The following is a 144179-nucleotide window of genomic DNA, read 5'->3' on the forward strand; positions in this document are numbered from 1 at the left end:
CAACACTATGAGACTTGGGTGCCTAAAGACAGGCATCTACACCCATAATTAGGCAGCTAATGAGAGTTTAGAGTGGCCTCTGGCTGTGGGATGGTCAGCCAGCTGGTGAACAGGTCTCCTCTGATGGAGGGTGGATTGGCCATTTGGGGATTGAGATCCCATTTGGTTCTTGAGGTGTACATTTCTCCCCTGAATGTTGATGAGCTCCCTTAGCTTGGGGTGGGGGGGATCCAGGGGATGGGTCTCCCTGGCTAGGATGAGGGGGCAAGGAGGAATGGGTTTCCCCTGTATTGTCATAGGGGTTTGGAATGCAAAGGGGCAAAGGGTTCTTCCAGGTTATCCGCCATCAACAACAATTTAAGCTACAAGTGGCACCAACAAGAGAAGGAGAAAGACTGCTAGACTCACATGCAGTGCTGAGGCAGTTTGGCCCCAGCATCTGTTCCTTTCCTCCTTATGCACTGCTGGAGTGGCCAGAAAGCATGTCGGAGTGACTGCCTGGGGCATCTAGGTTTGAACTCTTAGTGGCACTGGTAGGGGTCCCAGAAGTGGCATTCTTCTTGGAGAAGCAGCATGGCCATAACAGTGAACCTGTGGTGTGGTAGCTTCCTGAATTATTAGCAACTGTCTCTTTGGTAGTCTTAGGAAGAGCTAAAAATGTTAAGTGGTAGGGTTGGCCTTAGAATGCCTAGGAAATGAGTTTTTGCCACCACTCACTCCGGTCTGCCATTACCACAGCACTCTGCATCAAGCTGGCCTCGAAATTAGCAGGAGGACTAGCAAGATGGTTCTGGGATCCCCCCCAAAACTTTAATGACTCCTTTTACATAAAAATGTGTGACCCAGGGACCTCTTTGTGCCAACTGGCAGAGGGCACAAAGATACACGGGAGTCCATTGGTCTGGTATCTACATACTAGTCCACCAAAGAATGTCAGGTCAGGTCTCTAAAGAAAGCCTGTGTCAGATCTTGGTGGTAGTAGCAAACATTCAAATGAGAACTTTGAAGACCGAAGTGGAGAAGGGTTCCATGTGAACAGCAGTTGAACATGGGGTCTGTTGGTCCTAAGAGATAGGCAAGCACCATTCCAAAGGCGGCAATGAAATCTGCAGGGGCTACGCCACGATGAGTAGGAGTGCTGCTGCAGAGCGCCTTGAAGTCTAGGGCACGAACCCGGGTGGAGCCGCCGCAGGTGCAGATCTTGGTCGTAGCAGCAAATGTATCACATTGGTCACTCTTTTCATTGTGATATGTATGTGCAGATAATATGTAAAGAGCTATGTATGTATGTCATGTCATGTCATGACATATATATATGGCCTTAAGAACTATAAGGCTTTAAAAACATAATTTCCTATATGTTTCAAGGCAGCTCACTCAAAGGCAGCACGCCCTGAAACAAACTTCTCCACTTATCTCCCTAGCTAATAGTTGTGTACTGTGTGTCTCCCAATGGAAGTCTATTAGCGTACTATGTAAAACACTAAAGAGCTTGCAGAGACGTCACAAGAAAAGGAGGTAAACAGTAATGGTGGGAGGGATCCTGTTCTCAGGTGAAGGATTTGGGGAAAGATATCCTGTTGGAGATGGGGAATGTCTTGTGATCTAGAAAGCAAGTTATGATTTTATTTTATATGTAACCATATATTTCCAATATTCTTATTCAGTATCATTTGAATCTCTGTTCTTTGATAACAAATTTATTCTTGTTTTCACAATAAATATATCTAACGGCTGTGTGTTAAGCAGGGTGGTGATCCTGAGGTAAAACTAGTAAGCAGGTATGCAGGTGGCAGGCCAGTCCTTTCACAGGCCTTGGGTGGCAGGCCAGTCCTCGCCCACAGACAACCTGCCAACCTGAAACATATTCTCACCAGTAACTGCACACCGCGCCATAGTAACTCTAGCTCAGGAACCAATCCATGCAACAAACCTCGATGCCAACTCTGCCCACATATCTACACCAGGGACACCATCACAGGATCTAACCAGATTAGCCACACCATCACCGGTTCATTCACCTGCATGTCCACCAATGTAATATACGCCATCATATGCCAGCAATGCCACTCTAGTTTGTACATTGGCCAAACTGGACAGTCTCTACGGAAACGGATAAATGGACACAAATCAGATATTAGGAATGGCAATATACAAAAACTTGTAGGAGAACACTTCAACCTCCCTGGCCACACAATAGCAGATCTTAAGGTGTCCATCCTGCAGCAAAAAAACTTCAGGACCAGCCTTCAAAGAGAAACTGCTGAGCTTCAGTTCATCTGCAAATTAGACACCCTCAGCTCAGGATTAAACAAAGACTGTGAATGGCTTGCCAACTACAAAACCAGTTTCTCCTCCCTTAGTTTTCACACCTCAACTGCTAGAAGAGGGCCTCATCCTCCCTGATTGAACTAACCTCGTTATCTCTAGCTTGCTTCTTGCTTGCATATATATACCTGCCCTTGGAAATTTCCACTACATGCATCCGACGAAATGGGTATTCACCCACGAAAGCTCATGCTCCAAAACGTCTGTTAGTCTATACGGTGCCACAGGATTCTTTGCTGCTTTTACAGATCCAGACTAACACAGCTACCCCTCTGATACTATACTATACAAACTTCACAGAGGAGACCAGGGTTTCTCAAATTGGGGGTCCTGACCCAAAAGGGAATTGAAGGAGGGTCGCAAGGTTATTTTCGGGGGGTTGTAGTATTGCCATCCTTATTTCTGCACTGCCTTCAGAGTTGGGTGGCCAGAGAGCGGTGGCTGTTGTCCGGGTGCCCAGCTCTGAAGGCAGCACCCCACAAGCAGCAGGGTAGCAGTAAGGATGGCATGGTATAATATTGCCACCCTTACTTCTGCACTGCTGCCTCCAGAGCTGGGCAGCTGGAGAATGGCGGCTACTGACTGAGGGCCCAGCTCTGCAGGCAGCAGCACAGAAGTAAGGGTGACAATACCCAGGGCAGGCTCCAGGGTTTTTGCCACCCGAAGTGGCAGGGGGAAAAAAAAAAAGTCACGATCCCGATTGGCGGCACTTCGGCGGCAGCTCCACTGCGCCACTTCATTCTTCAGCGCAATTCGGCAGCAGGTCCTTCCCTCCAAGAGGGAATGAGGGACCAGCCACTGAAGAGCCAGATGTGCCGCCTCCTCTCCTGCTTGTTGTGCTGGTGCCTGGAGCCTGCCCTGGCAATACCACACCATGCCATCCTTACTTCTGTGCTGTTGCTGGCGGGGTGCCGCCTTCAGAGCTGAGCACCTGGCCAACAGCTGCCACTCTCCAGCTGCCAGCTCTGAATGCAGCGCTGCTACCAGCAGCAGTGCAGAAGCAAGGGTAGCTGTACCGCAACCCCCACACAATAACCTTGCGACCACCCCCACACAACTCCTTTTTAGATCAAGAAGCCTACAGTTACAACACCATGAAATTTCAGATTTAAATAGCTGAAATCATGAAATCTATGATTTTTTAAAATTCCATAACCGTGAAATTGACCAAAATTAGCATGAATTTGGTAGGGCCCTAATTATGCTCCATGATGTTTAACAGTGGAGGCTGGTAGCCTCTGAAAATGGAAAGGCAAACCTGACATGCCTCTTCTCAGATAGTCTGGTGGAAAGCTCCCATAGAAATATAGATGAAGGTTATCTCCCATCTGCTTTCAATAGTACTGTTTTCCCTTGGGGTGAGCCCCTCTTTGGCAATCCAATCAGATTAGATTCTGCCTAGCCAACTTGCCCTGTCCAAGATGCCTTTGTGGTTTATTTGTTTGTTTTTAGCTAGAACTGTGCAAAAGGTTCACAAGAAAATCTGAAACTTGCTTGATTTTGTCTTTCATTGGAACTTGCCAGGGAAAAGGTCATTAACATTTATGGACTTTTCAGGTGAACATGGATCCAGCCAGAGTATTCCTTGGCTGGCTTATGGTTTTGCATAATAATTTGCAATCAAAATACAGAGTTTCACATGACTTTGACTTGAGAATTTACAAAACTCAATGATCTGGCAAAATTTTGCTTTGAGATTTTGTGTTTATTTAAAATTTAGGGGTGCAGATGCAAAGCAACATTGAAAGAAATGTTGCTTGATGTCAGGAATAAAGCACTGTACCTGCACCTGCACAGTTTCCTATCAGCCTAATGAGCACAGCTGAGCTGCATCAACCAGATACTGATGGAATGCCCCATCTCATTAGCTGACCAAGTTAGCAGGTTTGCTCTTAAACCCAGCACCAGTTTGTCCATAAACTATTTGTCCACTGATGCGATAGTGTCTGTGTCTGCTCATTGAATCCCAGACCTCCTCCAGGTAATCTGGTTCTGACTCTGGGCTCTAATTCCTGATTTCTACTCTGAGCCTTGGCTGTGGTATCTGGCCTTTGACTCTGGTTTTGATGCTGGGTTTCTATTCCTGGCTAGTGTTCTAATGACTAGGCATATCTATCCACTTATGAAATTGTTGACAACTCTAGTTTTATCCACTTAATTGCTGTTGAAGGGCCTGATCTCAAGTCTGTTGAAGCCACTGAAAAGATTCCTCCTGATTTTCAGTAGATTTCTTTTGGATCAGGCTGTATGATACAAAGTACATAGGGACAGCATTGCAGTGATGTTTTGCATTATGTAGTTGGTGTATTTCTGTTGATAATCATATTCCTGTGCAATGTTGGTACTTTTTAAAAAAACCCATTGTCATAGCTACAGTGGCAGAAAAGAAGCTCCAGTAGAATACAGAAATGTAGAGTGGAAACAAGAAAAAGTGAGCATGGTCTGTGTCTGTCTGACATGAGCAACTGTGTGTAGATACAAACAATGCATTTATATATCCTAACAGTAAAGGAGAAACTTTGCCTCTCCTGCTGCATTCTCCCCCAGGAAGATCCTGGCTCCAGCAGTACTAATGCAGATTCACTGTTTGGAGAGGGTTGGAGGAGAAGACTTTAGGATCCTGCAGAGGGGCTTTCTCTGTACTGGCTTGCAGTGTTGAGGGATAGCAGAGGAGCTGAGTTAAGGCTAGGGGATCTGTGATTATGCAGACCCCCATATGCACACACAAAGCAGGTGTACAGGAACTGTGGGTACAACTGTAGCCTCAAAACTGCAGTAGAAGGTGCAAAGCAGCTCCATGAGCTGGTGCAGAGGATTCTTTTCTTCTCAGCCCCAAAGATCTCTCCTGATGCAGGCTGGCTGTTTGAGCTGTGCACTGGTGATCGGATTGGAATCTTATTCAATACAGTTGCTTTGTTCCAGAGAAAATGGACAAGAAATACATTATCAAGCTGTAATTATTATTTTTTTAGAGTGATACAGAAAGAAAAGCTAAAAGTCTAATTGCAAACCAGCAGGGTTATCCTGCTTATCAGTTTCTTAGCTTGTTCTGGGGAAGTCACTAACAGGTGGTCCCTCTCTCAACATGCTGTCTGCTGGTGGCTCTTCCTTGATGATGTAAAACATGATCCTTATGAGACTTTTGTGAAGCATTAATTCTAAGCAGTTCACAATCACATCCTAGCTCCAGGAAAGCATCTTCATTGTATTACAGTTGTATCATTTGTGAAGCAAAAGAGCAGAAAGCCATATAGCTTGGAAATGTTTAATATCAGAGCGACTAGGATAGACAGCTATACTAAGAATTTGGATCTTAACTGGAGATTGCATCATCTCAGGCAAGGAGCGTGTCACAAAAGATTTTTGTCGTAATGCTCATGGCTGGTCTTTTGAGGCAGGTTTATATACAGACAGTACGTCTCACGTCTCCTTTGGTTAGTAAAAATGCAGACCTTTGATTCTAACTATCAATTAATTTGTATGTTTAGGAGATGATACTCTGCAAACATTTAGCCATTCCTTTCTCGGGTAGATATCATCTTCACCCAACACTGAAAATAAAAAATCTCCTCCATTTCTCAAAAGATGCTCCTGTTTATGCCATTGGATTCCTAATTCCCTGCTATACCACAGCAATATCTGATCATTTTCAGGGTCAAGTGACCCATCAACTCAGTCCAAGTTCTTTCTCCTTGTGTAGAAAAAGGGGAATAAAGACAACCCAGGGAATTAAAGACCAGTCATCTTAACTCTGGTACCTGGAAAGATAATAGAGCAAATAAACTATCAATTTGTAAGTGCCTAGAAAATAAGGTGATAAGTAACAGCCAACATGGATGTGTTAAGAACAGATCATGTCAAACCAATCTAATATCCCACTTTAACAGGGTAACAAGACTTGTGGATAAGGAGGAAACAAATGTTATGTTTCTGTCTTCCAGTCTCATTGTGACAGCCACTATGGACACATAGTGCATTCAAAGACTACTGTATCAACTTTATAAATGTTATATGTATTGTTATGGAATACAGATTGTATTCCTGACTCAATGGGGGAATTACAGGGTTTCCTGCAGGAACTAAAATGACTGGGGTGGAGGGAGGTAATTAAAGCAAATCCCTAGGCAGTAACAAGTTTGGAGAAATCCCATGGGAAACTGCATATCATGATTTGAGCAGGTTCAAGAGGACTGACAAAACTGAAAACTATATGAAGTGATCTCCTAGACCAAGGGGGAGAGCGGGTATTTTCACCAGAACAAGAACTGACCTGAGACTGAGACAGGCCCTGTAGTACTCTGAAGCCAGCCTGGACTCCACGGTGATCCTTGGTAAGCCAGACATGCATAGAAGCTGTTTATTTTCAAGATACTGTCCTCTTTAATGTTTTTGTTTTGAATGAATAATACTTTGTTTTACGAAGGCTGGCTGGGCACTTATTAATCCTGTCACTACCTCCGAGAGAACAGGCATGTGGGTGCTGAACCAGACTTGCTGAGATAATCGCAGTGAACTGCAGGAATCTGCAACCTAAATCCTCACTGTGCAGGAAATGAATTGTGGAATCCTCCCATCTGCTCCCCAAAGAAGGTGACAGCTACAGGCCTCAGACCTGAGGGTGGGGGGGTGTCCTTAAAGAGACTAGAAAGGGGTGAAAGGTGAAATTTCCTGAGGAACTTTGATAATATGATTTGTCCTGTCACCCCACAACACCCACACTTTGCCATGCAATCAGCTTTCCTCTGCCACTTGTCTTCCATCTCTTTAAAGCGCAGTTTCATAATATAGAATCAGAATTACTAAGCTGAGATGACATTGTCCAAAAAGGAGAGTGCAAACTTTAATGCAGCTGGATCCATTAAACAGCAGCACCTACCTCTCCTAGAGCTGGCAACAAGTAGCACCACCTCTCCAAAGGACACTTTTTCACTTACCATTCTTCTGTTTTTTGTCAAACTAAACCTATCTGTAACCAACTAGTGGGGGAGGGGGAGTCCATTACCATAGGCTTTGAACACTGTTATAGCACAGGGTGACCTTATCAATATACGATCTAGCCAAAACCAAGCATTCTGAAAGTGTGGCCTACAAAAACCATGACATTAGCTTAAAACAAATGATTTTCAAAAATAATATATTTGGGGTCTCTATCTGTTTTCTGGGTTTTGAGCCTTTAGAGTTTGTTTTCCAGCTTTTCTCTGGTACTATGAAGACTGGACATTTTTTTTTCCACATGACATGACTCCAGGAACTGGGACTTTAAGAAGAAAACACTGCATTGATATCAGTCAGCTGAATTGTATTAGGAATCAGTCTGGCTGCAAACAATTGGTGTTTAAACATGATGGAAAAGCCAAAGGGCTTGTCTACAAAGGGAAATTGACCAGAATCTCTTTACTATAACTATATGACCCCATCACCTTAGTATCTGAGAACCTAACAATCTTTAGGGTTTATCTTCACAACATCCCTATGAGGTGAATTTACTGGCATTTTACAGGTGGGGCACAGAAAGGCTACATGACTTGCCCAAAAGCACGGGGATAGTCTATGGCAGAGTAGGGAATGGAATCTAGAGCTCTCTTATCCCAGACTAGTGCCCTAACCAATGGACAGTGTGTCTCAGGAATAAGCTATTCTGCAATAGCTATTCCATGGTATTTTGCCATGTGGATACTATTCTGGAATAAAAATCACTTTATTCTGGAATAATTAGTATATTGTCTGTGCAATAGAAAAACAATAGAAAGATAGCAAGTGCCATACTGGCTCAGATCCACGGTTCCTTTCATCCAGTATCCTGTCCCTGACCAGATATTTCATAGGAAAGTGCAAGAAAGCTCCTAATCCCAGTTGGAGAGGGTTAAACCCTGAAGCATGTGGTTTTAATATCCTTTGCAAAACTTTTGTTAGCATTAGCTATTTAACTGTGGATGTTAATGTTATCCACAAAAATGTCATCCCTTTTTGAATCTTGCTAGGTTTTTGGTTTCAACAACATCCTGTGACAGAGTTCTACATTTTAGTTAAACTTTACGTGAAAAAGTATTTCCTTGTATCAACTTTGAATTCACAGTCTTTTAATGTTATTGAATGTCCCTTTGTTCTGGTGTTTGTGAGAAAGAAGCTTCCAAACTACCATCTCTTTTCTATTCACTATTTTACACACTTTTATCCTGTACCCAGAGATGAAAGTGGGCTGATACAGTGTACCGGTAAGAAAGTGGCTGCCACAGCAGCGCTTTAAAATCTGTACGGGCCAGGTTGCTGACCGAAGGGGAGGGGGAGGGGCAGCTACCCTAGAGCCTGGCAATTTAAAAAGCCCCGGGCTCCCAGCAGTGGCCCTTTAAATCGCCACCAGAACCCCAGGGGGCACAGGCCAGGCAGCACTGAAAAGCTGGCTGGGGAAGTCTAGCCCTAGCTCCAGCCCAGCCCCTTCTGCCCAAGGGCCCCTACCCTTTTTGTGGGCCCAGAGCCGCCCCCTTCCCCTCTCATTGCCCAGGAGCCAGCTGCCTGCCCTGTGTACTGGTAAATCCTTTAAATTACTTTCACCCCTGCCTGTCCCATCTCATTCGTCTCTTACCTTAGATATGCTATCCCTAAAGTTTGACATTTTGTGAAACAATTTCATTTAAAACTTGAATACTTGAAAAAAATTCACCACCTGTCTCTAGTGATGTCTAATCTAATTGATTTGTCTCATTCCTTTACTTCTATTTATTCTGTAATCTCCATCTGTTTTGCTATTGAATTCAGTGTTGCCAGCTCTGATTTTATACAAATTGTGATTTTTTTAGAGTGTTAAAGCCACAGCTCCTCCAGTCATGTTATTGTGTGAGAATCTCTACCTTCTCTGTGGAAAAAAGTAAATTCCCAGTCTATGTGCTTATGCAGAAATGTTAGTAACCGTGATCTCCATGTAGCCCAAAGGTTCAAAACCCAGAAGACAAATTAAAAAGAAGCTAAAATCAATTAACAACTCCCGTTAACCAAAGCTCATGACTTTTTTGTCCTTTTTGTGAAGGCTGGGGCCTGGGGCTTGCCAACCAACCCTGGTCATCAGTCGCTTTTGGATCAGGGGATGCCAAGGCAGCCTGCACAGGAACGGCAGCAGCACGAGCGCGCCTTGCGAACGCAGCGCACGGCACTAACCACTTCCCTTCGCAGCAGCCCTCCTGTTTTGCCGTAACACAAGATGGCCGCTCCCTGTCCTAATCCAAGATGGCGCCCCGAAACATTCTGTACGGACAGTCTCAGTCGCCATCCCATATCTTGTCACCAACGGGAACGTCAAAACTGATGTAAAGGACTCCTAGTCCCTCAATTTGCCCCCTCCTCAAGACAGCACGGGCCCCTCCCTCTTACTCCATCCATGTTTACAGATCCCGCCCCTTACCGGAAGTTATTGTTACCTCATAGGTCATCACAAGACTCCAATTCCCAGCAAGCCCCGCGCTTTCAGCTTCTATTGGCTGGGAGAGGCAGGAAGTGACGGGATTACGGAAGGTGAGAAGTCAAAGGGGACCGCAGTCGCTAGCAGGAGTTGAAGCGAAGGAGGTTCTGGCTGAAGTCTGATGGGGATGGGTATCCTGCTCCCTTCCTAAGGTGTGGGGCGGGGCTCCGGCCGTGTCTCTCACCCAGGATCTCTGGGGATGCTCTCTTGGGGCGGGGAGACCTAGGCTTGGGGCGAGTGAGGAGGATGCTGACCTGGGGTCGCCTGGGGGGGGGGCGAGTGAACCTGGAGGTACTGGGGGGGCGAAGTGGGCGGGATGCTGATCTGGGGGTGTTTGGGGGATGGCATATGTGGCGGAATGCTGAGCTGGGGGTACCTGGGGCTCGGGGTGGGCTAGTGGGAGGAATGCTGACCTGGTGGTGCCTGGGGTTTTGGGGAGGAAGATAAGTGTGGGGCTTTTGGACCAGTGGGTCTCTGGGACCGTATGATGGGGAAGATAGAGAAGCGAGACTGGGTGAGGGATGCTGTGTAAAATGGCACGGGAGAATGGGTGGGGAAGCCTGGCTTCGGTGGAGCCGTATGTGGCGATGCTGTCTAGACTAGGGGCTTGGCAGGCGTCCAGGGAGATAGTGATGCTGTGAGAGAGGAGGGGTGAGTGACTCCTGCGTGTTCAAGGGAGTTATCACAATGCAGCGATGAGCTAGGGCCCACTCTGTCAACGCTTTACTTGTGGGAGTAGTCATATAGAATCCAGTGGTGAGCACTCCTGTGAGTAAAGTTGTTCACATGTGTAAGTGCTCACAAGATTGAGCTGAACAAGTGAAAGTCACTTAAATACTGTGCCTCAGTTCCTTTTCTGTAAAATGGGATAACTGTTTACCTCAGAGATTGGCAATGTGAGGGTAAACTATAAAGTGTATGAAGTACTTTGAAATCTTGTGACTGAAAGTGCTGTGTACTGTAAGTGCTGAGGATTATTATTTCTCCCTTATTTTCAAAAGCTTAACCCTTCAAGAGATCCCAGGATGGAAGAGACTGAAAAATCCAGTCCACCAGAAGAATTGCTCCATGGCTTAAAGCTTTCTGATCAGAAGTCATCAGAGAGCACTGGTCCTTTGACAGCTGGTTCCAAAGATGCACATCATCCACGAAGCCTGGACCAGGGAGATCTTCATTCCTCTGCCCAAGAGCCTAGAGCAGCGGATGAGTGTTTTCATGACTGTAATGACTCCTTTGAGGTAAAGGAACCAGGAATGGAACAGGAGAGAGACAACAGAGAGGATCTTGCAGGGAAGCAGACAGAATTAGATGAAGAATACTTATTAGAACTGGAAAAAAATATGCCAGAGGAAGAAAAACAGGTAACTTTTTATTGAGATTACATTAGAATTGTTTAACTTGTTAATATCCATTTTAAATATATTTGCTCTTTTTGAATTTTTTTAAATACATTTAATCCAGTGAAGTTTATGGACACTACCTTTTTAATACTACTAAACTTTTTAAAAGAAACTGGCAAGTTAAAATTCACTTAACTTCTTTTTTTTAATTTGGATTACTAAGAATACCCTAAAGGAATGATGTCAAACTCCCCCCTCCCCTTCTCTTCTCCCTGCCTTCCCCCCTCTCCCCCCCCATCAGATGTCTGTGTGCATTTTTTACCTACTTTTGGTATAAGTAACAACTTTAGATAATTCTAAGTGAAAGACTGCGGGCGGGAGAGGGGGAATCTGTTCTGGGGTTTTTGTTTTGTTTTTCATTTTACTTTGTTCATTTGATAGCACTTTCACTGTTTTCCCCTATTTAGACAGTTAAGTCCTGATCAGCGACAGGGTGGAAAAAAGCACAGTGCGAAATAAGAAAGCGTGGTTATAAAACTAAAATGTGGCATAGGGATTCAGGACAGTTTTAGTACCTTCTAGCAAATTTCCTAAAGCAAGTTGTCAGTTAGATTTAAAGTTGACTGTATCCCTTCAAATTATTAAAATTAGGTTGGGGGGTGGGGACGACAACAACACTTTACACCATTTATGCTGCTTGCTTATGTGCACTTTATTCAGCTTGGACAATGGAAATAGTACCTAGTACCATACAGCAGTAGTTTGAATAGCTTTTTCGTCTGGGCGATTTTTTAATTTAAAAATAAATAATCCAGTGAATACACTTCTATTAATATTAACTTGAAAAATCTTTGTTTTTAAAAGTTAGGGTTCAACTAACAATCTTCACTTCAGTAATGTGATGAGATTTTTGCTAAAAATGATGCTGCTCTAAGAGTTTTTTTAAATATTTTTAAAGAATTTAGGTGTCAGGTTACTTAATATATTTTAATAATTTCATGAGTCCATTTTTCCAAGCAGCGAAAAAAGTAAGACTGAAAAATAAAAATCCAAGTTCCAAATCTTATAAAATTGCTTTATGAGCACTCTGGTTCTCCGGTTTTGATGTGTTAGGACATATAGCCTTTCTTTCTGTTAGCTTATTAGGTAGCCTGGTTTCACGATTCCAGATCTTGATGAATTCATAGGCCTACTGTAAAATAGCTCAAATGTCCTCAAAGTACTGATTCATGATTTTTCAAATCTGATTAGACTGTCCAGTTCAGAAACTAATTTTAATAGTGTTTCTCAGCAATGTCTGTTTTTCTGTACAGTAATCCACTATGTAAAACTTGAGAAGGGCATGATTCTGATTCATTTTAACTTGTGTGAAAAGGCTCCTTCAGCAGACTTATTTTTACAACTTTCTAAGTATATGCAGCATTCTTACAGATGTAAGAAAACACTGTTCTTTGTTCAAAGTTTGTTTACAATCTAAATTACAGTTAACATGCTGAACAACAGATCATGGTTAATGTCGGAGTTGCTCAGTGAGGAGGCACAACAGACAACAACAGAAGGGACTATTGCTGTTGAGAGAGCATTATTTTACAGGGGAAGGAGGCTGTGTAACTTTTTCTTTTTTCCTGGAGAGAGATCAATGTAAGTGATCGGGTACAAGAGTGGAGAAAAGAAATATGTAGGGTGGAACAGAAAACCAAAAGTAAAGTTTGAGAAGGGGTTTGAAGGAGGAGAATGAGATAGTTTGGCATGCAACAGGAAGGCGTGGAGTTGTGTGAAACTACGAGGGAAGGATGTACATTAGTACTGTGTTGTATGATGCATCCACATCATAATCTAGACAACATTCAAAGTTGATCCTACAGATAAATATTGGAGGGTTTTTTAATGGATTTTTTATATATATATATATATATATATACACACACACACACACTTTAGCAGCAAGCTGTTTCTTTCTTAGTTGGCACCACAGGTTTTGATCTGTGCCTGGCCCTATCTTCATTTCAGAACTAAATTGAATACCAACATGTGCCCCCCAAAAAACTGGGGGTGGGGCGAGGGAATGGTCTTGCTAGAATCTTTGTTTATTATAGTAAGTGGAAAATGATAGGGAGAAATATGTATAGTTGAGGGCAACTGAACACAGAGCTGAGTGAGCAGCCAAGTCGGTGTTAGTTCATTTTTGGTGACATTTTACTGATATAATCAAAATATGGCAAAATGTAATAAATCTCCTTATTTTTAATTTACCTTCATGTTGTACGTGTGTCACTACATGAGCTCCTTGGGGCAGGGAGACCGCTTTGGTGGATAGAACACTGTAATGAGACTCAGTAGACCTGGATTCTGTTCCCACCTCTGCCACTGGCCTGCTGGATGACTTTGCACGAGTCTTCCATCAGTTTTCCAATTTGTAAAATGCGGATAACAATACCTGTCTTTTTTGTAAAACACTTTGAGATCTACTTGTGAGAAGTGCAAGATCTAGGCAGTGATGGTATATTTTTATTAGGGCTGTCAAGTGATTAAAAAAATTTATTGCTATAATTGCACTGTCAATAATTGGATAGCATTTATTTAAATATTTTGGATGTTTTCAAATATGTTGATTTCAATTACAAACAGAATAGAAAGTGTACAGTGCTCACTTCATATTTATATTTTATTAGAAGTATTTGCAGTGTATAAAAACAAAAGAAATAGTATTTTTCAGTTCACCTCATACAAGTACTGTAGTTCAATCTCGATCATGAAAGTTGAACTTAAATGTAGAATTATGTACCAAAAAACTGCATTCAAAAGCAAAACAATGTAAAATTTTAGAGCCAGCAAGTCCGCTCAGTCCTACTTCTTATTCAGCCACTCGCTCAGAGACAAACAAGTTTGTTTACATTTGCAGAAGATTAATGCTGCCCACTTCTTGTTTAAAATGTCACCTGAAAGTGCTGTGAGAACACCTGTTCTCATTGTTGTAGCCAATGTCACAAGATATTTACATGCCCCTTTATGCTTCAACCACCATTTTAGGGGACATGCATCCATGCTAATGATGGGTTCTGCTCAATAACAATCCAAAGCAGTGTGGACCAACACATGTTCATTTTTATTATCTGAGTCAGATGTCAACAGCAGAAAGTTGATTTTCCTTTTTTGGTGGTTCAGGTTCTGTAGTTTCCACATCGGGGTGTTTAGCTTTTTTAAGACATCTGAAAGCATGTTCCACACCTCATCCCTCTCAGATTTTGGAAGGCACTTCAGAATCTTAAACTTTGTGTCGAGTGCAGTTTTTGGACAGAAGTATTACAAAATATGCTGTTGCTTTGATCAAATGGGGAAAATATTGATCACAGAAGTCCACAACTCAAATAGACTTGCCCTATAGCTAGACAAAGAAACTCACTTGTCACTTCATTTATTGGAGAGCACCTGTGCTGCTGTTTCTCCAGAGAGCTGATCTTGGCACAGGGCTGGATTTTCTAATTTAGGTGCCTATCTGCTATTTGTGCCTTAGAAAATCTACCCTTAAGTGTGGAAGAAATATAAATTGTATTAATACTATTTTGTCAGTGCTAAGTCATTACAATACAGCCCATATCAGGCTACTGTCATACTTTGTTGTTGGGTTTTTTTCCAGCATTCCTAGCTGACTTATTTAGTCTTATTTTTCAGAGTTTTTTTCACTTCTCTGGAAAGTACAGTTTCTACCTGCACACAAAAGTAAGAAACTTAGTCTATAACTCTTATATGCTGATGTGAAGTGGCTACTGTGCTCCCGTTTGAAAATCTCCTTTACAGCTCTGTGATTTTGCTTCATCACCCCTGCATTTCACACTAACTGGCACTCCAATTGTCTCTGTCCACAGAGAAGCCAAGGATTTAATGGGCATGATGGAGACTGAGCTCATCCTCTCATGCTTGAATTGTGAGCAGCACATCCAGGAGATGACCAGTGATAGGGCTGTGAGAAGATACTTAATGTATCTGTTCTGTTAATAAACAGAGGGCACATGCCTCCAGAGTTGTCAGCATAACAATTCTTATTGCTGATAACTGCAGTAAGTCTTTGGATTGACCTGAGAACCATACTCTTAAGGTGAAACTCAGATGCTTGGATTCATAATGTAGCAATGACTTTATAAGACTGCAGGAGGAAGCAGACAACTGCTGAATGCTGATTTACAATCAGGAAATGGAATTTGAGGCTGAGAAATTTGTTTCCTTAATGACACAAGTGACTTTGTTATGCACCCTTTGGTGATAGAACCTCATTCAGTGTAAGCAGTTGCTACTTAGGGTACGTCTACACTACGGGATTATTCCAATTTTACGTAAACCGGTTTTATAAAACAGATTGTATAAAGTCGAGTGCACGTGGCCACACTAAGCACATTAATTTGGCGGTGTGCGTCCATGGTCCGAGGCTAACTTCGATTTCCGGAGCATTGCACTGTGGGTAGCTATTCCATAGCTATCCCATAGTTCCCGCAGTCTCCCCCACCCCTTAGAATTCTGGGTTGAGAGCCCAGTGGCTGATGGGGCAAAAATCATTGTTGCGGGTGTTTCTGGGTAAATGTCATCAGTCATTCCTTCCTCCGGGAAAGCAACAGCAGACAATCATTTCGCGCCCTTTTTCCCTGGATTGCCCTGGCAGACGCCATAGCATGGCAACCATGGAGCCCGTTCAGCTTTTTCTTTTCTTTTCTTTTTTTTTTACAGTCACCGTATATGTACTGGATGCCGCGGACAGAGGCGATACTCCAGCGCTACACAGCAGCATTCATTTGCTTTTGCATGATAGGAGAGACGGTTATCAGTTGTTCTGTACCGTCTGCTGCCGGTGTAAATTGGCAATGAGATGACAGTTATCTGTCCTTCTGTACTGTCTGCTGCTATCATGGGTGCCCCTGGCTGAGATCGGCCAGGGGCGCAAAGGCAAAACTGGGAATGACTCCCCGAGTCAATCCCTCCTTTATGGTTTCTAAAAATAGTCCTGCCTAGAATATGGGGCAAGTGTACTAGAGAACCAGTGTATCAGAGAGCACAGCTGCTCCGTGTCAGATCCCGCAGAAATGATGAGCTACATGCCATTCACGGGGGGTGCCCCTGCAACAACACCTGTTGCTTCCCTCCTTCCCCAGCCTTCCTGGGCTACCATGGCAGTGTTCCCCCCATTTGTGTCATGAAGTTATAAAGAATGCAGGAATAAGAAACAGTGACTTGTTAGTGAGATAAAATGAGGGGGAGGCAGCCTCCCGCCACTATGACAGTCCAGGCAGGACAGAATCTTTTCTTTACACAGTAAAGGGAGGGGGCTGATGGAGCTCAGCCCCCAGTTGCTATGATGAGGACGGTTGCCAACCGTTCTGTACTATCTACTGGGAATGACCGAGAATCATTCCTATTTTCACCCAAGGGCCCCCGTCCAGCCTCACCTGAAGCCAGCCAGGAGCACTCACGGGTTGATAACAAGGACGGCTACCAGTCCTACTGCACGGTCTGCCACCGGGCAGGGGAGAGGAGTGGATACTGCTCTTCACTGCTGCAGCATCGCGTCTACCAGCAGCATTCAGTAGACATAGGGTGACATTGAAAGAAGTCAAGAAACAGTTTTTCCCTTTTCTTTCACGGGGGGGGAATTGACAGGCTATTCCCTGAACCATGCCGGACAATGTGTTTGAACCTACAGGCATTGGGAGCTCAGCCAAGAATGCAAATATTTTTAGGAGACTGCTGGGGACTGTGGGATAGCTGGAGTCCTCAGTACCCTCCCTCCATGAGCGTCCGTTTGAGTCTCTGGCTTCCCGTTATGTTTGTCATGCAGCACTGTGTAGCCTGAAAAAAAAAAAAAAAAAATCTACAAACGCTTTGCCATTTCATCTTCTGTAACGGAGCTTTGATTGATAGAACAGATTTGTTTCCCCATACAGCGATCAGATCCAGTATCTCCCGTACGGTCCATGCTGGAGCTCTTTTTGGATTTGCGACTGCATTGCCACCCGTGCTGATCAGAGCTCCATGCTGGGCAAACAGGAAATGAAAATCAAAATTTTGCAGGGCTTTTCCTGTTTACCTGGCCACTGCATCCAAGTTGAGATTGCTGTCCAGAGCAGTCACAGTGGTGCACTGTGGGATACCGCCCGGAGGCCAATACCGTCGATTTGTGGCCACACTAACCCTAATTCGATATGGTAATACCGACTTTAGCTCTATTCCTCTCGTCGGGGAGGAGTATAGAAACCGATTTAAAGAGCCCTTTATATCAATATAAAGGGCCTCATAGTGTGGACGGGTACAGTGTTAAATTGGTTTAAACGCGTAGTGTAGACCAGGCCTAAGTGACCTTACCAGAGAGTGTGTAAGACCCAGAGATGCATTTTCACATTGTACAAATAGCCTCAGAGAAGAAGAGGAAGAGCCTTTGGCAAAAATGGATCCAAGTAAAGTACACCATTAAGGCTAAATCAATCCATCGAATAAAATCTATAAGAGAAAGCCAGAGGAGTTTGTGGGGGTGGGGAGGAGTGTTGCTGAATGGGGAGTATTGTAGGCTAGCAGTGCAGGTGTCTGTTAACTGTGACAGCTGAAGGATGAATGTAGGGATTTAGCTTCTCATGCATTTTTATAAAGCTGATCACTTGCAGAATAAAGAGGAGTAAAGAAGCTTAAGTTGTTTTCTTTCAATAGCAAATGGGCTTACTTTGCTTTCATTTTTAACTTTTGATTTTTTTTCTTTGCAAAGTAGCAGAGTTCATATGATTGTACGTGATGGTTTTTCTCTTGGGCTTATACCCTATTGTCAGGAGGCCAAGATGACTTTTTTCCCCCATTACTCTGGGTTAGTCTTTAATCATCAGTCTGACTTGCTGATTGCCAGACCGATTTAACCCGTGATTCTAATTCTTTAATGTCTTCACTAGGCTTTTTCTTTAAAATTTCAGTCAGTTCATGCATCCAAAAAGCAAATTCCTGACACTGGTGTATTATTATTCTGGCTCATAATTTCCCTCTTTCTAGGCTTTTACACTGCAGAAAATGGACCTTTGGATTTCTCTTATGAAAAGCACCATATAATGAAGTGTAAGTCAGAATAGTTATACTTGATTCAGTGAACATATTAACAATGCCTAAGGGAAAACAAGGTGTCAAGATTAATTTCTCTCACCCGCCCCCCTTCCCAATAGAGCATTCTGAAAGTCCATTCTGACCCACTTCTGTCACTGATTGAAGAGCGGGCAATCGGCCCTGCAGCTACTTAAATCTCACTCTGAAAATAAGGCAGTGGGGTGACATTCTGCAAAATTTGTCCCAAGGACAAGTCACTTACAATTTTTTCCACTTATAATGGAAGTAAAATTGGTGGGTCACAAAACAGTTCTGATATAAGCACAGTGAAGTGATGACCCCAGTCGCTTTGCAGTTATTACTCATCTGAGCTGGAAGTACAGTGTAAAAAGCAGGAAGCTTACAGCTTCATGTTTTCCAGCAGGGTCATCGCTTCATAACAGTGAGGTTTAGAGGCAAACACTGCTGGCTTGTTACATACTGGTACCTGAATGTTTTGTTCACTGTTGTAAAATCTATTCGTTTTTGTTTGCTTTTTTTTCTCCTCAAGAAGCATGTACCAGTAGGGAATATACATTTCCCTTCTATGCAACATCCATACGTCAGGAAGTGACCTTGCAGGTGCTTCTGTTCCATTAGCATTCCCTTAATACTGGGCTCAGCCTTCAAATGTAGCTGTCTAAATAGGCCAGCCAAGCCCTGAATGTAGAAAAGGCATTTATACACTTATGTGCCAACTTACTCACTTTATTTAAGTGCCCAAATGTTCTCTTTCCCGTCATGCTGGAGTGCTGCATAAGGCCTTATGTATAACTGGCTTTTCTCCATTATGGACCTTTGAAAGACAATAGAGTTGTTTGCTAATAATCCAATGCCTATAGTATCTCACCATGCGTGGGGATTGTAAATGGTAGAGTAGCACACTGTGGAGCACATTTCATCCAACGACGAGTGGATGAGTTGTGGTTTGGAGTTTTCTTTTTTTTGTGGTATGGGAGCATGTATCCAAAGGATCAGAACAAGATCATTGAGTGTGAACTTATTTGTGATGTGAAAATTGGATGGTGTTCCCTGAAGTCTGCTCTGTGAAAACTATTGTGGTTTCTGGATTATCGTTGTGGTGTGTCTGGTTGGGAGAACTATTTTCCCAGGGCAAAGCAGACAGTAGAAAGAACCCCTCTCTTTGTATTGGGTTTAATTCTGCTTCTTGTCACAACTTTGAAACAATGCAGCTTTCCACACAAACTACTATATTTAGCTGTTTCCAAGGAGATATTCTGTGTAATATTGATAATTGCATTAATCCTTGATTTACACAATCTGCAGAGAAGGAAACTGCTCCTTTCCCCAGTGTTGGCTTTTTAATCGCTCAATGAGCTATAATTTATAAGCTTTAAATTTGAACACTATGTGCGCGTGCGCACGAATGAGAAATCAATGGTCAAAATGATCACTCGCCACAAAAATAAGGAGCTGCACTTTGTCTCTTGAATCTCAGGTCTCTTGTACTCTTACCCTATGACATTTTGTTCTTATTTCTATGAGCTATATTTGTGTGCCAAGTATTCCTTAGTGATCATTTGGAGATGGCTTGATGACAGCCTTCTGTATTTGCAGTGTTAGCTAAAGGCATTCATGCCAACATCAGTTATGCCAGCAGTGCTGTTAAGAGATCTGTGGTTGAAAACACACCCCTGCAATTTTCACTATCTAATGGAACCTTCTCCCAGCCTTTGGATTTGATGGGTGGTTGTTTAGTCATCTGTGAGCAATGCTAAGAGATACACATTTTCTCCTTGCTGTATTTCTTCCCTTAGTAAGCCCATTTATTTGTGCCAGTGACCCGTTTTTCAGCCTCTAGCTGCTTGTAGTGCCTGACATCTACATTACTTTCGCTGGAGAAAAAAGAATGTTCTGTTAACCAATCCTTCTGTATAATAAATCTATTCAAAGACAACAATGTCACGTGTGGACTAATCCGTCTCTGCTGCATTGGAAGTACTTTTTGCATCCCATCAATATTAGAGCCTCCTCATCAGGGTTCACAGCCAGCTGATTATAAACTTCTTGGACAGGATGTCTCAAATAATAACTTGCAGAACTTCACTGACTAGACTGATCTTATGTAGCCAGTTTGAATGGCACTGGAAAGATACTATTGTCCCAAAAGAAGAAGCAAACAGTAAATGCCAAAATGCAAACTTTAAATAAAAAAAAAAGTTTTTTTTTAAACGTCCCTTTTATATATTTATAAATTGGAGCCCTTTATGCCCCTATCCAGTGTGATACACCCAATGTGTATAATAGTAAATTAACTGTTTACAGACACCTTTGTAGCTAGCATTCTCCTGGTTACTTTTCATTCAGATTTTCTTTCATAGTAATGCAGAACTGTAGCTGACCTACTTGTTCATTTCAGTTAAATCCTGCGAGACACTGAAATTCTCTGTTCTCTTGCAGAAAAGAAGAAAGGAGAGCACAAAGTTAAAGGAGAAAGGAAACGAGCAGTTCAAGAAAGGAGGTGGGTTAATGTTCTTTCAACATAATAAATTCTGAAATTAGTTAATACTTAGATCAGCAATTAGATACTGTGGCAAACCTTAAGACAGATATATTTTCCGTCACCCTTGGGTCTCTTTTCCCCTCCCACAAAACCATCAGCAACCAAAGGGGAAGAGGAGGATCTAATCGACAACAATAAATGCTAGAGACCAAGTGCTAAAAAGTATCATTAATATACTTCTTAGAGTAATGATCCCACAGAAATGGATGCTTGCCAACAATTAAATGGTGGTTTGCTTCCAAGACGGCTCACTAGAGAGAGCTTTCTGTAATGGATGATTTGAAACTTTGATATAATGTGTAAAGAAAACTTATTGCTGGAATACACAGGAGGGGGGAAAAATCAACCTGCTGTGTCCTTTACTTTTTGAAAATCTGACAGTGATTAATAACGAGTATCTCCTTCCTTCGCTTGCCCTTTGCTGTATTAAGCTTGGATATGGGTGTATCTTCAAGGCAGGATCTAGAGAAAAACTGTTCTTTAAAGAGATTTAGCATCTCTCATCATGTCAGGATTCCTCCCTAGGTTCTGAGAGGACGTACTGATGTCATGTCATGATTTTTCAGATCAGTGATGGGCTGGCTTCAACTAAAGAAAAACATTTGTTTTTATTTTGAGACTTTGCTGCAATTTTTAACTTCAAAGAAAGTGCAAAGTTTGGAAGTGAGGAATATGAATTAAGATCTGCACAGCAGTGGCTCAAGTCTGGAGACTGTAGTGCTGGGTCCAGGACTTGGCATTTTAACATAGCTAGTATCCTAACAGAGGTGCTGGTTTAAAATGACAAAACTATTGTCGTTGGGATGTATGCTAATTCAGCAGGGCACTTTTTCTGAGAGCAGCTGACGGGATGTCTTTGCTACGAAATTAGGTTGAATTTATAGAAATTAATTTTATACAGTCTATTGTGTGTGTCCCCACTTAAGATCATTAACTCAGCAGAGTGCATCCACAGTACCGAGGCTAGCATTGACTTCCAGAGCGTTGCACTGTGGGTAGCTATCCCATAGTTCCTGCAGTCTCCGCCGCCCACTGGAATTCTGGGTTGAAATCCCAATGCCTGGTGGGTCAAAAACATCGTCGCGGATGGTTCTGGGTACATGTCGTCAGCCCCCCTACCCTGCTCCCCCGGTGAAAGCAACGGCAAACAATCATTTCTCGCCTTTTTTTCCTGGGCTACCCGTGCAGACTCCATACAATGGTAAGCATGGAGCCCACTCAGCTCACCGTACATCTCCTGGTTGCTGGCAGACATGGGACTGCATTGCTACACAGCAGAAGCTCATTGCCTTTTGGCAGCAGACAGTGCATTATGATTGGTAGCCGCCGTCGTCGTCTTCTGGGTGCTTTTTTAGCCGACCTCGGTGAGGTCGATCGGGGTGCCTGGGCAGACATGGGTGCTCCTGGCAGACCTCGGTGAGGTCTGTCAGGGGCGCCTGGACATAAATGGGAGCGACTCCAGGTCATTCTCTTTTTAAGTTTCATCTCCTGGAGATTCAGTCCTGCCTGCAGTCGTACTGCACTGTCTTCTGGCGAACAGCCAGGAGACGAGGATGGCTAGCAGTGGTACTGCACCGTCTGCTGCCAGCCTAAAATGTATAAGAGAGATGGAGTGGATCAAAACAAGAAAGAGACCAGATTTGTTTTGTATTCATTTGCTCCCCCGTCTCTCTCTCTCCATGAAATTAGTGACAGTTGTTTCGGTGAGGTCTGTCGGTGGCACCTTGAAAAGTTTAATGGAGACTCAGTCCTGCCTGGAATAGTGTGGGGAGGGATAGCTCAGTGGTTTGAGCATTGGCCTGCTAAACCCAGGGTTTTGAGTTCTGTCCTTGAGGGGGCCATTCTGTGTGATAGTTGTGTGTGTTTCTCCTTGATGCAAACCCACCCCCTTTTGTTGATTTTAATTCCCTGTAAGCCAACCTTGTAAGCCATGTCATCAGTCAACACTCCCTTGGCACTGCTGCAGGTCCCTGTTATAGCTTCTATCCTTCATGCCCTTGGAGATATTTTTCAAATGTTTGGGCATTTTGTCTTTTGGAACGGAGTTCTGATAGCATGGATTTGTCTGCCCATATAGCGATCAGATCCCGTACCTCCCATTTGGTCCATGCTGGAGCTCTTCTGCGATTCTGGAACTCTGCAATCATGGTCACCTTTGCTGATGAGATCTGCACTCACTTGCAGATTGCCACGCTGGCCAAACAGGAAATGAGATTCAAAAGTTCGCAGGCCTTTTCCTGTCTACCTGGCCAGTTCATCTTAGTTGAGAGTGCTGTCCAGAGTGGTCACAATGGAGCACTCTGGGATAGCTACCAGAGGCCAATACCGTCAAGGTGCGACTGCACTACTCCACACTACCCCAAATTCGACCCGGCAAAGTCGATTTCAGCGCTAATCTCCTCATCGGGGGAGGAGTACAGAAATTTTAAGAGCTCTTTAAGTTGGAAAAAACGGCTTCGTCGTGTGGATGGGTGCAGGGTTAAATCGATGGAACGCTGCTAAATTCAACCTAAACTCGTAGTGTAGACCAGGGATGAGTCTTGCTTTTGGTATAAAACTGATGTTGCTTCAAATATTGAAGAATATGTTTCCAGAGAGTTTAAGCTATGTGGGTCTCACTAATTCGACTGGCAAATGAAATGAATGATTTTTTTTTTCCTCTTCAATCTTCAGAATATGGGGGAGCAGAAGACTCCTATACAAAAGCTGTAAAGGTTTGCCCAGCCTGCTACCAGAAAGACAGGTCTGTTCTGTTTTCAAACAGAGCTGCTGCAAGAATGAAACAGGTGAATGTACTTTCTGAGTATTGTGAATATACAAGAGTCAAAGAATGAGCTTGAAGGAATTAAGCCATAGTTTCCAGGTTTTATTATTCACTGACTTCTATTTTTTTATTGTTCATCTCAATTGAAATACTAGTGGAGATTTAGGGCAGGTGTAGGGGCGGGGGGAGGAAACTGATTTGAAAAATGCAGTTGATCCCACTGGTTGGAGCTGAGTCTTCTGTAGGCACTTCTGTCCATGCTAGAACTCTTAATTGAGTTCATAACCCATTGTCGGCATGGCTGTCTCTACACATGGCTGGTGTCTTGACACCACCTGGTTAATTCTTGTTTAGTAACTTTGGCAGGTCAGTGTTTTGGTCCTGCTAGAGGCCTAAATTGTCATATGATTGTCTTCCAGTAACTAGTTCAGTGCGTTATGACATGGGCAAGACTTCCTAACTATGTATTTAGCAACCAGTCTGGCTGATCCTCTTTTGTCTCTGCTGTCTGTGTGGTAGGACAGACTAGAGCACATTGCCTCCTATGCTACTTCTTCTGGTTTTTGTGTATGTCCCCTCTCCCAGTGGTTTTTAGCCAGGGGTACATGTATCCCTGGCTGTATGCAGAGGTATTCCAGGGGTAGGTACATCAACTCCCTTTAGATATTTGCCTGGTTTTACAACTAGCTACATAAAAAGGACTAAGGAAGTCAGTACAAACTAAAATTTTTCATACAGACTATGACTTGTTTATACTGCTACATTTCAGCATATAGTACAGCGGTTCTCAACCCGCTGGCCACATGCAGCCCAATTAGCACACAGCTGTGGTGGGTGAGGGTCTGGGAGCTGCCCTGCCGGCGGCCCCCCACTCAGTCCTCCGCTCCTGGACCCACTCTGTGGAGGGGTCTCTGGGTGTGAGGCACTTGAGTTGGGGAGGGTGGGGGGAGAGCATGCTATGGTTCTCAACCTGTGGCCCAAGTAATACATTGCAAAGAGGGTATAGTATATAGAAGTACAATATTTATATTGATTTATTTTATGATTTATATGCTAGCTTTCTTATTTTTAGCAGTCTTTTTAGTAACGGTATGCTGTGACACTTGTGTATTTATGTCTGATTTTTGTGAGCAAGTCCTTTTTAAGTGAGTCTAAACATGGGAGTACACAAGACAAATGAGACTCTTGAAAAGGGTACAGTAGTCTGGAAAGGTTGAGAGCCATTGCTCTGTCGCTTGCTTAGTCACTATGGGGTAGCAGTCCAGATATTACCAGAATGCACTGATACACCGTTAAGCAGCATGGTAGCTGTGGAGACACAAACATAGCTGTTGGCAGAAAATCAGTTGTGGGGAACCACATCAACTGTATAATTTGTAACCAGTCAAGGGAACTGTGCCTCTATCCAGGTTTGTCTGTTTTTTTTTTTTGTTTGTTTGTTTGTTTTTTAAATCAGTTAAAAGTTGTGGTGAGGGGTATGATGGTCTTCATCACAATAAATGTGCCACCAAAATTGCTGCAGAACTGTGATGAAAAAGAGGTTAATGGAGATGAGTGAGGAGCCAGCCAGGACAACTTCTTAGTACCTTATCTGGATCCCATTTAGGCCTCAGAATTATGCCATTGACCTCAGTGGGAACTGGAGCCGGATGTAACAGTGAGCATTCAGCAGTACTTCCGTGCTCCACAGGGAAGTTGTGGGTCTAAATTAATTGTCTAAGGCACTCGAATACCATGTGTCAAGCTTATACAATTTTCAACGCTGTTTTTATACAGGCCACATGTATGTCGATAAATAACCTCTGCCTACTTAAGAGGCGGAATCAAGAATTTAGGAGTAAGAAGCAACTTCTCCTTCTGGTGCTTTTAAATCTATTCTGAATAGACACACATTTTTCTCTCTCCTTCCTCTCCACCCCTACATCAGTTATTTACAATACCTGAAGAAAACTTGCATGACTATCCAACGTGCAGGGATAGAGCAGAGAATAAAATGAGATTCTCTCTAGCAGCTGCTGCAATAGCTTCTCCAACATGAATGCTATCTGAGCATATTTATAAACAGCAAAATATCCTCACAATCCAGATGTTAAAAATCTATGTCACTGGCGAACTAATCCAGTAATTGCCGAAGTGTACAATGGGAATAAATGAGTTGGAGATAAACAATTAGTATGTCTCCTTATTAGGGTTGCCAACTTTCTAATGGCACCAAACACCCCTGTCCCACCCCTTCTCTGAGGCCTCGTCCCTGCTCGCTCCATTCCCCCCTTCTGTCACTCACTTTCCCCCAATCTCACCCACTTTAACTGGGCTGGGGCAGAGAGTTGGGGTGCAGAGGGGGGGGGTGAAGGCTCTAGGGTAAGGCTGGGGATGAGAGGGTTGGGGTGCAGGAGGGGGCCCTGGGCTGGGGGAGGGGGTTGGGGTGCAGGGTCCCTGCAGCCCCTAGGCACATGGGTGGCCAGGGAGCCTCCACATGCTGCCCTCACGCCCGCAGACGCTACCCCCACAGCTTCATAAGTCGCAGTTTCCAGCCAATGGGCCCTGTGGAGCCAGCACTTGAGGCGACGGCAGCGCCCAGAGCCTCCCTGGCCGCCCATGCGCCTAGGGACCTCAGGGACTTGGCAGCTGCTTCCTGGAGCCATGCAGAGCTAGGACAGGCAGGGAGCCTGCCTTAGCCCTGGGCTTCTGCTGACTGGACTTTTAATAGTCTGGTTGGCAGTGCTGCCCGGTGCCGCCAGGGTCCCTTTTCACCTGGGCATTCCGGTTGAAAACCAGATGCCTGGCAACTTTACTTCTAATAGAATAATAGTTTTTGGTTAGGCTAACACCATGTCCTTGTTTTAATGGGCTTCCACAATAACTTGTCAGTCTTTTTTTAATTTATGCCTGCTACAGATATGTTTACTCAGCACTACAATAGCTATTTTAATCAGACATTTCTTGAAAGACCAGCTGGCGCCTTATGGAAAAAAAACACTGGTTAGAAGCAATCCTTCTCCTGCATTGTATATCTTTCTCAGACTTTGTTCTCTGTTACTCCAATTGTTTTGGATAAAAACAAGATGTTTATTTCTTAGACCTTTTATCTGCCTTTATTCCAATACAGCCAGAAACCCTCTCATCTTCCATTGCAGGTTAAGACAGAGCACATGTGCACTAAAATCAGGGGTGAAAGTAACTTAAAGGACTTACTGGAACTCCAGAGTCCTGCAGAGGGGGAGAGGCCTCAACCAGAAGAGGTGGGGGCTTTAAATCCTGGGGCTTTTAAATCAGGATTTAAAGGGCTCAGGGATTCAGCTGAAGCTAGGAGCCAGGCCCTTTAAATTAACCCCGGAGCTACCAGCTGCAGAGGCTACTGGGAACCCTGGGGTTTGGGCAGGGGTGAAAGTAATTTACATTTCTTACCCATATGGTCCAATTGCAAGTAACCTACCCACCTCTCCTACGTACTTCATGGATCCCTCCCATTGCATGACATAGATACTTCCAGTACTGTCTGTAATAAAACTTTACTATTGGAATAAGCCTGAAAAAGTGAAAACTCATTATCACATTTTTCTCTGGGTCTTCCCTCCTCCTCCTGCAGCCAGGCTGCCGATGCTAGGCTCTGTGCTTTCTCCCTGCCTGGCACTCCACTCAGCTGCTGCAGAGGCTTTCCTCTAGCTTTGCAGCAGGGAGACTGCCTCCTGCATAAGAACACTTTAAACTCAGTTGTTCCCTGATGGTTCAGCCCCCAGAGTTAAGAGAGGTTTCTGGCATCTTTGTTAATTTCACTTCCAGTTGTTGGGGGGAGAGGGGGAAGCTGTGTGTGACCATGGCAGGGGCAGTTCTTTTCTGCTCCCTGGATGAGGGGATCTCCAATACTACTAAAATACAGTAGTTAGGGGCCGGTTGCTGAGGTCAGGGCAGTCGGCGGCAGGCTGCAGCTGCATTGTTTGTGACACACACATTCATACATACACATCCATACTGTATGTGTGTGTATGAATGTGTCACAAACAATGCAGCTGCAGCATGCCACCGACTGGCAGCGACCCCAGCAACCGGCCCCTGTGGGCTGCTGCCTGCAGAGAGCCAGCAGGTGCTGCTGGGCTGGGTCTGCCAAGGAGTAAGTAACCAAGGCAAAAACCACAGCCAGGGAGGGAGCCAGGGGTGGGATGGGGGAGGAGGAGAGGAAGGGAAATGCAGGGGTAATAAAGGACAACTGGAATAGCCTTCATGAAATATACAAGATACTTAAAGAAAGTTTTATCAATTTCAGTCTCTGCAGGCAGGGCAAAACAAAAAGATCTGAGATTGCACCCGCTGTCCTAAGGACATTTCAGGTGTTTAAATCAATATAGAAAGAGGGTGGATTGGAATGAAAACTGCTATTTCTTTCAAAGGAGGCACAATAATTTCGCTGAATATTCAGTTTTCCCCTCCAATCCCTTTGTGGTTTTGTCTATGGGGGCTTTCTTTCCCTGTAAATTTTTAGTTGCTTTAGCAAAATTGCTTTGCCCAAAATAAACCCTAATCATCATGACACATCTTTCCATCATGTTCTCCATGTTTTTTTGCGTTTTAAACGGTAACATTTCAAAGAGGATCTGCAAGCAGATTGGACATCACAACAATGATCCTCTGCTAGGTAGGGAATGGGACAGATTTGAACTTGAAAATGGTTCCTGATTTTGATTGTGTTTAGGAGGTCCCCTCATCCAGGGGGCAAAAAAAAACTGTCCCTGCCATGGTCACACACACCCAACAACAACTGGGAGTGAAATTAACAAGGATGCCAGAAACGGCTCCTAACTCTAGGCACTGAACTGCACAGGGAACAGATGAGTTTAAACTGTTCTTTTGCAGGCAGAAATAGCAGGCATCTCAGCCAGTCTACTGCAAGCTAGAGCCTAGAGGAAAACCCCTGCTGGGGGGAGTGGGGAGGAATTCAGAGCCTTGTCTGCAGCCTGGCTGGAGGAGGGGGAGGGAGGAGACAAGAAACCAATGTGACAGTGAGTTTTCCCCTTCCACCTGCTTTTATTAGCTCAGGATTTAAGCTATGCAGCCAAATGCTTGTATTGGTTGTGTATATTAGTAGGAGAGATCTCTTCATCCCTGGGGGCAGTCAGGGACTGCCCCTGCCATGGTCAAACACACCATGCCCTCGACCCCCTTCCCCCAGCTACTGTGAGTGAACTTAACAAGAAGGCCAAAAACCTAGCCCTGTGGGCTGAACCATCAGGGAACAGCTGAGTTTAAACTATTCTTATGCAGGGAGCAGGCTTCGCTTTCCCTCCCTCAGTCAGTCTCCTTTTCTTACTGGTCCTCCATACCGGGCTTAAACTGCAGCAAGGGAGATTTAGGTTGGACATTAGGAAAAAGTTCCTAACTGTCAGGGTAGTTAAACACTGGAATAAATTGCCTAGGGAAGTTGTGGAATCTACATCTCTGGAGATATTTAAGAGTAGGTTAGATAAATGTCTATTAGGGATGGTCTAGACAGTATTTGGTCCTGCCATGAGGGCAGGGGACTGGACTCGATGGCCTCTCAAGGTCCCTTCCAGTCCTAGAGTCTGAGTCTATACCAGTGCGTGCCAGTTTACTTTTACCTCTGACTAAAATCTAGTCCCTTCCACTGCAAGGTTTCTCCTGCATTGCTCTTTGTTAAAGACTGCAATCTGTTGTCAGGTGGATCAGCACACATGGACAGGGACTGAGTTGTGAGTATGGGGGAAGTTTTGGCCTATGGCTTCAGCACTAACCCCTCAAGCAACTGGACCAGATCCCAGTAGGTGGAGAGAAGTGCGGTAGACACTTCAGCGGAGTAGACGCCTGCATGAACACACTGCCTTGTGTGAGCTGCTGATTGCAAATTAGATGAGTATGTAGTCACATGACTCACACCAGCAGTTGTCATGGAAAGCTGGCTTCTTTCTGGCTTAGACATCTCTAGCATATTACTAATGTAAGTTAAGGCTTTTAATGGGTCTCTGCAAATGTATTAGTTCCCAACTGGCACTTATAAGTATGTATTCAGTTATCACTAGAAATGGGGTAAACAAACCTAACATTATTGATTTGGTTTTAGGACAAGACAGAAGCTGCGCTAAGTGACTGCAGCAAAGGTATGATCCTTTTTCCTTATTCTAAATGTGCTGCTGTTGCGCAATGTCATTGGTGCAGAAATCATGCCACTCAGTAGGGCTGCAATTTTTGGAAAGGCAAAATTTTTTTAATTTTTTTTTATTTTTATTTTTTTAGAACTCAAAGGGAAGTTATGGTGATAGGGGCACATATCTTGGATTAACTTTATAAAATGGCTGTCAGGCTTTTACTGCCTGAAATATCTTATTTCTCCATTGCAAATAAGAATGGTGTTTGCAGTGTGATAGTAGCAAAATCTTTTACAGAAGCTGCCCTTTCTCCTGCACCTATTCTTGTAAACCCAACCCTAGCTCTCTAAATCTTAAGAGTTTTAACCTTGAGTGCAAGAAATTATGTGGTTCCTTGGAATGAAAGGCACTAAATCCCTTCGTCTAAGTCTTTTACGTTATTGCTGACCTCATGCTCTCTGATTCCCGTGCTGCCTAGTTTTTATCTCTGCGACTCTTGATGAAATCTGTTCAACTATGTACTGTTGCATCCACCAACTCACCCACGTGAAAATCCCCAGATGTCTGGTCTTGGATGTCTGTTATACTCTTTGTCCCAGCTGTTATAACAGCTGGACAAAAGTCCAGCCTACCAAATGGAGAACTAATTCAGTGGCTGAGTGCCATCACTGCTTTATACAGTAAGCGTTTTTTGTAAGTGTTACTAGTATTCTTGCCTTTTTGAAAGTAGCAACATTTAACTGGCTTGTACCACTTTGCTTTCTTCTTCCTGTTTTTTGAAAATGCTTCTGCTAATTTTGTGCTAGCTGAAAGGAAATCGATCAGCTGTGCAGCGCTACAAGATTTAAACTTTACCATCATTTGACAGTCTCTATGGGCTTGGCTCACAAGCTGCAATGCAACACTTAGAGCATAGGAATGCAATTCACACCGACCTGCATCTTGCTGACTGCAGCATTGTCCTTGTCCCTCTAAAAAGAAGAAACATGCTATGTTTGGCTAGAATATTTTGGGCTGCATTGCTTGCATTAAGAATTTTTTTAGTTTTTTGGGGGGTGGGTTGTGTGGTGGGTTTTTTTTTTAAGGTGCTTTTTCCTGTATTGAAAACTGAGTGGAGAAATGTCTTGAGAGCTTGTTTATTAGCAGGTTACTGTTGTACAGAAGCAAACTGTTTAGCATTCTGTTCCAGCTGCACCAGTAATCATGGTTGTGTCTGTCAAGAGAATAGGGAAATGAAAAAGCATACACTGAACCAACATGCTTCTTTCAGAGTGGTAGCCGTGTTAGTCTGTATCAGCAAAAACAACCAGGAGTCCTTGGGCACCTTAGAAACTAACAAATTGATTTGGGCCCAAGCTTTTGTGGGCTAGAACCCACTTCATAAGCTTTTGTGAGCTAGAATATCTAATGCCCAAATAAATTTGTTAGTCTCTAAGGTGCCACAAGTGCTTTTTTCGTAATTTCTGGAAACAGTCTAACCATTCATATATGGGTACTGAACCAGATTTAATCTGTTATCAGTGTAGATTCAGAAGCACTTCAGTGGAGTTACTTTTGACTTACACACTTAGATGAAGATAAATTCAATCTCTGCATCTGTCTGTCTAAAAGTGATATCTCTTTATTTTCTAGATCCTGTATTTGTGCTATATTGGCTTTATGGTACTCTGCAAATTATATCTGAAGTGTCCAGAATAATTACTATGTGTAATATAAATAATACCTCAAGTCCTGGTCCCTTCTTCTGACTACTTCTGCTGTGTGCAGTTAGAAAAGTTCCAGGATGCATGGAGCACAGCAGTGAGGCAAAGCATCATGGGATACCTGCCCAGAATTCTGCACACTTACTTTGGATAAAGTCCATGAGGCCATGTAGACACATTTAATCTGTACTGAATCTGAAAACAGTTGGCCTTATGTATGCAGTTATTGCATGCTATCCAATACCAGTTAGTGTGCAAAAACTCTGAATTAAACCACCTCCTCCATTAAGATATCTTATATTAAACCAGTACGATGCTTGATTTTAATAAATAAATTAACTACAAGATATATGTATTCACTTAACCATTGATTTGAGGGGGTGTAGAAACATTCCATAAAAACATACCACTTTTGTTTTAATTTTCCAGCAATCGAACTAGATCCTAACTATATCAGGGCTTTGCTGAGGAGAGCAGAACTATATGAAAAAACAGAAAAACTAGATGAAGCTCTGGAGGATTATAAAACAGTCCTAGAAAAAGATCCATCGGTACATCACGCGAGAGAAGCTTGCATGGTAAGCATTTACATCATATTTAGGACTGACCATAACATTTACATACGCAATGCATTGATACTGCTTATTCAAGTGGCTTCACTCATTGAGCTCACCTTAACTCTCACTAGTGATGCAAGCAGGCTTAAATCTCAGATCATGTTATATTCACGATAACCAGATATATATCCTTGTTCACTCAGGGATCTCAACTGTTCAGTTGCTGAATGTTGGTATTAATAGTAAAGTTGCAACTAAATTTTGTGTTTGTGTCTCTGAAAATTGATTGGGTTGCTCTCATCCTGCCTTCTCACGCCCTTCCTTCCCTGCTCCCATGACATTATATTAAACAAAAAAAAAAAGTAATACAGAATTGTAACAATTTTATATCTATATAGTATGGAACTGTTTAACCTTTATAAATGGGTGAAAGTAAACATGGGTGTTCCTGCCTGCAGGTGCTTGGCCTATAATAATCACGTGTAAGTATGCTTTACTTGTTAAACAGCCATCCCACCCAGTTTATCACTCATACACTATAGTCCTTTATTATCTTTGTTCTGTTTGTTTGATGTTTATTCTTTCCCTGAAATGAGCAATAATTTATAATGTTCCTGTGAGGAACCATGGCAGAATAACATTGAGACTTATGTTAATTGTCAGAAATGAAGCTGAAAGTGAATGTTCATACATGCTTCTACAATCAGATTCCCGTCAACATATGCTCTGTAGAATATAATATTCAGATAAATAGCTAAAAAATCTTGATTCAAATTCTGACTTCTTGTTACACCTGTATATGTGCCAAGCAAGTGTTCAGGGGTGGAGCATGTGTAGTATGCACCATGCACTTGAGCCCCTGGCCCTGGAATGGAAATCGCATCCCACAACACCTCTGCACTCTTGCAGAAGTAATGTGCAAAGGCATCTGGGATGGGACAAATTGGTAGATCAGAAAAAAGGCGCACAATAGCACTGCTTTTGCTAGTTCTTCAGTGGGCTGGAATTTATGAAAAGCACTATACTGTAAGACATCAGTATTATAATGCAATCATTCTTCTGAATAGTGACTCTGGACAAACATCTCTACAACACACTTTTCTTTTTTCTGAAGGAGCTGGACGTAAATAACTGAAATTCAAATAATTTCACTTTTGTCTCGATCATGTAATTTTTGAGGACACTAGAAAATGGGCTTGTAGCTAAACTGATTGTTCAAAATCTTGAGTGGTTTGTTTCTGAAAACTTTTGAGTTATTTTTGCTAGTAGCAGTTTAAGCTTGCTATTTACATCCAAGAACATGTCCTCTCATTTTAGTGGAGTGTAATCTTGTGGTCATAAACAGAAGCACCTCCTGATGTAGCTGCTTTCTTCATTAGTGAGCAAAATGAGGTGTGCAGCTTAATACTAAATCCCATGTCCTCTTCAGTTAATGTTACAAATAGCTGTGGGATTTAAGGTACCTTGTAAGAATCTTTTTTGTCATATCCAAATATGTAAATAAGTACTCAGAATGTATTTTTGGTTTTTGGACAGTATGGCTTGGAAGAATAAAGGTAAACCCTTAAAACTCCCTGGAACCCAAATCTGGCCTGTATACAGTCCCTAGTTGATGGTGATTTAGTCACTGCCGTGGACTGTTGATTCCAGGTTTTAAGCAGCTATTTGTGTGAAATGCCAGCAGAAGTGCTTTTCTGATGGTATTTGGCACTTTAATTCTTAGTGTGAAAAGTGGTGGTGGATTTGATAGATTAGAAAGAGTCCATACAGTGTCCAAGGAGGCAGGAAGGGATAGGTACTCTGACTGCTCCTCTCAGAGACTGCTTGTATTTTCCGCTGTGTAACATTCCCCAGAGCAGTCCAGACCAGTGAGGGGCTGTCACCCCTGCCGTGCAACGTTGGGGGCCTTGCAATGCTTTGCTATTGTAGCTTCCAACTTGGGTTGCTCACAAACAGCCTGCCAGCATGCAGGTCACACCCAGTATGTCTGTGTACAGTTCCAGTCCTGGTCCAGCAGTTATGACCGCAGCAGCCTGTCAGCACAGCCTGCTGCTTCCACCAGCCTTGGTTAGTGCTTGCAGGGTGACCCCAAAACGTTCCTAATCCTGAATATTTTCCACAAAAATGAGTGTTTTGCACTGTCCAGCCCTCTCCTTGGCAGTCCAGATATTAGGTCTGTTGCCCTTGTAAAGGAATCAAGATACAATAGTTTGCCACTTTGAATGGAGTTACCCACACAGTTCACCACACTGGATTAGTTTTGATTAAAGAATAAAACAAATTTAACTATAAGGAGAGGTTTTAAGCAAGTACAAGTACTGAGGCATTGAAGCTGCAAGAGAAATGGAGATAAAATGCTTTCTAAACTTAACTAGACTTGGTTCAAAGTGGAGCTCTGACCTCAGGTTTCCAGTAGCATTGCTGACCAAGTTTCAGATGAGGATCTGCTCCCAAGATCTAATGGCCTTTGTCCTTTTTTGTCCTCTGAGGTGAAAGAGATGGGGAGAGAACTTGGGGTGTTTTTACCCCCTCACTTTTCTAGGCCAGTCTCACTTTGAGATGCATTTTCCTGAAGGTTACCACTCAAAGCAAAGTGTATTAAAACAGTAAAGAAGACAACATGATGATTGGTAGTGAACAAAGTTCCATGATGTTTCTTATTACCAGTTTGCTGGAATACGGCTTTTCTTTATCTCCTGCCTTCCCCCATCGCTGTCTGAGGATTCTGTTTACAACTTGTATATGTAAATTGAGGTAAACACATTCCTTTTGAGACCTGTGTAAGCAGTTCTGCCTAATTGAGGCTGTGTGAGTTTGAACATGTGCCACCAACATCATTCAGGGAGAATTCATAACTTTACAGGTAATTTATACATTCCACCATTATATTATTAACCATTATTGTGAGGTATCAAATAATATCTTACAAGGCATATTTTGTACAAAGATTATAATAGTGTGTAGGGTGTGACTACAGGGGTGCATTCCATCGCACACTGGCTCTCCAGGTGAAAGTTAGTTCATGCTTCTGTCAAGGCTATGTGAAGGGACAGTAGAGACCTTAAGGGAGCATGCTGCCAGGGGAAGGTAGCGCCCAAAAACCGCTCAGAAATGATTGCCCTCTACGCAATTGGGGCTGTTTTGTTTTTGAATTCTGGGTTCTGGAGGCTCTTTCTTCATACTCAGAAGCAGCTGTCCATTTCTAAGAGGAGCATTGGGTGATATTTTTAAAAGTACCTCTTCATCATTGCATAATTTTTTTCATTGCAGCATGTTATCTAGCCCTTGAGGTTGTGGTTTATGGGTTTAGGATTTTGTGTAAGTGGGAATGCTGATTCATTTATATTGCTTCTGAGTTCTAGTATTGGTTTTGATCTGCTTATAAAATGATACGCACGTTCCTGTGACTGTTATGAACAGCATGGGTGTATGGGTTGAAACTACGTTTGATTACTAATTTAAGGAGAATGGACAAAATGCCTAAAATTGAGCATCTAAAGCCCTATTTAGGTACCTAAATTTAAGTAACCATATTTTAAGTTGAGATGATCACCTATAGCTTCAATTAATTGCAGTGGAAGCTGGCTGCAAGTGCTCTACCCCACTAAAAATTCAGCTACTTCAATACTTGAAATAAAACTGTGGTTAATATGGATGTAAACCAAAAAGAGCACCCAGTCTCTAGTCTGGCCTGAGGTATTTTCCATGGGCATTATCCATGTTCTCTTCAATATGCTTTTTTCTTATATAATTTTTTTTTTAATGTTGGTTGTTTGCACTTCTCAAATGTTCCTTCTTTTCCTCTTGCTGGATGTACTTGATTCTATTTCATATGCATTGTTTACTGAAGTTACCTTTTGATATGTTGTGGAGAATGTGGGACATTTCTGTAGTTTTATTAAAAAGTATGTGACTCAGTTTCCCCATACATATTGCTTGTTGTGAAGGGTAAAAGTGATTTGGGTGTGTCACATAGACATATCGGGATTGGTATGAATGGACTATCAAGAACAGCTTCATTCACATGCTGGCAATCTTGGAGATACAGTGGAAGACCAACAACTGGACCATTAACTTTAATGACTGCCAGCCAAGTGGACTGTCTGACAACAACCACGTCCCACCTGCAGCACAGAGCAGGGGAGAGGAAGGAGAGTACATGTGAAAATAACATGACTGGAATCTACGACACAAGACTGAGGTGTTACGAGACATGGAAGAGAATAATGTTCTAGCATGGTAGAACATAGGTTTTCAGTCTGGGATTGGTTCGGGAAGGCTAGGGACATTTTGCAGCAACCATGTAATTTGCTTTGCAGGCCTGGACAAAGTGGCACCCACCTAACTAAACAAGGGAAAGCTGGCAAGTTACGTGAGATGCACATTCTGGCTTTGATTTACCATTTGAACCCAATGGTCCTATTCCAGTTAACTATTAATGTTTGCTTTGAAAAGGTTGTCCTGTGTCACAGCAAACATCTGCTGATTGCATTAGCTCTCAAAAGGATAAATCTCCAGTAGGGGCCCAAGCTCAAGCTTATTGGGATCCACTGAAGAAGCCAGTGTGAGGGAAGAAAAGCATGCTGAAGCTGGGGACCCAGTCTTAGAGTACTGAAGTGGTAGGGCTCCCTAGGTAGCAAAGTGGAGGCGCTGAGTTAGGTCAAGACTTAAGAACTTAATTTTAGGGTCAGAGGTTTAAACTTTTTTTATTTATTTAAAAAAAATGCACTTAACATTAATATTGGTGCTCAATCACACCTTCTCAGGGAAAAAGAAGAGTGTGAACTGAATCTCTTTTTGAGACTTTCAGTAATGACTGGCTTGAACTCCCTGCACCTACCCCAAATTTTGAACATGTAGATCTAGCAGTGAATTCAAAATGCTAACTCCCTGTTTATGGAGAAGATCACTTCATGTGAATTGGTGTAGCGCCATTGAAGCCCCTTTCTGTCCATCTTTAGTTCTTAAAATTGGGCAGTTTGATCTAGTGGATAGGACACTGGACTGGGAATGAGGAGACCTGAATTCTAGTGCCAGCCTTGTCACTGACCTGCCGTATTACCTCTCTGTGCCTGTTTCCTCTCCTACCCTTTTTGTGTCAATTACAGGCTTCTTGGGGCATGTGTGTTTGTACGCATGTCTTTGTGTATTTGTCCAGCACTATTAATAACTTTAAACTCCAAATTTGAACATTTTGATCATATAATTGAATGGCCTTACATTTTAAAACCTGCTGGTGGTTTAAAAACTGCTTAAACTTAGACTTCTGTATAGTTTGATTTGATGTAAAAACACTTTGGGCATCAATTTAAGTAATTTTAATGTTCTAAAACTTATAATTAAATTTATTTTCCTTTTTTAAAAACATATTATGCTGGTATAGGAGTAGCACTGGAAACAACCAGAGAGAATCTTGGCCTGAAACCAGAACTGAAACTACATTTTCTGGACTGGATCATTAAGTAGGACTCTCTTCTGCCACTGATGTGTGTGTATATATAACTCCCATTAATGCTAATGTAAGTTGCATATGTCTAGATGAGGGCAGAATACCCTCCTAAGCGCACAGCTCTTGGCAACAGCCTAATGAATTGACAAGCTTGTCACACATTATTTTCATATGTAACAGATGTGCTGGGGTTATTATGTTCTAGAAATACATGCTTAAATATGTTAATATTATCCTTGTTTATCATTTCATCTTCGCTGAAGCCATAACTTCTTAATCTAATAATTCAGTTAAAAATTCTGGTGACCTTCATCAAGAAAGCAGTGGCTCTCTTACTTTCTGTAGCTTCTAGCACATCCTGTATTTTAGCACCATATTCCTTAACCTCATTGTGTGTTCCTATAATAGACTCTCTTCTTTTCATCCCTTTTTCATTCTTGCTGTTGTTCTCTTTTTAACAGGGTCTTTCCTAGATATGTTCAGCCCTTCACTCTTCTTGCAATATATGGTATATTGGGGTATTTTACTTCTCTAAAGTGTCTGCATTTCACTAATTTAATGTCTGGTACATACTGCAGTTCTGGTTTCCTGGCTTATTATAAAACATCTGTGCAAAAACTTAATATGCTGTAGCAACGTTTCTTAAACTCTGACATAGTGAACCATAGCTCTATAGAATGTTTCATGGATGCTTCTTCCATTCAAGACGCTGTAGACTACTTCCCCTTCAAAACTGTATAACCTCTCTGTGTGATACCTACTGCAGTAGGTATATATGGGAAAGTAATATTAAGAAAGCAGATAAGGTGCATCTAAATGCCTCTTAATGACAGAATCATAGAAATGTAGGGGTGGAAGAGACCTCAAGAAGTCATCAAGCCCAGCCCCCTGTGCTGAGGCAGGACCAAGTAAACCTAAACCATCCCTGACAGGTGTTTGTCCAGCCTATCCATAAAAACTTTCAATTATGATGATTTCACACAGTCGCTTGGCAGCTGCTTCCAGAGCTTATCTACTCTTATAGATAAATATTAGGAAAAACTTTCTAACATAAATCTTTCTTGCTGCAGATTAAGCCCATTACTACTTGTCCAACGTTCAGTGGACATGGAGAACTGATCACAGTCCTGGTCATAACAGACCTTAACCTGTTTGAGTCTGGGACCTAATAAGTCTCAGTCGTCTTTTCTCCATACTAAACATGCCAAGCTTTGCTAACTTTTCCTCGTGGGTTAGCTTCCCTAAACCTTTTATTGTTTTTGTTGCTCTTCTTGGGACTGTCTCCAATTTGTCCACATCTTTCCTAAAGTAAGTTCCCCAGAATTGGAGACAGTATTCTAGGTGAGGCCTGACCAGTGCCAAGGACAGCAGGACAGTTACCTCCTGTGTTTTACAGGGCCCACTCCTGTTAAATAAACTCCAGAATTATATTAGCCTTTTACAACTGCTTCACATTACTGACTCGTATTCAATTTGTAATCCTCTATAACCCCCAGATCCTGTTCGGCAGTATTACTAACTACAAAATGGGGAATAACTGGCTAGGTGTGTATTTGGTTTTTCATTTGTCTACATTGAATTTCATGTTTATTTCATACCAATTCTCCACCGTGTCAAGGTTGTTTTGAATTCTAATCCATTCCTCCATAGTGCATGCAACCTCTCCTGTCTTGGTTTTCATCTGGAAACGTTATTAGCACTTTCTCCACTCCATTATCCAAGTCATTAATGGCCTGGACCCAGGACTAATCATTATGGGACACCAGTAGACACACCCACACAGTTTGACAGCAAACCTTTTGATAAACTACTCTCAGTACAGTCTTTCAAGAAATTGTGAACCCACATTGATAGTAATTTTATCTAGGCTGCCTTTTCCTAGTTTGCTTATGTGTGTGTCATGTGGGACTGTCAAAAGCCATCCTAATGAATCAAGATGCAGTTTCTCAGCTGAAAACAGAGAAGAGCCATATAACCAGCCAGGTATCAATAGACCAGCACACATGTTCCACAGTCCAACGTTGGTGAGCCACTGGCCATCATTAATGCTCAATTTAACAGTATGTTACCAAAAAAAGAGAGAGAGAGTTTTTTGTCTGGTTGAAAATTCTTATTTAAATGGTCATAGGTCTTGCCTACACTAGAAAGGGTTTGCTGGTTTAGTAGCTAGTGGTGATGCAGTTTATACTAGCAAAAGAATTCTTTTGCTGGTATCGCTTAAACCAGTTCCCTGAATAAAATAAGCTATGCTGCCAAAAAGGACTGCCTCTTGTTGATATAACTGCATCTACATTGGGGCTTTTGCTGGAATAGCTATGTCAGTTAGGGGGGTGACTTGCGGAAAAAATAAAACTCCTAACCACCATAACTATGCCAGCAAAACTTTTAAGTGTAAACTAGGCCACAGAAATTGGTTCTCATTACTAATGTACTGCCTGCAAAACCAATCTAATGTGAGTTTCAGAATCACAAAAGATTGTTTCCAGTGAAAATGTACCTAATTCTGATAGAGCCTGACAGCATGAGACACTCAACATCTTGTATCAGTCAGGCAGGGACACATGAGATACAACCTTGTACTGATCAGGGTTGGGCACAGTGCTCTCTTTGATGTGTAGCTTTCAAAAGGTCTTTAAATGCTAGATAACTAGCCTTTATTTTTTGTAGGAAGTAAAGAGAAGTTAAGTAATGCCTATGTACCCTGTTCTGTCACCTATCTTACTTTAGTCCAATTCGCAGTACACCCCCTGCAAGATACTGAGGGCTTGTCTACACACCACTGCAGTGGCACACTTTAATGTTAACATGAGGTCTTTCACTAACACTGCTACTCACTCTAGCAGAAATAACTGCAGGCAAGTCTCATCTTACACAAAGGTTCCGTTCCCCGGTTAGCATGTAAAGCGAAAACCACGTATAGTGAAACACTCATGGAGTTGAAGGGCGGGCAGAATCGCTCATACTACAGATGCAGTTTTTATATTGTTTTTCTTTCTTTTTTTTTTTTTTCCCTGTTTTTGCCGATCGCACAAAGCTGAATTTGTGCATGTTAAATGCGCCTAAGATGCGATTTGCCTGGTAGTTCAGTGGGGATCAATATCAGTGAGGCGAGAGAGGAGGGTTTAGGTTTTTGCATTCCTCTGTGGGAGCCACTCCCTAAAGGCTATCTGTTGAAAAGCCTTTCTGGCTATTTTTTTTGGTGCATTATCCTGAACAACTGTCTGATCTAGCTGTAAATGAGCAATGGGGCTTCTAAAAAATGAGTCTATCACATACCCTAACAGACCTCTCTCTGCTGCAGTTTTTCTGATTTTTTTTTTTTTTTAAAAGCCTGTTTTTTCTCATTAGTATTGAAGCTCTGGCATAGCAAGACACTCTTCCATGTGTGCAGTAATGGTGGAAACTCAAAGGGGCATCTTGGTCTCCCACATACCTGCCAAGCCTCTAATACAGCATAGTAAAGGCAGCTAGAGTTTGCAAGGACATTCTTTTAAAAGCAAAACAAACAAAAAGAGAACAAACAACCCAATACTATTTGTAATCTCGTGTCTTTACCAGCCTGTAATGGTTTGCAAAGAAATCTTAAAAAGCGCCTCTCTCTCTACAGGCGCTTCTTTCTTTGTTATAAATAAATATTTATTTAGATAGAATATATGGAGATATAAAAAGAATGTCAGGTTAGCAAACCTACATATAATGGCTCAGAAAGGCTTTAAATTACAGAATGTAACAAAGGAAGCAAACTTCAGTTCTAGTTCTTGATCCAACTTCAGAAGCAAACTGTTACAAGAAAAGAATAATTTAAAATCCAGCATTTTGAAACTGTAACCTTATTTTCAGAGTTTTTTATGGTGGTGGCGTATAGAAATAATCCAGACCAATAAAACACATAATTCTCCAACAGTTCAAATATGCTGTGCCAGGTTGTAACTGGAGGGGTCTGGATCTTTTAAAACATGTTCTGATAATTTTATAATAGCATATAAATAGTAACTTTTGTTACTGTAGATGATTCTGCAGCCACAGAGATGAGTGCACAAGAACATTATGTCATATGGATTCTTAATAAACTAAGTCAATGTCAAAGCTAGTATTAGGGATCTACTATGCTTACCTAGGTGAGAGATTTGCTAATGACATATTACAGCTATGCATGAAACCCACTACCTAGAGTTAGGGGAATCTGGAACACTCTGTACCCTCCCTCCCTCCTACCTGGTATCTCCGCCCTTTGCTGAAACTGAGATTCCACTACCTCTGAATACACAATTCACTCACTCCCAACTCCTGCTTATACTTGCAGGGAAGGGGCTGTTTTCACTTATCCCCCCTGAAAAGTGAATTCTATGTATAAAGGTGATCTCTAGAGTTCCAGGAGCAGGTGTGAAGTGAATTCCTCCCATGTTATCATAAGCAGTGATTGTTATTTCTGCATCTGTGGAGGCTACTGCTGGAGCTCTTCTGTCTCTGCTCCTTCACAGGTCTGTCTCCAGCAAGAAGAGCTGCTAGCATTAAGAGCTGTGATTGTAGTTCTTCAGTGCATAGAATTACTCCCTCAAATGTTCAGTTATAAGCTGATGAGCCCAACAAAAATATATATATATAAAGCCTTGGAATATATGTGTGATATACAATGAATGGATGTCTTCCATACTATATTGTTATAACAAAATTAAAATGCATCTAATAGTGGTGGTTCTGTGAATCAATGTACATTAGACTGTTCCTTGTTTTCTTTACCAAAGTGGTGAATTGAATCCCTTAATTCTGTCTTGGTGAAGTACTGCATACACTTACAGTGCAACAAACTTCCCATTAATATTTTCATGGTATTCATCCAGCAAGAGCTCATTGCAGAATGCACTATAAGGGTGTGAGCTGACTTGATCGCTTAGCAACTGTTTTAGGCATAATTTTAAGAAATCAGTAACTTCTAGAAATGTAAGACTGTGTGTAAAATTGTCTAATATACGTGTTTTAGAATAAACTTGCAAGCTTTTTATTGTTGAGGATTGCACCAGTGGCAAGAAGAGTGTGTAACTAGGACCCAGATCCTGCACAGTGGGGCTTCATGTGGGTGTTGGAGTTCCCCTCCACCATGGAGGAACTTGCAGCATAGAGTCCTTGATCTCTAACATTCTGTCATCTCTCAGATTTGGTTGTGTCATGTCTTGCATAACAAGGTGCGTCTTCATTAAAACAAGAGATCCTGAGGTGCATAAATAGCAAATTTAAAGAACATTGGCAGAAGCAGCATCTGAAATTTTCTGATGTTTCATAAAATGGAAGTTCTCTACAATCTCATGCAAATGTCCCAGTTTCCCAGCAATCTCCCCTCACACACACACACACACACACATCCCTAATATGTCTGTGTTCATAACTTAAACACCGTGCCTGATTGCAGTTGGCTTTTTACAGGCTCTTTTATTAAGACTAATAAATGTCACACTGGAGATGTAGCTAAAAATAGATTTTTATTCTGTCATTTTGTTTTTTAAATTTGATTTGCTTTTCAATTAAAATACTAGAAAACAAATAGGCACCATCTGACCACCTTAACCTAGAAATGAAAAATGATTTATAAATGAACATTGCACTTTCCCTTATCTAATGGGGCAGACATTAGGTTTCTAAACAAGATGAAAGCGTCATTGTTTAACATCTGCATTTCTTTTAGACTATAAGTAGTGGGTCTATGTCCTGGGTATGTGTATGCAAAATACAGTTTATATGTTTATCTGACAAGATTGCCAAAAGCATCCTTCTGAATCTAGTCTTCTCTTATACTCTTTCAGCGATTACCTAGACAGATTGAAGAGCGGAATGAAAGATTAAAGACAGAAATGTTAGGTAAGTAATTCATGCATATAATTTGTATGCATAGTAAAATTTATGAGAAGTTTTGTAGAAATAACAAAACTGCATGACTAAGTAAAATTCTTTGCAGACAAAAGTGGGCAATATCCCAAAGCACTTGTTGAAATGGGGAAAAAAAAAACTTACTAGATGTCTGTTTTGGGGGGTGGGACTTGTTTTGATTTTTTTGGTTCTCTCCTCTCCAGCCATGGAAAACTCTGCTGCTAGAAATTGCCTTGCTGAAACCATTATTGAGGAATTAAATAAGCAACTGTCCGAGACACTCAACAACAAAAAATTAAATTTTTAGTACCTGTGAAAAGTGAATCTCTTCCTGGCTTGTGCTACACGTAGCTCTGTCATATGCAGTCTTTCACCTCATAGGGCTGCCAATGTGTCACACTTCTGACCTATCCTGCTAGAAAAGAACTCTGTCTGTTCTGCATAAAGAACATCAGTTTTCTTTTATACCAGACTCTGAAGATAAATGTGAACAAGGGACTATAAAAATACCAAATTTTCTTTCCCTTCAGACCTAACAGACTATTTCTAACAGTTTTTTAATGAGATGACATTTTTAAAATTACCCAAATCTTTTTGTAAAGTGCATATTCCAGCTGGTCAAAACATGTTAAGTATTTTCCACACCAAAAAAAAAATTGTTTGAAAATTTCAATCTTTTGCAGAAATTTTTCCATTTTTGTTAAACGAAAATTTCAAAAACAAATTTGGCAGAGACACTTTTTCTTAGAGGCAGTTTTGTGTCAATTTTTCAAACAAAGCTGTTTTGCCAGCTTTAGTGCCTATACATCTCTGAATCTGTTGTGCATAAAAGAGTGGCTGTGAGAAAGTACTTGGCTCTGTGACAGTTTCCATCCATAGATCTCAGAGGATCTCTAATAGGAGGGTAAATATTAATATCCTCATTTTACACATGAGGAAACTGAGGCACAAAGGTGCAGTGACTTACCCAAAGCATCACGGCAGGTCATTAAGCTCCCTGGAAATAGAACAGTCTCCTGACTTCCAACCCAATGCTCTATCCATTGGACAATACTGCCTCTCAGGCAAATCTGTGCCAAAAGGTACTGTTAATGAAATTGTTCAGGCAAAACAGTCATCTCATTGATTTAATCAGACCCTAAGTAATTATATGCACCTGTGATTGCAGTGTCTGAGCACCTGCATGCAATTCTCAGAAATAAGGAATTGGGGGGGAAAAAAGAACAGAATTATTATTTTAGTACACATTGGCCAAGTATGATTGGTTTTCAAATGTGGTATTCATGAGTGTAAGTAATCATCTTGTATGAAGTCTAGTTCTCTGCTAAACACAGATGAAAATTAGGTGCTTGGAATACTTTTTTTAAAAATAGTAATGAGAATATTGGATGCAGTTTTCAGCAGCACAAATACTGCATTTTCTCTTGTATTTAAAGGATACTGTCAAATGAAATCTAGTCACTTTGAAAACGAGTTGGTAGCAGTTAGTAGACACTATGCTGCTGAGTTGTCCAGACACTTTTGGTGCTTTTATTATTTTATTTTCCTTATTTTATTATTTTCATAAAAAATCCTCTCTCCTTTTATTATTATTGTTGTTTGGAAGATGCATAAATAAAAGGGCAAGTGGTCACACAGGGCACAAACTGAAACTGACTAGACAGTGCTGTTGAATGCACAAAACAGACTGAAAAATCTAGAAATAATTTTTTACTTATCTGGTTAGTCAGCCTCAGATTGACAATAGTAGCTAAAAAGTTCTCATACATGTATGATTTTTTTTTTGTTTGTTTTTTTTAAAGTGTCCCTTATCCTTTGACTGATCTAGTAAGAGCCAGGGTAAAAACATTCCATCTGTCTTGTGCTCTGTGAGGCTGTGTAATCCCTGAAAAAATTAGGAAGGAAGGATTGTTTCAAGAGCTGCTGCTGAAGTCTGTGTTTTCTTAAATTGAATTCTTCTCTGTAGAGCAGTGAGGCTGAAAGCTGAGTCCTCAAGTTACTCCTGCTCTGTACTTGTCTGTTCCCAGTAGGCTTAAGCGAAGTTGCACATAATAAGGATTTCTAGAGCTGCTGCACATCGCAAGTTTCATCAGCCATATTTGTAAGAGGCTGAAAACGTTTATCAATAAAATATAAAGTGTTGTGCTGATCAAAATAAATTACAATGGTGGATAATTCGAAAAGGAAAGTATTTGCTTTCAGGATTTGGGGTTAGTTTGAGTATAGTGAGTTAGAGATGAGTCTGTGTGAAAAAGGTCTCTGGAACTTTTGGATACTTGTTTTTCTGTCAGAATTAGTGCTAATGGTACTGACGGCGGAAAGATTTCATTGCTAATCATCTGAGGCTGTGTTAAAACAATAGACTTAGCAACGTAAGCCATCATTACAAGCCCTGTCCTGTGCAGAGAGTAGACTTCGGGCCACATCTGATCTCACTAAATCCAGTGAAGTGTCTGGCTTTTGGATTTAAATTGGTGTAACCAAGATCAGATTCTGCTCTTTTGTTGGGAGTTTTACCTCCAAATGAGGAATAAAGTCCCTAGTCTCAGAGCTGAGCAATGACTTAAGTCCATCAGCAGTCATATATGGCAGCATGGACGTACGCAGCCAAGCACTGACTCGATTTCTGAGAGATGTAGGGAGGCATCCAACCTTACATGCAGTAAATTTACTTGTGCAAGAGATGCTGATTTGATATAGTAGTCTAAGGGCTTGACATAAACTGTCAGCTTGACATGGTGTCTTGTGTCACTAATAGTACTCTGTAACACAGAAGTATTATTTTATTTGTTCCATTTACAACCACTATTGCAGCAGGCATGTTTGGAGAATCCTTGTAATACATAGGCACCATAGGAGAGTTTAAAAACTAATTTGGAATATTGATTTTTGATCAGGCTAGTCCCTTGAACTTCCCACTTCACAGTAAAGTTCCTTGTACTCCAGCTGGGAATAGGAGTCTTGAGTGAGTGTGAAATTAGAAAGCTCCTGTATGTGCTTTCTAGGCTCAAGCTCTTTCGCTTCTTGCAAGACAGTCCCATTCTTGAGTGCAGCAGACTTAGCTACATCAAATCTCATCTGTCTGAAACATAAAAATTAGTTTTCATGACTCTTTGCTCTGCCTATCAAACATGCACTATACATCAATAAAAGAGCTTTGGTCTTTTTTTAAAATAACTTTTTTTTCATTTAAGCTTTTAATTATTTTAGAGAGTGAAAATTTCTAATATTTGTAGCTACTTTGACAACTGTTTTCTTCACCACCTTTCTTAGGGCACTTACACAGTGAGTACGTGGTAGATCACCTTGGGTGCTAATAATGAGACTGCCCCTGCCCAGTCCTCTTCTCAAGGGCTGTCAAAGACAGAGCAATATATTTAATGCATCTCTTCAAAGCTTTGGCAGCTTAGCCCCTTTTCCTGTAAAAACTAAATATGCACTTAAGTCTCTGCAAGATAAGGGTACAGCTAACAACATTCTTTGGTAGGGATTCACCATGTGATTTTACAGATTAAATTCTGTCCACCACAGTGAATTCTCACTTTAGATGGATAAAGCCACCAGTAACATCAATTACCTAGGTTTTTATTCTTCTAGTTAGAAATATACTCTGTCCCCAAGGATAGATTTAAATCAGCAAACTAACACCTTGTCTTGAAAGCTACATGTAGGTATAAACAAACCTCAACATTTTAATATGTAGAGTTAGTTGCTCCTTTCCCAAGTGTTGCATAGAGTGCTTATTCTTATTCCACTGCTACAACTTGTTACAGCACAATGTGCCAGAAGCGCAAAACCACAGCATCTTAATCAGTTGTGGGTAAATAAGTCAGTGAACACATTCTTCCCTGCATTTTTCTTATGGATTGTCTGGCTGGGAATTTTTGCATGTGAACGTGTTGGTGCATGTGGCAATAAACAACTGACAGAATAAAGATGGGAACATAAAAACCACTTGGGTGTCAGACAATGCCTGTTTCTCCTTAAAGCTTTAAACTACCGTAGAACTACTTAAAGACTCGCATTCACATTAAATGATTGTCATGCTTCCAGCCAACCTCTGCAGATGACTGCTGCCTCTTGCCTGTTTGGAATAATCACTTGAAACTAACTTCTGCTTATTTTTCAATTTCACAAACATGGCAGAAGCTTAACTTATGCAAATCTTTGTAGATATACAATATATTTGCATGACTTTTTTAATTTCCGTTTGACTTCCTCAATGTGAACACCTTATGCCTAACTTACATTGCCAGGACATGAACATTAGAGAGACAAGGTGGGTGAGGTAATATCTTTTATTGGACTAGCTTTTGTTGATAAGAGAGAGACAAGCTTTCGCTCTCCCCAACAGAAGTTGGTCCAGTAAAAGATATTACCTCACCTCTGGGACAGACATAGTTACAGCTGTACTGCATAGGACATGAACATGCAATAACCTATCTCAGTTTGTTTTTATTTGCTGCTTCTCTTTTGATTGATTCATTGAGAACCATAACCTACCTATTTACAGGAAGTTTAAGAGCTGAATGCTGTTTTTTGAGCAGTTTGCGGTTTGTGGTAGCAGTACAGGTTTTGTGCATAGTACCACAAAAAGAAAAGAGAAGCATCAAACTGCCAAAACTATCTATACAATCTGTAGGCAGTGTGCCACTTGCACTGCTGGCCAATCTCTTTGACCCAGCTCCTCCTGTTCATTAAATCTGTCAAATCGTATAAAAAGTAATGGATACCTCTGCGTAAAGGGCATAAATGAGAGCCACCAGAAAACTGCAAAGCGTGCTTATTGCATAATCACATTATTAACCAGTAGGAAACAGAGCACCTGACCTCCTTTCTCACCAGCTTTCCTCAGCACTATATGAGATCAGCAAACGTTCATTAGATTTAGTGCCTAAGAAAACGAAAATTGCTCCTTTCTGCTAGAAGGCAAACTCAGATGAAGTTCTGACTAGTCTGCTAAGCCCTGATATTACAGGTATGGAGAATGTGAGATCATGTGAAATGGTCGGCAACTAAATCTACATCAGTTGTGAGCTTGCTTTTTGCTTTATTTTGAATGCGTGATTGGGGGAAGGGAGCAGACTTGCTCTGCTCTTTTTAACTTGTTCACTGAGGTTGTTAGAAATGCAGCAGTTTGCTCATGGATGAAAACTCATCATGCAAATGAATATGCCTTGTTTTTTTTAATTGATTAATATTATGTTTGTAGAACAGGAGACATTTCAAAGCGCTATTCTGCTTATCTTTGCATTTCCAAACAAACAGGTAATACTGGCAGAGTCATATTAGAAGAATTACAAGACTCAGTAGTGATCAAGATCAGATCTGTTCATAAACAAACACACAGGGGTATACTCCTGTGTATCTGTCTAGTGATCCGGACTTCCAGGGGGAGTTAAATTTCATCTAGCTGAATGATAATAGATTACACACATTTCTACACCTCCTTTGTTGATTTCAGCAGTATTTGAGAGGTTAATGGAGAATCTGTAAATAACTATAATGTATTGTCTAATAAATGCTTATGGTGAAACTCCAAGTAGAGTGTGGACACAGTAGATTGTGTGAATGATGCTTTTTAAAATGTCAAGACTGATGTCCATCGAAATGACCTTGTTGTGAGCAAACACTGACTCTCAGAAAGGAGAGCACCTGACATTGCTCCAGGACAAATAAGCACTTGACTGCTGAGAGATAAGAACACTTTGGGCTTGGCTACACTTGAGAGTTACAGCGCAGTAAAGGAGCTCCAAGCACCCTAGCTCACTGCCAGTCCACAGTGGCAAGACAAGTAGAGCGCTCTGACTCCACGGCTACAGCGCTGCTGGTACTCCACCTTGGCGAGAGGAATAACGTTTGTTGCGCCTTGGCTACAGCGCCCAGGCAGCCGTGTGAATGAGGTGGTGTTGTGTTACTGAGCTCTGCTCGGCCTCTGGAAACATCCCATAATCCCCTTAAGTCAAGTGGCCACTCCTGTCATTGTTTTGAACTTGCTTACGAATTCGACTATGGCAGTGGTCCCCAACCTTTTTCGTCTGGCGGGTGCCAGATAACAAGCCATGGAGGACTGTGGTGGTGGACGAGCATCTGCCAAAATTCTGCTGACAAGCGGCAACGTTAATAGGCATCGCTGCTGACAAGCTGCGTCATCCAGAGGTGTTGCTGCCCAAATGCTACCGATTTTCAACGGCATTTCAGCAGCAATGCTTCTGGATGCTGCTGCTTGTTGGCGGCATTTCGGCGGATGCTTGTCCGCTGGTCAGTATGTGGGTGCACTTGGACGCCCCGGCGGGCACCATGGCGCCTGCGGGCACCGCGTTGGGGACCCCTGGGCTATGGCCTTTGAAAGCTCCATTTCTGACAGCCGGCTCCGAGACAAAGCAACCATTACTGTGGAATGCTGTGTGTGTGTGAGAGAGAGAGAGAGAGAGAGAGAGAGAGGCAGGCAGGGTGGGGTCTGCTGCTGTCTGAGCTTACAAGACAGCATGCTGACATGCTCTCAGTCCTCCAAAAACCCACTCTCTCTCCCCCCACATGCACACAACACACTCCCTGTCACACTCCCCCCACCCCTCCCTTTTTAAAAGCACGTTGCAGTCACTTGCATGCTGGGATAGCTGCCCATAATGCACCACTCCTAATGCTGCTGCAAATGTGGCCACGCCAGTGCACTTGAAGTGTCAATGTGGACAGATTGCACCGCTTTCCCTACTGTGCTCTACAAAGGCTCATTTAACTCAAAGCACTCTACATCTGCAAGTGTAGCCATGCCCTTTGTTGCTGGGTCACTTGTGTGTCCAAGCACAGTTATGTTTTAAGAGATTGTGTGTGTGCGCGCATATGTGAGAGACAGATACTTACATACAAACCTTAATCCAGTAGTGGCGGGGAGGGAGAGGAATGTCCTGCTACAATGATGGGTTTATGTGCTGTAAGCAGAAGGAATTGTGTTTGGGCCAGAGTTCCTGGAAAAAGTAAGTCTGTCTTTCACTTCATTTTAGACTTAAATTGGTAGCAACAAAAGAGGCCACTATGGAGTCCCAAAAAGACTAAATCAGAAGGTGGACTGTGACCCAACTACTGCTTAAATGATTGAGCAGATTTCTAGAGAGAGAGGGCTTGAAATATCAGATACATCACACAGCATCTGGCTTCCAAAACAAATGGCTTAGCTTGCAAGTAAGAATACCAGGAGAGTTATTTTCTGTTTGTTGGCTTCAGTTTGACCGGAAAAGGGCCAGCACACTAACTCTAATTAGAAAAGGCCCTTCACTGTTTCCTGACACAGGACTTATCTGCATGCTCCTGAGCCAGCTGCAGTGCTTGGGTGATTCGTAAATTGTTTACAACTGGCTCCAAGAATGTGCCAGAGATCCAAACTATGCCAAAATTCTTCCACTGTTAGACAAAGACACTGCTCACCCCAAAGATTGAAGCTAAGCAATGACCAGTTCTTTGTTTTCAAATACAATAGTAGCTATTTATCCTGATGACATAGACACTATGAAGAACTTCCAAGTTCTATGACCAAAAAGCTTTCAGGATGCAGTGTAAATTATAAACTACTTGTCTTAATACTTCATTAGTGAGTTTAAAGCAAAGGCCCTGGTACCAGGAAGCTAATCTAGCTAAGCCTCTCACTGAGTGACCTTAGCCAATTCACTTGTCCTCCTTGTCTCAATTAACCCAGATGGAAAATTGAATTAAAAGGGAAGATTGACCTGAAAACCAGCTACTCTGGTATAGACTAGGTCTTTCTGGATAAAATAAGCTGAAAGCCTGATAACACTGGCATCGTTTCTGTGTAAGTATAGTTATCCTAGGACTGCAGAATTTTGATGTTGATCTCCAAAGACCAACCTAAATTCACTGACTCCTTAAGGAATATCCACTAGTGAATTAGCCCTTTGAACTGAGATCTGAATTATATAGAAAATAGGAGTATAGATGTTGAAGTAATGATGATTTTCATCAGTTATACTTCTGAAAGACCAGCCACTGCATGGAATGGAGATGTGCTCAAGCAACTGACTTTCTTTACCTTTTCTTTCTGTTCCCCATCACCCCCCAAAACCCTAAATCCTCTGAGATTGATTAAATTACAGTGGAAACAGTGCTGCATTTTTGGTTTATTGCAGATGGAATTTAGTTTGATCTGAAATAGTATCATAGCATACAGCAGTCCTTGTAGTGCCACTTGATTGGAACTCAGGAGACAGCAGTCCTATTCCCACCTCTGTCATAGTCTTGCTGCGTCATCTCTTTCAACCAGCTTCCCCATCTTTAAAATAGAGATAATACTTCCCTTCTTTGTAAAGCATTTTGAGATCTAATGTACTATACATGAGCTACTTTGTACTATCAGGTGTTTGTACAGTGCCTAGCACAATGGGACTCTGATCCTGCCTAGATCTGTGTGCTGCTACTTTGCAGATGCATCATTTTCATTGTGTACAGTGCAAAATATGAGACTGTTGTCCTTCAGAAGTGGTGAAGTCATTTAACAAAAGAGCTAATGTGATCATTGGATGTTATAAATGGGAATCTTGAGTAGGAGTAGGGAGGTTATGGTACCTCTGTATTTGGCACTGATGAGACCACTACTGTGTCCAATCTTCGTGTCCACAATTCAGGAAGGATATTGATAAATTGGTGAGCATTCAGAGAAGAGCCATGAGATTGATTAAAGGATTGGAAGCTTGCCTTATAGTGATGGACTCCAGCTTAGTTTAAGGAAGAGAAAGTTATGGGCAACTTGTTCATAGTCTTTAAATACCTACATGAAGAACCGAAATTTGCTCTTCGTTCTAGCAGACGTAGATACAATAAAGAGAGATGTCCTAGTTCAAACAGGAATTAATTCAGGGAAGTTCCATGGCCTGTGTTATACAGGAAGCCAGGCTACATGATCACAATGGTCCCTTCTGGGTTCATAATCTATGAATTTGTGCAATAGTTCTTAAGTTATAGTGAGAGAATAATTTTGGTGTCTGTGTATGTTCTTATTTTGGCTCCCCTCGTAAAATCTGTGCCTGATCCCTTGACTTGCAGCATGCTAAACAAACTGTATCTAGAAGAGTGTCTGCTTATGTATGTAAGCCTGCTTCAACAGACTGTGATAAACAGACAGGAATAAACCATTGTGGTTGCTGACAGATATTGTTAGTGGGGTAGTGTGACAAGACCAGTGGTGGTAACTTTCAGTTTAATTGAAACTGAAAGAAGATCTGAAGAGTTTCCAGAAATTACTCTGGGTACTCTCCTGCAGAGCTCCATATCCACCGGCAATTTACATTAGTGACCTTTGTAGTTTATTGCTTCTGATGTCTTGAAACGATGTGCAGGAGTTATACTCAAACGGAGAACTCTGACTGAAAGTGCTATCAAATTTCTCTTTGCTGCTTATTAGCAATGTGTACCATAAGGTTTCAGACTAGCTTGCACATCCTTGATGCAAGGGGTATATTTAAGTATGTTTAAGAAATGCCCCACCATGCCACACACTCACTTGTGTGATGAGGAAGTTAAGGTTGCCGGTGCATATTTGTGGAGCATGCGTGTTACCTTCCAAGAATGGGAGTTAAAGTTTAGAACCCAGGAAATTCAAAGATAAAGTAACATTTCTCAGACAAGGCCCTGTTCTCTATCATGGGCTCCTTTAATATGATGATTTGACAAATGCTCAATGCATTAGGTGCCAGACTCTGCACTCTGTGAAGTTATTGCTTCACAGTAACAATCAAGCTCAATAGTAAAGCCCTAACTATTGTTACTAGGCCAGTATTGGGTATTGTTCCCTTTTGTCTGTTTAATTTCATCCTTCTTTTTTTTTTTTGCCTGATTTTACCTGTTGTCCATAAAGAAAACTTTCAGGAGATATTATCAAAGTCCTTAAACACATACACCATCTTTCTGAGGTGCCAGTTATACTAATACTTTCAGGAATCTGAAGTCAAAAGATATTAATTCTTGAAAAATTAGTACTAAATCAATAGGAGAAACCCGTAGCTTGTATTAACTTTGGTACCAAATATAATACCTGTTACACCTCTGTTATACTACCTGCACTGCAGTTACTGTAGCTGGTGGTGTTAGTTTTGTCTGTCTGTCTATTTGTTTGTTTGTTTTTAAAGTTGGCTACAGAGGGCCTTATTTTCAACAGTGGGAATGCAATTACGTGTCCTTACGTACGTGCCCAAAGACCAGGCTTTTACAGACAAAATGATCAGTAAACGGTTATACACTGAAACTTAAATTCTCAGTCTGCATGTGCAAATGCATTTGTATGTACAGACCAGGTTCCCTTTTCTTCATTCGTTCATTACACATGGCTATACTCCTCTGGAACATGTACATTTTTATCATAGTTCACAAATAGGGAGTAAATATGAGTTTGAAGTCTGTGGCTGTTCCTTTTGAAAGTCTGAGGTTCCTTAAGTCTTCTGAGCTTTATTACACCTTCCATTGCCCTATTGGCCTCTAATTTTGGCCATTTTCTTTGTTAGAATAGGACTGGATTGAACTCTCTTCAAAATCCTTTAATGCTGCTCCTTAATTGGCCAGAGGGATAATTTAACTATAGTAACACTGTGTAACAGAATCCAGTCAAGGGAATTACACTGTTTGCCTGCTAATGAGAGAACTGTCAAAACCTGTTTTTGAGAAGGGGATATTTACACAGTTTTACTGATTTACGTGCACTCTGGGGTTAGTTAGAAAGTTAAATGAATGTTTATGTAGCCTATTTGTAAACTGAAGATGTTTCAATTGACAGCCAAGTGGGAACTGAGAATTTTCAGAATGATCAGAAATGGAACAACAAATGGTGCAGTTATCAGAGTTAAATCCACATAGAAGTGCCGGGGAGAGAGCAGCACTTCGCTGTGGCTGGCTTAGGGCATGGCTACACTTGCAGATGTAAAGCGCTGGGAGTTAAACCAGCCTTCGGAGACCGCAGCAGGGAGAACGCTGCCATGTGTTTACGCTGTCAGCTGCAAGTGCACTGGCGTGGCCACATTAGCAGTTCTTGCAATGCCACAAAGAACAGTGCATTATGGTAGCTATCCCAGTGTGCAAGTGGCTGCAATGTGCTTTTCAATGGGGGAGGGGGTGGAGTGTGACAGGGAGTGCGTTGTGTGTATGTGGGGGGAGAGTGTGTGTTTTGGGGAGCTGAGTGTGTGTCAGCATGCTGTCTAGTATGTTCAGACAGCAGCAGACCCCTCCCCCTTCACACCCACAACAGTAGCATTCCACACTAATGGTTTGCTTTGTCTCGGAGCAGATAAGCATGCTGGCTATCAGAAATGGAGCTTTGAAAGGGAATATCCGCATGCCTTCAGCCGATTTCAAAACAATGAGAAGAGTAGCTACTTGAATCATGGGATCTTTCCAATCACAGCGCAGTAATGCAACACCTATCCACACTGACAGCTGGGTGTTTCAGGCTGGGGAAAGCAAGCTTTATGCTTCTTGTGGAGGGGGATTACCAGGAGTGCTCCAGCTGCAGACTCCAGGCACTTTACGTGCCTTGCCAGTGTGGACATGTCAGGGAGTTAGGGCACCGGGGGCTGCTTTAATGTACTCTAACTTGCAAGTGTAACCAAGTGTAACCAAGCCCTAAAGTAATGTCTTGCCTTGAGGATAGGTAAGGGAAAACAGATCCACTTCTAGGCAGCCAGTTAAAATATAATCCCCATGTCTGAGAATCAGGCTCTTTGGAGCACAATATGCAATTGGCTTGCTGGTCTGTTTTTAGTTCCTAGTGGACAAGTGACTACATCTCAATAATTGGAAAAAATATTGGTCTCAAAGGCTAAGGATTGAATGGGCTGTGGAGATTTCTGCTACATCTGTCTCAGACAGCATAACCAGCCTGTGGAGATATGGATAATTCAGTACAGACTCTCTCTGACTTACACAAGCGTTCTGTTCTGGAATGCCTTGCGTAACTCGAATTTTGCATAAGTTGGAAACGTGTCTCTGACCATTACGCAAAAAAAAACCCCTCTCCTATTTCTAGCTTACGGAACTTTTTCCGTAAGCTCAGATTTGCATACATCAGGTTTGCGTAACTCGGGGAGCGTCTGTATCGTTCAACCCACGTATACATACAGGCTGGAGTTATGTGTTTAATATTTTTTTTAATTTTACATTTCAGGTAAGCTGAAAGATCTTGGGAACTTGGTTCTTCGACCCTTTGGCCTGTCGACAGAAAATTTCCAGGTCAAACAGGATTCCTCAACTGGCTCATACTCCATCAACTTTGTTCAAAATCCAAACAATAACAACAGATAGCATGAGCTAGGCCTGCTCCTATTAAAAAGCTGGCTTTCAAGCTTTGTGACACCATGCTTGCAACTACCAGTCAAAGGGTTCAGCAATCATTTAACATGTAAAATCACTTTATCCAAATGAAAATAGATTTGAGGGTATTCGTTTCCACTTTGGTGAAATGTTTAAAATATGGATGGAAAAAAACAAGTCATTTGATTTCCCTTTTGCAGCGACAGCTTTATGCCCAGAGTAGTTTTTTTTTCAAGTTCATTATTTGTCTTCCCTAATAAGGAAGTTGGTTACCCTGGCCCATTCACTCTCATGCGAACAACATCAGTCTAGCAAGCAATCAGTTGGATCAAAATGCTCATATGCCTGTAAACCAAATTACAGGTGTGTCCAATGGGTGTCTTGTGGTGGTAGTAAATCTATCAGAAGTGCATCTCTCCACTCAGCCAGTAAGTGTGACAAGTAGTGGCCGTGGAAGCAAGCTGACCTCTGTGGTATAATTTATCTTCATTGTAATAAAGGCTTGATGTTTCTGTTGGGCTGATTTGTGACTTTTGTCCTATATTTTGGCCTCTCACCAGAGGTAACCTTCGAATGATATCATTTTTAAATGAATATAAACATAAGTAACCTACAAGTAAGAGAGCAGATTTACAAGAGACTGGCTTAAAAAAAAATTGCAAGGCTTTTAACCTTAACATTGTCTTATTATAGAGTTTATATCATTAATTTTTTCTTGGGCACCCTGGCACCAGAGGTTCTCTACTTTATCTTGATACGCTTGGGAGACTATTTGGAAGCTACTTGCAAACTGCCTTAATATTTTTGGTGTGTTAACTTTTACTATGAGGTCAGTAAAATTCACCTGCCTGGTTCAATACATGTTGTAGGTTTCACAAAGTAGCTTTCTGGTGCTAGGATAATGAGATGCAAATATCTGTGATGTTAAAGTAGGGTTACCAGGTAGCAACTGTGGAAAAAATGGGACAAAGGTTGGGAGGTAATAGGCGCCTATATAAGAAAAAGTCCCAAAAACCGGGACTGTCCCTTTAAAAATGGGACATCCGGTCACCTTATGTTAAAGTGATTGCAGGAAGGTCTTCAAGCTGTACTAGAGTCTCTGAACCTAGGAAAGGTTTAAAATATCTCTGCAGATGTACTGTTCAAATATTCTGGGCTTTGAATTGGGATGGGGTTGTGGCATTTTTGCTAGCTTGTAGCTAAGCATGTTTTTTTTCTGTTTTGGCCCAGTTTTATAATAGTAAGGCCAAAACCTTACAGAAAGGATGCAGCTTTTGAATTACCATTGATTTGAAAATATCACTTATTTAAAATATTAAATTAAAATTGAGCAATAGCTATTTACTTATTTTCAGTTCTGTCCTTTAACTTATTCCTGAAACTTGTTAGCTGCGTGCACTTGACTTCAGCTTCCTGTCACCATAGATTTCTTTAGTACTCGCATATCTTGAGCCCCATTTCCAGTGACGTGGGAAGGGGGCAGTCCCTCAAGCTTTAACTTATTCCTGAAACTTGTTAGCTGCGTGCACTTGACTTCAGCTTCCTGTCACCATAGATTTCTTTAGTACTCGCATATCTTGAGCCCCATTTCCAGTGACATGTGGGAAGGGGGCAGTCCCTCAAGCTATTTCCTACCTTTTATTGTTGGGTTTTTAAATGCTGCTGATTTCCTTGTGTTTGAGAAGATTTGCATTTTGCTTAGCTATTTATAAAAGTTGTCCTGCTGCCATGCAAGGTTCAGGGGCTAGTTTTGACTCTGGCTACCTGGTACATGCTGTCCATATAGCACCTGTTGAAAACTACCTCACAGCTGCAGCGAATGTGTATGAAATCCATGCGGACCAAGCTGGCCATAGAAAAGGCCCTGGTTCACATTGAGGCCTGTGCGGACTTGAAGTTCTTGTGCATAATTAAAATGTCACTTAACTAAACAACAGGAAACAGCCGCTAGGATTTCCATGTGTTTAGACATTAGTCAAGAATTGCACTAGTGGAATGGGGGTTTATTTCTCACAGCAGGCTCAGTCCTCTGCCCGGTCTCTTTTAGGTGCAGCAGAGGTGGAGGAGCTCTGAAGGGGCTGGTTGATCCTGGTGTAATTGAGAGCAGCCATAAGCCTGCTTTTAACTATAACTTGGCTGCAATCGCCCCAGAGAGCTGTTTGCCAGGGTTTCAGGGATGTCAGAACCTGCTATGCTGGTTTTGTCACCTGGAGATTCCTCTGCTAGTTGTGTAAACAAGATTGACAGCCTCTTTGCACGAGCAGAGCAATGCAAAGAGGATGGGATGGGATTGAGGTTTGCACCCCGAGGCTTCAGTCTACTACCACTTTAGAGAGAAAAATAACAAACCTTCTGTAAATATAAAGTAGACTTTTAAACTGGAGCATCCCAAACTGATTCTGGACATTTGAAATTTTACTTTTTTCTTGACCGGCTGATTAATCAACAAATAACACACTGGTGCTCGCAAATGTACATCAGATGTGTAAAGGCACAGTCAGTGATTTAACAGCCTGATGCCTTGTCTTACAAACTATTTAAGGGGTAGATTTCTTTCTGCATTATATTCCTGCTTCAGATTTTTACAGGGTGGCAAATATTTTACATGCATGAGGGGAAATTACTTACTTTACAGAACAAAGGTTAAAAAACAAAACTTGAATGACTACCTTATACTACTGGTTTTGTTTTTTTGCAAATGCACAGTCATCATGAACTTGTGGAACATGGAATAAGCTTAAAAATGTAAGTTGCAGTATGTAGGTATTTAAATAACTTCCACAAAGGACTGGAAATGTGAAGCATGAAAGAATGAAATCAAGTTTGTTGGACAAGACCTATTTTCCATAAAACCATTAATTATAGTCCTGTCCTTTAATGCTATATTGATGGAATCCCCTATCAGCTTTTCCATTATTTTAGCCTGGCATCAATCCCAGACAACTGGCCTATACTTACTGGGGTCATCCCATTTGTTCTTTTTGAATATTGGCACAGCATTAGGGCTCTTCCAATCTTCTGAAATTTCGCTGGTATGCAAAGATCTATTAAAAATTTACATCTGCGGGCCAGAAATCTCCTCAGCCAACTCTTTTAAGACTCCTGCTTGCAAGTTATCAGGCCTGCTCATTTTAAAAATGTTTAGCCCTGGTAGATGATGATTTTATCCACCTGAGTACCAATGGACTGGAAAGTACTTAATCATCCTTATGGGATATAAAAACATCGTCCTACTTCTTTCTAAATACAGAACAGAAATTTATTGAATACTTCTGCCTTTTTAATTTTAACATCCCTTGCTATACCTGGGCTTCTACCATTTATAGAATTTCTTTTGTCCCTAACATACTTCTTGTCCTTAACCCTGCCAGCTATGGATTTTTTTTCCCCAGAGATCTTTAGCTTCTCACCTTATCAGTTTTCTATAGTTTGCAACTTCTCATTTACATTTCTCTCTATTCTCCCCCTTGCTTTCATTTCTTATATATTGCTTTTTTATTTCTAATTGCTGCTGTTACCACTGGAGCAGGATGGGCTTTTAGCCCAAGTTACCCTCTTTCTTGATTGTGAATTTATAGCTTTTTCAATTTACTCTTTCCAATCAATTTTGTTCATAATTTTTGAAAAAAAATTCCCTTTTGAAGCAGTGGGTGGGCCGGGTCCACTGGTTGCTGATATTGAATATAATGAGGATCATTCGGGTTTAGATGCATTAATCACTGGACTGGAAGTTGGTAGCTGCCCTTTTTCTATCATAACGAGGTCTAAAATAGTTACCTGCAGTTTCACTCAGGTGCAATATTTTGTGTTAGAAAATTATTTAAAATGTGACAAAGTTGGGCATTTTACTACTGCCTGCATGACACCTCCTCATGCATCTGCCAAAATTGAAGTTCCCCCATAACACAATTTTTCTCTCCACCCATTAGAGAAATGTTTCAATAGTAATTCGTCCTGGTTGTTGGTTTTAATCTATGGTCTGTAACAGGTCACAACCACTACTTCTTCTGGATCTTTGTCGTCACATGTTGCTACACCTACAATCAAAATGCTGTGGCTCAAGTTATTGATAACTAAATAAAATTAACTGTATTAATGTAGTGCCACCCTCCCCTTCTAACCTAGAACAAGCTCTATAACTATTGATTTTAATATTCCAGTCATGTGACTTGTCCATCCAAGTTTGAGTAGTGCCAATTATATTAACTTCCTTCTCATCAGTGAGAATTTCCATTTCCTCTTGCTTGTTATCAGGCTCTTAGCATAGGTATATAAGAAACTAAAAATTTTTTGTCACTTCACATTTCTTTCCCACATCAGTTGAGTTTGTTTTACAGTATGCTGAGTTTGAGCTGAATTTGTCGTCTTAGCTCCCTTCCCTTGTAGGGCTAGTTAATGGCTGCCTGGCTGCTCCTGCTAGTCTCCAACTGAGATGATTAACTCCCCTTCACCCATCTCCAAGATGCAAGCTGTCCCATTCATACACCCTCCCCTCCCACTGGAATGTGTCCCCATGTTCCTCAAAACCTTCAGCTTCACGCCAGTTGCACAGTCAGTGGTTCCCCTCCAGTATATTCTGCCTTTCATAGGCAGGAAGAATCTCCCAGATCACTTGGACTTTCCTCCTCTTAAATTCTCTTTCAAGACAACGTCTGTAATCTATCATTTGTGTGCTTCTATGTGATGATGCATCATTAGTTCTAATATGTATCATCACCTGTGGAGACTTGCCAGCTGAGTACATGATCCTGCCCAATCTTGCATTTACATCTCAAATTTTTGCTCCATGAAGACAGCACACCATTCTGTGTGGGGCTGATGATTGATACTGTACTGAAAGGCACATGGGGCATTCTAAATTAATGTGATAGTTAATCTTTGGAGGGGCTTTAAGCACTATGTGAGTTCTTTTGAGAAATACTCTGCAATCCCATTTAGCCATGGGAAAAGGCACCATTTGACAAGCCTTCTGTACACTCCGGAGACAACTGTGCAAAAAGCTCTATCGCAGGCTGTACAGCACTTTAAATTGGAATGAACACATTTTGATAAAGAGCACCCTCCATTGTAGTTTAATGTAGAAAACCAGAGGGACTCTCAGTGTCTTCAACAGTTCCCTCTCCTAATCCCTCATCCTGTAGCACCAGGTTGTGCAGCCCAAGATGGGAGAGAATTCCAACCTAGTGAACCATATCTCCCAGCCAACCCCGGCACAAAATGATTGTCTATTTATCATACTGAGATTAACAGTCTGACTGCTTGCTCCCTTTGCCTCCTTCAGGCTGCAAACATGGGGGCCTGGCTCAGTCCTCTTCTCCAGTTCTGGTTCCTTCATGCCTCCCAGAGTCTTGACAAAGGTATAGAGGGAGGAGATGCATTTAACTGGGTCCTTCTCACTTATGAACAGTTCTAGTAAACAAGAGAACAGTGATGCTGCCCCCCTCTCTTCCATTCCATATTCTTACCTCCTTTCTCTCCCCTGATGGAGTGGGACTGCCCTATTCAAACTCCTCCTGTCTTGCTGAGGCTCCAATGCAAGATGAGGTACATTTACAGGCTGCAGACAGTGTGACTGTCTCCAGCTGTCTGAGTGCTGCAGTATTTCCCCTCACACAAAAGGTAAGTACTGAGCCCTGAATCTTTACACCAACACTCCCACCTGACTGCCCTAATGCAGGGCACCCCTTAGTGTTTCAAAGCCCAGCTTGTGAAACAGCTTTCCACCAGCCTCCCCCCAGCCCCTTGCCCTTTTTACCCTACTACCCACTGCCCCTTCAGCAGTGGTTCTCAACTTATTAATATGCAGCCCACAATTTGTTACCTGGGCCACAGGTTGAGAACCACAGCAGGCCCCCAACCCCATACCACTATGCCCAGTGCCCCCAGCCTGGAGACTCCTCCATACAGTGGAGCCAGGAACAGAGCCCTGGTGGCAGAGAACCCAGACCCTGTTGTGCAGAGCCAGCCAGCAGCCCAGATCCCAGACCGTGAGGTGTGGGGGCTGGGCGGCAGCCTCAAAGCTAGACCCTGTTGTGTGGGGCCACGTGGCAGGCCCGGCCCAACCCTGACCCTTGCTGTGTGGGGTGGGCAGCGGCCCCGATTCTGGATGCTGCTGTGCGGGGCTGGATAGTGGTCCAGATGCTGCAGCGCGGCAGCCCTAACCCTGACCACTGCTGTGTGGGGCCAGCAGGTAACCCTGATCCTAGTGTGTGGGTCCAGGTGGCAGTTCAGGCCCTGGACCCCGCTGCCGTTTAGCATGCAGCTGGGTTGCTTTCTGAGCACCTGTGTGCCACAGGGCCCAGCCTGCATCACAGGCTGTACCACCCTGTCCTGATGAAATGGCTCAGGCAGCACTCCACTAAAGCCAATACTCAGCTGCTGTAAATCAGCAGAGCTCTACTGACCAATGAAACTGGGAATTTGCACCATCTGAAGATCTGGCTATTAGACTCTGGACACTGTGCTAAGGGACAGGCAGCTTAGCTGTACTTCCATCATACACCGGTGGCTGATAATTAATCTACATTAGTGAAGCACCACTGCATGAAGCAGGTGCTAGAAGCAGCATCCACATTTCAGAGGTAAGGAAACAGAGGCACAAAGGCTTAGAGCCTTAAAAATACCTGCCTATCTGCCTGTTATGTGACAAGTCTGCCATTAAGGTACTTGAAAGGTTCTGTCTCTTGCTGGATATCTCTCCCCATGTTGAGTTGTGCAGCTGGTGTGTGGGTGTTCTGCTCCCCCTCTACCTCCAGCCCTCCTGCTATTGGGGCTGGCAAGTAACAGGTGTTAGGCATGCTCAGAGCACACCTCTGGAAATGGGCCCAGTGGATGGTGAGATTGTCAATCACGTGAGGGGGAATGCCTGGCTGCTGCAGTGCCTTGGAGGATTTGACTGGAGCTGTGGCTCTGAGCAGTTTGTTAGCTGTGAGCTTGGCCTCAACATTTAACCAGAATTGCAAATACCAACTCCTGGGGCCATTGGTGCCAACCAAGTTAGACAGCAGTTGAGCAACAGCTTTGAAAATGTGAGCTCTGAGGGTTTAGATCCCCAACTCCAGGCAAGGGTTCTTGCCTGAGATTAAGTGGAGGGAGGTGCCTGCCTCAGCCCTGTCAGCCAGGTGCACCAGGTCAGCTGTTTAGGTGCCCACACCCATCTGCTCTTGCTGTGGCATTTCATTCCTGGCTAGTTTAGGCAGCTGCCCCACCATCTGAAAATCCCTTTTATAGGTGCTTAATTATCCCCCTCCAATGTATGGGGAGACTGGTCATTTAGCTTGGGGCTGGAAATTGCACTGAGTGACAGACAACCTAACCAGTTATATGTTGCAACAGTGAGTGGCGCAACACCTCACCACCTTTAATGATCTAGGCCTATGAGATTAAGGGCCTGATTCTCCTCTCATAGGATAGTAAATCAGGAGTAACTATTGCCATCAGTTTCTCACTGGTTGAGGTGAGCTCTGGGTCCAAAGCATTCTGCCCAGACTGCATGGCATGATCAGACAGAATAGACCTTCCATGAGGTTTTTCTAATTAGCTCTAACATAACAATACAGGAAGGAAAACTGCTAGCGTACACGTTCCCAAGCTCTTAATTAGCTACACCAGCCTTAAGAGATTGTTCTGATAACTGAGTTTGATTGCTGGCTTCTGCAGCTGAGAACCAATTACATTAAAGTGCTAACTTTTGAACAGTAGGTGAAATTAGCGCAGGTTTATTTAATGTGCAGCATTAATACATGGGTCATTCAACTGCTTTGCATCGGTTTTGGAATAAGCCCAACACTGACTTCCTTGTTCATGTTTAATTATTTTTTATGTGTACAGCCCTCTACTCCAAAGGGTATGATTGCTAGGGAGTATCTTTTTCAGCTCCTACTATGACCAGCTGTGGGTTTGTCAAGGAAACAGCTTGGAAAGCAAGGAAATTGTCAGGCTCTAGGCTTGTGGGGCTTTAAGCCATCAGAGTTTTTACAGCCCATCTTGACAAAGCAAAACCTGTGTATTAAACATTTTAAAACAGCTGTAAATTATTACTCTCACTTCTAATTGTGTGTGGTTGGTGGGTAATCTTTCCAACTGACCATTTTCAGTGGAGACTCAACATTGGAAATCCATACAACAGTTTTCTTTCACTCTAGCTGTCAGCTTTCTAAATTCTCCAAGGAGCCGACATGTACCTTGAAATAGGTTTACCTTTCTTAGCTCCACTAAGACTATTAATCCAGTCTGTTCCTGGGCAGGGCTAGAAAACCAGATTTCATTTTGTACCACTTGCTGTCTGCATCATGGTGAGTTCTTCAGCCCTTCTTTAGGGGACTGGATTGACTAACAGTCTCATATAAATGGGATTCGCAGACTAAGACTGTGACTCATTAGCAGCCTACTGCAGTACAAGAAGCCTTTTCAGCTCCTCAGCATTAACCATGGTGGCTGATCTGATATAAATATGTACACATTGTTCAAGGACTTTTGTGCTAAGCAGCTTCTGGTATTAGAATGTAAAATGCCATGTGTCCTTTAGCTAGAGCCTTGGATGGAGGAAGATGTGTTGCATCCTGCTGTAGCACTAGTAGTATAACACAGTAGCTTCAGACTGACTCATCAATCAACTGAGAGGGCAGCAAAGGTGGGATTCTAGTCAATTCAGGGGCCTGTGGCCTGGTCGCTGGTTTGTGATTAGCTGCTAGAAAAGCTTTCTGAATGTACAGCATCTAGGCCTATTTCATTCCCAGACTTCTGCTGGCCACTACCTCGTGTCAAAAAGTCCACCAAAAGCAGAGAGAGAGGGAGTGAGTGTGTGCATGTGTACGTACGCACAGGGAGGGTGGGGAGGTTTGCATTCTATTTATCTAAATGCTTTCTCAGTGTAGCTTTTTCCAGTGCATCATCTTTTAGACCTAGGGCATGGGTTACAAATGTCCAACCAGTCTCATTTCAGTGTGGGGATTTTAGATTCTGGCATTTCTCTCCACATGGGTTCAGTTAGCTGTAGAAGAGAGGTTGCAAGTTCCCAGTGACCACTATACACAATACAAATGTATCCTTCTGTCCCAAAACACTTACTACAAGCAGCATCCCCTTCCCTATCCCACTGCAACTCACAGATCAGAACTTGTCCCTGGGGTAGTAGCACAGTCACTGAGCCAAGACACTGCTGGTAACGGATGGTTTCTGATGTGATCTTACATTTCCAGTGAAACTGCATCATTTTGAGATCAAAGCACAGTGGCCCAATATACAGTCCTTTAGTCTGTGCCATTCCTCTTTCCTGTGTGAACCCATGAGTAACAGCACCAGCTGAGCAATGTTGGTATTGCTAATGTCTTGCATTCACCTTAATTGTGCGTGGATTCTTCCCTGCTTGTTTCCCTGCTCATTGCTTGGGGCCGAGCCCTGGCATTTAACAAAAAGTGGGCACAGCTGCAGCAAGGTATCAGTAAGTAGTTAGCTGCATTTTGAAAATCAAGTTCCTGAACCCTTGCCTGGAGTCAGAGGCCTTAGCTGAAGAGTAGAATTTCAGAACGGCCACCATTAATCCTTGGCTTTGAAAATTCATCCTAATTTCAGAATCACTAAAACCTAAAAGACATATATGGTCCCTGTTACAAATTCAAATTGCTCCCTTTGCAAATTCCACTGCCTGTGTTTCAAGATAGGCTGTGAGTCTGCAGCATAAGCAAAGACAAAGGGCACTGAAACACCAGGGCATGGGATAGAGGCATGCAGAAAGGAGTTATAAACTGGGTTGCAGACACCACTTACGGTATTATAGCTGCCAGCGCTCTGACTAAAAGAGGAAATGAGTTTGTTCCTTTGTCTTGTGACACACAGCATGCTGTATCTCTACGTCCACTTCCTTTCAAGAGTCATTATTACACAGTCTTCTTGCATGAAGAGATAAGTGAAGTGACTGACAAGTCCATTTGAAAACAACTTTAGGGAGGACAAGCAAGCAAGAAAAAAAACACAGAGGGAGTGGCAGTTAATATGAAAATTCACATTGGCCTGTTGATATTCCAGCAGCTGCTTGCAGAGCTGCTAACACTGCTATGTAATTTTGTTGACGTTCTCAGTTTCCTTGCACGCACAAACACTTAGCATTTGTCAGTGTGTGTATTTCTCTGCCACCCAACTGAGGATGAAGAGAGAAAAGATGGTTTGTGGAAAAAATGGCCCAAATTCTCCTCTGCAATAGGACTGCTCTATGCAAAGCAGCCCTAAAGCTGCCATAACCAACAATGGGCTATTCACCTCAATCAGGGGAAAACATGGTCCTCCAAAAGTAAAGAACAGGCATAATAGCTGCTATCCCCTGCAGCAGGAGAGGAGGGCATGGCTGAGGGAAAGCGGGCATGGAAATGGCTTTCATGTATTTCAGCAATCACCAGGCTGACCACTCCATCGGGTCATCAGGAGCCAGACTGTTTGCCTATGCTGGGGAACTAACCAGAGTTGGTATGTCTGCACTTGGAGATAGGGATGCAATTCCCAGGTTGAGAAGACAAACTTGCACTAGTTCTGATAAGCTAGTACACTGAAAAATAGTGTAGCTGTGGTGGTTGGAGGGGCTAGCTGCCCTGACTGTACTCATCCAAGACACTGCGCACACATGCAGATGGCTAGCAGTGCTGGAACTAACCCAGCCCAGATCACAGAGCACAAAGGTAATGTAAAGCCACCTTTGTACCTCCTCCCTCCTCTGTGAGTTTCTTGGAGGCATCTCAGGGTACAGATGAAGATTTCTAGAATGCAATTCTGGTACTGCAGTGTTTACTAGATGATCTCTAATCATGGGTGTATGGAGGTCATCCAATATTCTCTTGACTTTTACCATAGTCCCTCTCTTTCTATAACTCCTCCTGCATGACTGAAGGCTGGCCTTGATGGAATCCATTTCCCTCTTTCCCTCAGTGGAAATTGTACCCCTTTATACCTGCTTCCCACTATTTACCTGGCAAGTGCTTATAAAATCTTCCTGCATCATGAAGGAGCTGTGACACATGCTTAATGAGAGCAGAGTAGTATCATCCAGTTGATGCTTCCAGTGAGCAATAAAGAAGAGTCTACATGACAGCATCATTGGTAGGGATGGTGTTACTTTTATGCCTTCATTATAGTGCTACCATAGTGAGGCTTAATCAGTATCATACCTATAGAACTCTGCAAAATATAGTTAATTACTCTCATGGGTTCCATGGCCATGTCTCCACAGTGAGGAGCTATAAAGCCAATGTCATGAAGTTATTAGTGACCAATTACATTTTAGCATGATTTCGTCTCTCCACTGATAATGAGAGAAATGAGAGAAAACCACGACAGGAGAAAACCTAATGAGAGAAAACCACGACAGGAGAGCCTGCTGCAAGAATGAATGACTAATGGAAGAAGAAAGATGGGAGTTCCTATAATCAAAACAGGAGTAGAAAATGGAACATTTATAAAACGTACAGAAAAAGCGCATGCCCTATTTCTGCTCCACACAAGAGACTCGAGAAGAGATATGATGCACTTCACAGTTATACTGGACCAAAAATGTCTGAATAGCATGGAAGATAGATCAAAGGTAGTTGTCACAACAGACTCGGTGCATCTGCACAATCATTTAACTCCAGCAAATTAGTTTTAATACTTCAGAAAGGTATTTGGCTAAGATCAACTGTGCAATACAGTTAAGTCACTTCAGACAAATTGTACACCATTGAAAGAGGAAAATGCTTAGTCACTAACATGCTCAATAAATGTTTCCAAATAGCTTTCTTATCTACTTTATATTTGATTAACCTAGACACAAATAAAAGACGTGCTAGTTTTTCCTAAGTATGGAAGATTTCATTTGCAGGAATTGAGAGCATTTTTTTCTTTTACCAGACAGTGCAGCTTTATAGATTCTGGAATTTGAGGAGATATGCAACAATTTGACCCTGCTTTGACCCAATGCTACAAATGCTGTGCTTTTTTTTTAAAGCGAATTACCCATCATGGCATAACCAGTTCTCCTCCTTCAGGGAAAATTATGAGATAATGCAACTCAATGTGGGGAGTTTCCTACCTAAATGGAGAAAGATTCCATAACCCTTACCTGCAACAGATGGATTTGCCTGAAGCTGTTAATATCACAAGAAACCAGTGATTGAATAGCATACAGAGCTTGTTTTTCAAAGGCCTCAGTTCTTTCCTGTGTTCCAGCTGCCTTGTGCAACACCGTCAGAACAAAGTGGTACCAAAGACAGCATTAGCTGGTCACCAGACAATTTCTCACTCCACAGGGGGATTCGTGGGTGGCACAGAGCTCTTATGCCACTCCCTATTGCTATGGCCAATGCAGGGGGTATAGCCACTGTGTCCTTCAGCTGCAGCAATCCCCACCTGCCATGGTGTGCCTCCATCGTGAGTTGTATCCAGTGCTCCTTGACTGCAGCCATGGATTACAGTCATGTTTTCTTTGTCTCTGCCTCTTCATGGTGCACAGTAGCTTTTGTCATTGTCTATGTGGGGCTTTTGCTATTTCTTGTGGAAAACATCCAACCGGTCAAGGAAGATTTAACATGAACCAGCCACTATGGGCCAACCTCACGGTTGGACAGCGTTAGTCAAGTAGGAATTTAGGCTGGAGGATGCAGATCAGCATCCTCACTTTAATTCAGAAAATGTAACAGACGTAAGATGTAATCAAAACTTGCTGGTTTCAGAAAGGAAAAGGAAATATAAAGAAAAGTACAGCATAGAAATGTTGTTCCACATCATTTCCCTTCAACAAGTGCTGAAAAAAAAATCAAGGCTTTATTTGAATAAATGTTACACAACATTCTTTAACATTTACCTCTGAGCAAACCTTAAAAGTGAATAATTCCCCCCCCCCTCATTCAAGTCTACAAAATGAAGGAGGCATAGTGACCATTCAATATACAGACAAAAAGGTAGCATGGAGCAAAGCTTAAATATTAAGCAACTAAAGCCAAAAAGTGAAAAGCAATACATTACTGTACTTCTCAGTCATTAAAATATCCCTGACAGTTTCACTTCAAAATGAAAATCTGGTTTCAAACAAAATGGCTGCACTACTTTCCATGAAAATAAACTCATTTTTATGAGCAAATACAGTTTGCCACCTTGTCTATTTTTTAAGCTTTCTATTTGCTTAATTTACCCATATTCTCCAATGCAGAGATCTGCATTTCTCTCAAACTATAATGTTCTGTATACTCCAACTGATGTGTGCTAGTGCTCCTGCAGGAGAGGCAGTAAGAGCACTGGTTAAGAGTCAGATGTCATATAAGCAGGCACTACTGGCTTCCACACACAACGTCAATCATTTCAATCCCAGCATGGAATAACCCTGCTATTACAGTCCTGGACCTTTTTCCTGAGCAGAAACTGTTTTGTGCCATGTTGTCTGGTGTGGTTTTGTGTTTTGTTTTCACATGGATAAAAGTGACTCCCCCAGTGGGGATGAGACCCCCATCTACTTGTAATACAATCAGGGTTTGGTCTCCAGAGGTAAAAGGCTAGCACATTAACTCACTGCACCCTGTCCCCCTCTCTCTCTATGTCTACACTACCACCTAGGAGTGTGATCCCAACTTGCCTACACATTCTTGCATGAGGTGTCCCTAAGCTACCGTGAGTATAAATAGGAGGGTAGCTGTGGTAGCACAGGTAGCTGCAGTGGCGGCATGGCTTAGCTCTGCTGAATACAAACCTGCTTGAGACTGGTGGGTACATTCTAGGCCCCACTAAGCTATGGCTCTGCTGCTGGTACCCAGGCTACTGCGGCTACACTGCTATTTATACTCACGCTAGCTCCATGAGAATTAGCACATGTATGTGTACAGAAACTGGGGATCACACACCTAGCTCATGGTGCAGATGTAACCGAAGAGTGAGATGCTTTAATTTATAATACATCTTGGTCATATTTCGGGCAGTGGAGCAGGACCAGACTGCTGACCTCTGCTTTGACTACATTAGAAAGGAAGAGTACTGCAGAACAATAATTACTATTCTCTATTTTTAAAAAAATCTGCAGCTTATTATGAAAAGTAGCACAATTTGAATCTACTGTACAACAGCAATGTGCAGCTAAAATAGTTTTTTAAAGAAATAGGTGCTATGGTTTCGGTTTCTGGTTTTATAAATAAATTATGACGTTACCACTAATCAAACGAAAGTAACTACTAAATCTCTAATATCGAACTGCCTTTGACTATATGTACCACCAATATATCTTTCCTGGGTGTGGATTATTGTTTCCTCTGCTCTGCTAAAAATATGGATTTGTTACCAAATACCAAAGCAACGAGGAAAAAATATACATCTATGGTCACCATGATTTGAAATCAAAGGTTACTTAATTCGTGATCTATGCACACAGGTTATGAAACCATATTTGTGCCTTTGGAAACCAGAGACTTTTGGAGAAGGTGCTCTCTTTGCAGATAACCTGTAGAAAGATATTTTACATTCCCTGATAAGATCAGAATATTTGTAAATAGGAAAAGAGTTTAGTACAAGCCTTTGCATTTCCATCGAAAGAGGAACTTGTACTGCATTAGATCTTTAGATTATGTGCACATTTTCATTTCTCCAAAATAAATATTTACTCTCCCAAGTCAGGCATCCAGTGAGTCCCCTTCTATCATTAAGAACAGCACAGGAAACCATATTGTCAAGAAAACGTGCACACAATATTAAAACAATCAGTGGCAAATAAATTAACAAGCCAATATTCTAGCAGTATGGTCAACATTCACTAGCTTCAGCTGAAATAACTATTACTAAACATCTTTTGGAGAAAGGAAGAAAGAGGATCAAAGATTTGGCCTTCTAATTTTGATTTAATGGTATCCAAAGAAGTTTAGGCAACGCAAATCGAGCAGGGGGCTGGACACTTAAGTTCCCCTCCAGCCCGACATTTCTATGATTCTGTTAAATCAACTACCATTAGAACCACTAATGGAAACTCTTGCTGTACTAGCTGCCTGCACGAGCTCTATTCTGGGCTGGAAGGGGGAGGGGTCGGGAAAACAATGACCTGGCAAACAACTGCTATCCTATCTTAGCAGTATCCATTCTTGAATCCCGTCCTGCTATAGCATCACAAGCAAATCGAAATGACTATGCTGTCAGAGATGTAGCCCTTCTTCATACGTTTCCAACAATCCTCAATTCCCAAAGTGTTACATCAGCATAAGAATAGAACAACCATTTTCATGGGAGAAGATTTTTCCCATAAATTACAGATACATGGAGTTACTGTTGTCATCCTGCCCATCACCTCTCTTGGAAACATTGGTCTCATTTAACAAGACTGTTCATATTTTACAATACAGCTGCTTTCAGACATGCTTTAGATCACAGGTTATAGCTCTGCTAACACCCATACTAAATACTAACTAAGCCTTGGAGAATGGAAAATGCAGTACTAAAGCTAAGAATCAAAACAAAAGTTCAAAAGTTACAGTCATCTTTCCAGGCAATTGGCTCCATCACTGGGGCCTGTCAAACATATTGATTAGACCGTCACATTAAAAAAAAAAATTATTCGCAGTGATTCTTCATACTAATAATTCAAGTGGTTCCTTGCATGAACACTTCATATAGTCTCTCCCCATCTCATGCGTCATTTATTGCAAAAAAGTTTTATAAAATATTTCCTAACATCTTTTTAAATTTCAAAGGAAATGTACAATAGATACAGGTGCCCCAATAGGATTAGTGAGGGTGGTTTTGTTTAACCATTCACCCTGCCCTTTCTTCCCTCTGTTTAAAATTTCAGAGGAAAAATATGACAATTCAGTCTCAAATGTTTGTCATTCCTGATGAGCTGGTGTTCCTCGTGGCAGTGTGGTGAGGTTCCATAAAAACAGCAGGTGCCTAGTGTCTCTGAGCTGAAAAGGGGAGAGAAAGGGAAAATAGTTAAGCTTCTTCCAGAGTATTGCATATGTGGCAAGCAGAATCTGAGGTGGTCAGAACAGTTATTGTTTCATCTGTTACATTTGGTGCATTCCACAGTAAGAGAAGCCAGGAGGTGGAGGGCGGTCTTAAAATTGTTATACAACATATGCAAGTGAACAGATCCCTCATCTGTTTGGAGTTAAAAGCCCAAGCCACCTGCCCAGCCCATTTTAAATCTCACCCACTTTCAACATCAAGCATTAATTTAAATTTTCAGAGAAGCTTAGGGGTTATTAATCAAATGGGAATGATTAATATACAATGCCTTTGGGACCATGTATAACTCACTGATATATAACTCAGAAGTGTCAACACATTTGTACTTGGCTACAGAGAACCTGAAAGCATGCAATGGAGCAGCAAAAATAAAGCTACCGAACATGTTGCCTTTCAGCAACCACTTGGTTCACATTCTGCAGTTGCCCCACGACACACAGATGAAAATGGCAACTGAACAGAAGCAATCCAAGCAATAAACAGTTCTTCTACAACACCATCGCCAGTAGCTATGCACTTAGAATATTACAAAGTTTCACTGTTATTAGTATAGGTGCACCTGCCATTTAGGTCTAGTTAGGAAAGCGAAGGAGGTTCCAACAAAACCTGCCCAGTTGTGCTGGCTCTTTTTACAATGCTGCTGGAGCTTGCTCAGGCCACGTCCAGACTACCCGCCGTATCGGCGGGTTAAAATCGATTGCTCGGGGATCGATATATCGCGTCTAATCTAGACGTGATATATCGATCCCCGAGCGCGCTTATATCGATTCCGGAACTCCATCAACCCCAACGGAGTTCCGGAATCGACAGGGAGAGCCGCGAACATCGATCCTGCGCGGTGTGGACGGGTGAGTAATCCGATCTTAGATATTCGACTTCAGCTACATTATTCACGTAGCTGAAGTTGCGTATCTAAGATTGATTTCCCCCCCGTAGTGTGGACGTGGCCTCAGACTAGAATTGCTTTAGATAGCTATACATATGTTTTCCACTCCCTCCGACACAATGCCATAAACAATACATCCTGATTAACAGAAAAGACCATGGGTGGGCCTAAGGCCTGAGGCTGTTGCTGAAAAGAAGTAACTTCAGAGAAGAGAGGAGAAGGAAAGCTTGAGATATTACTTGATACATAGGAGGTAGAATGAGAAGAGAGGGATGAAAAACAGAAGAATAATGATCTGACATAGGAGTGGGCAAGGGGTATATACTAAGGAACTTCTCAGTTTGAAGGTGCTTACTGTGCCTGGAAAGTTGACTTGAATAGTAGCATAAGGGTTTGAAAAACAGCTCATTTTATGTCCTTTGCTCTGCAGTAAAGGGAAGTCAGATGGAGTGGGAATTTGGGAGTGATTGGACACAAAGGTGAGGAAGCGAGGAGCAAATTATGAGGCTTAATAGAATTGTGGATCCAAGCTGAGATACATCCAATTGCTGCATCTTGGCATTTTGGCTAAAAATCTGTTGCATTAGTTTTAATATCTGATACGTCCTCCATTTGGGTACTATGTTCTGTCTGCAAGAAAATCAAGTCCATATGCCCTTCAGAGATGAATGAATTGAGCAAGCAGAGCTTCTACAAAGAAAAGGATGCTAATCTTATACTTCCGCACAGGGAGCAAGTGCTGATTTTTGCAAAGTATATTTTGTAACTGAAATCAAATGACATTTACCATTGGTGCACGTCACTGTGCATGGAGTATGAAGAAAAATTTACATTTGCTTTCCACAAATGTTAAAATAGACTTTCTAATCTCAAAAATATGACAGGTTGCCTAACACACACTATGGATCTTGCTCTTCCATGCCGGCAGGCCCAGGGCAGCACAGGACTATAGCAGCAGCCTAGGATTAGATAAGCATTGTATTAACTAGCATCACTGCACCCAGGAAATCTCTCTGATGGAAACCTCCATAACGTAAGTATTACAGAAACAAATTCTTGTCAGAAATTCAACAATACTATAAAAATGTAAGCTTACAGTTTTTCCCAACATGTTTAAATGCCTTTGCTTAAAAACTCAGCAGCACAAACACATATAGAAGAGGGATCTTGTATCTTCAAATCAGTCAGTAGATGAACAGCCAATAATCCATATGCCAAATTCAGCCCTCAATTACTCTTCAGCAATACTGCCACCATCAGTCAACTAACTTCAGGGGCTTTGCACAGGAGTAAATGAGGGAAGAATTTGGCCCAATGTGTCTAAGCTGTACACTAACATTACTGTTTGTTTAAAGTAAGTAATGGGCAGATGGCATTTACAAACCATGTGGTTTTCTACTAGCCTTTAATAGTGTTTGCAGCCATTCTAATTTAAGTTTAAGGCCATGTGCTTCCTTTAAATGATGCTTAACATTCTGGACCCCAAAGGAGCACACAGTTTTGCCTTTTATCTTACCTCATAATAGCTAGTCTAGCCTCATGTCCTTTAAAATAGTCCACAAGCTGCTGTAGTACCAGCTGATCACAAAAATTCCTTAGATTATTTTTAGAACAACCCAAAACATGTCTGGATAACTAGACCTAACAAAATGGGATAGTAGTGGATCAAATTCCTCCGAGTCCATAAACCATAACTTTTTTCTTGTGAAGTAAAAACAACATACCAAATAAGCTCTATTTATTATAAGTCAGAAACACCCAACGCTGTCCTATAAAAAACCTTAAAGAAAAATGCATAAAAATATGCATATGTCCATATCAAACAAATACTAATTTAGACCTCAATTCAAGAAAGCACTTAAGCATCTGCTTAATTTTCAGCATGTGCTTTAAATTCCATTGATTTCAATGGGATTAAAGGCACATGCTTAAAGTTAAGTGCTATCCTGGATATGGATGCTCTTCTAGACTGGGGAATTAGGAAGAAAAAAATGTCAATCTTTAAAATGACCATCAAACATGTTCTTTGAGCAGTGGATCCTAAACTGTGGTCCATGGACCACTTTCTAGAGGACTGCAGAGATCTGGCTGGTCACGGTTTTAATTCTCCTCATTTCCAGCTGCTAAATCACATTAAATGCAACTTAAACAACACTAAATACTTTCCCAATTTTACTTGCCCAGGTAACCCATTGCTGTAGTAGCCACCAGTATATTATGTAACTGCCAGTGGCAGGAAGAGGCAGTCCACATGATCACAAATGGAAAGGCAGGTGTCCAAAAGACTGTCTCTATTAAGATGCTGTCGACAATACGAAAAACTGTCCTTATCTTAAGTGACCTTAAGATCCTCATTTTAAAAGATACAGTACTCATTTTGTTATAAAACATTTTTACCTTTACCCAGAGCTCTGTTATTTCAATATGATCATATAATGCAAATCCCAGAAGCCAATGTCAAAAGGAAATTTTCTTGAATAAATTGAAGCTAATACACATCAACCTTATCACCAAGTATGTGTCAGTGGAAACAGCTGAAATGTACTGTCTGTACATGAGGTACAGGCGCGCCACATTTAAATGGAAGTAGGAAATTAAGTGAGTGATGAATTCATCAACTCTATCCTAACTTGTTTTGGGGGATGATTAATTGATGATATAATGCCCCCTTCACTTTAGGCAGGGCGTAAAACAGACAGACCTGCCAATTCACTGTTAACTTCAATGCCCCCAATCTGAATCCACAGTGGTCTGTCAGATACTGTAAGGGAGCAGCAGGACTCGTCACTGTCTGATGTAATATGCTGCCATTTGTTGAGACCTATGGTAGAAAAGACCAAGTTAACAAAAACAGAGCATTCATTCGTGACTTTTGTTTTTTCTTTTTTAAATCACAATTTAGTTGCCTGTCTTCCTGAATTCCTTCCGGGTAGACTTCTTTAGCTTTACAGAAAGCAAGAAACGACATGAAAAAGTACTGAAACCAAATGGAAAATAAGGAGGCATCAACAACCTTTTAAGAACTTAAACTAGACTGCATTTGCAGGGCTCAAGTCTCTCTCATAGAAATAACATACAGCAAACAGAACTAGACTCTAGTAAAAGTCATTTATATATTATACACATAGAAGGACTTTGTATTAGATCCAATGTGACAAAATAATTATCTAGAATAACTGACAGTCACAGGGCTTGATTCACTGTGGACCTGCACCTTGTGCTGTCATTTATGCCTTTCAAGGGAGCCTAAAGCACTACCTTTTGATCAGGTAGTGTTTTACACCCACTTCGCACTGGTGTAAATCTCAACATAAGGGAATAAGTTAATCAGGCCCATGTATTTTGTTTTTTCACTATATTCAAAAGCAGAGTGTGGCAATTAAACAGCTGACTTGCCACTGTGGCAGAGTGACTGTTAATCTACATCCATGGTTAACCATCACTATGCTCACTGTTCTAGATTTCTCTTGCTTCCTAAGAAGGGACATCACGAAAATACCTGCTGCTCTCCCTTGCAAGAAGGTCCACAGAAAGGACACCAATCTGTTTTTCAGATCTTGAAAATCCTATCTTGAAGAGGTAGGAAGCTGAGATTATGTCTTACCTAAGGCTCTACATATGTGTAAAAACAGTTCACAGTGCTGCACGTTGTATTTGTACAGACCACCAAAACTTGTATTCTTAATTGCGGTAATTTGCTTAAAAAACCCAACAGATATAAAATAAACTATCAGTTTCTGTATTTTGCTTCTCATTATTTATTAAGAGCAATCACATTTAAAAAACCCTCCATGATCTTTATTTTTTAAGAGAGCACGTGGTCCTTCAAACAATGCTTCAGCTGAAGTAAAAAATGTTCCGCCAAGGATATCCATGTCTGTTGACGTGAGTACGGTATGACAGAATATTATGATCACACATGGTGAAAAAGCAAATGGGGCAGTTGCTCTCTTAGGAAACAAGGGTCCTGATTTCACACAAAGATACTTGGTAAAAAGACAAGTAAAGGAAAATCCAGAAAAACAGATTTACAAGAAATAATGCTTCTGAATACAGTAAAACCTTACTAATCCACCCACCCAAAAACTGATCGTCTTACCTCACTCCCACTAATGATTTAAAGGTAGGTGTTTTAGTGAGCTCTCATATTACTAATACTACAGTAATATGAAGTACTATAATACATAATTAAAACTAAACTACAACTGGCAAAAATGAATGAATAAGATACATTTTATTTTCTTGAGTTTGTTTATTTGCTAATTTGTAGAGTTCAAGAATTTACAATGGTCTCTCAGTGGTTCATGAAAATATTTTTTTTAAGTTTTCTATAAAGTGATTACTGGGCCAGTCAACACTGGTCCAGTGTTTTATTAATATTGATGAGAAATTTCACTTAGGATGCCTTATCACCAGCCCACTCCCTGCACAATAAAGCTATTATTATTAAACATGTAAATTGCCGTAACGCCTAAAGGTCACAACCAGCTTGGGTGCAAGTGTGTCAGATGCTGTCTGAACAAAAAGATTCACCAAGTCCACTCCTAAGGCCTTGGCTACACTGGCACTTTACAGCGCTGCAACTTTCGTGCTCAAGGGTGTGAAAAAACACCCCCCTGAGCGCTGCAAGATACAGCGCTGTAAAGCCTCAGTGTAATCAGTGCCGCAGCGCTGGGAGCGCGGCTCCCAGCACTGCAAGCTACATCCGTAAGGGATGTGGTTTACGTGCAGCGACCACACTCACACTTCAAAGCACTGCCACGGCAGCGCTTTGAAATTTCAAGTGTAGGCATACCCTAACAAACCAGTTATATCAAAATAAGTTTTTATCATTGCAGAGTTCTCTTCTTGCTGCCTCAAATTCTCTTCTTGCTGCCTCAAATTCTTATTTAAAAACATCAGATGAGCACAACAGCTATATTAGCTGTACTGCCACCAGCATTACTGAAAAAATAGTGTAGAACAAGCATCTAGGAAATCACTTGTGATTCATTTTCTAAATCAGTTAGTAACAGGTTCCTTATGCTCCAGCAAACAGGTTTAATGAGAGCTACTGGTAATGAGAAAACAGTGGCATAAGAAAAACAAAGGAAAAAAAAAAGCCTTTTCACTTCTTGAGGCCTTGTCTACACATAAAAGTTATACTGATTTAACTAAATTGATTTAGAAACCAGTGTAGTTAAGTCAGGGCAACCACCCTGTAAGATACCCTTAAATTGGTTTGAGAGTGCCTTACATTGGTTTACTAGAAGTCAATAAGGAATCAGTGTGTTAAATTGATATAAGGACTTAAACCAACTGCAGAGCATCCAGACACAGGGGCTGCCCCAATTTAACTTTGCTGGTTTCTAAATCAATTTACTTAAATCAGTACAACTTTTGTTTGTAGAGAAGGCCTGACATAGCAAGAGTAGAGAATTACAGTCTCTTTAAAATGTACTCACTACAAAACGAAACCACATATTGCTGTCACACATTTCCTTCTCTCCTTCCAGGCCCCGCAAAACAAATACCATGGAGGAACATTTCTTATGCTGAGGAATCCCTTGTCGTGAATACGCAAAATGCTGACTACTGAGGTAAAGGACAAAAGGTACAAAAAATGGTTGAAAACTAGAGTTGCTGAAAAGAATGAAGTGTGATTGGATCTTCAGAGGCCAATGCTTCTACGTTTCTAAGCTGCCTGTGTCGGTACAATGTCTGTGTCCTTAAATGCCGTCACCCCTGTGAATGCAGCTGTTTATCTATTTTATCTGTTATTTCATTCAGTGGGTTTCACTGCATCCTATAATCAGTGATTTGAAAATCTGATAGCAAAGACATTTTGACAGCAGCACTTGACTGCTATTAGCAGACCTACAGTGGTCTAGGCAGTTCAGTTGGACTATTTATGTGTAGGGCCCTATCAAATTCATGATCCATTTTGGTCAAGTTCACAGTCACAGAAATTTACAATTTTTAAAATCCATGATTTCAGATATTTACATCTGAAATTTCAGGGTGTTGTAACTGTACGGATCCTGATCCAACTCTGAAGGAAGCAGTGCAGAAGTAAGGGTGGCATGGTATGGTATTGCCACACTCTTACTTCTGTGCTGCTGCTGGCGGGGTGCTGCGTTCAGAGCAGGGCACCCGGCCTCCCAGCTCTGAAAGCAGCGCAGAAATAAGGGTAGCAATATTGCAACCCCACTACCATAACCTTGTGACATCCCCTCATGACCCTTTTTTGAGTCAGGACCCCCAATTTGAGAAACGCTGGTCTCCCTTGTAAAATCTGTATAGTATACAGTAAAAATACACAAAAGACCAAAGACAAGATTTCACAGCCGTGAATTTGGGAGGGCCCTATTTATGTGGACTGCTGGAGACTATGGATAAAAGTAGTGTAATACTCTTTCACCTTGTCCACATTAGAAAAATTAGTATCATTATCAAAGCAACCGCAAGCTATTGTTGCAGGACTAGCATAGATAGGGCTTAGGCACTTTTACCACTGTATCGTGTAAACGTGCTCTACCTGACCTATGCCGATACCTGTAGCTTAGTCAGCAGTGATAAAGCTACACTAGTGCAATCACTGTAATACAGGTTCTAATTTTTTTAATGTACGCTCTCTGAAGGTGGCCTTGAATCCAAGAGGTGGCACACTATTTATTCTGAAGCAGACAATGGCAGTCAGCAAGGGGAAGAGGCAGAAAGAGAAAAAGCAGCTCAGAATGATAAGGCAAATTAAAATCTCAATATCCCTCCTAGTGTGCCTGAAAAAGGGAGGGAGGATCTAAAAAGAGGAAGGAGCCCTGGTTCTCAAATGGAAGCCCAAAAATTTAAAACAGCACTTACAATTACCTAATTGTCTGTTTCTGCATAGAGAACTAACAGTAAAGTTTTGCTACACATAAAACCACACCCCAGGAGAAGCAGTACACTCTGTATTACTGCTACTAGTTTATAAACATCTATCTTTTAACCAGTTTTTGGAATGAGGTTATCTTTATTCTCCAATTAATGAACTACAAAAAAGTAAATCTGGCTGTTGCATCCCTTCCCCCAAGCCTATTTTAGAAAATGTAGTGCTTTTAACTAAATTCCAGCTGACCCACCAACAGATTCATATTTTCCTTACTTTACATCAGTTGTCACTCACTCAAACATACACACTGAGAAGAATTTCCAAAAAAATAGCAAAACTAGCTCTGTGATATATTCTGAAACCTCAATGGACAGCTAAAAATAAAAGCCTGGATTTTCCATGGCGTCTGAGAGAGTTTGATGCCCAACTCCCATTGAATTTTAATGGGATTAGGCACCCAATTCCCTTCAAATGTTTGGAAAATCCCAGCAAAATATCATGTTAACATGATATTCCAGGCTAAAAGCAAGCATTGGCCCAAAGCCATTTTTATTTTCATTCTTAAAGGCAGCCTGCAAAGAAAGTAAATGTGTTTGCACTCTTTCTCCTCCTTTTTTGGTATATAAAGATGACATGAAAACTTATTTGTTTTTGAGAAGAGGCATTTTTCACATCAAGTTTTGTCTCCCTTGTTTTCTAGAGATCCTTGGAGAATTACAAGATTGAAGTAGCAGCTCCCTCAGCCCTTGGTTGCAAGCTTTCCTCCCCATTGTCTTCCAGACAACCGAGTTAAATGAGTGTTATCAACACCACCACCAATCTGATGAAAAATCTCTTCCCCTTTTGATGTTAGAATTCCACAGTCTACTAAGAAATCCTCAATAAGCCCTAAAATTTCTAATGAAAAAATAAGAGAAAATAACTTTTCCCATGGGAGAGAAACAAGGTAGGAATCTCCTTAATTCATAAAAAGGGTGCAATGAATATTTTCTTCTCTTTGCCAATCACCTTTAAATTAAGATTTCATGAATGTCCCTGATAGATCCCACCGTTTCAACCTGTCAGCAAAAGGCAACTGGTCCATTTCCAATTCCAGCAACTATAATGAAATTTGCTGTACACATTTACCTTCCTGTGAAAAGTAATTCTCTGAGACAGTATACGGCTCTTCCATTATATTCCAACCAATCAAACCTAAATCTCTAAAAAAGTATTAAACGCAGGATCCTGTCCAGAAAGACCACTAAGACAGAGAATTTTAACTACCTTACTAGTTTTTTCATCATTCATTGGGAGGGATAGCTCAGTGGTTTGAGCACTGGCCTACTAAACCCAGTGTTGTGAGCGCAATCCTTGAGGGTGCCACTTAGGGATCGGGGGCAAAAATCTGTCAGGGAATAGGCCTTGCTTTGAGCAGGAGGTTGGACTAGATCTCCTGAGGGCCCTTCCAACCCAGATATTTTATGAAAATAAATTAGTACATAAGGTTAATTTTAGTGCTGGATGTTTTAGAAAAACAGGTCCTAATATGCACCTTTTTAATATCAATACTGAAATGATGAGTTTTGGTCTCAAAAAGACCAAAGAATATTAAATAACATGTATCAGAGGGGTAGCCGTGTTAGTCTGAATCTGTAAAAGCAGCAGAGTCCTGTGGCACCTTGTAGACTAACAGACGTATTGCAGCATGAGCCTTTGTGGGTGGATACCCACTTCGTCAGATGCATGTGTGTGTGTATGCATCCAACGAACTGGGCATCCACCCACGAAAGCTCATGCTCCAATACTTCTGTTAGTCTATAAGGTGCCACAGGACTCTTTGCTGCTTTTATTAAATAACATGCAATTCTTTATGATGTGCTTATTCACACAGATGTCAGTATATTCTGAAGATATATTTTTATTGTTCCTTAAAAAGTATTTCTTCGGTTCCTGATGGAAACACAACACAGTTAAAAGTAGAGGTGGCCAAAGTTATTGACCCTCTGAGCCGCAAGAGATAATCTTCAGAAGTTCCAGAACCTGGCATGCCTGCTGGGGCTTCTGTCCTGCGCAGAGGGAGGTCTCAGGGTTTCAGACCCGTGGGAGGTGCCTGCCAGGGCTTTAGCCACATGGTGCATGCTTGCTGGCTTCAGCCCCATGGAAGGCTGCGTCCTGAGCCCCAGCAGGCTTGTCCAACATGCCCCAGGACGGAAGCCCCTAGCTTTGCCCCCCCCCGTCCGGTAGACAAGGAATGGAGGGCAAGGGGACGTGTGGGGCTCCAAAAGCTGTACTTTAACTGTAAAAGAGCCACATGTGCAGTTTGGCCACACCTGAGCAAAGACATCATTATACCTTAGACTCAAGCTGACACTTCTTAGACACCTACAATTTGGCTCGTCTTCAAAGGAACTATCAGAACTTGTTTCACAGTATCTACAATTTTGAAATGCTGGCAGGGCATAATCAAAAACCCACAATAAATATAAATATCTTCTCCAGAGCCCAGCAAAAAGTCTAGGCACAGTTAGGGTCAGAAAAGCAATAACTTCTAATTCAATAGAGATTTGTGCTGTATCACAGTCAGTCTTCCCTATTTTATGCACCAGTTATGACTGCAAAGCAAATACAGGTGGGAGAGTAAGCTGGATTTAGTTCATGTATCACCATCATTAAACTGAGTTCCAGTTGCAGAATCTATTACTGATGATAATCCAGGAGCAGGACCTGAATCTGCTCCCTAAGGACTAGATCATGGAGTTACTACAAGCCCTGGGCTCCCCAGGAGCACATTAAGCACCATATTTTGATTCAGAGTCACCATTTGATTCCTGCTTCCCCTTTGGTCCAAACTATACCTTGTACCGCTTACTTACCCTCTGCACCAGCTTCTTTGGATTGGGGTTGAAGGAGAAAAATAAGACAACATCCAGACTCCCCATCCTGTGAAGGCGGAGAAACAACTCTGAAGCACCAGCTTTCCCCCACCACACACAGACCAATGATGTGGGGAGCCTACACAGATGGATAAGGTGGTGTCTTAGGCCATGTCTACATGTACAGCATTGCAGCTCTATCGATACTGCTGCGCTGCTGCAGGGCATCTGGTGAAGACACTCTATGCCGACAGGAGCTCTCCTGTTGGCATAAAAAAAAAAAGCACTGCCGTGAGCAGCATAAGCTATGTCGGTGGGAGCAGCTCTCCTGCTGACATAGTGATGTGCATGATAGCACTTATGTGGGTGGAACAAACTATTATCCCACAAGCAACTCAAGTCACTCCTACATTATTTTTGATCGTGTGTGCCATTCAGCTTTGCTCTCCTTCTAGTCCCACAACGCCCAGTTCTTATGGCTACCTTTACAACACCTAGGTGAAAATAAAGTACATAGGGACAAGATATCTCAACCTTTCGTCGTTGTAAGTGTTGTGTGTAACTTCACTCACCTCCATGTTTACTAACTGATTTATTGCACAAAATAGCCAACTCCTACCCACATAACAACAGACTGCTAATATGCCTGTTACTTCGTGTTTAGTCACTGTGTATCTGCTGTTCCTATTTATATAGTTGGCTGTATAACCTCAGGTATATTTTATGCCCCTTCTTATAATTATCCATTTGAATAAATTATAAATTGTAAATGAAAGGAGACAGGAGCTGAATTAACTTATTGTGCTTCATTGCTTGTTCTTGTTTATTAGCTTGTTTCCTAATCTCCTCAGGAAATAGACCAATTCTATTTCCTAACACTGCTTCACAAAACACCCCTCAGGATGATGAGTAATGATTCAAGAGGACATCGTGATACACCTTCCTACTGCTACTCTGGTCCAATTAAGTGCTCCTATTGTACATCCAAAAGCAAAAGTTGAAGCACAGCATGCAAGTCATGTGGCATTTCAAAATTTAAGAAAGTGAGGTAGCTTGCATTGCATCTTAAACGGCACTGAACGTTACAAGTCTCTTGTCAATTTTCCATTGGTATGATCCATTAAGGCAAGAGTCTGGCTACCCTGAGAACAAGACACTTTTTTTTTTTAAATGTGGTTTTATCATACCCTGAAAAATCTTGAAGTTTCTAAGACCTAATACAGTTTAGCCAAATAAAAATCCTTTCAATGCTGAAATTGAATGAAGAAACTGTTTTACTAGACAAATATTAGAAGCTAAGTAGCATGAATGTTGTCTTTTAAATAATATCTGTATTAAAAGTTTAGCTCAGAGATTTAATGAAATAGCATCCTTAAGCATTTGTTTTTAATTTCCTGTAGAACTTTGCTCAATAGAAGATGCAAACAACATTCACATTCAATTTCATATGTGGATGAATGACTGTATATTTACTCCAAACCTCTGAGACAATGATACTTACAGGGATTTACTGGGATTATATTCTCTCCCCTTCACATCAGATGCTTCTAATTTAGCTTTAGAGGCCTTCAAAGCAAAGTTATGTTTTGTATCCACATTCATGGCTGACAGCCACCTATTTTCTCACTTGAAATAATTTGAGTAGATAACAGATGTACTGAAAAAGAACTGCGGAATTGCAGCCCCCATAATCCACTGGCTGTGATGTATTTTCTTAGGCTGGCAGCAAGTTAGTCAAATCACCACTACCCTTTACTTCAGCATAACACTTTCCTTCATAATACATAGGCTGCTGATCGATGATCAAATAGTACATTTTCACTTCGGCACTGGTTAGGCCTCAGCTGGAGTACAGTGCCCAATTTTGGTCACCAATGTATAGAAAGGATGTGGAGATACTGAAAAGGTTCCAGAGGCAAGCAACAAAGATGATCAAAGGGATGGAATGCAAGCAAAGGCTGAAGGAACCAGGTATGTTTAGTTTGGGAAAAAGGAGATTGAGGGGGGCATGATAGCAGTCTTCAAATACTTGAAAGGCTGCCTAAAAAAAAAAGAAAAAAAAGAAAAAAAAATGGAGAAAAGGTGTTCTCTCTTGCCACAGACAGCAGGACAAGCAGCAATGGGTTCAAACTACAGCATAGACTTAGATTAAATCTCAGGAAAAGCTTCCTAACTGTTCTTACAGTAGGACAAAGAAAAAGACTGCCTAGGGAGGTTGTGGAAGCTCCTTCGTTGGAGATTTTGAAAATGAGGCTGGATAGCCATTTGTCTTGGATGGTTTAAATGCAATAAATCCTGCATCTTGGCAGGGGGTTAGACTAGATGACCCTTGCGCTCTCTTTTAACTACTATTCTATGATTCCAGCAGCACCATGTGCACTATCAGTTACATAGCTTAGTTACACAAGATGCACCATCCAAGCACTGTAAAAACAAATGCACCTACTATCAGGTATTTGTGAGTCATTAAAATGATCTAAAATTGATTTAAGAGATATTAGACTGTGAATATACTGAAAACCACAGGTGCAGCACAGCCTGTGCTCACAGTGGAAACATCCATTGGGATCCGGTGAACACATTAAACAATTTCTGGCAAATACAGAGCAGGTTGCATTGGATTAACTTCAAATTTTCCATCACTTAATGGTCCCCAAGGACAAGGTAATAAGGTATGAGGTACAGTTGCAGCTGTTTACAGTTAAAAAGTTTTAACAATCCTTAACATTTGCTCCACCACTAACTCAACTAAATCTTTGGACGGAGAGTACACCACAGCTACTTTTCCATGATTTAAAAGGAAGACAGTGGTGAAAGTAAGAAATTCACTTAAGCAAGCATTTTAGGCAGTTCATATGAAGTGTTGTGGTACAAAGAACTGATGGCTTTTAGGTTACCAGACTAAGTACTATACTAGAGAACAGTTTTTGTTCTTAATATTACATGTGCAAGATTTGTGCTATCTGTATTACAAAAAGTCATTCACTACAAAGACAAAGTGTGTATGTCATGATGACCACTCGTTACATAAGACACGCACACAGAGCTTCTTGTGAACTTCTATTTGAAATAGATTTCTCTCCCATCTCACTGAACAAAGCCTCTGAACTGACTATATACACTAAGTAATATGCTACTCTTATATGGTACAGCAACTCCTCACTTAAAGTTGTCCTGGTTGAAGTTGTTAAGCTGTTCTATTAGAGAACATGCTTGTTTAAAGTTGTGCAATGTTCTAACACCTCCACCACCCCCACAAATCAGCACTTCCCCTCTTTCTCTCCACACCTCCCACAATCAACTATTTTGTGGCATGCAGGGAGAGGGACATGCTCACGGGCAGAACTGGATAGGAAGAGGTTGGCGGGGCCTTGGGGGTAGGAGTGGGGTGAGAGCAGGGCCTGGGGTAGAGCCAGGGTGTCAAGCTCCCCCTGGCAGTTTGAAGTGTCAGTGCCTGTGGCTCTAGAAGCCTATGGCTGTCTCCAGCTGTGCAGGGATCTAGAGGCTAGGTGCCTCTGTGTTGTGTGTCCCAAGTGTACAATGCAACCTTGCAGATTGGTTCCCTTAGGAGATGACTGGTCTCCCCAGCACCCGGCGGTGGTGGGGGGAGATGCTTTCAGTGACTAACTTGAGCAGGCATTGTGTGATCTCCTGCCCAGAGGCTAGCAGATATCTCCATCGGGTGCTGGGGAAGGATTCAGCACAGTGTCACTTCAGCCGATGTGCTGCTGCTTGCCTGCTCTGCATGGCTCCCATGTTGAGCCCAAACCCGCAGAGTTTGTGCAGGGAGGACTCAGCAGGCCTGGAGGAGGGGGGTGTTGTTGGACCACACCCTCACCAGAGCTCTGGGGCCAAAGGATATTCACTTACCTAGTCACAGCTGTGAGTCAAACCACACACAATGTCTCGTCTGGCAAAATCTCTTTTCCTGGAACGTAGCGCCCCTCCACCCCCATTTACATGAATTCTTATGGGGAAATTGGATTCGCTTAACATCACTGTGCTTACAGTCACATTTTTGAGGAACAACATTAAGTGAGGAGTTAATATATTACAGAAGATACTATCCAAAAATTCTAAATTTTTTAAAAAGTTGCAGCAAGTTAAATATCCAAAGTATTTTACCTCAGATTTTTGGCTCAGAATATCAGATGGCTTTTATGATGTGGGATCAGTTCATTCTGAGCTGCCTGACAAACTAGGTATCTGCTCTATACATACAGAGATGTCTAAAAAAGCCACAGTGTGAATTTTTTGTTCTGAAAAACAGCCTGCTTTAAATCACAAAGTAAGGCTTATTTACTGAAATACTGTAATTGTTTCTGTTTGCAGGAAAGAATATATAAATACAAGAGTGAAACAGGATTTCACATTATGAAAATTTTCATTGTGTGTTTATTACATTCAAAAAGCATTGACTGACCTCTTAGAATTTGTTTAATTGTTCAGGGAAAAAAACCTAGGATAGTTGGAAAGTTAATTAGCATCCACCACACAGATTGCAGTGAGATCCTCAGGAAATCTGAGCAAAATCAATTTGGACCAATGTGTATTTGTGTGGTTTGTTTGTTTTCTCAAACACACTAGATATTCAGTAGTTACATGAACTTGATGATAAAGTAACTGAACAAGGTTGGAAGACACTCAAGTGTTTTGGAAAGCAACTGACTTGTCAGTTGCAAGGTGGCATATTAATCTTCTAAAACTGCATCACAATAAAGATTCTTTAATGGGTTCAATCACTAAATCCTGACACTGTGTTTTAGTTTTACAATTACATTCAATTTAAGTTTAGTTTAAATTTGTATTCCTCATCTCTGCTTTGCCAATATGGGCAAAATGGAAAAACTTGGGATGGGAATTGCTCTGGAGTGAAGGCAGCTAAATTCTTCATAAGATCGTGTAAAGCTGGAACAGGATAAAAAAAAGATAGTAACTCAAATGGTCAGGTATAGACCAAAACTAGGAAGGAAAAATGTAAATCAACTGCATGAAAATGCCCCAACACTGAGCAACAGACATGCAAGAGTAGCTAACAATAGTGGAATTAGGACTTAATTAGCTTTTGACAGATGGAAAAAATGGTGATTGAAAACATTTCCCTACTGTATAAGTCATATTTTCTGTCTTTATTCAAATCTATGGAACAGAACTGAATTTATGGAGAAATAATTTGACAAGCTTTACCGAAGACAAGAGCTCTCTACAAGAGCCAGTTTTTGGGGAAAAAGATGAATGCCTAGTCTCAAAATTAGAACACTAAGTATATACGAATAATACTTTACAGCAAATGATCTTTTAAAAAAGTGCTGAATGAGAAAGAATTTACATTTTAAAAGGGGGTGTCTCCTCTAAATATCATGTACACAGAACACCCTAAAAATTTTTCAAAGCTTTTTGAGAAACACACACAAGTAATTCAGATTTAGTCAATTTTATTTACAATTTTTGTACATTTCAGAGCATTATACAATTACATATTCTCATTTTCTGACCTGCAAACAGATACCTTAAAACGGAAATATTAAAAAAAATATTTAGTTAGATACATCCAAAATGCAACAATTACACATCTGACAATTCACAAAGTGTAATTTACTAGGACGTATCCTAAGAATTTAGAAACCACCAGTCAGAAGAAAATCTGACTAATTTCAGCAATCAATTATTTACACACTCAAACAAAACCTCTCTTGCGCTAAACTCCCAGACAAGTGGCCTGGAAGATTTTTCAGTGGAAGAAAGACAGGAAGTTATGATTCACACCTATGCAGCATTAACAGCCCTTGATCCCAAAATACTGAGTAACATTTCAGCTTCGCCTTTGGGCAAGAGGCATCCCCTCAGCTTGTCAGACCCTGAAGTGTCGTACTTGCGCCCCTGTGTGCATAGAAAGGTTGAGTGTTCGGGAAAAAAGTGGTCACCAAGACCCCATTTAATCTGGCCTTTAAACTCTGTTTAAAGGGGTTTGTTAAATTGGTTTCTAACATAATTTAAACTGGCCGGTGTGGATGAAACCAAGCATGTTTTTAAACATGGTTTGAACTCACTTTGGCCCCGTTCACACTGACCATATATATATATAGAAGCTACTTAATGCAGAAGTGTTGAAACAAGGTTTAAAGGCCAACATAAACAGGGCTTAAGTTTCTGCACTTTCCCTGGTAGGCCACCCAGGTCACAGCTATTACTTCCATCCCTTGTTTACCCTTTGCCATACAGTGACTAGATACATACCAGCTAGAAACTACTAAAAATTCCCTGCAAATAAACTGCCTTTCAGCTGAGGCTATGGCTCCTATGCATGGGAGGAGTTTTTAATTTAAAAAAAAAAAAAAAAGGTTTTCATTTGAAAAATACTGAAGTTCTCATTTTAGATTAATTTTGATTGCATGTTCAATCTGTTTAGTTTAGCTTTTAAGAAACTGCTACAAATCAGAACAATTTTAGTATAAAAAGAGCAGCCCACTGAGTGCAATGTTTTGAATTGGCCACGTCCTTCATGGTAGCTCTCTAACTAGGCTATAAAATTTGTGGAGCCTCCAAATTCTTGCCTACCTTACTTTCCACGTTCACGTTTCAAACTGTGTCAGCAGGGCCCGAACTTCGGGAGTCAGCTGCTTAGCAGCCTTAGCTGCCTCTGTGATGGCCTTGCGGTAAAGGCCCTTTCTCTTCTTATTAAAGCGCGACTGAAAGTTTTCTAAAAAGGGGGACAGTTGTGAAAGAGCAAGAAAAGATGTTGTTGGGGACCCAAACCATGAAATGCGGGCCTCCTGTCGAACTAAAAGGCCATTATCTTTCCGGCTCACAGTTATAGTAAGAATACGGGCTGGCCACCAAGGGAAGCCATAAATCTTGGCCCAAACAATGTCCCCTACACATATGGTCCTGCCATCTGGTGTGACACATTTAGAGACGTTTTTGGAAAAGACTTTCATTTTCAAGGAATTACTGAGCTTTTTCTCTTCCTTTGAAGAGGAGGAGGAGGAGGAGGAGGAAGGTGCATGCATGCTGCCTGGAGGAAAATCAAAGCTTTCAGTAGAACTACACTCTGAGTTGGTGGATTTCAAATCGTCTGTGCTATCACTACTACACACTGATGCACTGGAAGAGTCAGATTTCTTTTGATTAAGGGTCATGTAAACTGTTATATTGCTTTTGCTGCCTCTCTTGCCCAATGTCTGGTGTTCATCCTGATCAACAGTTACATGCACTTCACTCGTGTCCTGAACCTCACCGCTGGCCTCTTCAGGGCCTTCTGAGGGGCTCTGATTTTCTGAAGGGGCCTCACCTGCTGAGCGGGTGGAGGAGCAGCGAGACTGGGGCTTAGTTGCCATCTTGCCACTCCGTATTTTCTCAAGTCCTGTCTTGAGAGATGAGTCGTTTTCTTCATTCCGGTACCTTTGTGGTTTTAAACGCAATCGGGGTGGAAGGGAACCTGAGCTGGTGTTCTGAAGACGTCGTGTAAAATGGACCTTTGAATGTGCATTTTTGGAAGTGGAAGTTGCACTCTGTTTCTTTTGTGCCTTCTCTTTGGCCATTTTCAAAACTTCTCGAGCTTTTGCATGATCCATGTTTTTGCTCTGGAGAACTTTTTTAGTATTTAACTGAGCTTTCGAAGTGTTTGCTTGAGCAGAAACTTTAACTACTTTGCTTCTGCTGTGGGCAATATTTGAAACTTTGACCACAGCATTTCTTTTCTGGCTTTCATTTTGGCTTTTTCCATCTACTTTATGGTCAGTTTTAAGTTTTTTATTCACAGTAGTTACACTCTCATTTCTTCGCTTTTTATGATCCTCATATTTTAAGCAGTCACTTGCATGGCCACTTTTTTTAATCTCTTTTTTTTCTGCAACAACACTGTTTTTACATTTGTCACATAAGACCTGCCTCGGTCGTAATTTGATAGCATTCATAATAGAAGTGGGTTCCTCCCTGTACATTTTCCGCTTGGGCCGCTTAATTTTTCGGGGAGGAGGCTGAGGTATTGATTGGTTATACGTGTCCCTGATAAATAAAGGAGGAGGATATGGCGCTCCCTCATGGAAGAGGGGAGGTGGTTTAGAAGTCCATAGGCTTTTAGCAAGGCTAGGTTCTGATGGCTGAATGGGAGAAGAAGAGTCATCAGGGACTGCACCACTGGCTTCACACTTCACCTGTGTCTCATCTTGGAATGGTTTACTTTGGAGCTGCATGGCTTCAGGTTTATCCTTGTATTCCCTTTTAGGAAATATGGTCACAGGGATTCCATGGGGTCCAAACCTTAAAGGGGGAAAAAAAAACGATAATTTTAAGTGTCTTCGTTTTTTTTACTACACTGAAACATATTTTTAAGATGTCCACGCTAAGGAATTGCTATTAAGACATTTCAGCTATTTCTCCACAGTGTAAGAATGTAGTTTTTCTCCTTCTCAAAACAAGACACTGGACCTATATGTTTAACAATCTATAGTTAGTATAAGCCACTGAACACAGGCTCCAGACTCATGAACAAATCTTAAACAGTAGTACCAATTTCAGCAGTAGCTACAGTTTAAGTGGTTGCTACAAGTAGCCCTTAACATACATTACTGTAGTCTAGTCCAGGGGTCAGCAACCTTTCAGAAGTGCTGTGCCAAGTCTTCATTTATTTGCTCTAATTTAAGCTTTCACGTGCCAGTAATAATTTTAATGTTTTTAGATGGTCTCTTTCTATAAGTCTATAATATATAACAAACTATTGTTGTATGTAAAGTAAATAAGATTTTTAAAATGTTTAAGAAGCTTCATTTAAAATTAATTTAAAATGCAGAACCCCCCAAGACCAGTGGCCAGGACCTAAGCAGTGTGAGTGCCACTGAAAATCAGTTTGCGTGCCGCCTTTGGCACCCGTGCCATAAGTTGCCTACCCCTGGTCTAGTCTCAAGATCTCACTAAACTACTTTGTAGTTCTACAGAAAATGAATGCTGAGAGATGGCTAATTACAAAGGAGAATGGATTTATTACCTCCCCAGAAAGTCAGCACAAATTAAATAGCATGATAATCCAATTGAGGCACATAATTCCTAGAAATCTTCTGTGAAATACAAAAATATTTAGAACATTTTTTGAGAGTTATCAAAGCAGATTCAGTATGTTTTAAAAGTATTCAATATATACATGCTAGTACCTGTTATAATGGATAAAATAAAATGTAAGTGATAGCAAACTTCATGCTTCATACACAAGAAGTTTTCCTTAAGAACAGTATTTGATCATTTGATGCATTACGTACAGTCTGAGATAGAATGCCAAGTGACTTTGGATCTATTCTGGCAAAGATATCCTTGTTACTTCAATACACTTGGTACAAATATGCTCTCCCTTCTCTTCCCCCACCTCACAGCATGTCTTATGCCATTCTATTTCTCCCAGCTAGCCCTAGCCAAGTTTTAAGACTTATACTGCAGCTACAACTATTTTGGTGGAGTATGTGCAGCAGACCCAAACGCTTAATTCTAATCCAATGGAAAACAAATCCCTGAAAGGAGAGTAGGCACTGGCTCAATTTTGACTGGGCAACATGCTTCTGCACTGACTACCCATAGGCATGCAACATTTCCTGCCACACGCTATACAGAGAAAGCCATGTTTTGTCATTCTACACCACCTTTGAGGCAAAAACAAGTGGGAGAAATAGCAAATCTCCCAAGTTTCATAACTAACTACCCACTTTCAAACATCCCTAAAGAAAACTGATGCTTGTAGGGGTAAACCCTTTTCCACTTGTGTTTACATCACTGCCTTATTAGCTTAAGGCATAACTTGAGTTTTGCCCCTAACTTGATTCCGATTCCAACACAAGATCACTAGCTCACGTTAAGTGCTATTTTAAACTCAAGCTAGCTACACCATTAGGGATATGGTTTGAAGCTCAAGCACTACTGAGGTTCCCATGAGCTAATATGCAGTGGGGATCAATAGATAGTTACAAATCACTAGTTGCTAACCAACCACTCTGAGTACATTAACTTGAGCTAACCACTGCTATTCAGACAAGCCCATAGATAAGAGGCTGTCATGCAGCATACATTAGTGTTGGCTGTACCATTCTCTCTTTTCAACAGGAATTAAGTGCATAATTGCAGTAAATGAAGTCAGGTACTTATAGACCAGTGTCACTTACAGCTTAACTAAATGCAAGTATGTTGCTCTATTATGAAACAGGGCATTGTATGTGCTAGAAGATTCTTTACATTGTCAACACAAGGCTTTACTGATTTACTTTAATGCATACTGATTAAATGTGGTAAAAAAAAAGTTAGCGGTTATAAACAAAGCAAACTTCAGACAAAGCTGAAATGAATACGCTGCATCCAAACTGACCTTGGCTACTATTCCTCCCAGTTGTAGACCATATATAATTTTGCAGAGGAAGAGCAACCTCAGTGGAGTTTGGTTTCCACAAAAGTGCTGAAAGTAAACACCCGAAAACTTATAGAAAACTAACATATTGACATAGTCATGACTGTTACCTAAACACCAGCTGCTGTTTTGTTCATCTGACTTTTGAGCTATAAGGAAAGAGAACAAGAATAGTATGTGTTCACAGTTTAAGCCAGTGGTCCCCAACCTCTTTTGGTGTGGCAGGCGCCAGACGATGAGCCACGGAGGACCGTGGCAGCAGACGAGCATCCACTGAAATGCTGCTGACAAGTGGCAACGTCAATAGGCGTGGCCGCCGAAATACCACCAACAAGCTGGATCATCCAGAGGAGTCGCCACCAAAATGCCGCTGAATATTGGCGGCGACACCTCTGGATGACCCAGCTTGTTGGCAGCATTTCAGCAGATGCTCATCTGCTGGCCAATACGCGGGTACACTTAGACGCTCCGGCAGATGCCAGGGCGCCCATGGTCATTGGGTACCCCTGGTTTAAGCAGTACAGTGCACCTCTACACATGCTAGTGTGTATTGCTCTTCCCTTCCCCACAAAATAAACTAGCTTCCCTTTGAAGTTCAGTTCAGGGGGCTCGACCTGCTTAATATCTAAAGTTTAGACACTCCCCTATTAATTCAGAAGAACACTTCATTTTAACAGGTTTCAGAGTAGCAGCCATGTTAGTCTGTATCAGCAAAAAGAACAGGAGTACTTGTGGCACCTTAGAGACTAACAAATTTATAGCCCACAAATGCTTATGCTCAAATAAATTTGTTAATCTCTTAAGGTGCCACAAGTATTCCTGTTCTTTTTGTTCATTTTAACTATTTCTCCGATTCATTATTGAAAGCATCAGACATTATATATACACTCAGAAAAGAACAAATACCTCTACAGTTATTTGGAGAAAGAGTACACCTGGCATAAATCCACTGGGGACTCATTTTTGAAAATCTGAGATTCTAACTGCCTTAAAGGTCCACCAAATGGACCGTTATGTTTATCAGGTCAAAAAATACTTACATTATACAAGTAGCACTCTAGTCCTGTTGAGGCTCCGAGGTAATTTATTCACAGCAAAGTTAAATTTTAGGAAAGTATTTACAGTATCAGCTATTAAAATTCACAATATTTAAAATGCAATGTTTTTGACTGCATTACAGTCACTGCTATCAAGAAACTAATTTCTTCCATACTGTTAAGGAAGATCTGTATCCACTTTTTGATCAGTTAGATTAAGGTATCAGGACTTGAAAAATGCATACAATCGACATTATCCGAAGAAGTAAACCTCCCAGACAAGATATGATAGTACATTACCTGCCATGCACTAAGATCCTACAACTTAAAAGGACAAGAGAGCTGTACTCTTGATAATGGTAACTAAAAACCCTAGACAAGTTTTCCATTTAATTATTTTTCTTAAAGATAATGGTTTTTTTCCCTAGTATTTTCCAATATGTTCTCTCTTTACACCTCTTTCCCTATATTATTGTAAAGGATTGGGGCATTTCTCATATCCTTCTCTTCCGGCTGGACCCAGGCTTGCCCTGGTTGAGCCAGCATTCTCCTTGTGAGCCTTCCCTGGACTCTGTGAGGTCATTTCCAACAGGGTCAGCTCTTGCAGTTTTTTATTTTATTTCAAGTTTCCGCAACAAAACAAGATCAAAACTTCTAAGTCTGTCCCTCAAGCCCAGAAGTTCCTCAGTCCAGAAGTTCCTGACTTTTACCTCAGAGCCTTTGTGATAATAGGATTTTCTGGTTTCCCTTCTGTCCATTTTGTTTCTGGGTGCAGTTCCTCCCAACAGTAGCTCCAGCCTCTACTGGCTACAGCTGCTTGCTCCTTTTTTTATGAGGAAAACAGATCATTAGATTTCAGGTCTTTTCCCAAGTGTGGCAGGTGGGGTTAATCAGTCAGACAGCTGCTTGCCTCTCACACCAGAGGAATACCATCTCTTTACTATAGCCACAATTATGCTCTTTACCACCTCTCCTATATTTTGTCTGTTTCTCCCCCCCACAAAAATTACCAGCATATTCTTAAAATCCTATTTTTCTATCTTATCTACTCAATTCTTCCCTCTTTGTTACATCCACTCATTCCACATCTACCCACCCCTTCATACATGGGCTTCTGGTAAGTGTCAGCCCCAAATTGCTACCAGACCAGACTGAGATGACGGCTACATTGTCAAGTGGCAAAACCCAGACAGGAAAGTACCACAATGTAGCCATCTGACACTCCACCTTCCTCCTCTCCCCATCCCCAGATCCTGGGTCCACTTCTATATGTCTCTAGTTTAGAGAGACTTGTGCCTACTGTCTCAGTGAGCCAATAACCCAGCCATTTTTCCTAAAGAGGACAATAATAGTTTGATTAGATGATATTGGGTTATTAAGACATTCTTTCCTCAAACAAAAACAATAAAGGACAGCAAATTAATTTAGGAACTAACTATATTCTGCTGCATTGCAGGGTTTCACTCCCCATTTGCCATTAAACATTTTTAAAAAACTCCACGTCCCACCTAGGTCTACTTACCTCCAATTCCAAGCAGACAGTTTGGAAACCTCCCCAATAGTTAGTTTTGAGGATAGGTGTCTCTGCTCTTAGGTTTTTTGTTTGTTTCAGGCAAGTATTGCAGATCATGGTACACAACACTGAGAACTGGCTTTTAAGTCCCATCACATTAACAGAGGTCATTCAAGTTTATATAAAGATGTGAATACCATATTCCGCTCAGACTTAGACAGTTTGTAACAAATAAGAAGCTCACCTAATGATTTCAATCACACTTGTTTGACCTTGTTGAAAGAGGGACAAAATCAGAAGCCTCAATTTAAGGTTAGCTTTACACTCAGTAACTTCTCTCTCATTTTGGTCAACAAGTGCTTACTGGAAAGTGTTGTATTTGCTCTGGTATAAATCTAGAAACCAGAAACAATTTTAAAATCACTTTACATAGTATAAGATTTTCAAAACAGGGATGGTGCTTTTTTGTGGGGCGGGGAGGGGAAGGGGTTAAGACCACATAACACCTAGTCCACCGTGGATGCTGCAAAAACAAGTAGCAATGATGCTCGACTGTTCCTACTTAACAAATTCTATTGTCTTCCCTCTCAAAGCTCTGTGAAACTTAGGGGCTAGTGAAGCACAGGACCCATGAGACAGTTCTGGGATGCGTTTAAATAAAGGTACATACCAACTTAAAGAGTACACTGTATTAACTCACTGTGAAGTTCGGTCCTTCATTATAAAATGCAGTGCTTATAATGGATGTACCAGGAACTGTCATTGCATAGTTTGCTGTAACTTTCTACTGTCTGAACTGGTTTACAGTACAGTAACTCCTCACTTAAAGTCATCTCGGTTAACGTTGTTTCACTGCTGATCAATTAGGGAACATGCTCATTTAAAGTTGTGCAATGCTCCTTTATAATGCTGTTTGGCAGCCACCTGCTTTGTCCACTGCTTGCAGGAAGAGCAGCCCGTTGGAGCTAGCTGGTGGGGGCTTGGAAGCAGGGTGGACCGGCAGCCACCCATCAGCTCTTCACTCCCCTAAGTTCCCTGTGCAGCAGCCGCCCAGCAGGCTATCAATTGCCAGCAGTTCAGATGTCCCTCCCCCCACTGCCATGTGCTGCTCCTGCCCTCTGCCTTGGAGCTGCTCCCAGAAGCCTCCTGCAGAAGCCTTACTGTGCAGGGGAGGTGGAGAGGGGTGCTAATGTCAAGGTGTCCCCCTCCCCCGCGCTCCTGCACCCCACTTACCCCATCTCCAGAGGGGGCAGGGAGACGACAGGACAGGGCTCAGGATGGAGGGAGCTTCCTGGGAGCAGCTGCTGTCTCAACTTGCTGATCTACTTAACAAGGCAGTGTACTTAGAGGGGGGTCAGCATACTTAAAGGGGTAATGCGCATCTCTCTCTCTCTCTCACACACACACACACACACACACACACACGGTGTGTGTCTCTGTCTGCCATGCTGTCTTCCCTCCCTACATTCGTGCTGCCTTGTGGACTGTGAGGCTACATTAACAACAATGGATTAACCCTTGAGGACTCAGCCAAAAGTTAGTTCATCATTTAGCAGTAAGGCATTCCCTGGGAAATATCCCACCCTGACTTCACAACCTCAACCAAGCTTCACAATCATCATCGCTGTGTACAGTATTAAATTGTTTAAAAAAAACTTATGGGGGGTGTGTGTGTACACGTACGTACACACACAGTCTTTTGCAGGGAAATTTTTTTCACCAGACAACCTAACCCGCCCATTTACTTTAATTCTTATGGGGAAATTGGATTTGCGCTTAAAGTTGCATTTTTCAAGAACATAACACAACATTCAGTGAGGAGATACTGTATTTTAATATTAATCAAGACTTCCCCCAATGTTTTCAAACATGAGATAAGACAAGACAATACCCCTGAAGAGTCCAGGCTTCTAGTACGAAGAGTTCACTGGAACCAAAATTTGGCCCTGTATGAATTGAAAGATGAAGCTCCGAAATCACGTTTGGTACAGCCAGTTTTCCCCAGCTAGATGGGTGCTGGCTTCTTACTTGGACATAGCCCATTGCTGTGGGGCAATCTTCCATCTCTTGTATCTCTGTCATTCTAAGTTTAACGTGTTGGTTATTAGGCATCTAGTAAAGTTTCTGAGCTTATGTCTGGATGCATGGGTCGGGAGAGCATGCAGGTGGGATAAAGGAAGAGATTGACAGCGTAAGTTAGAAAAGAGAATTGAAGTGGAAAGGTTTGGGAAGGAGAGAACTAGAAGAGAGTAGGGATGATAGAGAAAGGAAGGAAGGAAAACACTGAGGACGACAAATAGTATTTCTTTCCTATTGCATTGGGGGTGGGGGGAAGGCAGAAAAAGACAGAAAGGGAGCAGATCTAACAAAGCCAAAGGAAACAGTACAGGTGATTACTCAAGTAACTTGCCAAATATTATTCAGATTTCATTAATTTATCAGATGAAATACGTAGTGAATAAAAAATAAAAATCAAGCCCCATCTGTAGTCACTATTTACAAAACCTCAAAAAGGTGTTCTGCTAAGTGTTTTTGCTCCACTCCCAGTTTCTTTGTATTATACAGACTAGAGCGTTTCAAACGAACAACAGAGCAAACGGTTTTAAATTTTGATTGAAAACATGTAGAAATTCTAGTTCTAAAAGAAAGTGTTTTGGTTAACTGGCATTAGCAAAGGTGAAGAAGGACCACAAGAAAAATGCCACTATAAAAATTCTCAGATGAAAAGTGCACCACCACTCTTCAGATTAATCTTGACATCATGAGTCACCTTTGCTGGCCTGTGCTCTGAACTGAACTGTATCCTGTAAATCTAAAAGGTTTGCAATGAATTCCATCTTTTAAAACAACCAAAATCAATTATGCAACATAAGTTAGGCCTGTTTAACCATTCAGTCTGAAATAAATGCAAAGTGGCACTGCAAGTGATATCTTCAATTTGTCCTCATATCCAAATACAACGGTAAAGCTAAGCCAGAGGGTTCCATGCAAAAAGAACCTGTCTCAGGTACAATATTACTTTTTATTAAACAGAATGACATCCCCTGAAGTTACCACCACAGATTCTATGATTTGCTAAATACAAAAATAAAATTTATTCTTGATGCATGATTCCAGTCGTGTGTGATTATATGGTTCATAGGACAATGTAATCTATAGCTTTTCATTCATTCTGATGTAATTACACAACCTACAACTACACCCTAGGTCCTCATCTGCAAAGCAGGAAAGTTCTTGTGCTAGAGCCTCTTATGTAACTGAGCTGTGCCTGGCCCGGGACTGGAGGGCAGGGCAAAAGGTAGAGTACTTAACCCAGCTACTAGCCCAGGTATGGCATAATTCAGAGCAGACCTGTAGCTGCTCTAAATTACAAATGGCAGCATATGAGCCACCAAGGTGTGTTCCAGGCCCCTGTCAAAAAAAAAAAAAAAAAAAAAACCCACCCACCTGTATCAGGAAGGGGTTGATGTAGAAAATGCTATGCCAGTTCTTGCCACCAACCAAGGAATTCCCCTCAGAGGGCTAGTTAACCTGGTTTTCCTGAGGTTTTGTGACAGAGTAGGAATCAGGACATGTCCCTCTGTTTCAGCAATATATAGCTGAGGAAAGACTTTACTATTCCTATTAACATTTTATAGTAATGCACTGCTGCATTTAAGTAATGAGCTTGACACATCAATCAGAGGCCATTTCAGCCTCCGAGATAAACTGGGTGCATGACCATTACTACTGTTAGGGATTTTATGTGCTTAGGTATGAGGGGATGGCTTGAAGTAGTGTTAAAAACAGAGTAAATGAAGAAAGATTTAGCAATCCCAGAGAAGAGTGAAGAATGATTCAAACATGAAGTAGCAGAAGTAGGGCACAGCCAGATTACCTTTACCAAAACAAGGAAACTTACTGAAGCATCATCAGCCTTACTTCTAAAACAAAGACCATTTCTGATACTACCAAATTTACCACATCACTAAATTTTTGAAGTAATCACTGCTCAAGTACTTCATAAGGTTTTTGTGCAAGTCCTGTGTCCTGTGAGCTATGAGAATTAATGAATATTCAGAGGTAATTACGTATAGACTAGTTCAGTGACATCAGTAAAACCAAAAGCTTCTCACAAATTTATGTAGATTTTGCTTTTTTCAAGTTAAATCAGTTTATCAAAATTAAAGTTCTCTGAAGGGTAGCGAGGAGAAAATAATTATGTACACTTTCAGCATTCTGTTCTCAAGTGGCGTGAGCTACAAGAAAAACGTGACATATTTGAGTCTCTCCTGTATATGAATTAAGTCAAGACTAAGGCCTTGGCTACACTCACACTTTACAGCGCTGCAACTGGGGTGTGAAAAAACACCCCCGAGCGCTGCAAGATACAGCGCTGTAAAGCGCCAGTGTAATCAGGGCAGCAGCGCTGGGAGCGCGGCTCTCCCAGCGCTGCACACTACACCCGTAAGGGATGTGGTTTACATGCAGTGCTGGGAGAGCTCTCTCCTAGTGCTGCCGCTCTGACTACACTCACACTTCAAATCCCGCAGCACTGCCACGGCAGCGCTTTGAAATTCCAAATGTAGCCATACCCTCAAGCAAGAAATGTGGGTACACATTATAAATGTTCTTCTACCATTATGAACCTATTTAGGAGTTATCTGTAGTGTTCTTTAGTCTAAACATATGCACACAAGCATTTAAACAATGCATGATGGCATGGAGGTTTACTTTAATGGGTAGGACTTAAGTGAACCCTTCCTGCACTTGCAAACTAGGAGGGGAGTGGAAGAGAGAGGAAAAAAGCTTTTCTAGCAAGCTAAAGAAACCTCCTGCAGAGAAAAGCCAACTAGGATAGTTTTAAATCTAATGATTGAATGTGAGCCATGTTTCTTCAATCTCTTGAAAAGACTTATGATTTCATGGTGTCTGGGCATAACTCTTATGAGAATGCATGATCACTAATCTAAATCAGCACAGGAAGTTAACGTTTCAGGAAAGAATCAGATTTGGTTTAACACATCATTTACAAGGAGTTCACTGACCTCTGATGTGTTATCGCTGATAGTCAGCTTACAATGGTCTGATATTTTTGTTATTCATATCCAGTACAGTATTCCTTACGCGTGTTCTGCAGAAGCCAAGACAGGAATCATTTGGTTTAAGGTTCAAACATTTTGTAGCATATTGGCTACATTTATTAAAATATTTAGCACCACTTAATTCTGAGCATCTTTGTTTCATGCATCATCTACCTGATTAATTGAAATATTTTACTCAGAATCTGAAGGAATTACTTTAATAATAAAGCTCCAATCTGACTGTTTATGCACATGAGTATTCCATAGTAGCTATATTGGTTATATATTATGTAAGCTACTTAACACCAAGCACAGTATCCTGAACACGGGTATACAGAACGTATCCCAAATACTTCACTATTATTCTGCTTAGTGTAGAATTTAAGTGTCTACCTAAATATATACTAGGTATCCACTGGGACACTTTACTGAGTAGGTATCCACAGAAGCTGACCTATTTTCTCAGTACAGGGAAGTCGCATCTTATGTGGGGGTTAGATTCTGAAGTCAGCGCGTAAGGTGAAAATCATGTATAGTCAAACGTTCATTGAATGGAATGGCGGGCAGAATTGCCTGCAATACAGGTACAGTACTTAAATTGTTATTTCTCTCTTTTTTTGTTTGGCCGAGTGCATATAGTTAAAATTGCATAAGTTAAATGTGCCTGTGATGCAACTCCACTGTAGTTTATTTCCATCCAAAGTAATATGGCACCAGAATTCACAGTTCAGAAAATGCAGTATTTCATTTAGTCAAAGTTCCAGAACAGCCTGCATCTACAATTTGAGTTACTTCCATTTCTGTAGAAACAGTACATAGTACATGCCAATGTCTTTCACCACCCCAAACACTGCTTATTAGGATCTCCCAGTAGTAATAATTAAGCATGTCCCATGCAGCCAGTGTTGGACTGATGGACTCTACATCTAAACAGAATACTTATGGAATAATATATTTCACTTACATGTAAATGACAATCAATCAAGTCTTTATTTGGTATAACTTCTGAGCATGTAAACATCCTCCAACTGAAGTCAAAGATTTCTACAGTTAAATATTGAGTTGTGTTTTAATGAAGTTACATAAGGAATTAACAGTTACACCTGTCAGAGGAACTGGATCAATATCCAATAGGGCTTTTTGAAGGCCCAGATTGAGCTTCACCTAGCACACTGAATTTGAGAAAACACTGTACTGCTTGCAGCTGCATGCTTGTAGCTACCCGTATGTACAGAGGAATCAGTTTATTTCACTGCATCTTTCTCACCCACAGAGGACCCTGTGGGTCTGTGGCTACAAACAGCAAGGGGCAAGAAACTCACCAACCACCAACAGAAAATACTGACGTAAAAACAGGTAGAAGTTGTATTACTTAGACTGCACCCTGAAACTAGAAACCCCTCTTTGAAATAGGGGGAACCCCGCAAACAGCAGCCAACTACAGCTTCGTGAAACCACATTCAGTATAGAAACACAGGGCCATCTCCTGAGGAGTCTGAAGGATCTGTGTATGGTGTGGGTCCAAACCCCTGATTTTTCCACAGAGGTGGGAATGTAGCCCCTCTCCTCTCCTTCTGGAAGAATTGGAAGGAAGCTCCACGTAAAGTTTCCTGCAGCTTCATCTCCACATCAGCATGTCTAGATAACTAGGTTACGCTGAGGTAAAAAAAATACATGCCAATTTTGAAACAGGTTTTTATTTTTAAACTGTAACCTGGATACTCAATACAGCTTTTTTCTTTTGTCATGATACAGTGCTAGGGGATACTGGGCTGATCTAGACAATTTTCATACCTATAAACACAAGTTCTTTTTAAATTGGTTTTGTTAAAACTGTGCAATCCCTTTTCAGTAGACATTCTTTAATTAAAATTTTAACAAGCATGTTGCACTGATTACAGTCATTCAACCAATGAAAAAAATCACTGATGTATATGCTCAGTCTTCACTTCACCTCAGTGTAGTTTGTCTGGGAATTTCTTTTTTAATTAAAATATCTAACACTAAACCAGAAAGTCAGAAAATACTATCATTCAATATTTCAAAATGATCGAAAGATTAATGTCAACTGAAATCTTTCAATTTTAACTTTTAGCACATTTAGTTGTGCTCCAGAGTGACATAAAGCAGTCAGAACATACCAGGTTGTACACCCAAGTTTCCCCTCCACCCTCATGTCCCCACATTCCCACAAGTGAAGGGAAGCCAAGTTGCCCTCAGGAAACATGGTGGCATCCTGTGCTGTCACAAGGCAGAGAAGAACACTATCAGAAGCAGATATATGCATTGGCCATATATTCTAAGGTCAATCCAATTGAGAACAGAAGATGGCAGCCATTTTAAAATAGGGCATTTCTTTGTGGAGTTCTCTGTAGTCAACACTGGAAACCTTTGCCAGCACAGTAGTGTCAGTTAGTGGTGTGGTTCCTTTGTAAACCAACTGAAGCCTTAGTGAAGATGTAGTTATACAGTTTATTTTGCTTTATTTAGTAGAACAATCCCAGCAAAATTTAAGTTTAGATAAGATCCTGTTCGGCCTCTCTTTTATGAAGATGAAAAATGAACAATCTTAATATATTATTTCTTTCAAATGTAGTCTCTGTACAAGATTCCAGTGAAGTTTTTTACTCTATGGGAAGCTTAAAGAGTCTACATTTATTCCATTATTAAAATGAATGTGTCATCAGGAACAATAAAGAGGTTTGAAAGGATACATATCATCTTAGGAGACTTATTTTAAAATTAATAATGTGATTAATGGATTTATTTAAATTTCCAAAAATATTGCTCTATACTTGGAGGAAGTGCTAGGCTTTTGGGAAGAATATGCTGTAATTTTCATACATAAGCGAATCTATACTTTAACTGACACCTCCATAATTCTTTTTAATTATCTGCATTACACTAGCACCCAAGAGCGTATCACTATGGACAAAGAAAGAACAGACATTACAGAGAAATTTGACATTGACTGTTTCCTAAACAGTTGTCCTACCTGGCTTTTTCCACAAGTCCAAAGAACAACTGCATTTCCCTACATTTTAGTCACCAGAAAGATTGTGACTCCTCTAAGTTATGGCTACACTAGAAAGCTTTCAGAGACACATCTCCACCAATGCAGCTGTGACACTGCAAGCTCTCTGCATAGAGGCTCTAAGATGATGGCTCCCATCAGCTTAATGATTCCAGCCCCAGCAAGCAGCGGTAGCTATGTCGGCTCTCCTGGCAGCATTGACACCAGCGCTTAAGTCAGCATAAGTTATGTCGCTCAAAGGAATGGCTAATTCATTCCCGACATAATTTATATCAACTTAAACTTTAGAGTAGCCATAGCCTTAGTGACAGCTTGCAGATTAGGCAAGGAAGGGAGGAGAAACAATACTACAGAGTCAAAAATGGGCAGAAGTTGGTCTTCCCCCCAGTTTTTGTAACTGAATATTAACTTTGTAAACATTAGTAGTTCCATAAAACCTAAAACAACATTAACCTACACTGTATTTCCTTCTGAAATCCAAAATTTAAGCAGTTGTTCATGACAACTGGGATCTGGACAATTTTTCAGTTCTCTTGCATTTTTTAATAGATGCTACACTGGTTTAAGGAAGCTGACTGGAGAAAATTCTTTACCTCTTCAGGGGCAGTCAGGTAAAAATATATAGGTAAACTGTCTTTAGATATCGTTGCCACAACCTTAGACTCTCAGAACTGAAAGATTAAAGTTTATTCTTATTTTTCGCTTTTGCTTGGTGTTAAAAGTGAAGACAGACCAATCAATTTCACTTTCCAAAGCTCATGCTTTAATTAACACCAAGCTGCCACGTTTGAGCTTTAAAACACTGAGAAAATATGTTTATATCGAACGAACTGTGACAGTTCACATAACCTCACTGGGGTCCACAAAATCTTTCTACACATGGAATTAGAAGTTCTATTTGAGCAGAAGCAACATAAGAGTCTAACGACTTTAGAAGTATCATTGGGAGAGAGCACCATAACAAAGCAACAAATAGTAATTTTACAAAAAGAGTTGAAGATTTATAAAGTTCAGTTAAGCCAACTAGATAAGTTACATGACAACTCTGCTTTTAAAAATCACTTTAATTACCATTTTGTTCCAACCAAACCCAATTTTCATATAACTTTGTCTGCCAATATGTCAAACTGCTAGAGATTAATGCTCTCTCCTCTGAATTCTGGTATCTCCTGCTTTCAAACAGCAGATGACTTTGGTTTCTAGCTCTCATGGTTGTTCTTTCCAAGGCTGCTATGATGAAATTCAAAAAGGGAAAAAACCCTGAACATCAGAATTATGATTTTTAAGGTTCAGTACATCATGATATACCAGGGTTAGAAAAAAATCTCTGTTGTTAAACTAAGAATTCTGTGATTGTTCACAAGAAAATAGAACTTAAAAAAACTACACACGGTGAAGTCTTAAGACTCAGTCCCATGTAGTTTTAAATCCTGGAATAGTGTTCCAACAGGATGATAAGCACTCTCACGCCACCTCTTAAGATTTAGAAGTGCTATACTTCCTACTGTCTGCTTCCTCCAGGTGCAGAGTGAGCCTTGCAGCAATTCTGAGCCAGCAGGTGGCATTAATGCATCACAAACCAATATAGGGGCATGCAGTGTCATAAGACCCTCAGAATACATTGCAAGCATAGAAACATATTAATTTAAAAGGAATTGTATCTAACAATTTTTGCAGATGGCAACTGATATTAATATAATTAAAATGTTAGAGAAAATCTCTATCCAAGTTCACCATGTGCATGATCAATTTGTTTTGATAGTCAGCTGCACTTCCCATCTCATACATTAAGATACCACCACCACTATGCATTGGGAAGGAGCTCTCAAGCATTACCTCCCTGAGACGATGCAAGAGGAGCTTAAAGGTAATAGCAGTAGCACTACTAGAACTAAAATCAGCATCAGACATGCATGTAGGAGTGTAAGCAGGAAGAGAGTAGGCTCAGTGATGCTTGCTCTTGAATTTCCCACAAGACATTTCAGAACATCAGCTTAGGTACAAAAACTCCCTTTAATAAAAACATAAGAACTAGGTCGTGGATATGAAGAATGTTCAATTGGAATTAACTAGGGAATTGGACTGGGACCCAGAAGACCCAGGTTGAATTCCCAGATCAACTTTTGACCTCCTATGTGACATGTGGAAGCTGCTAAATTTCTTTGTGCCTCAGATCCCCATTTGAAAAGTGGGTATAATATCCTTATCTCACAGGGATACTGTGTGGATAAAATTCATTAGTTATTAGGGCACTTGCACTACTATGATGAGGGCCACAAATACTTAAACAGGACATTCTATTTAAAGGAGGTATTCCAACATAAAAAATGTTGATATTTGTCAATTAAAATGCAATTGACAATGTTCCTTTATATATGCACTGTTGACCTCATTTGAAACTCTGCAGGAATATAAATACAAAGGCTAGCATTTCATTTCAGCAGCAGAAACAGAGTAGTAGATGTTCAGAGAAAAACAACAAAATTGGTTGAAGGCATTTTGGCTGTGCTTCCATTCCACAATATAGGAGTGATAGCACTAAAATTTAGAGGGGCAATAAACTTGCCTGCATGAAATGCATATATTTTTTACACCCAAGTTTACCTTCAACGTCATTGCCATATGACAATGAGGCAAACAGCAGTCTAATTTCCATTTGCTATAATGCAAGTGCTATTAATCCTCATTATTCAGAGCATAAGGTGATTTCCCCTACCCATAATTCACTGTGGGTAGGGCGAGTTAGCACCTGTAACTGAAGATGTTGGTAACCATTAAAAACAAACAAAGAAAGAGTGGACTAGGTTAGATTTTTTTTATCCTTACTAAAAATTTACTTGACTTGCATAGGAACTGGTAAGTTTAAGATTTCTAGGAGAAGCAGATTTGGAGGCGACGGCCACGTCTGACCTGGAGAAGTTTGGAAAAATTCCCACAAATTCAGATGAACTGGTGGGAGCAAAGTTCCAATGGACATTTTTTTTTTTCCTTTATTAGGATTCCCACATTTCAAGTGAACCCATGTTAGAACTTGTGGGGCTTTTGGTTTGGTTTTTCCCCAGTGTAATGATTCCTATAAAAAGCTGCAACATTCAGTAAACAGACTCCCAGAAGAGAGTTAAGGTTAATCACAACTCGTATACTATTCATGTTTTTAAACAAGTCCTGCTATAGGAATTATATATCTCATAAAAATGAAATGAAGAGATGATCATAGGTTTCTGATATTGACAGCACTGTCCTAAGGCAGTAACAGGCCACCAAAGCATAAAAATCTAGATAAGCTAATGCAGCAAAACAAAAATAGCACAGAAGTTGAGTTTATCTAAAAAATGTGTTTAACACTTAAGTCCTGAAATATTCTATAGGTAAAAAGTGCTTAGCACATTTCTAAAGTTCACTTACAACTTTATTCTTCTTTTGGGTATTTGAGTCCAGATCTCACTTGCCAGTTCACATACACTGGTATCACTAGCAAAACATTGCAGAGCCTGTATGTAAGGAAGCCCAATTCTCACCCTAGGCCCGCTCCCGAGCTTTGATTAAAAAAAGAGTCCAAACTATCTTCCACATCCACCTGAAGAGGGACCATCCATGAAGTCCAGGAGGCACATGGACAGACACAGAAGATGCATCACTCCCTCATCAGCCCATAAGAAAAGGTAATACAACCCTTAGCTGTACTACCTTTTCCACAAAGCCCTGCGATGAGGAATGCTTCCCCCTACCTTTAACAAATGGTTTGGGGGCGATCTTGGAAGCATGGATCCACTGAAGCCACACTACCAAGGAGTCCCTCCTCATCTGTGTGGAGCCATAGTGCTTCTATGCAGATGACCCTGTGCCTCAAAGGGATATGGGAAATCCACATATTGGGGGATCCTCAGTGGTGAGACAATTTTTGTATCCAGAAACCCCAAGCATTTATATCTGAGAGGATACCTGGGTCAAATGGAAGTGTTTAATAAGTTGCAGGTAATTTTGTTTGTTTTTTCAGGAGAGGAAAGAAATCAGGATTTTCCTTATTCATACATACAGGATCCAGAGTCATTTAATGGCAAGTGATTTGACACCCACATAGTGCAAGTGACTGAACAGAGTGAGAGCCAGCAACTCTGAGGGTCTGGACTTCAGATCTACAAAAGAATAGAATTAAAAAATAAGTTAACTAGATGGGTAACTGAATGCGCCCATCACTGGTTTGGGGCTTTTCAGTATTTCATGCTAGAAATGTACACAATTAAAGATCAGCCTCAAATCAATTTAACAAAATGTGAAAGTGCCTTTAGACTTTTCAAACTATAGACGGTTAAGTTCTGAGTTGTGGAATTAGCTTCCATGATTTTTAAGATGTTTCTAACATCTTAAATCATCTTCACTGAACTTAGAAAAAGCCATACACCTCTCTAAACATCTGCCCCTAAAAACAAGCTGACCCCAAAGCAAAAGTGCTCAAAGCCATTGGCCCCATTTCTGAAGGAAGCACTAAGAACAGAGAGACTGCACAGGTAAATAATTTCTTAAAACTGATACAGGTTCTCTATGTCAGAACCACTATCTTGGATTACTAGAGTTTAAGAACATTTACAAATTCTGTTTTCCAAGACTTGTTTTTTTGTTTTTTTTTTACTTTTTGCACTTCATATAGAACAGGCAATGAAAATAGCCTAGTCAATGTCACTTTGTTCTGTACTTGGTTAATGCTGAAGTATTAGACTACAGACACCGAAAGGAGGGGTGAGGGAGATATTTATATCCTTAAATACTTTTCTTAGAGTTTTCTGAACAATTTTTACTCCCATCAAGTTGTGCAAGTTTCCCCAAAATGTTAGGCTTGAACGAAAAAACTGTCTCTTCAGGCCCAGATTTACTAGGTGAATATTGGTTCCTTGAAGAGAAAGCCCCTCCCCATACACAAGGAGAATCATACTAGTAAATCCTTCAGGGCTCCAAGAACCTTCCATTTGAAGACTGCTGTAATTCAAAAGGTGTCAGTGGGCTTTTAAAGGCTAATATGAGGTGACTTAGTCAATGCAAGCTGTAAGTTAGAGATAAGCACCCAAAACAGAACTTTGGATCTGAAGACCCCTATGATTTGGGGGAGGCTCAGGCAAATTCTCTGCAGTTCAGGCTCATGACTATTACCAGGACGGTGGGATTAGGAAGGCCCAAGATGAATCCTAACTGAGTCAGAGGAAAATGACCATGTGCTCTTCCTGCCTCTCTCATATCTTCTAATTCCCACAAGGCAACAACTCTTATTATTTAAAACAGCAGCACAAAACAGCGGGGCTGGAGGAGGTTTGTTGGTCGGTGACCAGCTTTTATTGTATTTTTATTACTTAAAAGGAAAGGGCCGCTCCCTCACCTTTAACCCAGTAATGGACCAGAGAGCGTGCGTGGCAGCAGCAGAGGCTACATCGCATCAGAACTGGCGGTCGGAGGTGCTGTTAGGCATTGTCTCAAAGCAACGAGACTGCTGGGGCACCGTTCCCACCCATCATGGCACGGCCTGGGGCTTACCCTGCGATAAGGGCCGGGTTCTTTAGACAGGGAGTAATTAACACGGGGCAGTTCCTCCTCCCTCACACAACAGGATAGAGCTGAAGGAATAAATCGGCTCCAGGCACCTCGACTTCATCTCCAGGAAGGATGGAGGGCCAAGGACTCCTTCTGTACACAGCCCGAGTCCCCTACACTCCATCTCTCAACGGGGAGAGAAGGAGGCGGCTGACGGAGAGCTGCGGAGCCCAGGCCCGCTCTCACCCTTTGCGGAAGTCCCTGAGGGCCTCGGGGTCAGGCCCGGGGATCTCCCCGAAGCGCTGATCTCCCCCGGCCGGGAGAAGCTGGTCTCCAGCGGCATCTCACCTTTTGGAGAGGTCCATGAGGACCCCGGAGAAGAGCTTCTCCCCCAGCCGGAACGACACCACCAGCGCGTCCTCGATGATGTGGTCCAGGGTGACCCGCACCTCCGAGCCAGGCAGTAGCGGAGCCTCCGCCTCCCCCTCGGCCGGGGCCACCGGGGAGCCGGCAGCCGGGGACTCCGGCTTTACAGCGGCAGCATCAGCAGCATCCGGCTCCTCCTCCTCCGGCCGGCACGGCTCCTCCCCGGGCTCCGGCTGCACGGGGCCCCCAGCAGCCGGCGGGCAGGGCTGCGGCTCCTCCTCGGGAAGTTCAGGGTGCCCAGCAGGCGGCGGGCAGGGCTGCGGCGCCTCCTCGGGCTCCGGGCTGGGCGCTTCTCTAGGCTCAGACTGGGGCGAACCCAGCTCCGGCTCCTCCGGCTCCGTCCTCTCAGGTTCCGGCTCCTGGGTCCTAGCCGGGCTCCGGGCGAGCTCTACGGGCGGCGGCGGCTCCTCGGCCTCCCCCGGAGCGGGCTTTCCCCCGTCGGCCTCGTCCCCATCGGGCACAGCCGACTCCACGGCCTCGCTGACAGCGGGGAGGGGGTCTGCGCCGGCCTCGCTGCCCGGGATGGGCTCCATCTCGGGCTCGGCTTCGCCGGCTCCCCCGTCGCCCGGCACCGCTGCAGTCGCCACCGCCTCCGCAGCCATGGCCGCCATTTTCTCTGCTGCTTCGCCGCCGCCTCCCTCCAGCAGCGGAATCGATAACCGCGGCCTTCTCCGCCCGCCTGGGAGGCAGAGCCCGCCTATTGCGCTCATCATTGACATATCATTGGAGGCTACAGCACCATTCTAAGATCCTATTGGAGATTGGGAAAGTCCATCAAGCCGAACGGAAACTTCTCATTGGCCATCAGAGACTTCATTCATTCTTGGGTCGGGAAGAGGAAGAAGGGGCTGAGTTTAATACCTCTAAAGATCAAAGGGGCCGACTCATGATGCAGTTCTGCCTTCCTATTGGTGCAGGGAAGACTCTCCTCCCTCTTCAGCTCTCTGAGAGGCTGTTAATTGGTACAGAGTTACATCCATCAAACTGAGATGGGGCGTCTCTGGCCTGGAGTTCATTGTGAGGGGAGGTGCCTGTTTGACTGGGAAGGAGGCAAGGGGAGAGAGGTGGGAGGTTAATTCACTAGCAATGAGAGGGTAGTAGCCTCATATTCAAGACTAGGAGCTTATTGGGACAGAGACTGTCCTTACAGCACCTAGCACCTTGGTGTCCTGATTCTGACTCAGGTGTTTCTCTAGCACAAATGATGTAATGATCTCACCATCTCTAGTTTAAAGACACCCACATTGGGAGGGTGAGCAGGACCCATTGCAAAAGGAACCAGAGATGGAGAGAAATGGGAAAAGAGACAGAAAAAAATACTGAAAGTCTATAAAGGGTGGCCAAATCAGAAAAGAAAAAAATGGAAGAAAGAGGATTTTAATGGGAAGCGGGGAGTGAACTATAACATTTTCTGAAACGTGAAAAATTAGACACTAAAAGAGATTGAAGAAAAGACTCAAGAGTTTCAAAGGAGAAGTGGAGAAATAAGGAGAGAAGGGAGAAAAAAGCAAATGACACTTGTATATTTTACAGTTTGGCTCATATGGTACTTTGAATCAATACTAGCCTTTTCTTCCCAAAACTATGAAAATTTTCCAGTTTTGGTCATTCTATCCCAGATTCTAACCCCTTGGGATGCTATAAATCAGCAACATTATATATTTTGGAAAGTTGACATGGATGTGGAAGGATGAAGTAGAGGAGACAGATGGACAGTTAAGGGGCAGAAGGAGATATGTGACAGAAAGACAGAAATCAAGAGGAAGAGCTAGACCAGAGATGCTTAGCATGAATGTAATTTGTAGGCCTTAATCCCCATCAATGCAATTATAGGGGATAAACTATTGGCAGAGAGTGAAATTTGTGGAAGAGTAATGGCCTGAATCTCTTAATGTTTTGAGGGTTTTTTTAATACAAAGTTTTAATAATAAATGTATAGTTATCCTTTCTGAAGGATTCTAAAGAGGTTTATAGCGTCACTGAAATGTAGCCACCTCTCTGTTGGAACTAATATAAAGCAATGACGGTGAGGGAGTAGTGAAATTTTGGCAAAGGATACCGGAGCAAATCCCACCGCAGTTTCAAAGCCTAGTTGTACACTGCCTTTAATCTTTCCACACTGGGAAAATTGAATGTCATGCAGTTATAGCAGTACAGTAATGCAAGTAATAATAATAATCTTCTTATAAAACCTTATAAACCAGGGGTAGGCAACCTATGGCATGTGTGCTGATTTTCGGTGGCACTCACACTGCCCAGGTCCTGGCCACCGGTCCGGGGGGCTCTGCATTTTAATTTCATTTTAAATGAAGCTTCTTAAACATTTTAAAACCCTTATTTACTTTGCATACAACAATAGTTATATATTATAGACTTATAGAAAGAGACCTTCTAAAAATGTTAAAATGTATTACTGTCACGCAAAATCTTAAATTAGAGTGAATAAATGAAGACTCGGCACACCACTTCTGAAAGGTTGCCGACCCCTGTTATAAACCAAGAGCTGGGTTTGAAGGGGCTGGAGCAGAAGGGGCTGGAGAGATCTGTATGTAAGCAGAACCTGATCCTGCAAATGCTAAACATAATGCATACTAGTACTATCACATACATAGTCCCATTGTAGTCCAAAGGACCAGGGGCCTGATTCACCATCCCAGTGCTATCCATCATGTATAGTGACTTGCACAAATGCAAGGAAGGCATGTAACACCATAATGCTTTATGCTCACTTTGCACTGGTGTAACTGACTGTACAAGCTGCAGGGCAACAGTGAATTAGGTCCTAATGCTTGCAGCATCAGCCTCATATAGTTTGTAAAGGGCTTATGTGTACATACATTTATAGAGACAGAAAATGCCTTAGAAATGTAGCCTCTGAGTTAAATGAAATTTTAAAATATAAAATAGTTGAATAGCTCAGTATTATACAATCTACCATGTTCTTATGTAATCTACTGTTGGAAGGGATATGTGGTTGGAAAAAATATGTGTTTGTGGGGAGGTTAGTACTACAGAGTAGCATATCGAATTGCAGTGTTTCTTCTCCATCATCCCTGTATCTTTGTCAGTCTCTGTCAGGGAGAAACAGCAGATGGATTCATAGCTGTATGATTTGTGGCTAAAAACAAAGCCAAGTCGATGTGAGGGTTTTCCAGAACTACCCAACATTAATGCCTAAACTGTCTCTAACATTCTGTTGGGTCATATTTTTAAAGGCCTGCATACTGTTTCCTGAGGCCATCATGCTTTGAAAGAGGGGCAACCATCTAGGAGCCCGCAAGGCTGAATATGTCTGTTGCCAGTATTCTACAAAATAATAAGATTTATCTTGCTGCTGAGTTACTAATACCTTAGCTTCAAAACCTGCATCTGTGCAATGATTTCAATTTCACGTCAGAGGTAAGATCTCAGTTTTGCATTTCAGAATTGTTCTGTATATTCTTGTATGTGTACTGGAGACAAAATAACACTGGCCCCCAAAGGTTTTCAAAGGCTATGAATGACTCAGGCCTTGGCTACACTGGCGCTTTACAGCACTGCAACTTTCTCACTCAGGGGTGTGAAAAAACACACCCTGAGCGCAGCAAGTTACAGCGCTGTCAAGCGCCAGTGTAAACAGTGCCCCAGCGCCGGAAGCGCGGCTCCCAGTGCTGTAAGCTAATCCCACGGAGAGGTGGAGTACCTGCAGCGCTGGGAGAGCTCTCTCCCAGCACTGGCGCCGCGACCACACTCACACTTCAAAGCGCTGCCGCAGGAGCGCTCCTGCGACAGCGCTGTACAGCTGCATGTGTAGCCATACCCTCAGAAATATTTTTCATTTCAGAGGGATGCAGGAGGGGACAGTAAGGAGAATTAGGTCTCTGCTCTTCCTTCCTATTTTATTGCAACTCTCCAGAATTGTGACAACAGATGAGAGACTCCTAGAAAACTGAGACTCCCTTCCCCAAAATCAGGAATTTACTATCTTACTCAATTAAGTAACAGTAGCAGGGCAAGCTATTACTCCCCAGTGAAAGTAGCACAAAAATAAGTTCCAGAAGTCTGTGATAGGAATCATGAGATACCCAGGGAGCAGGGCAATGGCAAAGCTGTAAAACAGCACTTGTGTAGATAAGCAGGGCCGGCGCTTCCATTTAGGCGACGGCACCAGGATTTGGGAGGGCGCCGCCCTCGGTGGCAATTCGGCAGCAGGGGGTCATTCCGCGCTCTGGGTCGTTGTCGGCAATTCTGCGGCGGGTCCTTCACTTACTCCGGGACCCGTCGCCGAAGTGCCCCGAAGACCGGGAGCGCAGATGGACCCCCCTGCCGTAGAATTGCCGCCAACGACCAGGAGCGCGGAAGGACCCCCACCTAGGGCACCAAAAAGCCTGGCACCGCTTCTGTAGATGAGGCCAAAACTGTCACGGGTTTTATCTCAAAACAGCATGGTTAGTGTGGATACACTGTACCGTTGATGCTTAGAACAGAGAGATCCCATCAGTTCAGTTAGCCACAGTTCATTTCTGTAGAGAAGAATGGCAGTAATTTCTAGCCTACAAAAAGTCACCAATCAATACAAAGAGGCTACTCAGTCATTGAACTAATGGGACATTGAGATCCAGTAGCTCAGCCCAGCAGGCTCTTTGTTATGTTAAATTCAGACTTCCAAAGGATGGGAGTAACATGGAAGAATTCCTCTTCCAAAACTGCAGTGTTGTTTTCTGAAATCACCCTGCTTTGCCAGCAGAGTTGCTTATGTCATACAGCAAGCATTAAAATGCTAACATTGTCATCATTTATACCTAATAAAGTCTCCAGCAGTCCTGAGAATGAATGTAAAAGGATTTTTTACAATTTCATTTACATTTCAAAAGCCCAGTGTTTGTCAAAAGATGTAAACAAATGTGTATGCCACTCTGATCTAATGGCAGATGCAGAAATATAGTAGCATAGGCTATCCCTGTCTTCAGAAGTAGGTTATGCCAAAGGCTAGGTGGTTAGGAGAAGAGACTTACTTATTATGCAAAAACTTGCTTGTTTTACTGTTTTTGTCCCCTCAGGTGCTCCCTTGACCATTATCTCCCTGTTTCATCCTGCTCTTGCATCCGGTCATAAACCTAGCCTGTAAACTCTCTCAGGCTGGGATTGTCTTTTTTGTTCCCTGTGCCTACCACAGTGGGGCCCTGCTCTCTTCTTGGAGACCCTAAGCTAGGGGTAGGCAACCTATGGCACGCATGCCAAAGGCAGCACGCAAGCTCATTTTCATTGGCACTCTCACTGCCTGGGTCTTGGCCACCGGTCCAGGAGGCTCTGCATTTTAATTTAATTTTAAATGAAGCTTCTTAAACTTTTTAAAAACCTTGTTTACTCTATATACAATATACAACAATAGTTTAATTTTCTATTATAGACTTATAGAAAGAGATCTTCTAAAAACATTAAACAGTATTACTGGCACACAAAATCTTAAATTAGAGTGAATAAATGAAGATTCGGCACACCACTTCTGAAAGGTTGCCGACCCCTGCCCTAGGCATTACTATAATGCAAGTTGTAATCAGTGGCAAAATGGAAGGAAGAGATTGATGAATCTGAGGAAAGGGAAGTAGTTAGTTTTTGTGGGGAGAGGATAGAACTAGTGAATTTGGGAATCCCATTCCTCCAGATCCATCCACTATGTGTTATACATTGCTGAGAGTCACAGTTCTGCGTAACAGGAGACATATTCATAGCCCTGCACACTTGCATCACAGTGGCCACCACAGTGGATTTTCCAATTCCAAAATGACTTCCTGCTGACCGCTAGCAATCTGGCCTTCCACAGTGTGATCACCATTTGCTCTCACTGCAATGGAAGGCTATGGCGAGGCTTGGCACATAGATCCAGGAATGTGGCCATGTGCATCCAAAAGTTCTGCAGACACTGCTCATCGTTTCAAGCCTGCATTGCAATGCAATACCACCAGTTAATGCTCGTGTCTCAGTCCCAGAAGCGACACTCCACCATCTGCAGGTGCTCTGTGAACGCCATCAGCAACCTTAAATTGGTTCGTGCTATGTCCCACAGCAATCAGTCCTCGAAGAAATTGTCATAGTCCCTGCTGATTTGTTTCTTCTTATGACTCTGCAAATTTACTGGAGGGTCGTGCTTGCAATGCTTATGACAATAATGTAAAGCTGTGCAGGCTTCATGCATCTGTTATAGATGGTAGACAGTGAGGAGGGCCGGGGAGTTGTCGGATTTTCAAAAAAGGCATTAAAATTATGGAATATAGATGATATTGTGGGATGGAGTTGCACGATGGGAATTTGACCCTTTGCTCCCAGTCATCCCTGCGTAACTTGTTTCTGCCCTACCATACATTGTCAAAACTTCTCAAAAGACAGTGAGCTGGATGCTAGCACATTGTACACTGGGACACCTACCCACGGGGCACTGCACCATGCATCAGTATAAACACTCCTGGAGAGTATGTGCAACGCTGACACAAGGAGCCAAGAATGCATGCACACACAAGTGATATTTAATTGGGGCGGCTTTATGGCGACGTAACTTGCGTCAACCATAGTTTGCAGTGTAGCCCTGAGTTAGAAAACATCAGTTTATTGTGACTGTGAGAAACAGATATCTGTATGTGTGTGAGAGAGAGTTGTTTGCTTGTATATGCCTAGGAGTGTGCGAGTGAATGAGTTAACTGGGCATGAATGTTTGCATGGGCATGAATGAGAGTTTGTTTTCAGATGTATGTTTTCTATGCACAGTAGCAGCACTGGCATAGAAGCTTGTCATGGCAATAAAGTATTACTGAATGGAACTGTGTGTGAAAAAGAAAATCTAGGGGTGTGTGTGAGAGAGAGAGAGTGGCTGTCTGGGCATTGTGTATGTATGTACGTGCGCTTAGGGCTTATCTAGACTAAGGAAATTTGTAGTGGTGTAATTACATAATTACACTGAGGTAAACCACTCATGTAGACACACTGCACTGGGGTAAAACACGGTGTGAACTGGTGCAACTTACCCCAGTAATATACCAGGATAAATTGCACTGATGCAGCACATCTACACATAGACTCATAGACTCATAGACTCTAGGACTGGAAGGGACCTCGAGAGGTCATCGAGTCCAGTCCCCTGCCCTCATGGCAGGACCAAATACTGTCTAGACCATCCCTGATAGACATTTATCTAACCTACTCTTAAATATCTCCAGCGATGGAGATTCCACAACTTCCCTAGGCAATCTATTCCAGTGTTTAACTACCCTGACAGTTAGGAACTTTTTCCTAATGTCCAACCTAAATCTCCCTTGCTGCAGTTTAAGCCCATTGTTTCTTGTTCTATCATTAGAGGCTAAGGTGAACAAGTTTTCTCCCTCCTCCTGATGACACCCTTTTAGATACCTGAAAACTGCTATCAGGTCCCCTCTCAGTCTTCTCTTTTCCAAACTAAACAAACCCAATTCCTTCAGCCTTCCTTCATAGGTCATGTTCTCAAGACCTTTAATCATTCTTGTTGCTCTTCTCTGGACCCTCTCCAATTTCTCCACATCTTTCTTGAAATGCGGTGCCCAGAACTGGACACAATACTCCAGTTGAGGCCTAACCAGCGCAGAGTAAAGCGGAAGAATGACTTCTCGTGTCTTGTTTACAACACACCTGTTTATGCATCCCAGAATCACGTTTGCTTTTTTTGCAACAGTATCACACTGTTGACTCATATTAAGCTTGTGGTCCACTATGACCCCTAGATCTCTTTCTGCCATACTCCTTCCTAGACAGTCTCTTCCCATTCTGTATGTGTGAAACTGATTGTTCCTTCCTAAGTGGAGCACTTTGCATTTATCTTTATTGAATTTCATCCTGTTTACCTCAGACCATTTCTCCAACTTGTCCAGATCATTTTGAATTTTGACCCTGTCCTCCAAAGCAGTTGCAATCCCTCCCAGTTTGGTATCATCCGCAAACTTAATAAGCGTACTTTCTATGCCAACATCTAAATCGTTGATGAAGATATTGAACAGAACTGGCCCCAAAACAGACCCCTGCGGAACCCCACTTGTTATACCTTTCCAGCAGGATTGGGAGCCATTAACAACTACTCTCTGAGTACGGTTATCCAGCCAGTTATGCACCCACCTTATAGTAGCCCCATCTAAATTGTACTTTCCTAGCTTATCTATAAGAATATCATGCGAGACCGTATCAAATGCCTTACTAAAGTCTAGGTATATCACATCCACCGCTTCTCCCTTATCCACAAGGCTCGTTATCCTATCAAAGAACGCTATCAGATTGGTTTGACACGATTTGTTCTTTACAAATCCATGCTGGCTATTCCCTATTACCTTACCACCTTCCAAGTGTTTGCAGATGATGCCTTTGATTACCTGCTCCATTATCTTCCCTGGCACAGAAGTTAAACTAACAGGTCTGTAGTTACCTGGGTTGTTTTTATTTCCCTTTTTATAGATGGGCACTATATTTGCCCCCTTCCAGTCTTCTGGAATCTCCCCCGTCTCCCATGATTTCCCAAAGATAATAGCTAGAGGCTCAGATACCTCTTCTATTAACTCCTTGAGTATTCTAGGATGCATTTCATCAGGCCCTGGTGACTTGCAGGCATCTAACTTTTCTAAGTGATTTTTTACTTGCTCTTTCGTTATTTTCTCTTCTAAACCTACCCTCTTCTCGTAAGCATTCACTATACTAGACATTCCTTCAGACTTCTCAGTGAAGACCGAAACAAAGAAGTCATTAAGCATCTCTGCCATTTCCAAGTCTCCCGTTACTGTTCCCCCCTCCTCATTGAGCAGTGGGCCTACCCTGTCCTTAGTCTTCCTCTTGCTTCTAATGTATTGATAAAAAGTCTTCTTGTTTCCCTTTATTCCCATAGCTAGTTTGAGCTCATTTTGTGCCTTTGCTTGTCTGATCTTGCCTCTGCATTCCTGTGTTATTTGCCTATATTCATCCTTCGTGATCTGACCTAGTTTCCATTTTTTATATGACGCCTTTTTATTTTGTAGGTCACGCAAGATCTCAAGGGTAAGCCAAGGTGGTCTTTTGCCACATTTTCTATCTTTCCTAACCATCGGAATAACTTGCTTTTGGGCCCTTAATAGTGTCCCTTTGAAAAACTGCCAACTTTCCTCAGTTGTTTTTCCCCTCAGTCTTAATTCCCATGGGACCTTGCCTATCAGCTCTCTGAGCTTACCAAAATCCGCCTTCCTGAAATCCATGGTCTCTATTCTGCTGTACTCCCTTCTACCCTTCCTTAGAATTGCAAATTCTATGAGTTCGTGATCACTTTCACCCAAGCTTCCTTCTACTTTCAAATTCTCAACAAGTTCCTCCCTATTAGTTAAGATCAAGTCTAGAACAGCTTCCCCCCTAGTAGCTTTTTCAACTTTCTGAAATAAAAAGTTGTCTGCAATGCAGTCCAGGAACTTATTGGATTGTCTGTGCCCCGCGGTGTTATTTTCCCAACATATATCTGGGTAGTTGAAGTCCCCCATCACCACCAAATCTTGGGCTTTGGATGATTTTGTTAATTTTTTGAAAAAAGCCTCATCCACCTCTTCCGCCTGATTAGGTGGCCTGTAGTAGACTCCCAGCATGACATCACCTGTGTTTTTTACCCCTTTTAGCCTAACCCAGAGACTCTCCACCCTTCTGTCTCCTATGTCCATCTCCACCTCAGACCAAGTGTGTACATTTTTAATATATAAGGCAACACCTCCTCCCTTTTTCCCCTGTCTATCCTTCCTGAGCAAACTATACCCATCCACACCAACATTCCAGTCGTGTGTATTATCCCACCAAGTTTCAGTAATGCCAATAATGTCATAGTTGTATTTATTTATTAGCACTTCCAGTTCTTCCTGCTTATTACCCATACTTCTTGCATTTGTATAAAGGCATCTAAGATACTGGTTTGATCTCGCCTCCCAGCTTTGCCCTGACCCTCCTTCCTCTCTGCCATTATAGCCCGTGCTCCCTCCTGTTTCCAACCCATCTCCCAGGTCTTGTTCCCCACTTACCTGTGGGCTTTGCTCACCTGTCCCCGTCGAACCTAGTTTAAAGCCCTCCTTACTAGGTTAGCCAGTCTGTGCGCAAATAAGGCCTTTCCCCGCTTCGAAAGGTGAACGCCATCTGTTCCTAGCAGTCCTTCCTCAAATAGCATCCCATGGTCGAGGAAGCCAAAGCCCTCCTGGCGACACCATCTTCGCAGCCAGGCATTCACCTCCACGATGCATCTGTTTCTGCCCGGACCCCTACCTTCAACAGGAAGAATCGAAGAGAATACCACCTGCGCTCCAAACTCCTTAACCCGTACTCCCAGAGCCCTGTAGTCACTCTTGATCTGCTCAGCATCACACCTCGCAGTATCATTTGTGTCACTGGGAAAAACACATCAATTCAAATAAGACCAATATAGACAGGCCTGAGGTATGTGTGGCCTGGTCCACACTACAGCGTTAAATCGATTTAAACAGCGTTAAATCGATTTAACGCTGTACCCGTCCACACTACAAGGCACTTTAAATCGATTTTAAGGGCTCTTAAAATCGATTTCTGTACTCCTCCCCAACGAGAGGAGTAAACCTAAAATAGATATTACTATATCGATGTAGGGTTAGTGTGGACGGAAATCAAAGTTATTGGTCTCATTCTTTTACTGAGCTACCCAGAGTGCACCGCTCCGGAAATCGATGTTAGCCTAGGACCATGGACGCACACCACCAAATTAATGTGCCCTAGTGTGGACGCGTAAAATCGATTTTATAAAACCAGTTTTATAAAACCGGTTTTAATAATTTCGATTTTATGCTGTAGTGTAGATGTGGCCTGTATGGTTTTATAGGGTGTATTTATGACCTGAGGAGGGGCAAATGGAGGGGCTATGTGCTCATGTCATGGCAAGGGTAGGTTAATAGATATTTTTTCTAGGGCCTTATGTAGACTAAAGCTGCATCTACACTGGGGGCTTTGCTGGCATAGCTACATCAGATAGGGGGTGTGCTTTTTCACATTGACTGACACAGCTATGCTGACAAAACTTGGTAATATAGACCTGAACTACACTGGAAAAGTTTTGCTAGCATAGCTATACTGGTATAGCTGTACTGGCCAACCCTCCTAGTGTAGATGCAGTTTAGGATGTAAAGGTGTGATGCTGGAACATGATAGCTACCTCTCTTAGGGCTTGTCTACATCAGAAAGTTGCAGCGCTGGTGAGGGAATTACAGCGCTGCAACTTTAAAGGTGTACACATCTGCAGGGCACCACCAGCGCTGCAACTCCCTGTTTGCAGCGCTGGCCGTACTCCCGTTTTGTCTCGGGTGTAGAGGATCCAGCGCTGGTGATCCAGCGCTGGTAATCCAATGTAGACAGTTACCAGCGCTTTTCTTGACCTCCGTGGAAGGAGGAAGCCTCTGGTAATCAAGCTGGTTTCCTTTCCCGGTTTGCTCTCTCGGTCCCGGAGCCACCCAGCAAACCGCAGGGAAGGAGACCTGCTTGCTCGGGGTTCCGGGACCGAGAGAGCAAACCGGGAAAGGAAACCAGCTTCGCCGCGGTTTGCTCTCTCGGTCCCGGAACCCCGAGCAAGCAGGTCTCCTTCCCTGCGGTTTGCTGGGTGGCTCCGGGACCGAGAGAGCAAACCGCGGCATTCCCGGTTTGCTCTCTCGGTCCCGGAACCCCGAGCAAGCAGGTCTCCTTCCCTGCAGTTTGCTGGGTGGCTCCGGGACCGAGAGAGCAAACCGCGGCGAAGCTGGTTTCCTTTCCCGGTTTGCTCTCTCGGTCCCGGAACCCCGAACAAGCAGGTCTCCTTCCCTGCGGTTTGCTGGGTGGCTCCGGGACCGAGAGAGCAAACCGCAGCGTTCCCGGTTTGCTCTCTCGGTCCCGGAACCCCGAGCAAGCAGGTCTCCTTCCCTGCGGTTTGCTGGGTGGCTCCGGGACCGAGAGAGCAAACCGCGGCGTTCCCGGTTTGCTCTCTCGGTCCCGGAACCCCGAGCAAGCAGGTCTCCTTCCCTGCGGTTTGCTGGGTGGCTCCGGGACCGAGAGAGCAAACCGCGGCGAAGCTGGTTTCCTTTCCCGGTTTGCTCTCTCGGTCCCGGAACCCCGAACAAGCAGGTCTCCTTCCCTGCGGTTTGCTGGGTGGCTCCGGGACCGAGAGAGCAAACCGCGGCGTTCCCGGTTTGCTCTCTCGGTCCCGGAACCCCGAGCAAGCAGGTCTCCTTCCCTGCGGTTTGCTGGGTGGCTCCGGGACCGAGAGAGCAAACCGCGGCGTTCCCGGTTTGCTCTCTCGGTCCCGGAACCCCGAGCAAGCAGGTCTCCTTCCCTGCGGTTTGCTGGGTGGCTCCGGGACCGAGAGAGCAAACCGCGGCGAAGCTGGTTTCCTTTCCCGGTTTGCTCTCTCGTCCCGGAACCCCCCTTGAAGCCGCCCAACAGCGCTGCAGTGTGGCCACATCTAACACCACTTGCAGCGCTGGTTGCTGTAAGTGTGGCCACTCTGCAGCGCTGGCCCTATACAGCTGTACTAATACAGCTGTAACAACCAGCGCTGCAAAATTTTAGATGTAGACATGGCCTTAGACTATGTCTACACTGCACACCTTACAGTGGTGCGGCTGAGTGGCAGCAGCCAGGCAGTATATTTGTCAACAGGAGTGACTCCCACCAACAAAGTGCTGTCCACACTGGCGCTTTTCATTGTCAAAACTTTTGTCATCCGAGGTGGGGGTGGGGTTTCACACCCCAGAGAGACAAAAGTTTTAATGACAAAAGTGCAATGTAGACAAAGCCTATGGCTCCCACAGCATATGTTAGCTAATCCATTCTAACCTGGGCTGGTACCTTTTTTGTTAAGTTTGCAAAGCTTCCCTATTTACAAAAGGCACCTTTTAACCAATACAAAATCAGATCAGATGCTGAATGAATTACAAATGGATAGGTAAATAGCATACATGGATATAACTAAAGCAGAGACAGAAAATGAAGATTAGTTGCGTACAGCAGAGCCAAACTGCTTCAGGAACAGTCTAGATGAGACGGTTTGAATGAGAAGCAGTGCTCTGAAAAACAGTTGTTAGCTTTAATTTAAAATAATTGGTTTTAAACATTGTCATGATTTATTACAGAAAATTGGCTGGGGTGAAAAAATAATCAGTCATTTTCCCTTGTGATCAGCAAATGATATTCCTGGTCATAAGAATGCAAAGCTCATGTTTGTTAGATTTGTGAATGATTCTTAAAGGATTTGTAAAATCCCAACATATACACACATGCCCCAGAAGTTTCTGCTTGAATTTGAAAAGTTAATTATATGCTAAATTTCTTGTGAACGTGTGAGAAGTTAAGGATTGGGTCTTCATCTAATGTCCATACAGGGAATTGATTTAAATCCATTATTCACTCTATCCAAAGCTGTAACCATAGACTAGATTGATATAAAAATGTACAAATGTCAGTGAGCACCTGGGGCCAAATTCTGCTATTAAATCTATTCTGGCATGTCCCTTGCTTATTTATAAGTTAAAGAGCCCAAGGTTGGAATCTGCTTCCAATCTGTGTGATTTCATCTGTCTTCTAAAATGCATCTATCTTGAGATAGTCTTGCTAGCCACATTAATGGAAATGAATCTCTGCATAGCAGTGCGTTTAAACAAACAAACAAAAATCTAGGTTACTCAAATGCCGATTTTTTTTCATATTCTGTAGTCACATTCTTCTAATTTTGGATGCATAAGTTACAACTGACTTTTTATTTAAAAAATCTTTATTATTTTAATATCTTAATACAGCAGAAACTAAATCCAAGATGGACAAATGTAATTTGAGTCTAAAGCAGCAGTGGGCAATCTGCAGCCCATCAGGGTAAGCCACTGGCGGGCTGCCAGACAATTTGTTTACATTTGCATGGCTGCCCGCAGCTCCCAGTGGCTGCGGTTCACCGTTTCTGGCCAATGGGAGCTGCGGGAAGTTTATTACCTGTTTTCAAGAGAGTCCACCATGTGGTACGGGCTGTATAAACATAAAAGGCATAGTCCCTGCCCCAAAGATCCGTTAATCAAATATACCAAATACATAAATGTCAAGTTTACCTCCTTTGTGATATAACTTCATATTCTGTAGTCCCCAGGTACGTTAGTCCATTTTGTTGGGGAGGAAGCAGTAAAAAAACCACTACTCAAATATGTCACCAAAACACTTGAACAAACAGAACAAAGGTTTATGGATAAAATTTTCTAAGCCTAGGTTTGATTTTTAGGTGACTTGGGCACTTAGAGCATAATCTGTTTAAGCACTTTTGAAAATCCCACTAGGGGCCTATCTGCATCCTTAGGCAGTTTTAATTAAGTTGATTTTGTGTTCTAAAACAATGTGCTATTTCTGTTGCATATGCCAAGCTTTGAATAGTACAGAATTGTAGCTTTTGTGTTTTTGTTTTGGAAGGCTCCTGACCTCCACCAGCTCTGTCCTGTGGGACTAGGGTGATGAGATGTCCCGATTTTATAGGGACAGAACTGATTTTGGGGTCTTTTTCTTATATAGCCTCCTATTACCTCCCACCTCTGTCTGGTCACCCTATGTGGGACCATCTCACTGAATTTAAGATTTGGGGAAATTAAAATTTTGTTTCTTCCATATGTTATGTTCCTTCTTTCCTTCCTCCCTCCCCCATCTCCCTGCGACTGCTTCTAAAATCTCACTCTGTTTTTGTAATCTGAAATTGGAGCAATGATAGTATGGCCTACTTTGTTCATTGTAGATTATTCTTTGGCCAGAATCCGATAGTGTTTAGCATATATAAAGTCAGATTGCACTTGCAGATCTAATATTGAGGGAATCATTTGCTCCAAGATAACAAAGGGATCTGGATTTTCCTTTAGGAATGCCAGGGTGTTGCCTATTTTGGGCTTGGATTTGGTTTTCTGTCATTTCTATCTGTGCTGTCTTGTATAAATGCTGATTTTAATTCTTTCACTGACTGTTTCCTTATGTTCCTTTCCACCATATCCAGCTGCTGCTAGATCTTGGACACAAGTCCATTCACAATCATTTATTTCTGTCACTCTGGTCTTAAGTTTGACTTTCCAGAGGACATTTTTGTATGAAATCCATCTGTTTTGGCAGAGTAATTCTGAAAGTTCTTGGATGAAGCTTTCTAGGTTGAGCAGGGAGGGGAAGAGCAAAATGGCTCCTGTAATGAGCATTCCAGTGCTAGAGTTTTAAATCTGAAAAAACCCTTTGGATCTACTTATCCTTGGCTTTGGGCATGACTTCTTATTCTGGGACCCAGCTGTGACTGGGACCCACAAAGTTGCTGCAAAGCATTCATCCTTAATCTAATGAAGGTTATATCAGGCTTTTTTCCCCCTTGTGTTTACTCGGGAACTAACCAGGAACATTTCTTTCTTTATGGTTGCTAGACTCCAATTCACTCCCTCCTCCCCAATTGACTTCTTATGGCAGGGGCAGGCAAACTTTTTGGCCTGAGGGCGCATCCGGTTTTGGAAATTGTGTGGAGGGCCAGTTAGGGGAGGGGGTTGTGGCCTGGTCCCCACCTCTTATCTGCTCCCCCAGGACTCCTGCCCCATCCAACCCCCCCCCCATTCCCTGATGGCCCTCCCAGAACCTCTGCCCCATCCACACACCCCCACTCCCTGTCTCCTGACTGCCCCCCTGGAACCTCTGCCCCCATTCAACTCCCTATCCTCCCCTTGAATGCCCCACCCACTGACCATCACCCAGAACTCCCCAGCCTTATATCCAACCCTCCCTGCTCGGTGCCATCTTACCACGCTGCCTGGAGCACCGGTGGCTGATGGTGCTACAGCCGTGCCACCTGGCTGGAGCCAGGCCACACCACCGCCACTGCGCACCACAGAGCACCGGGTCAGGCAAGGCTCTGCAGCTGCTCTGCCCCAGGAGCTCACAGCCCCACTGCCCAGAGCATTATGCCAGCGGCGGAGTGAGTGAGCTGAGGCTGCAGGGGAGGGGGGGACAGCAGGGGAGGGGCCGGGGGCTAGCCTTCTGGGGCAGGAGCTCAGGGGCCGGGCAGGATGGGCCCGCAAGCCTTAGTTTGCCCACCCTGTCTTATGGTATTACGTCTTTGAGACTGTACTGATGATTAGTTACTTAAGAGCTGTCTGGCTACATGTGTTTCTAAAGTCTCTGAGCTTTTAATTTTAAACTGGGGATAAAACTGTGTCTTGTATTCAGGTAGAAACTTGTCATTTCCTATTTACATTTCTTTGTTTTAAAATTTATAGTACAGCATATGGCTAGCAGCAATTACTGCTTGGGCTGTGATCTTGCCAAGTTGAGCAAGATTGGCCCTATCCATATTTGAATGAAAGATCTCTAAGGGAAAGAGCCAGTGTGCTGCATTGGATGATTTAGTGACAGTCTTGCCTCAGAGTCAGTATTACATGAATGCCCTGGCACTGTATTAGGGCTAGTCTACACAAGGAAATTGATTGGAATAGTTATTGCAGATTATAGCTATTTCAATCAATTTCCCCACATAAACAAGCCCTTAGCAAGCACTGTGCTGTTGGAGGTGATGTAAAACAAAGGCATTTAAAGATCTTGTGGCATCTTTGACAAGAGTAGGCACGTATAACCCTGATGATCTTTTTGGGTAATTGTATTCTGTCTACCTACATTTTCCCTGTAGTTCATCTAAATACTGTAGTTCAGATACTGAACTTCAGTTGAGCTGTGCTCAGCAGCACAGCTCAGGAGTGGGATAAAGATGGATTTTAGTCTGTCTGCTAGATTAGTCCTAGGGGCAGCTACACTGGCTGTCTATGGTTCTATGGAGCCATTTTGGCACTGGGAGTCACTTGGGCTTAAGGGCCACCTGACTACGCTCCTTTTTACCTAGCCTTCCCGCTCCCCACATCAGGAGCTGAGAGGGGATTGGCATCGGAGCCACTACCGTACTTCTGCGCCACCCAGAGATTCCCCTACACACGTGGCAGGATCTGTCAGTTTTAATATTGCTTTACACTCCTGGAGCATTGTAATACAGCCTGCTAGGATCAGAGAATCTAGCCCTGTATTCTTCCTCTGCTAAACTGTTGTGTGGTGTTACTCTGCACTGTTGAATAACTTCTGTGTTCCATTCAAGACACAGCCGCATTTCATATACTGCGTGTATTCTTTGGGATGAAAGGTGCTATGCTATAGCTGTGGTGCTAATGACAGCTACAGTTAAGGTTGCCTAAAAATGTACTCTCTAAGCTCCAGTGCTGAGTTTCTCATAACTTTGTGAAACTTCCATCTGTTGGACAGAAGGTCTCCAGGTCTGGTGTCTGCCGGAAGAGAAAGTAGAGAGAACAAGAAAGATGTATTGATTAAGTGCTCAAAAGTCAGGCCATATGCAGCCTGAAGCCTGCCCCCAGTAGGTATGCAAAATAAATATACAGCTTTAGTTAAATGGTCACGTTCTATATTTCAGGTCACATTCTATATTTCAGGTACATTCTATATTTCTATATTCTGCAGCCTGCAGAATAAAAAGCTTGCCTGTAAAAAGCTTGCCTCATTCACTTTGAATACCACAAAGGCTCAGTATTCACTGCATCTCTTGTATGTAAAACATTTTCATATTCTCTTTTGTTTAACATATATACTGTACTAGAAAATGCTGTGTGTATCTTAAGGCTGTAGAAAAATGTGTGCTATTATAGTACTTGAAAATAGTATGTGATCAGGTATTTAAAGACTATCAAAACGAACACATGCAGAGGGAAAGGGTTGTGATTTCACATGCAACCTTAACTTTGGCACTGTCGGAGTTCTTAATCTTGTGGCTTTAATGTTCTCTTATTAACTTAGCTTTTTAATTAATGGAGTAAATATAATAATTACAACATGGAATATATTATCTTGCTCCATTAATTTTGTATTTTTTCTTAATTACCTTAATTGTTTAAGAACACAGTATGTGAGAGAACACCTTGTTTGTAGAGAATAATGCAATAAATAGCTGTCAGGTATGTTATGCAACTAGAGTATATTTATTTTGGGTTCCAAAGACATTATTAGAATCCAAGAAACAGTAATATTTATGCCTGATTTTGCATTTGCTTGTAGGAGATATATTGCCTCCAAAGAAGTACTGAGGATGTGTGGATATACCGAATCTTTGGTTCCTTGTAGTTCTTGAAAATTGCTTTTTACGTTTCTCTCAAAAAACATACTAAGCCTGATTTTCAGGTGTGCTGAGCAACCACAACTCCAGTTGAAGAAAATGGGAGTTGCAAGTGCTCACGCAGCACGTCTGTAAATCAGGCCCATTACGTGCTGGCCTTCAGCTGTTATTTGGCAGGAGAAATAGCACTGAATGTCTTGCTAACTAAAAATACCACTATCTAAATGATAATCTAGCTGAAACACTAGACTCCCAAAAGCTAGAATTAAACCTTGTTACGTGACCAAGAATCCTGCAGAAGGTAATATTAATCTTATTTACAACATCCGACATTTATTGTAACTATTGTTTAGAGAGCTTGGGCAAATAATTTGGTTTATGATCAGTTGTTCCCAACATAAATTACTTATCAGATAATGCTATTCACAGTTACTAAAAGAGTAGATGCAGATGCAGGTAAATTAATAGGAAGCTCACTGTGTGAATTGTCACCCTCATCTACCTTTGTAATGGTGGGTTTACCAAAAAGCAGACAATCATTCAATAAGCTCTTGTGCTAGGTACAGACCTTTAGGAAAATTCACAAGTATGCAGGTGGTTCCTCAGAAGGGCACTATAGGTCCTTTTGGGTTTTGTACTTTTTAATTATAATACTTTGTACTGCTGTCTGTAATGTGCTAGAGTGGGGTTCTGGTGGCTCATGCAAGCACCTTGAAAAATATTCTGGACCACCAAGTTGAAAAGAAGTTGGATGATTTCCTTGTGTTAGAGGTGACCATCCCTTTTCCGGACTGTGCTAACACATCTCAGTGGGCTTGTAAAATTACTCCTGGAAAGTAAGTGTGTGTGTGTGTGTGTGTGTGTGTGTGTGTGTGTGTGTGTGTGTGTGTGTGTGTGTGTGTGTGTGTGTGTGTGTAAAAAATGTGGAACAGACCAGGCTTCACCAAATGGCAGGTACTATTAAAACATGTCCCAGGGAGGAATAGACTCATGGCACCCCTATGATTTCTTCATCTTCACACCCTACATCAAATTGTTGTGCCAACTGGACACCGTTTTATAATCAATATACGATCAAAATATTTCAGGAGCTATGCATAAACGTTCCCATCAAAGTGCTGCCTACTGTTTGTTTGGCAAGTGGCATTGCCTCCTTCCTCGCTCAAGTTAAAAGAAAGCATTTTTGTTTGTGAGATGATAAATGAATAGATGCCTGTTCCCTCACATTTCCTTTCTGTAAGCACATGCATACTTGGTGCACAGCCTCTAGAGGACATTTTTGTGGGAGCTCTTTGTTAAAACACTGAGATCACAACATGACTATATGAATCACTTTTCAAGCAATATTAAACATCTGAGTGAAACCTCACCACAGTCCTGTGGGATAATACTCATTTAACAGTGTATTTATTTGGAGTTCTGGGTGCTCAGAACTTTTGAAGATCAAGCTTCAAGTTGGTCACTGAAAATCTTTGGCACCCAAAATTCTGGCCACTGAAAATCTGTGGCTCGTGAGTTGCCCAAAGTCATAAAGCAAATCATTGGCAGAGTTGTAAATAACATCCAGTACTTCTGAGTCCCAGGGCCAGCTCCTCAGCTGGTGTCAATCAGAGTAGCTCTATGAAAGTTAATTGAGCTATGTGGATTTACATCAGGGGAGCAGCTGAGCCCAGTTCCTTTCTCAGACCACTATCTTTAATTTCCTTATTTTTGTATTTATACCTGTACCACATTAATAGCTCTTATTGTTCTAGTCTAGCATTTTGTTCTTTCTTGTTCCTTTTGTCATAAATATTTTTCTTAGTCATCTGTGAATTATATTCAAGATGGGCATTAAACAAGCTCATCTTATTTCTAAATAAAGCAATTTGGCCAAGGGCTCTCAAGTATATTTAGTTCTGTTGCATAATTCTTGAGGTCATTTATTCACACTGTCCTTTTTAAATAATTCTTTTTAATTTTTAGTGGAGTTAGTAATTATCTGTCTCCCTATAAATATTGCATTGAGCTGGCATTTAAATTGCTCATTACAATCACTGAATCTGAAAATGCTTTGCAAAGCAATAATTTATATACATTAGCTAAATGCCTTTTCCACACCAACTTTATAAGAGGAGAAGAGAGAGAAAAGGGAGAAAGGAGGCATTGTTTAAATTAATACCTTGCTCTGGGTCTCTTAGCATGCCCTGTATTTACCCTGGAAGTGAAAAGTGTTCACATTGGCATTCAATTAATGGAGCTAAGGTTGATGCAGAAGTACTCTTGAGTTGGAATCAGAAGAATGTCAATGAGAGAAAAATTTACATAGCTACATACTTCCCAGCAATGGACCAGATCAATCTATTGATCTTTCTAATCTAGACAAGGACAAAGACTGTAAATTCCATGGGGCAGAGGCTCCTTATCTGAGTCCTGTACAGGGCCAAATACATTGTTGACACTTAAGTAATAATATGAGTAATTTTAAAAATATTTTGGGGGAGAAGCATATGGCTTGAGGGACTGGTAACTGAACAAAGACTTTAATCTCTAGGTCACAGGTTAGAATTCAGCCTAGTACCATAGTGACCAAAAACCATTAACAGTTACTGGTTTATGGCAAATGAGTCAGTGTTTTCAATCCATTCCCTAATGGATAGATGTCCACATCACCAAAACCTCATTTCTGAGTGGGCCACTAACCCACTTGTTGGTAATTTCAGCAAATAAATCAAAGATTACCTGGACATGATACAAGTAGGTACATCCCCTGACAGGGAGGGGGCACATTAGCACTGTCAAGGAAACTTGCATTGCTAATTTCTGTGATTTCCTTCTTTTGTGATTACAGAGGATTTCACTCTAGGGCACAGAATCTGGAACAGTTCACCAGAACTAAATTCACAAAAGAGAAAACTTTAGTGAAGTGTGTGCACTTCAGGATGATATTACTGCCCAGCTGTGAGAGGCTGTATCATGTACACCGTGCTCATTGCTGTGCTCTCTGAGCCTTCGTGCAGCAACGTCATTCCTGACAGTGTTACTTCCGAAAAGTGATTGTTCTGGGAATTATGTTGCTGAATCAGCCAAGTTGCGGCAGCATCCTTTTCAGAAGTAACCTGCTGGAAGTAGTACTTCTAAAGTGAAAAGGACAAGCAATGCCGAAGGCAGGAGTGGCATTTGTAGTAAAAGAGCCTCTTTGGGTCTCTGAATATTTCCTTGTTTTGACTGACCTGTTCGCGTTATACCAAATTTCTATTAATTGTTTAATATCGTGGATCTATATTCTGTGCTTTAATGAAATGAGAGGACAAGAACCACTGACGTTGCACTACTGTCTTTTATTTATTAAAATGCTTTGTGTGTAGGTCAACTTTCAGTACATACAGGTGTGTGTGTGTGTGTGTGTGTGAGAATTTTAGTGCTCCTGGACAGAACTGTATCAGACTTAAGTTCTTTATTTTGCATAGATACAGTATGGCACAAACAGACAGTAACAGTGCAAGCTTCCACAGTAATGCATTGTACATCAAACCTGAGCTGGAGGGACCGCCCTGCAAATGAATTTGAAACTCATTTCACATACGCTGCCAAGCACCCATCAGACGAAGGGCTTCATTCAAACCATTTATTATTATTTTTAACCTGCCTTTAAATGTAGATTGCAAGCTCTTGGGCAGGGATGGTCTCTCATTCCTTCTTCATCTGTACAGAGCAGAGAACAATGGGGACCCAAGCTAGGCTGAGGCCTGTAGGTGCTATAAAAATGCGTTGAAAAAAGGTTCTGCAGCTTTCATTGTAAGTTTGTTTGTACCATCTACTGAAGTCTTGGTTTATCATTTTTTAGAGAAGCCCTCCCAGCAAATTACACGCTCCCTGTGTCCTGCAAGCAGCAGAGCAGCAGAGGAGCTATGTATTTCAGTCTCCAGTTGTGGAAGCACAACACTGTAACTACGGGTTGTAGTCTACATCTGCAGTCTCGCTTTTCTAATACTGAGATAAACAGACCCTGAACATTTGGCTGTGAGCAGGTCTACACTACCACTTATGTCCATATAACTTATGTTGCTCAGGAGTGTGAAAAAGCCACCTGCTGAGCTACGCAAGTTACACCGACCTAGGCACCGGTGTGGACAGTGCCATGTCGGCGCGGTGAGCGACACTCTCCCATGTCCCACCCGACATAGCTACTGCCTCTTGCGGAGGTAGAGTAATTTACGCCAATGGGAGAGCTCTCTCCCGTCAGCATAGAGTGTCTTCACTAAATGTGCTACAGCTTCTAGCATAGACTAGCCCTGTGTCTTCACTGCAAAAGATGGTGTATGTTTTACACTGAGATAACTAATCTGAGATAGCTATCAGTGTAAAATCCTAGTGGAGCCAAGACACTATCATTAACTTGATGTAGCTAGTGGATGTTAATCCCAGGTGGGGCAGGTATAGTGTTGACCATGACTGACTACATCAGGGGGAAAAAATCCTCTTTGCAATGAATACATAGCCATAGCGACCACATTTAAGATGGTTAAAAATATCAAATATAATAAAATCACAAGTAACCAAATGAAAACATTGTACTTAGCTAACTGGAACTTGTCGTCTGAGCACAGGACTGTGACCTACGAACTCAGCTCTGACACTGGCTTTCTCTGTGACCTTTGTCACGTCATTTAATTGCTGTCTCCATTCCCCCATTAATGAAACAAGGACACACAGTAATGCTTCCTCTCTAATAGAAGTGTTATGAGGATTAATTATAGTTAATGTTTGCAAAGCAGCTTGAAAATGAAAAGCATTAAGCATTATCATTAACAAAGATCCAGTAACTGGGTAATTGGTCTTTTAAGTGCATTTAGTTCTATAAATTGCAAATTAATTTCTCTTTAAGTTTCTCTTTAAATGCTCAACTTGCTTGCTAATTTCAATATGTACAAGATTCACCAAAGTAAATGAATTCTCTCTGGCTATTTTAGCCATATCAGCCAGACTTTGTAGCTCTACAGTTTAGATGTTAGACAGGGTCAAATCAGAGAAGCGAGCACCTCAGCAAACTTTCAAAAAAAATATTATGGCAAAATTCATGTTATTTGCCTTTGCCATCAGATTTTCAAAAGCATTTTTACAGTGAGTCAGTTCTGGGTTCATTTTGACTCTGATATTCACACAAATTAGAATGAATAACATTGTCTATGGCATTTACATACTGCCCAGGTTGGCATCTTTCAATTGGTATGTTTTGTATCTGGATCTTCTTCTGGTTCACAACCAAAAATCATTTTTGGTTTTTTGTAAGTCATGCAAACAGACAGTTGTGGATAATCTAAGGCCTCGTCTACACTGGTAAGTTTCTGCGCAGTAAAGCAGCTGTCTGTGCTGTAACTCCCGAGGTGTACACACTGCAAGCCCTTAGTGCGCAGAAACTGCGCAGTTGCAGTGCTGTAAAAAACCCACCTTGATGAGAGGTGTAGACCTTTCTGCGCCAGGGATACAGCACTGCGGTGCCAGTATAGAGACCCTGGTTGATTACAGTGCTGCGGTTGGCCTCTGGGAGGCCTGTTCTTGCCTCTCTGGTCATTGGTTTGAACTCTACTGCCCTGCCGCAGGGGACCATCCATCATCCCCATCCTGTAAATTCCTTTCAAATTTTGAAAGCCCCCTTCCTGTTTGCTTAGTGACATGTGCAGTGGTCTCAGCACATATTTCCAGGTGACTATGCCTGCTCCACACACCCTGGTGATCCCCCACTCAGAGCAGTGCTGAGCTGCTGGACCTCATCAGGACTTGGGAAAAGGAGGCTGTCCAGTCTCAGCTGTGCTCCAGACGTAGGAATTATGAAACCTACGGACAGATTTCAAGATGCATGACAGAAATGGGCCATAACCAGGACACACTGCAGTGCAGGGTCAAAGTGAAGGAACTGTGGAATGCCTACCACAAGGCGCTGGAAACAAACCACCGCTCTGGTGCTGCACCCACGAGCCGCCGGTTCTACAAAGAGCGGGATGCGATACTCAGTGGCAATCCCACCTCCACTGCGAAGAGCACTGTGGATTCTTTGGTTGCTTGCATGCCAGTCGAGAGTGGACTGAGCCAGGAAGAGGAAATCTTGGACAAGGATGTGGAGGGGGTGGGGGACCTAGAGGCAGAGGATGACTCGGAGGTTAGAGATGCATGCAGCCAGGAGCTCTTTTCTATGCCGGAGTAGGCTAGCCAGTCACAGTTGTCAGATGTTGGCGAAGCACAAACAGGAGAGGAGGCTCCTGCTAAGTGGATTTCATGTTGGGAATCGCTGAAGCGAGTTTTTGTGGGCTTGAGGGTTGCAGAAAGCAGGTTTGTGTCTGTATGATGCACGTACTACCACATACCTTGTCTGACCAGCGGAACAGACTGTTGATTGACTCCCTCACTTCCCAGGAATCTGCCTCAGAGATCTCCAGGAAACTCTCATGGAGATACTGGGCAATCCACTGCCACAGGTTATTTGGCAGAGCTGCTTTGTTTCTTGCCCCATTAACGGTAACTTTCCCACGCCACTACGCCGTCACTGGATGGGGAGGGGGAATCATTGCTGCATACAGGTGAGCTATTTAAGGGCCAGGGCGGATGCCACAGTCTTGGAGAAGACCCTCCTTTGATTCCCTGCTCACCCTCAGCAGTGAGATATATTCCATAATAAACACAGCCTGTGGAAAATGTGGAGACAGGAAAGATTATAGATTGCTGGCTCTCCCCATGTGCTCAGTAGACAGTACAGTCCTGAAACACTGATTTCTCCTGCCCCTGCAGTGTCTCATCATTTTGGGGGTCTTGTGGCTCATGTGTGCTTGCCTGGAGTCAGCCAGTTAGTGACAGGTATGTGAATACTGGCTGTGTTTTAAATCACTGAATCAGTGGATAGTGTGTTGCAACCAGTACTGCTTCTGCAAAATGCTACATTTTGGCTTCACAGATATGACCTTGGGATCCCAGCCTCCCGCTTTGTTATCGCCGGATGAATGGCTGCACAGAATTAGAAAGTGGCAACAAAAACCAGAGAGGACTTCCTGCATGATGTCACAATGCACTCCGCGGCCGAAAAACAAGAATTGAAGGAGTGGCAGGACAGTGAGAAGAGGGACAGAAAGGAGAATGCAGGGTGCCAGAACAAAGCCGTGCAACGGCTCTTAAAAGTTATGGAGCTCCAAGCGGACATGCTCCAGGTGCTACTGGCACTACAAACTGAGCAGCTGCATGCCCGTCCTCCCCTGCAGCCACTGTCACAAAACTCTTTCCCATGCGCCCCCCACACACTGCCAACACACTCTTGTCAACCTCCTGGCTTGTCAGTACCCGCTGCATTCCACTCCTGCCCTGTCCCAGTCCAGCCCTGCGGACGCCCAGTACCACTGCACTCAGCACCCGTGCCTCTGCAGTTTAGTCCTACTGAAATACAGTACCTGCTGCACTGTACTCCAAAGGACAAGGTTGTATGTGATACCTGGACATACACATATCTTTAACCACCCCAGGACCCCACCTCCTCCTGGGACCCTCTATTCTCCCATCCCCCACAGTGCTGATGTGTTTTTTTTGTTTTTCTTTCTCCTCCGGTTTATGTTTTTTAATAAAATAATTGTTTTGGTTGGAAAGCAATCTTTATTCCACTAATTGAAAGCAAACAGGGCCCTGCAAAGCGATAGGCAATTTTCTCAAACCTTCATAGTGCGTCATCTGCACCAATCACAATCACTTCCTAGCATTACAAGTGCTTCACTCTTGAGCATAGCAACAAATATTAGTGGATTGCAGCTTCAAATTGCTGCCTCAAGGCCTCCCTAATCCTTATAGCCTCACGCTGCACCCCTCTAATAGCCCTGGTCACTGGTTGTTCAAATTCAGCCTCCAGGCGCTAGGCCTCAGCAGTCCAGTCCTCAGTGAAGCTATCACCCTTCCTTTCACAAATATTATAAAGCATACAGCATGCGGCTATAAGCATAGGAATATTCTCATTGGCCAGGTCCAGCTTCCTATATAGGCAGCGCCAGCGTGCCTTTAAAGAGCCAAAAGCACACTCAACAGTCATTCTGCACTTGCTCAGCCTATTGTTGAACCACTCCTTGTGCTATCAAGATGCCCCATGTATGGCTTCATAAGCCATGGCATTAAGGGGTAGGCAGGGTCTCCCAGGATCACAATAGGCATTTTGACTTCCTCTACAGTGATCTTTGGTCCTGGAAGAAAGTCTCTGCTTGCAGCTTCCTGAACAGGCCAATGATCTGAAAGATGTGTGCATCATGCACCTTTCAGGACCAGGTTGCGTTAGTATCCGTGAAATGCCCACAGTGATCCACAAGCGCCTGGAGACCTATAGAGAAATACGCCCTCCGATTAATGTACTCGGTGGTTAGATGGTCTGGTGCCAGAATTGGAATATGCATGCCATCTGTCACCCCTCTATAGTTAGGGAAGCCCATTTGTGCAAACCATTCACAATGTCACACACATTGCCCAGAGTAACGGTCTTTCAGAGCAGGATGTGATTAATGGCCCTGCACACTCTGTCAACACACATCCAATGGTCAATTTTCTCATTCCGAACTGGTTAGCGACTGATCAGTAGCAGTCTGGAGTATCCAGCTCCCACAGTGCAATCGCCACATGCTTCTCCAACGACAAGGCAGTTCTCATTCTAGTGCCCTTGCACCGCAAGGCTGGGGTGAGCTCATCACACAGCCCCATGAATGTGGCTCTCCTCATCCAAAAGTTCTGCAGCCGCTTCTTGTCATCCCAGACGTGCACGACGAAGTGATCCCACCACTCAGTGCTTGTTTCCTGAGCCCCAAAACAGCGTTCCACTGTGGTCAGCACCACCGTGAATGCCACAAGCAATCTCATGTCGTAGCTAGTACACGTGGCAAGATCAATGTCGCCCTCCTCTTGCCTTTGTAGTTTAAGGAATAACTCCACTGCCACTCGTGATGTGTTAGCGAGAGCGAGCAGCATATTGGTCAGCAGTGCGGGATCCATTCCTACCGACTGAAGAGGCAGAGCATGCAGTACATATACCATCAGGGCCGGTGCAAGGATGTTTAGCGCCCTAGGCGAAACTTCCATCTTGCACCCTCCCCCCCCGCACCCATGCCCTGAGATGCCCCCCCCACGGCAGCTCCGCCCTGAGGCACCCCTCCCCCCCGCGGCAGCTTCCCCCCTCTGCCCTGAGGTGCCCCCCCTGTGGCAGCTCCCCACCCCCCACCCTCCACCCTGAGGCACTCCCCCCGCCCCAGCTCACCCCTGCTCCATCTCCTCCCCGAGCACGCCTTCACTGCTTCACTTCTCCCGCCTCCCAGGCTTGCGGCACCAATCAGCTTAGGTACCGCAAGCCTGGGGGGCGGGAGAAGTGAAGCAGCCACGGTGTACTCGGGGAGGAGGCAGGGCAGGGGTGAGCTGGGGCAGAGAGTTCCCCTGCCTGCTACCCCCCCCCCCTTACTTGCTGCAGGCGGCCCTCCCCGCGCTCCCCTGCCCCAGCTCCCTCTGCCTAAATGCTGGCGGTGACCAGGGCGGCTGAAGATACGGCCACTGCGGTCACTGCTGAAGAAAATGGCGCCCCCCAAATCCTAGCATCAGCAGTCACCTAAATGGTTGCAGCAACCCTGTATACCATTGAAAAATGGTGCCAAATGAGGACAGAAGCACAGGGATTGCTGGGATGTGAAGCAATGCATCACAGGGCATTGGGACAGTACCTAGGATGCTCCGCAACTCTCTACCTTCCCACAACTCTTAGCAGCAGAAGAGGAAGAGATGCTCTGTGGGATAGCTGCCCAGAGTGCACCTCTTCGAATATCAGTGCAAGTGCCACAAGCGTGAACATGCTATTGTGCAGGCAGCTGACAGTGTGAACACACAACAACACTTTCCCTTCAGCGCTCTCTGAGCAGCGATGTAACTGCTGGTGATGTAACTCTGCCAGTGTAGACATATCCTAAATGTCCTCTGTGCTGCTAAAACTCCCTGGCTAAGTGCCTTGTCCATTTGGTATATAAAGTTATAGCATTGTTCAAATGGATGGGGGAATGACCAGCCTGATTCCACTTTTTTTTTTTATCTGGCCTCTCCTCTCTGGACCTTGACCTCTCTTCCTCAGACCCTTCCCCCGTTTTCAACCAGCAGCAATGAATAAGTGTGGCGATAACATAGCCCTCGGCACCCAGCACCGACCAGTTCAAGCACTGGATTAAAAAAAAAAAGTAGCTGGTGGTCAAGACTGAGACAACTATCAAGCGAGGAGAAAAAAATCACTCGAGTGCGGTTGGATGCTTCCCATGCCATATAGTCACAGTGAGACAAAGACATTTAGGGGCACGTCCATCCCTTATGTAATTCTGCTGACTTTGAGCTACGCCAGGGATGAATTTGGCCCTTATAGTCTCTGCAGCCAGAGAAAAAATTTGCTAATAACAATTGGAGAGGTCATCACCCATTTGTGCATGCTAGTGTCACAGTGGTGGATGAGCACATTTAATCCCTTTATCAGATGTCTCATTGTTCTGGCTAAAATTAGAATAAAAACGTGCAGTTTTGCAGTGTTCAAAAACCCAGATTGTTTTTATTTCTGCCACTTTTTTTTAAGAGCGCAAAGAGTCCTCTTATTTCCACCCCCTTACTTCTTCGCCTTATCTGACGTGTATAGTTTACTAAGCCAAGAAACGATGATATCATGGCAGACAAGTACTTCCAGCACTTTTGATGCGAAAATATACATCACATTTGCGCCTCTCTTCTCTCTAGCATATTTTTGCGCTCTTGATGAAAACAATGAATGGTCCCTAATGCGCAAGGAAAATGCCTACTTTATCAATCTAAACATGCACTTGTTATGGGGATACACTTGTGAACTTTACAGGGAGATGAGTTGTGGAAATTGCTGTCCGCCAACCAATGTATTTTTCTTGTGGAAGGTGCTCTGCCCTTACCTTCTTTGATCAATGGCACAAGCCGAGACTAAAGGCCCCCCTACTTCTAGCTAGCTCAGGGACACACTGGCAGCTTATCAATACTCTGAAGGTCTGTATCTAATAGTCATCCAATAGAACAGAATATAACTACCCCCATCTTTAACAAAGAGGTGGATCTCACAAAGGCAGTGCAATACCCTCCCTTATTTTGAGCACATTTCCATTCACATCAAGGAGAATGCCAGAGGTTGGAGCTTCTAGGGCCACCCCTCCTTATTAAAGAGGGGGGAAGCCATATTCTAGCACTGCAATGGTCTTATTTATTAATTTCAACAGAAAAACTGCAATATGAAAACACTGAGGGGAAGATGGTGCCTTCCCCTTGCATAAGTGTGAGTAGAGGCTAAGTGTAAGGAACCTTCCCTCTACTTGTGCTCCCACCTACCCAAGGCCCTGCCCCAACTGTAGTGCTGGAGCACCCCAAAACACAGAGACCTTTCTCTGCTAGTACCTGCTTGGTATCTAGCCACAGAACCACTGTCTCAGCACCAGATACGTGAGGGAGAGCATACTATGCTGTCCTAAAGGGTGACACAGCATGCACACTTCCCTTGCACACTGGTGACAAAAGATACCTGACATACAAGGACTCGCAGCTCTTCCTCTGGAACTAGGTGACCTTAAAGACACAATCTGGCCATAAGGTTGCACAGTTAAATGGTCAAAAGTCAGGAAATGACAAAGTGAAGGTGACAGACAGATTTGGTCTGGCTGCCCCATGCTTTGTGTGTAATCTTGCCAGTAGTTGCAACTGGTCTGAATTGCTCACAATAATGGTCTGCTAGCCAATGTCAAAGTTACATGTGATTAGAGCCTGAATTATGCCTCACGTATTTTTATTTATGGTGAGTGTCAATTTCCGCCTGGTAACAAGCCTTTATTTTACATGACAACCGAATTCAATGTTGGCAGTATTGTTGTGGCCGGGTTGGTCCCAGGATATTAGAGAGACAAGATGGGTGAGGTAATATTTTTTATTAGATCAGCTTCTATTGCTGAAAGAGACAAGCTTTCGAGCTACACAGAGCTCTTCTCCAGCTCTGGGAATTCAATGAATTCAGTGGGAGTTTTGCCAAGTAAGGAAAGCAGAATCAGGCTTTTTATTATTTTGTATTCAAAGAGGATTGTTTTCACAAATAAGAGTTCCTGAATGCTTTTAGCAGGAGGCTATTTCAGGATATTAAATATGGTTTCAAAGACTTTAAATCATATTTGAGGCCATGTGTTACTGCAGAGATGGGCATTTCCTAGGTTCAAGCAGAGAGGCAGCTTTACCTTACTTTACACCATTCACCCACAGTAATTACTAGCACACTGTGCCTATGGGGTCTGACTGTAAGGCTGAATTCTGAACTTGATGTATGTACAACTGAAAAAATACCTGTAAGAAAGCAAGAATCGGAGGGATTCAGACTTCTGCAGTTCCTCCTTTGGGCAGCTGACTTCCAAAGATACAGAAGTTTCATTATAAATGGCTGTAATACTTATATTTTTATTATGTACCAGAGTTCCATCTCCTTCTGGTTGTCAGTATCAGTTCTGAATATGAAGTCTATTGAGTATGTACTCCTGTATAGTCCAGGAGTTACAGTAATGTACATAAAGTACATAACATTATGTTTTCTAGGAAAATATTCCCTGATGTTTTGTTTCAAGGTATACTACTAGCTAATTCAGATACTAGAGAATGTGTATACATTATAGTGCCATACATGACAGTAATGTAATATGTAAGCTTTAGGGAAGAATGCTAGGAATCATTAAAAGATAGATAAGACAGAAAATATCATATTGCCTCTCTATAAATCCATGGTACGACCACATTTTGAATACTGTGTGCAGATGTGGTCGCCCCATCTCAAGAGAGATATATTGGAATTGGAAAAGGTTCAGACAAGGGCAACAAAAATGATTAGGGGTATGGAACAGCTTCCATATGAGGAGAGATTAATAAGACTGGGACTTTTCATCTTGGAAAAGAGACGACAAAGGGGGGATATGATAGAGGTCTATAAAATCATGAAAGTAAATAAGGAAGTATTATTTACTCCTCGTAACACAAGAACTAGGGACACCAAATGAAATTAATAGGCAGCAGGTTTAAAACAAACAAAAGGAAGTATTTCTTCACACAACAACATAGTCAACCTGTGGAATTCTTTGCCAGAGGATGTTGTGAAGGCCAAGACTATAACAGGGCTCAAAAAAGAACTAGATAAATTCATGGAGGATAGGTCCATCAATGGCTACTAGCCAGGATGGGCAGGGGTGGTGTCCCCAGCCTCTGTTTGCCAGAAGCTGGGAATGAGCGATAGAGGATGGATCATTTGATGATTACCTGTTCTGTTTATTCCCTCCGGGTCACCTGGCAATGGCCACTGTCAGACGACAGGATACGGGGCTAGATGGACCTTTGGTTTGACCCAGTATGGCCATTCTTATGTTCTTATGGAAGAAGTCTTGTATGAATACTGGTGTTCAGTAGGTTCACTGTATTTTTAAAATCCATTGCAACACACTTAAATGAAGTAAAATATTTCATGAGGTTAATAGCAATATTGTTTAATCTTTATAAGGGACAAGTTACACTTCAGCAACATCATGTTTTCTGATATTTGCTAATATGTCCAAAGATGTTCAATTAAAAAAAAGCTTGACTAACCACAAAAAGAAACACATACACACACACACACATACACACTGATTATATGTAGGGCTTGTCTTCATGGGGAAATTTACCAGCATAACTATACTGATACAATTATACTGCTATAGTTACACTGGTATAATTGCCCACGTGGACACCAGTGTGGGTGAGGTAAAATCTTTTATTGGACTAATTTTCTGGTTAGTTTGTTCTGGAATAGGAGTGTCCACACAAATTTATATGGTATAACTATATCAGTAAGTTTCCCTGTGTAGGGACAGATATAATGGTGTGTTTACAGATGCTCCCTGACTTATGCAAGCGTTCCATTCCAGATTGCCTTGCATAACTCAAATTATGTGTGAGTTGGAAATGTATACCCGACCATTACTAAAAAAACCCCAAAACAGCCCCCCCCCCAATTTCTAGCTTATGGAACTTTTTCTGTAAGTGCGGATTTGTGTAAATCGAGTTTGCATAACCCAGGGGGCGTCTGTATATAAGGGAGATGATAGAGGGCACTTGCTAATGAACTGCACCATTAGTTAAAAAAACCACTGTAGGCATCATATTAATGCCTACTGTTTGGAAAATGATAGGTTTCATCTACTGAAACAACCTAACTGGTGAAATATAAAGAAATGGATTGCTTTAAAAATACAAAGTTCACCAATTCATTCGATTTACTATGTGAAAATAATGAGGTCTGTTTTAAACTACACAAACATGGTATCTGCTTACAAGCAATCTGCTTTGCATACAAGGTTCCCATACTGTTGTGTGTTTGAAGTCGGCACCTTGGATGGCTGGAGTTTGAATTCTCACTATAATTTCAGCTGGATGTGGCCTTGTCTTCACTCTGGATTCTAATATTGCATAGGGTAGATGTGCATTTTAAAACAATTGTGGATATTGTAATTCAGTGGTGGGTGAAATGATTACTATTTATGTCTTTGCTTTCAGTTAGTTGTGTGGGAGTTATTTGGATGGCAGCAAGTACTTAACATATTATGTGAATTACATGGTGGTGTGAAACAGGACTATAAGGAAAAATATATAGTGACCATTTCAATACAATAATATGCCTGTACCCAACACAATTTGCAGAGCTAAATCACACAAACACTGAGTGATCATTGGGCTACTATAAATTATGGGAAGATGTTCCTGTATGATAATAAATGAAAGCATCTTTCTGCACAGTTGCAGCACTTTAAAAAAAACACCTCAGCGAGAGGGGTACAGCTTTCTGCACCAGGGCTACAGCGCCACAGTGCCAGTGTAGAGACCCTGGTTGATTATAGCTCTGCAATTGGCATCTGGGAGGTGTCCCATAATGCCGGTTCTTGCCTCTCTGGTCATCGGTTTGAACTCTACTGCCTTGCCCTCACGTGACTAACCATCATCCCCACCCCATAAATTTCTTTGGAATTTTGAAAGTCCCCTTCCTGTTTGCTTGGTGATGCGTGCAGTGGTCTCAGCACATCCTTCCAGGTGGCAATGCCTGCTCCATGCACCCCGTGATTCCCCACTTGGAGCAGTGCTAAGCTGCTTGACGTCATCAGCATTTCGGGAGAGGAAGCTGTCTAGTCCTAGCTGTGCTGCAGCTGTAGGAATTATGATATCTACAGACAGATTTCATGATGCATGACAGAAAGGGGCCATGACTGAAGTGCAGGGCCAAAGGTGCGGGAGGCAAACCGCCACTCCAGTGCTGCACCCACAAGCTGCTGGTTCTACAAAGAGCTGAACGCAATACTCGGTGGTGACCCCACCTCCACTGCAAAGGCCACTGTGGATGCTTCGGTGGCTTGCGTGCCAGTCAAGAATGGACCGAGCCAGGAGGAGAAAATCTTGGACAGGAATGTGGATGGGGAGTGGGACCCAGAGGCAAATGATGACTCTGACGTCAGAGATGCATGCAGCCAGCAGCTCTTTTCTATGCCAGAGGAGGCTAGCCAGTCACAGGTGTCAGATCTTCACGAAGCGCAAACACGACAGGAGCCCCCTGGTAAGTGGATTTGATTATGGGAATTGCTGAAGCAAGTTGTTGTGGTCAGAAGGGTTGCAGAAAGCAGGTTTGTGTCTGTATGATGCGTGTACCAGCAAATGTCTAGTCTGAGTGGTGGAACAAGTGTTGATTGACTTCCTCACTTCATGGGAATCTACCTCAGATCTCCAGGAAACTCTCATAGAGATACTGGGTAATCTGCTGCTGCAGGTTCTTTGGCAGAGCTGCTCTGTTTCTTGCCCCATTAACGGTAACTTTCCTGTGCCACTCTGCCATCACTGGAAGGGGGGCATTGCTGCACACAGGCAAGCTGCAGAAGGGCCTAGGTGGAAACCGCAGTCTTGGAGAAGACCCTCCCTTGATTCCCTGCTTACTCTCAGCAGTGAGGTATAATGATCACATCCTGTGGAAAATATGGGGACAGGAATGATTATCAGCTCCTCCCTATCTCTACAATGCTGGATCTCCCCAAGAGCCACATGCCCAGTGTACAGGAGGGTCAAGGAATACTGATTTCCCCTGCCCCTTCCACAAGTCCCTGGAGAACCACTGAGAAATACCTCTTGCAATTAATTTACTCAGTAGCTAGGTGGTTTGGTGCCAGAACTGGAATATGCTGTCATCTATCGCCCCTCCGCAGTTAGGGAAGCTCATTTGTGCAAAGCCATCCACAATGTCATGCATGTTGCCCAGAGTAACGGTCTTTCAGAGCAAGATGCAATTAATGGCCCTGCACACTTCCGTCAACATGAGTCCAACAGTCGACTTTCCCACTCCGAACTGGTTAGTGACTGATTGGTAGCAGTCTGGAGTAGCCAGCTTCCACAGTGCAATAGCCATGCGTTCTCCAGTGGCAAGGCAGTTCTCGTTCTTGGGTCCTTCCGCTGCATGGCTGGGGTGAGCTCATCACACAGTCCCATGAATGTGGCTTTCCTCATCCAAAAGTTCTGCAGCTTCTGCTCGTCATCCCAGATGTGTAGGACTATGTGATCCCACCACTCAGTGCTTGTTTCCTGAGCCCAAAAGCAGCATTCCACTGTGGTCAGCATCTCTGTGAATGCCACAAGCAATTTTGTGTTGTAGCTACTACACATGGCAAGATCAAGGTCGCCCTCCTCTTGCCTTTGTAGGTTAAGGAATAACTCCAAGCCCCTCATGACATGTTAGTGAGAGCGAGCAGCATATTGGTCAACAGTCTGAGATCCGTTCCTGCAGACCGAAGAGGCAGAGCGCACAGTGCAAAAACCGTTGAAAGATGGCGGACAGAAGCACAGGGATTGCTGGGATGCGAAGCAATGCATCACGGGGCATTGGGACAGGACCCAGGATGCCCAATGACCCCCTGTGCCTTTCTACAACTCTTAACGGCAGAAGAGGAAGAGATGCTCTGTGGGAT

The 144179-nt window shown here is 42.4% G+C and overlaps 2 protein-coding genes and 1 long non-coding RNA gene across 12 annotated transcripts; 2 read left to right on the forward strand and 1 right to left on the reverse strand.

Moving 5' to 3' along the window:
• Nucleotides 1-9825: 9825 nt before the first annotated feature.
• Nucleotides 9826-56011, forward strand: TTC1 (tetratricopeptide repeat domain 1). Of its 2 annotated transcripts, none has more exons than XM_030572213.1 (8): nt 9826-9933; nt 10783-11142; nt 20647-20707; nt 23423-23535; nt 29587-29623; nt 31744-31892; nt 43119-43173; nt 55343-56011. In XM_030572213.1, exons 2-8 carry the CDS (start codon nt 10807-10809, stop codon nt 55477-55479), a joined length of 888 nt encoding a protein of 295 aa, XP_030428073.1. In that variant the 5' UTR covers nt 9826-9933; nt 10783-10806; the 3' UTR covers nt 55480-56011. The 2 variants fall into 2 exon arrangements, with proteins under 2 accessions (XP_030428073.1, XP_030428074.1); XM_030572214.1 differs by lacking the exon at nt 55343-56011 and adding an exon at nt 48395-48489.
• Nucleotides 56012-68252: 12241 nt separating this feature from the next.
• On the reverse strand, nt 68253-111240 carry PWWP2A (PWWP domain containing 2A). 9 transcript variants are annotated; one of them, XR_004001495.1, is made up of 5 exons: nt 108936-111240; nt 89328-90298; nt 75033-75152; nt 73119-73290; nt 71302-71381 (listed from the first exon to the last, which is right to left on the reverse strand). XR_004001495.1 is itself a non-coding variant. In XM_030571530.1 (4 exons), the coding sequence occupies exons 1-4, from the start codon at nt 109730-109732 to the stop codon at nt 71368-71370; spliced, it is 1902 nt and encodes a 633-aa protein (XP_030427390.1). In that variant the 5' UTR covers nt 109733-111240; the 3' UTR covers nt 68253-71367. The 9 variants fall into 9 exon arrangements, 8 of the variants coding, with proteins under 8 accessions (XP_030427390.1, XP_030427391.1, XP_030427386.1 ...); XM_030571530.1 differs by lacking the exon at nt 73119-73290 and having other exon boundaries at nt 68253-71381; XM_030571531.1 differs by lacking the exons at nt 73119-73290; nt 75033-75152 and having other exon boundaries at nt 68253-71381.
• LOC115655756 lies at nt 75919-92712 on the forward strand. Its single transcript, XR_004001496.1, has 3 exons — nt 75919-75928; nt 79593-79595; nt 92614-92712. It is a non-coding gene; the product is annotated as an uncharacterized LOC115655756 (long non-coding RNA).
• Nucleotides 111241-144179: the final 32939 nt, after the last annotated feature.

The sequence above is a fragment of the Gopherus evgoodei genome, chromosome 8, assembly GCF_007399415.2.
Source record: "Gopherus evgoodei ecotype Sinaloan lineage chromosome 8, rGopEvg1_v1.p, whole genome shotgun sequence".
NCBI classification, from domain to species: domain Eukaryota; kingdom Metazoa; phylum Chordata; order Testudines; family Testudinidae; genus Gopherus; species Gopherus evgoodei.

Coding starts and splice junctions, on each gene's coding strand:
- TTC1 (XM_030572213.1), top strand. CDS start 10,807: ATGGAAGAGACTGAAAAATCCAGTCCACCAGAAGAATTGCTCCATGGC. Junction 20,708..23,422: donor CGAGCAGTTCAAGAAAGGAG/GTGGGTTAATGT, acceptor TTCAATCTTCAG/AATATGGGGGAGCAGAAGAC. Junction 29,624..31,743: donor GCTAAGTGACTGCAGCAAAG/GTATGATCCTTT, acceptor TTAATTTTCCAG/CAATCGAACTAGATCCTAAC.
- PWWP2A (XM_030571526.1), bottom strand. CDS start 109,732: ATGTCAATGATGAGCGCAATAGGCGGGCTCTGCCTCCCAGGCGGGCGG. Junction 90,299..108,935: donor CTCATGGACCTCTCCAAAAG/GTGAGATGCCGC, acceptor TCCCCCTTTAAG/GTTTGGACCCCATGGAATCC.